The sequence below is a fragment of the Astatotilapia calliptera genome, chromosome 17, assembly GCF_964374335.1.
Source record: "Astatotilapia calliptera chromosome 17, fAstCal68.1, whole genome shotgun sequence".
NCBI lineage: Eukaryota > Metazoa > Chordata > Actinopteri > Cichliformes > Cichlidae > Astatotilapia > Astatotilapia calliptera.
The window spans coordinates 16,855,441-16,985,411 of NC_137438.1; the positions used below are offsets into that span (position 1 = coordinate 16,855,441).

The 129,971-nt window shown below is 39.7% G+C and overlaps 2 protein-coding genes and 2 long non-coding RNA genes across 5 annotated transcripts; 3 read left to right on the forward strand and 1 right to left on the reverse strand.

Moving 5' to 3' along the window:
• Window positions 1-708: 708 nt before the first annotated feature.
• Window positions 709-18,605, reverse strand: LOC113008785 (desmoglein-2.1-like). Of its 2 annotated transcripts, none has more exons than XM_080291458.1 (14): window positions 18,450-18,605; window positions 12,464-12,592; window positions 11,443-11,598; window positions 9,664-9,805; window positions 9,010-9,173; window positions 6,821-6,955; window positions 6,099-6,284; window positions 4,960-5,342; window positions 4,735-4,877; window positions 4,410-4,631; window positions 3,905-4,147; window positions 3,216-3,349; window positions 2,810-3,073; window positions 709-2,560 (listed from the first exon to the last, which is right to left on the reverse strand). In XM_080291458.1, exons 1-14 carry the CDS (start codon window positions 18,492-18,494, stop codon window positions 1,550-1,552), a joined length of 3,357 nt encoding a protein of 1,118 aa, XP_080147584.1. In that variant the 5' UTR covers window positions 18,495-18,605; the 3' UTR covers window positions 709-1,549. The 2 variants fall into 2 exon arrangements, with proteins under 2 accessions (XP_080147584.1, XP_026002313.2); XM_026146528.2 differs by having other exon boundaries at window positions 709-2,563.
• An 11,988-nt stretch (window positions 18,606-30,593) lies between these two features.
• On the forward strand, window positions 30,594-100,086 carry LOC113008784 (ephrin-A2-like). Its single transcript, XM_026146527.2, has 5 exons — window positions 30,594-31,028; window positions 32,170-32,359; window positions 86,994-87,286; window positions 89,973-90,038; window positions 91,570-100,086. Exons 1-5 carry the CDS (start codon window positions 30,977-30,979, stop codon window positions 91,692-91,694), a joined length of 726 nt encoding a protein of 241 aa, XP_026002312.2. The 5' UTR covers window positions 30,594-30,976; the 3' UTR covers window positions 91,695-100,086.
• On the forward strand, window positions 61,294-63,569 carry LOC145421322 (uncharacterized). Its single transcript, XR_013902660.1, has 2 exons — window positions 61,294-61,756; window positions 61,868-63,569. It is a non-coding gene; the product is annotated as an uncharacterized LOC145421322 (long non-coding RNA).
• Window positions 100,087-121,264: 21,178 nt separating the features above from the next.
• Window positions 121,265-122,593, forward strand: LOC145421385 (uncharacterized). Its single transcript, XR_013902727.1, has 2 exons — window positions 121,265-121,355; window positions 121,955-122,593. It is a non-coding gene; the product is annotated as an uncharacterized LOC145421385 (long non-coding RNA).
• The last annotated feature ends 7,378 nt before the right edge of the window (window positions 122,594-129,971 follow it).

The following is a 129,971-nucleotide window of genomic DNA, read 5'->3' on the forward strand; positions in this document are numbered from 1 at the left end:
AAGTATACGCTCTACAACACTGGTCATAATTTAGAATTTTATATGTTTTTATTGGCAAAAATATTCTTCACAATCACATAACACCCCAGGTTTTACATATCAACGCAGCCACAAATCCTTACCAATGTAATAGAAAACCCCAAAGATTTAAAAATAATTCTCTGACTGGGGGGTCAGCCCAGAAATACCTATATCACCAGAAGCAAACCTATTTTATTAAGCCTTGCATGAATGTTTGAAAGCTCTTGTAATCACAGTGTATTGTTGCCTGCATTGACATGATGGTATATATGACCACACATGATTGTATCTGTCAAAGGTCTATTTGACCTTTGATAGGTCAAGGTCACCAAATTATTCAAGTTCACTGTTAGTAGATATGCCTATGGTATCATAACTTTTCTTGAGTTATAGCATGCACCAGATTTTCAGAAATGAAATCTGCGAGTTTTAACAGATGCAACTTATGGTATCAATTTGAAACTTATAGATGACGTCTTTATCAAATTGTTAAATTCGCAAGATTTTCAGAAAACTTGACCTCTGTCGGCAAGATATGAACTTGTCTGAGACTTTTAGTAGACGCACCTATGGTTTTCTAAATGCCACATCACATCATTCTTGAGTTATTGTGTTCACAAAATTGGGTTGTTCATTCTGCAGTACCCATCAGTCTAGGCTGAGCAATAACAATCAAATTCAATGAGCTAAAAGACTTTAATGTTTTTATTTTATTAGTGTAAAAACACACAGATTGTATATAGGTATAAAAATAAAACAAGACAATGAGAGCAGTGATGACCTAAAATATAACATGAGAATGTAACAATTGATACCAATTATACCCACACACATAATACAGTGTTAACTTGAGAACAAAGAAGAGCAGGTAAAGTTGATAGTTACATGAGAAGATGATGTCCTGATATTGTAGTGAGCATTTTGTTGTCATGATTTGAGTCCACTTGTCTTCTTAGAGGCAAAGTTCATTCCAATTGGAAAAACACATTCTGATTTATCAGCTTTATGATGTGATGAGTAATGTGAAAGTGATCTCTTCAATGACATAAATGCACCATCCAAAGGAGATTATGGATTACTGAATGGTTTGATTATTCCCACAGGTCTAAGTTTTGCTTGATAGTAGCAACATTTCAAAGTGCAACATCTACTAAAATGTAATAAGGGTATCCTTTAATCTGTGAAATGATTACATTTCATCCAGGAAAAGCTGCACAAGCTGCATATCCCTCCACACACACACACACACACACACACACACACACACACACACACACACACACACACACACACACACACACACACACACACACACACACACACACACACACACACACACACCACCACCACCACCCTTCACCACCACCATTTGCTCTTACAGGCTTCCCATGAAAATACTGAAAGCATAAGAGTAATGCACTATTTTGAAACTAAAAAGGGTCGTCTGTTGTCCAGGAATTCATCTGCCATTTAATGATTTTCTCTTGTCACCTTAAAAACCAGTAGGTGGGTCACTACAGTGAATGCTCTACTGATTTGCCTTTAAGGCAGTAGATTGGCTGCTCCTGCTGTAGATGACCTTTTCAGAGCCAAAGACCTCACTCTTCTTTGAAAGACCTCCCTCTTGAACCAGCTGCTCTTTGGTCATAGTTGGCACTCCAACTGTCAGCACTTTCTTAGATCCTGAGACCCCTTCTGACAGTAGAGTACTTCCCTGAACAAGACGACCCTGGCTCCCCTTTAGCACTTTCGTTGACCCTGAAGGGGCCTTGCCTTTGACAACCATCATGGTCTGGGACCCAGACAAGCTCCCAGCTTGGATCAGGCCATCACTCCAACTATGGGTGTCACCATTCTCCACCAGCACCATTGCAGGGCCCTGGGCTTGTCCACTGGACATTAGTGTCTGCCCTTGAACGAATACTCCTTGGGCAGGTCCAGACTGTGTGTTGTTAACCAGTACCATGCCTTGAAGGTTGGTGGTTGGTGCCTCAGCCAGCAGCACAGTGTTGTGGACCTGTGGCTGGACTACATAATGCATTGGCTGCAACACAGGAGTGGTGGTGTAGTACACAGGCTGCTGCTGCTGCTGCATTAGGAGCATCTGGCCTTGATTTGCTAACCCTGTTTTCATTGTGTTCATCTCTTCCTTCACCTTGGCTGTACTTTCCTTTACAATTTCAGAGTGCTCCGTTGTCTTCCTGACCACACTCTGCTCCACTTTGGAGATGGCAGGCTCCAGTTTGGGTGGAGGGGAGAGCTTTTGTGCACTCATCAAACTTGATACTGAGGTTTGAGTATTGATGTAGGCATTAGGGGTAATGGGTAGCGCTTGTTTGTCATCACAAGAAATTGTCTTGCCACTGCACACCTCTGCGAGAGTCTTAAACTTTGGTCCAAGGTCATCAAGAAACTGAAGGTCATTGTCTGACTCCAAAAGGCTACAGCAGCCTACTGAGCCAGCAGAGGACCCTTGGCCCTCATAATCATACACCAACAAACCATCCTTCACGCCAAGGTTGTCCTCTCCGCTGACTGTCTTCTGTATAAAAAAAAAATCAATCAATAAAAAAATCAATACACTTTAAAAATAACGAAAGACATATTTATTGACGACAGTGACAGCCAATAAAAAGTGAATAATATCCACATAAACATTATTAGTTGCAACATTAACACGTGTGTTCACCTAACATCATTAGTAAAGCTACTACATATCACATTTAGTGTTAAAACTTTCCATTTAATTGGATTTAGTTGTCCATTTAGTTGTCAGCTAATTTCTCACCTGAGAGTAATACTGTGCCAGGAAGTGACGTGGCAGGGCAATGCTATCAAAAAATCCACCTTGCCTTGATTCTCTGGTCTCAAACTCTGAATGGAAATCAGTGAAACCCCTCATTTCTTGTCTGTAGTCAGTTGAAAAACCACCTTGATAGGTGCCAAATTTCATCCCATCAATGTCAGTGAGAGATGCCTCATAACCAAAACCTCCCGCTGGTGCCATTGCTCCATTTTTAACTGTGCCAATAGTCACAAGTAGTGGCCCTTCCTATAAAAGTCATACAATTGTTAGAACAGTGAACAGTTTTTTATTGTGATTAAAAATCACTTTGAAGGAGCTTTCACAAAGACATCATCATCGATGCCGAGATTATTCCCGTTTTCAACACTTAAGGTAGTTGCAGTCTCACCGTGTTTTCTCCCGGCCCTTCGGTGCGGTAGTCAATAAGGTGTGACTTGGTCTCAAAGTCAGGCATGTCACTAAAGAGGTCTGGAAACTTTACAGCAGATCCACATAAGCAGAAGAACAGTAGCAGAGGAATGACTGTAAAAAAAAAAAGTTTTATTTAAAGTTAAAGCTACAAATGTGGTGTGAGGTCAAAAGAAGGTGAAACAGTTTTTCAGAATGTGTAAAATCCCTAAAATAGATGTAATTACTGGGATTCCTTTAAGCTTTGGTAAGCTTTGGGGGATTTTAAATTGTTACAAAAGTCTAATCTGTTTAATTTTTGTAGTTATTGGTAGCAAGTGTAGAATAGTTTGGTCTGTAATTACTTTTGGCTATGTATTTCCTATTGGGAGAGACACAGGGTTTATTAGGTAAACCCTGCTAGTACCAGTTTATGCCTCTTTTCCTAACCTGCCTTTATTCTCCATAGATTCCCTATAGATGGTGTTGTGATGTGATTGGCTGATTATATATTTATATAATTAAAAGCTGACCAAGTCTACCTATAAAGTAGTCAGTAAGTGTTTTATTTAAATTTCTAGGTAAGAGAGTTACATTTTGTTATGGTTCGAGTATCAGTATAATTCTTTCATTGTCCTTTTTTATCTTATCAAAATTCTCAAATAAAAAAAAAAATCACATAATGCTTACTCAAGAGCAGTAGTAGGCCCGCTAGTATTAGCCCAATGCCCGCAGGTCCTAATGATGTTGTTTTTCTACTACGACCATTGCTGCCTTGGTTTCCACACACAACTCCATTCTCGCAGGTACAAACTTGGACCGTCATTCTCTGAGGTTCAGGGCAGGCGTGTCCCTGCTGATCCTTCACCACAAATTCCACTTCATAAACACCAGGCCAAAAAGCCTCCTGAGACCGCAAGATAGCTGTAGTGTCTGTCAGAAACCAGAAAAATGTGAAATAAGTATGTATATGCATTACTCATAGATTTAGTCTTAGAGTGTATATGACAGATTGTAATCCACATTTTTATCTCAAAATAAAATTTTAAAATTTGTAAAACAAACAAAGCAAACAACAGCAATAACAACACTTTAGTATATTGACCTTTTTTTGTCTTTTGTCATTGTTTTCTTTATTTAACTACTACATCTAAAAAAAAAAAACACCCCAAAAAAACTGAAATCATCATCTCACCATTTAGACGCTCCACGTTCCATTTCCCTTTTGTGTTTTCTGGGATAATCTCAAAGTGAAAAGGGGGGCCATTAGGATATGCGTCTTGATCACTGGCATTCACAATTACAGCATTTGCTGTGGTGCACAGAGTCTGGAAATTGCTGGTCAGGGTGGGGCAGTGGTCATTAGAATCTTCCACTTGGATGGCTATCGTACCAGTGGCTGTTTTACCAGGCATGTCTGTGGTGTAAAACCAGAAACAAACATATATAATCCAGTATTTATTTATTTATTTTTTTGCGTTGATATTTCTCCAGAGAGTTCTTCAACATTCATGCCGTACCATCTGAAATGCAGAGTATTTTGGCAGTATATGTCCCATTGACCAGGTATGGAGATTCCCTGTCAGGCATCTTGTTCAGTTTGATCTCAGCTGTCTCTGGGTCAATCGTTAGCCAGTTGTCAGGGTCTGAGCCTTTGGCATATCTACAGCAGAAATAGACCAGTTATGAGTATCACTATTATTGTGCACAGAAAGAGAAGCTGACACATATGTATGTGGACTGACTTGACTGCCTTAGCTGGTTGTCCAGTATCCCCATCTTTTGCAGGGTAGCTTGCAATAACATTTTTAATGTTAAAGGATTTCCCTTCCTCTGAGACAGGAATAGCTTTGATTTTAGGATCAAATCGTGGCCCCTCCGGCTGGTTCTTCACATTGATTTTGATAGGATAGGTTTTAAATCTTCCACTGCTTCCGCCACTTGCTCCACTTGCTCCACTGGCACCACTGGCACCAGTGGCACCACCTCCACCACCACCTCCACCACCGCCTCCACCACCGCCTCCAAATGCTGCACTTGCTCCACTGCCTCCACTTCCAACTAATGGATTCTTGTTCCTGACGGCTAAGCCTAGTTCAAGGTTCTTTACATCCTCATAATCCACAGCCTGTAAATGACGGATACAAGAACATATCTTTTAGCTCAAAAAATAATTAAAATGATTGATGACACATAAGAAACAATACAGTGTTTTATATGCATCTATAATTGGAGTGTTGCTATTGTTGATGCATTTTTGCTTTTTGTAAAACAAAAGGTATTATGGATTTTATATAAACTAACCTGCAAAATTATGCTCCTGTGCTATGTGTTATGAATGTTCTGAAAAAAATTGTTAAAGTAATGGGCAGTAGTCATATAGCAATGGCCAGTAAACCTCATGCAGTGGTAATAGTTTTGTCTTCCAGCCAAGTACTACAGGGTAGTACAACAGGGACTTGACGCAAGCTGAATAAGCAAGTCAATGACAGCTTAAAATATTGGAAGGCAAAATTTAACGACTCCGAGCTTTATCGATAAGAGACACTTATCAAATTTTGGAATACTTTGAGTCTAAGTTCACATTGTAGGGTGTAATGCGTTCCAAAGTAACATATTATTGGAATGACATTATATAACTCTGTAACAAAGTAATGAAATGTGAAACCAAAGTAAAACAAATCTTCATATATGTGAATAGCACTCTTGTGAATGGCAGCATAGTCAACCATAGGAAACAATCATCACCCTGCAGTGATCAAGGTTCTGATCCTTACCTCATTCATAAGAGGGCCATTTGCCACAGAGTTTGACTTTGCATTTGCCAGATAGTAAAAAAGCTGAGTAACAGCACATAATTTCTTCTTAATTAAAAAGGTTGTACCTTGTCAAGCATTAAGATGCCTTCATTGGTGTTGGGGTCTGTTTTAATGCTGAAATACCCAGCCTCATTGCCTTTGACAATTTCAAACACAGCTTCCCAGTTGTCTGTGCCTTTTAGATCCAGGTCCTCTGCTTTGATTCTCATCACCTCCACTTGTTCTGTGTTCTCCTCAATGCTTCCTTCATACTGTAAGTGAAATGCATAACATGAAATTAGAGTTCAGCTGTGTCCGGATGTGTTCACTTTGCCCTAATCTCCTCCTATGTATATACTGTCTGTGCCACTCTGTTCTTGGTCACATCCTCACTCGTGTTGTGTGAGCCTCCTCAGTCTGTTCTGTCAGTCCTATCCTGCACATTATTTGTTTTCTGTGCCATTTGAAATAACTTTTTGATTTCAGCCAACGAAATAGTTATTTCACGCAATGACATGCAATTGGCTATTGTTCACGTGTTACTGTAAGGTGACCTTGAGGGTCTGAAAGGCGCCTATAAATAAAATGTATTATTATTATTATTATTATAAATCAATTCATAATTCTATGTAATGTTCTTTTTTTCTGGATTTTTGGTTGATATTTTGCCTCTCCCATTAAAATGAAACCACGTTAAAAATGAATACTTTTCTCTCTATGTGGCAAAATCACAAATTCAGCAGGTGGTCAAATAAATATTTCCCCTGCTGTATATGTTAATATAGAGAAATGTAAGGAAGAGAGGTACCTGATCTTTTTCCAGTCTGGGAGGATTGTCATTTACATCAAGGATATTTATGGTAATAGTGGTAGTTCCGGTGTTTCCCTCTGGATGTCCATTTCGATCTTGACCTTTTATCGTCAGAATGTACTTACTACATGTCTGAAATTAAAAGACATCAAAATAGTCATTAAACAAATACGTTTGTACTAGAGATGGCACGATACCACTTTTTTATGTCCGATACCGATACCGATATCATAAATTTGGATATCTGCCGATACCGATATGAATCCGATATAGTGTTTTTTAATCAACAAAACTGTTTTTTTTTTTAAATATCTTGCTGCATTTTGTATAAGTTCATACTCAAGTTTAAAACAACAACTACACTAAAGCTATTCTGTTATACCTGTATGCAAAAAAAAATATTTCATAGTTCAGCAATACTGATCAATCTAATAAACTCAAACCTACACCATCCTCCCTATTCTGGTATTTTAAAGAGTACTTAGCATAAATATTAAGCAACCTAACTAATAGGGTTCCAACTCCCAGCAACAACAAAAATAAATAAATAAAAAATAGGGAACCACCCCTCACGCTCCACCTCATGATGCTTAATCGACGTAATCAACCTTAATTTGATGCAGTGTGGAAAAAAATGCACAGAAATCAATTATTTTTCAAGAAATATTAAATAGATTCAACATCTTTCTTCAACAGAATTGCAGACTGCACAGATGGTACCTTCCCAAAGGAAAAAGTACTATAGCTTACTAGGGTATATATATTAGACTTAATAGTTACTATATACAGTAATTGACTTCTATTCATTTTACATCAAATTAAAACTTTGGGTGTCAGATAATTATTTATTAAAAGCTCGACATTTTAAATGAGAATAAGAAAGAAAAGTATGTCTTTGTGCCCCCTTTTCCCTGTTAATGCCCTATCGGCCCCCCTGGCTAAACTTTGCTAGATCCGTCCCTGCACAGTTACCAGCGTCAGCTACGTAGAAAAAGATCCTCGAGTAGAAAGTAATATTAAATAAATTCTAACAACAGCTGATCAAGCTTAAACGTGCTGCTGTTGTTCAGCCGCTGGTTTCCTCTTTCTGGTGCAAAGTGGGCCAAAAACAAACCAGAGAGACGGACTCGCGACAGAAAAGCCGATCAGCTGATCATTAAGCAGTTTCATGATTGAAGTAGCAGCAGGAGAGGCAGTCGCTTGTTAAGCTTAAAGCAGGAATGCTTTACAAACAGTTAGAGATGGACTTACACACGTGCTTTACTTCTCTCGGGAAAACTTTGTCGGAGATGAAATGCCAGGTTGCTAGCGAAGCTCCAAATGCTATCCAGACCACCGACAGGTCCCGCATGCCACAGCCGCTCTATCACGTGATGCATACTGCTCCGACGTGCTAACGTTCTGAGGTGAGTTACGGCGTGTTGCAAGTTTTGTGAGGTGCTTTCGTGATATTTAATGGATCGGATTACATTTTTTTATTTTTCTCCGATATCCGATCCAGTCATTTAGGTCAGTATCGGACCGATACCGATACGTAATATCGGATCGGTCCATCTCTAGTTTGTACAATACTGGAGTTAGAACAGAGACTTGGGATGTTATCAAGATGTTTCATTCATCATTTTTGTCATAGTATCTAACTGAATGGACTGAATGAAAATAATCATTGTTATCTTGTAATTACTTAAAGGATTTGAGTTTCATTAACACAAACACAATAGAGACTTTTATTTATGGAATGGTCAAAAGGTTGACAGATTTGTTAAATAGGGTAACAAGGACCCTCTGCCTTTACTGTATCCAGAATATTTGCCCTTGGATGTTTGCTCTGGCTTGCTAAGCTTGTTCCATAATAATGTCTCTAAAGGCCCTTTCTGAGGACACAGAGATCGAGGAATGAATATGACAGGCCATCGAAACACAAAATAAAAAACAAGCTCAATTGTGTCGACGACTGTGGTTTACTGATAAAACCTGCCCCTTCAGCTGCCACTGATTTTACTATATGCTCTTTTACTATATGCTCCAGTGTATAAACAAATTTTTTTTTCTGATAAATAGTTATTCCCCCCCCCCCTCCCCCTCCCCTATATATAGCCATATATAGTGGTTATATATCTCACCACTATCCCATGTTATTAAAAGAACTTTCTTGAATCATATAGTCAAACATACATAGTTCATACCTCTCTGTCCAGAACAGGCCTTTTAACAAAGATGGATCCACTTTGTCTGTCTATGTAGAACATATCTTCCGCTGGATTCTGAACTATGATGCTATAAGCAATCTGAGAATTGAGATTTCCTGGTTCATCAGCATCAAATGCAGTGACTGTCGTAACCAAGGTATCTGTAGCATTAAATGAAAAAACAAAACAAAACTCAATTTAATTTGAATTTTAAATTTTAAACAAAACTTAATTTCACATTCATTGACACTGTACATGAGAAAAACAGACATTCTGTTCTCCATATTGATATTGTGCACTGTCCTGCCCTGGTTTTAAAACAATGATACAAACTTGTCAAGAAGAGCTCCTAACTGTTGTGTGCCAAATAATGCTTTTTACATAATGAGCAAATGTTAACAGAAAATTGTTATTTACAAGATCAGACAATAAATAAATATAAAATAATAACAATAGTGAAATAACATGAACTGCAGAACGCAGGCTGTCTGTAACCTCCAGCAGCTCATTGGAAAGACTTTAGCAATTTGATCACTCAATTACACAAACACTAGAAAAATCAAAATCCTTTTTGTTTAATTTATAATTCAATCATTTCGTTTTACACCGCTCACTACCATTACAAATTTGAATGAGATTCACACCACTGACCTTTAGGACTGAGCTCATCTACTTCAACAGGTTCAACATCTGGAAATACTGGAGAGTTGTCATTCTCATCTACAACCTTGATTCGTAAGTCAATTTTTTTTTCTGCAATTGTGCCATTCTTGTACATAGCAACACCAGACAACTGAAAGAGTAGTAGATAGAAATGTAACCATTGTTGTTCGTTATTTAGCTTGACATAAACTACAACGCCTTGCAGTATGGATTTACCACCAGTAAAGGTGCATTTTACAAGTTTAGGTGACAAAGGTTAGTGAAACCAATTTAATATCAGAGCAAATACTATATATTACAGTGAGCAACAGAAAAAATATCTTTGTAGAACGTTATATTAACATGGCAAAATTGGTCTTTCTTCTTTTCTATAAAATGCCATCACTTCATCTTTCTTTACACAACTATGACTGAAATGGTATCCTGTAACCTTTAACATGTTTCTAATTGGCCATTGATATGGTCGACAGCTGTGGTCACATGTTTACATGCATTCATCATAGGCATGAGTGCCATGGTCGTTTGGAACTTTTAATTATTTCTTTGAAGTGGTCCCAATTATATATACAGGCTTTTAAGCACAGTCCACATTCATTTGTGCAATGTATCAGCAGCACTGGGAGCAAATAGTTCCAGAACATGGTGCAATCATCACCATGCTGAAAAGCTGGTACAGGGTTTTCTGGGCTTGAAAGACCGAATAGCCTAATCTTTGTCTCGTCTGCGGCAATAAAGCGCAATTTTGGCTTGATCATGTGGGCAGATATAAATCTGTGTCAAACTTTGAAGTCGTAGATTTTGGAGCAGGAGCTTCATTCTTGGTCAGCACCCTCTCAGTCCATGGTGATGTAAAACTCACTTCACTGTGCACAGTGACTCTGGTGTTCCAGCAGTTTCCAGTTTATGGCAGGCTTGAGTGTTAGAGGTTCCTGGATTGTTCCTGAACATCTGAACCAATGTCCTCTCATCTGAGGGTAACAGCTTGGATCTTCTTCCAGAACTTGGCAAAGTGGTGGCATATCCAAAAACTTGTACTTGTATATAATTATTTTGATGATGACCTTGGAATCTGTAGTTGTTTAAGAGTGGTGAGAGGTGACCTTCCTAACTTTTGTAGATCTGCAATTCTCCTCCTTAGTTATTCACTAAGTTCCTTGGACTTTACCATTGTTCTGAGTTCTTAGTGAATCCAGTGAGTGGTTCAAAAAAATCCTTTTTATGCTGTTAAAGAGAAACTACCTGTTGTAGTCAATCATGACTAACTCACTAACGAGAAGTTAATGAGTCAGTCAGCCTGTACAATGACTGTGCAGCCGAAATGCTGTACAATCATTTGGAAAAATGATTGACATTGGATTTTTTTTTTTAGTGCTTTATTTAACCAGGTAAAAAAAAAAATCTCATTGAGATTAAAAATCTAATTTCCAAGAGAGACCTGGCATCATGGCAGCAAAAGTCAAAAATACATGTACCACATGAGTACATAAAAAGAAGAGGTCAAAGAAATGGCCCAAAATTACCATGACATTCATTCCGATGATGAGTATTTGTAAACGTCCACCACAGCTGTAGATAATTCTTAAACTATGTAGACTAAAGCACTGTATGAATGTATTGCTTAATGTTTTTTATAGTCTGAGGTGGTCATTAAGACGAGGAAAGGCGTATATAAATGGCAGTCCATTTTGAATTATCTTAATATTTAATGTATTGAGGACAGCTGTTGAATCTTATTCCATACCAAAGAAGAACTACAGGAGGACTCACGTTGTAAGTATCGATCACTTCCCTGTCAAGCAATTTAGTGACACGAACATCACCAGAATGTTGGTCAACCACAAAGACATGGAAAGGAAATTGGTTTGCCCCAACACCTTCCAGGGAGTAGAGAAGATTTGAGCCAAACTGAAGATCGGATCGAATCTGAAACACAAGGTGGAAGACTTCATTATTTCACCACATATGCACCAAAAAACTGAAGTTGTCTATTTCTTTAAATAATTTGTTTTTAACATGAATTCTTATTATGTGTGAAACTGATTTATTCTTATTCTTACAGCTGGTGGTGTTAAATTGTCAAATAATAAAACATTTTTTAAACAGTATGCTAATAATCAAAATCAAAATATTTCAATACATAAAGGAAATTAGGGGGTCACAGGTGCTCCAAGACAGTAACTAACTAAACTAAATTAAATAATACAATAAGGAAATAAAAGAAAGAAAGTAAAGAAAGTAAGAAAGAGAGGTTAAAGTATGGAAAACTAAAGCAGGCTGCATGATGGCTGACACATGCACACTAATTATAGGTAATAAGTTTATTACAATTCTTCAGTGTTCTCTTCTATATGTTTTTGGTTGCATAACTTTCAAATAATAATCTGAATGCATTTGAAATCACTGTCAGCAAGCAAGAAAATAATGGGGGTTTAAAGATCCCTTCACAAACAATTAGACAGTCTTTATATTTCATGAAAGCCCTCTTACAATTGGCACAACCAAATCCAATAGGATCCCTATTTTGAGCCAGCACCTAGAAATGCTAATGCTATTGTTCAGAGGACTGATTGCCCAGTGGTTTCTTACAGTCGATGCTTTATCTATAACATAAAATGTTTCAGAAAAGGTTAGGCGATACCTGAAGAAAAACCATCTTGGTGGCACTAAAAAGTCATGGTTAAACATTGAATTACTTCACTGATACATGGGTATTTTTTGTTTATGACAGGCATTTATGCTTAATAATCAGGAGACAGAATTAAAGTGAAATTAAGTATCAGTGACTTACCTTAGCAATCGCCTTCTCTTTAGTGTAATCGAAATTTTCCTTAAGAGGCTTTGGAGGAAGAACCCATTCTCTCTTTTTTCTTACCAAACTGGATCCAGAGTTGTGATTCTGTACAGCAAGAGCTTGGAGCTATAACACAACAGACACAACACAACAAACTTCAATACTCTTACATAATAGCTTTAGTGTCTGTGATCCAGAGTTTATGTTTTGGGCATTTTTGACCTTGTTTACTTTTATTGTAGTGATCTGTCATCCTATTTGCTGGTGCTTCCTCGCTTCCTGATATGAATAGTTCTTAGTTTCTTGTTCGTTTAGTCTCATTCTTTTTGTGTCCTAGTTGTCTGTCTCGTGTGTTCCACCCAGCTTGTCAGGCTTCCCTCGCTCTTTGTCGCTGTGTTGTGTTTCCTGTTTTATTTTGTCTGGTTAAGTCTGATTGGTTCCTCGTTCCACAGCTGCCTCCACTTCCCTGATCATCCTGCTGTGTATTTATTGGGTGAGTTTCCCTTTGTCCCTCGTCGGATCATCAGTTCATCTGCTCATGTTTAGTTTTGCCCCGGTTAGCTTTAATTTGGGTCCACTCTCTTTCCACTTCACACGATCTGCCACCGCAGACCGTGACAATAACATTTAGGGCAAAATTAGAGTTTGTTTGATTCTAACAATCAAATTAATATTTAGTATGACCACCTTTATTCTTTAACTTTGTTAGGCAAACTTTCTTGTAATTTAAGTAGTTTTCAAGAACAATGCTTGTCTCTTTTGCCTGCTAACTGCGTTTTGTCTCATTCTCTGTCAAGATGATGTTGAAGTCTCTAACCTCTTAATACCTAGTGTGACATATTTGATACATACAGTTTTTGTGAGTTTCAAAACTTCTACATTATCAGTTTGATTTCCCCCTCCTGAAAAACCTAAAAAAAAGTGGCACAACACACTTTAAGTAATTTAAAAAAAATGCCAGATGTAGCAAATACAATACAAATTAAAAAGTCATATATGGAAGTTAAAATCTTATTAATATTTAAACAGTTTTGTCAGATGGTTCAATAAACTCTCCATTTCTCCAACTTTCCAAAAAAGTTGACTTTTCTGGCAATTATTTCATCATTCACTGTGGGTTTTTCTATCCATGTATCCTTTTAGTGTACTGACAGTACACTAAAATTATACAATATAACTGTCATACAGAAAAATGAAGCCACTCAGATGGTCCTGGCTATACTTCTGTTCTGTTTTCATAGTTCCATCAATTTTGACAAGAATTTCCACCGTGTTTAACTATGGCTGTAGACACTCGCTGTTGGAATATCTCAGCCTTTTCTCCCTGTTTTCCTATTTTAAGAATGCCTTGTTAACAGCCACCCTTCCACTAGGACCATTTCTGAAAAGGCTTCAGTGACCAATAGATGGACCAAATGGAGTGTGAGATTCTTCTCCTAAGCCTTGCGTCAGTTTTTCCCACTTCTTTAGACATAGCTTTAAGATGCTGTCCATGTACAGCACATATTTTTTTAGGCTGGCCGCATTCTTTTTTGTCCTTCACTTTTCTAGCTCCTCAAATTTGTCAGGGACATATTAATGATAATATATGTCAACACTCTTAGGACCCAGTTTTATATTGATATAGTTTATTTTTGCTCTCACGTTTACACAGACTTGTTCTTTATTAGTCAGGATCAGAATCAGAATCAGAATCAGAATGGGTTTATTGCCAGATGTTGAGGTTTACAACATTAGGAATTTGCTGCGGTGCTTCAGTGCGAACAATAAGAATTAAAGTGCTATGTAGAAAGAAAGATATGTGCATGAGATATACATTAGATATATACATGAGAATAAGAATTAAGAGTGCTACGTAGAAGGATATATACATGAGTGCAGGTGGTGATCAGTGCCAGACATGAAATGATGCAGTGACACAGCGTAGGGTCATGTGTGAGTGGCGGGGACAGTCATACGGTTATTGTTCATGTGTCCAACAGCAGAGGGGAAGAAACTGTTCTTGTGGCGAGAGGTTCTGGTGCGAATGGACCGGAGCCTCCTGCCTGAGGGGAGCAGGTCAAACAGACTGTGTCCAGGGTGGGAAGGGTCAGCTGAGATCCGGGCTGCACGCCGCAATGTCCTGGAGGTGTACAGGTCCTGCAGAGATGGGAGTCTGCAGCCAATCACCTTCTCAGCAGAGCGCACAACACGCTGCAGTCTCTGTTTGTCCCTGACAGTGGCTCCAGCGTACCACACGGTGATGGAGGAGGTGAGGATGGACTCGATGATTGCGGTGTAGAATTGCATCATCGTCCGTGTTGGCAGGTTGAATTTCTTCAGCTGCCTCAGGAAGTACATCCTCTGCTGGGCTTTCTTGATGACGGAGGTGATGGTGGGCTCCCACTTCAGGTCCTGGGTGATGGTGGTACCCAGGAAGCGGAATGAGTCCACAGAGGTGATGGGGGTGTCAGTCAGGATGATGGGGGGGAGTGGGGCTGTGTGCTTCCTGAAGTCCACAATAATCTCCACTGTCTTCTGGGCATTCAGCACCAGGTTGTTGTGGCTGCACCAGGACACCAGACGTTCAACCTCCCTCCTGTAGGCAGACTCGTCCCCGTCCGAGATGAGTCCAATAACGGTGGTGTCATCTGCAAACTTGATTAGCTTGACAGACTGGTGGGTGGAGGTGCAGCAGTTGGTGTACAGGGAGAAGAGCAGAGGAGAAAGAACACAGCCCTGAGGGGAGCCGGTGCTGATGGTCCGGGAGTCCGAGACATTCTTCCCCAGCCTCACGTGCTGCTTCCTGTCCGTCAGGAAGTCAGTGATCCACCGGCAGATGGGATCAGGCACATTCATCTGGGAAAGCTTGTCTCGGAGATGGTCTGGAAGGATGGTGTTGAAGGCAGAGCTGAAGTCCACAAACAGGATCCTGGCGTAGGTTCCTGGGGAGTCCAGATGCTGCAGGATGAAGTGTAGGGCCATGTTGATGGCGTCGTCTACAGACCTGTTGGCTCTATATGCAAACTGCAGGGGGTCCAGGAGGGGGGCCGTGAGGGTCTTGAGATGGGAGAGAACTAGGCGCTCAAATGACTTCATGACCACAGATGTCAGAGCCACGGGTCTGTAGTCATTTAGTCCAGTGATCCTAGGTTTCTTGGGGACAGGGATTATGGTAGAGGACTTGAAGCAGGCAGGCACATGACATGCCTGCAGTGAGGAGTTGAAGATGCCAGAAAACACTGGGGCCAGCTCGTTTGCACAGTGTCTGAGGGTGGCAGGAGACACGCCGTCTGGGCCGGGAGCTTTCCGAGCATTCAGGTTCTTAAACTGCTTCCTCACATCTGCTTCATGAATATGAAGAGTTGTGGTCGGAGGAGGTGGTGTGAAATCCTCTTTTGTGTGGGGTGAGGGGGCGGGTGTTGTAGGTGAACGGTTTGAAGGTGGTGATGGCTCTATGGAGGGGGGAGAGGTGGGGGAATGAGTGTCCAAAGTGTCTCTATTGTTGGGGTCGTTGGAGGTGTGAAGGCTGCCTGATGGCTCGTCAAAACGACAGTAGAAGTCGTTAAGGGTGTTGGCCAAGAGCAAGTCGTCAGTGGAGTGGGGGGTTTTAGGCTTGTAGTTTGTAATATTCCTAAAACCTTTCCACACAGAGGCCGAGTCATTCTCTGATATCTGCTGCTGCATCTTCTCAGAGTGCTGATGTTTGGCAATGTCCACTTCCTTAGTGAACCTGTACTTGGCCTCTCTGTAGCAGTCCCTGTCTCCGCTTCTGAACGCCTTACTCTTTTCCAGCCACAGCTTTTTGAGTTTAGGAGTAAACCAGGGTTTGTCATTGTTATAACTCACCCTGGTGCGTGATGGCACAATGCTGTCCTCACAGAAGTGGATATAGGAGGTGACAGTGTCCGTAAACTCGTCCAAGCTGTTAGAAGCAGCCTTCAAAGTGTCCCAGTCTGTGGTCTCCAAACACGTGCGAAGCTCCTCCACAGCCTCGTTGCTCCACAGTTTTTTGGTCCTCACGACAGGTTTGGAGAGCTTCAGCCTCTGTCTGTACGCGGGGATTAGGTGGATCATGACGTGATCAGAAAGTCCGAGTGAAGCGCGCGGCACCGCGCGATAGGCCCCGCTGATCGTGCTGTAGCAGTGATCCAATGTCCTCTCCTCTCTGGTCGGGCATTTAATATACTGTTTGTATTTCGGAAGCTCATGGCTCAGATTGGCTTTGTTAAAGTCCCCAAGAGCAATGATGAGAGAGTCCGGGTATGTCCGCTCCGTGTGGAGAATCTGCTCTGCGAGTGCGCACTGAGCTGCTCGCGCATCCGCGTCTGGCGGGATGTAAACAGCGGCCAGGATGAATGAAGCAAACTCCCGCGGAGAATAAAACGGTTTGCAGTGAATGAAAAGATATTCCAGAGAGGAAGAGCAGTGCTGAGCAATCACTGTTACATCTGTGCACCAGCCACTATTGATGTAGAAGCAGACGCCTCCACCTTTGGTTTTACCGGAGAGAGCGGCCTGCCGGTCCGCGCGCAGCAGATGAAAGCCCTCCAGCTTGAGCGCGCAGTCCGGGATGTCCTCACTGAGCCACGACTCCGTAAAACATAAGACACAGGAGGAGGCAAAGTCTCTGTTCATGCTTCTCATCAGGGCCAGTTCGTCTATCTTATTCCAGAGTGAGCGTACATTAGAGAGGAAGATCCCAGGAAGGGCCGTTCTCAGTCCGCGTTTCCTCAAACGCACGAGTACGCCGGCTCGCTTACCTCTCTTTCGACGTCTCACTTTCCTGATCAGAGTCAGCAGTAAATCTGCCGCAGATGCGACAAATATTGGAAATAAATCCACAGGCGTTGTAGTCCTGCAGTTAAGGAGCTCTTCTCTGGTGTAAGAATATCCAGAGGAGTTCCCAGACACAGAGGAAATGCACAAAAACAAGACAAAAGTAACGCACTGAAGCACCAGGGCATCCATACGCGGCGCCTCTCATTAATCAACGTTAGAAAGCCTTGCCAGACTGTTTGTCTTTGAAAACATATAGAGGACTTCTGCCCTGTTTTAATCATCCTGATGTCAATGATGCGTTCAGTATCACTTGTATTGCCTTCGATATGTGCAAAACTACACAATTAACAATATGAGTGTCAAAAGTGTCAAAACATTAAAGTAATGTTAAATGGTTAAACAGAGAGACAGACAAGGAAACCTGAACAGACATCAAAAAGATAATGAAACCAAAACTAGAAAAAAAAAACATTTTAAGTGTATCTGATGTCTGATATCCTCGTGTTTGTGTTGTTCCTGTGATATGAAAATAATGCTAATTCAGGCTTGTCATTGCATTGTATGTCGTATGTTATTAATGTTGGTTTATTAGTGATAGTTTTTAAAAACTATATTGTCATTATAATACTGGTCCAGGATCAGCATCACAACTGACCAATGGCAGTAAATAATAGGAACAACACCAGCACACTTCATCACATACACCCCTGTATGTCATACCTCTCATTAATCTAAGTGGAAAGGAGCTGAAAGTAACTTTAATGTAAATGGCTCGACCTTTACATTTTCTAATCTAATGTTTTGAAATTAGAATCACCAGTTAATCTAACGTAAGTCGGTAAACAGCTTTCTAGCTGGTAAAGTATTGGCATCACAGGAGAAACACACCCAATCACTCCATCTAGAGAAAATTTTCACATGGAATACTTCAAGCTTCCAGAGAAGGGAGTGCTAAGTAGAAGATGCACGGCCAAGTATGCAATGACGGCTAAACATTTTCAATTACACCTAGTTATAACTACTATCAGTGAGTTGGATGAGAAAATTATGTTGTGTTTCTATATAATAGCAACAACTCATTTGGTGAAACATCTTCCAGAATTCAGATAACAAAAAATAAACAAAGACATTTCAAAACCAGTTTTGTTAAGTGGTGAAATAGCTTTTTCTTTTTTGTCTTCTTCTTTACTTTTTAAATAAATAAAAAAAGCACTGAACTCACCGCAAACACCAGCAACACAAACACGGGAAAAGAAGCCCGAGTCATGATCGGGGAAAACTCCAAACGAATGTTATCCGATCAAGTGAACCGACAGAGTTCTGGAGGCTATGCTTCCTGAATGTGACAGCTGAAGTGAGATGAGGTGGCTTATCACAGAGCTTATCAAGGAGGAGGGACTCTTTCTCCCTCTCTCTAGCTCAAATACACAATGACACCCCCCCCCCCCCCCCCCCCACAGCATCAAATTCAAGAGAAACATAGATAGTCGATCTTTTACATGACTGTTCATGTAAAGACTCCTGTGTAAGTGTGTGAAGTGAGGGCAAAGCCAGGGCCTTGTAAGGTGAAGCATGTAAAGGTAACTCAAGGTAACTTTAATGCCAGTGTTATCTGGATTCACTTATCACAACATCAGCAATCAACTGTTTCACGTAGCTGGATAACAACATGCTAAGTTAACCCAGGTTTTATTCTAAGCATTTACATGACAGAGTTGGCGTTGGCAGCATGTGGCCATCCGTAACTATAAATAAGTGTTGTGCCAGCAGAAAGACTGATTTTACAAGGGCAGATAAAACTTTGTAGCCGTATAAATGTCTGTAATAAATAATAAAATTATTAATAATAAAAAAGTTGGACAGTAGTTTAGTATTAAAAACCTGTTCGAATGTTTGCGTGCTATGTTTAAGAACAGAAAAGAGCTACTATTTTTGGCCTATGTGTAAGTTAACAGACTTATCAATATGACACTGATATAGTCGACACCTTCATAACTTATTACTATCATAGGTTTGAGGAGTCTTTCAGCAATGATGGCACTTTTTTCCAAAGAGACTGGTCAGTTGTCCGAGATCAATAGATGTAATTCTATACCTGCTCCAGAGCAGGTGAAGTTTGAGAAGGAGATTGAATGGAGGGAGACGGACAAAAAGGACGAGACAAACAAACCTAAAGACAGGACTGACTTAACTGGGAGACATAAACTAGAAATACTGATAAACTCAAGAGCACAAGCAAACTGAACTAGAAAATAGAAGACACACACAGAGAAGATAATAATGAATAAAATAGACTCAAAATTGTGTAAACAGAAAACACTGGGTCAGTAATCCAGGTAATTTTCACTTCAGCCACAGTTTATTAATTTAAGTATTTATTTGTATTATATGTTGTTTTCCTTAATATGTCAATATAGTGAACTTGGAAAGTGTTAACTGAGGTTCCATGCAGTCTGATTTTTAAAAATGTGTTTATTTTTTTCTCCATGAGAAGTCAGACCCTTCTGAAAGATTAAATTCACTGTCCACACTTACATTAATTATTCATGATTTCTTAGACTTTTCCCATTCAAATTTGAAAGAGTTTTTTCTGTGGGTTTACCAGTCAAAATGTGAAATTCTTTTTGAAAATAATATCCTCTCTAAAGACAGGGACTGTCCATACTATGAACTATTTGTTTTTAAATAAATGGTAAATGGTCTGGTTCAGCAGCACTTTTCTACAACTTTCCTATTTTTTAATCTATGCTTAAGTGCTCTGACAGTCCCACACATGCATCCTTCGATTGACGCATCACAGAAGGAGCAGCCAGGATCAGTAGATGACCTGCTCTACTACCAAGTCATTACTGCTTATCCAGGTCCAAATGAATGAATGTGTCGAAAAGATTAGAACAAAATACATGATTTTAGAGCAACCCTGAATTTGTTGGATGAAAATATTAAGCAAAGAACAACAGTGCTCACTGTTGGGTTTGATAATATGTGCCACACCCAGACAAGTCATATAGTCTAAACATGTATGTCATTGTTTTTGGTTAGGGTTTTTTTTTTTTTAGGTATATACCTTATTTTTGGCACTCAGATATATATATCCTTATATGCTGCCATGATTATTTCCCGCTCATGATTTGGATTTCTTCTGTTAGTGTATACTGGCCTTTGTTGAATATGAACCTTGTTAATCCTTGTTTTTATTTTAAGCCTGTGTTCTATTGTCATATATTCACCATAGATATGGTTTGTTTGTGTAAAGTGCTACAGCCTGAAGATAACCTCCTGGCTTCTTCCAACAGGAAGAGGTGTGCTGATATATTCACACAATGTATAGAATCATCTATAGCTCAGGTAATAGCATTTTTCTAGTCTTAGTAATCACCCAAAGCACTCCAGACTACGAGCCAGATTTTACCCATCTTCATCTAGCTCATATGATTAACTAATTCGGAATCACCAGTTAACTCAAAACATGGCTTAAGACAAGGGAGGGAGGGAGCAAATCCCATACAAGTGCAGGGAGATCATGCAAATGTTTTACTTCTGATATTTATCTAACGGAAAAAGCAACTGAAATGTGAGAGCAATTCTGTGGAACTCCATAATCAACTTAAGTGTTTGGAACCGCCCAAGACTGTCATAGTCAGGAAAGGTGTGGTGTTTTTCCACTTCAAAACAGGTGTGTCTCTATGAGTCATCATGCTACAAAACCAGTTTTTAATAGCACTGAGTTCCTACCTTAGGGCAGATACTGCCGTTGGAAATTTGGATTGGTTTAGCTAGGGAAAAAAAAGAATGTTGGCTGCAGAATACAGAAATAAAAGCAGCTGAAGAAGAGTTTTTGGCATGGTTAGATTGTTTTTGTCAAAACACAGGGAGGGGCCAGTCAACCAGGTTCAGTGTTCTCACGTCCTGTTCCAGGAAGTTTCACAGCGTTTGTAGATTGTCAGTGAATAGATTTGTAGTTTATTGTATGTTCATGTTAAAGCTTTTACAGTTTTGCCAGAAGGTTGTAATTTTGACAAAAGGAACAAGATGACTAGGTACAAATTTCAACCAGCGAGTATTGAGATATAGGTATTTGGCTATGCAGAGTAAAGCACTCTCAAGTAAAGGAGTATGCATATATGAAATTTTCTACACTGTGATAAACCCTTGCATGCAATACGTTTGTTCCTGTTCCTGTATTTTCCTGGTATAAGTGCAGTAGAAAAACTGGGTACAAAAGTGCTGTATAGGAACCAGTCCATTCAATAATTCAGTAATTCATCTGGCAAAATAAAATCAGTTTACACTATTAACACTGTATAGGAAACCCTTCTAGGTGTGCAATCAAGGGGAGATTCGAGAACTGAAATCGGGACCAGTTTAACAACAAAAAGGTGGGAAGCAGCAACCTATGCAAATCAGTGACAGAGAAATGAACAACTGAAATACCACCTCTCACCCCCTTACCCACCCCAGTTGCTTATCATGTGGTTTATGGTGTTGTGATGTGGATATGTGTGTGCTCTCTTTGTTTTCTGTTCTCATGCTGACCTCCCATAAGGAGCCCAGCAGAAATAAAAGCAATTAATTATTTGATTAATTAATTGATCGATAAATACACTCACATCTATTAATTTTAAACTAAACAACAATACACAATAAAATAACAACCACAAGCTACAAAACTTGATGGCACAAGGATGGACAGCAATGGGAAAGGCATGGTTAGCAACAATACTGAGCTATAATACTCAGGCCTAGAACGTATCCCCTACACCAGTATCACCAGTCTTGTGCTGTCCAGTTTTGGTGAGCACATATTGCTTGTAGCCTCAGATTCTTGTTTTTAGCTGACAGGAGCATTACCCCGTATGATCTTCCACTGCTATAGCACATCTGCTTCAAAGTTTGATCTTTTGTGTATTCAGAGAAGTGATTATTTAACTACTGTTGCCTCTCTATAAGCTTAAAGTGGATGAGCATGTCTGGCAAAACAACCACACATTCAAAGTCCAGTAAAATCTCCTTTCTTCGTCCTTTGTACCAGGTTAGATCATTACATGCATGTTAGCTGGCTGAAGCAATTATAAGTATGCATGAGGATTCTGGCAGTGAATTGTTGTGTTCTGTACAGGGGCTGGTTGAAGTGGGTCAGAAATCATAGGATAGAGTCATATGTTTCAGACTGGTTGAGAAAATAGTGCTTCAGTTGACTGGGTTTAAAGTGTTTCACCTACCAGTTAGCGAAGAGCTGTTTACTGTCATCAAGGGATAGTACCACAAACAACAGGCTGGTGAGCTACTTATGCTTGTGCTGTGGTGGCTCCCTCTGTGAGTTCCGGAGAAGACAATAGTTATAAGATACAAAAAGCTAAAGTGAAACTAAGTGTTAAAGTAAAGTTAAAAGATGCCGCTGCATTTTTTTGAAGACTGCACACATACACATTTGCGTAGGTTGCACACTCCCTCATTTCAGAGTGCTTCACTCTGCATAGCCAAATACCTTTGCAAATGACACAGTCACAGACAGAGACGGGGTGGTGTTTTCTTTCACTTGAAAACAGGTGTGTCTGTATGAGTCATGGTCCCAGAAAATAAAAGTGTCTATAACGTCAGTTAATGTCTATCTTAAACATCTACTTTCATGAATTCTGCATGAAAAACAATTAACAAAAGACTATCAATGGGAATAAAAAACACTTTTCACTGACCTATAACAGGATGGTAAACGTATTAGAAAGTCAACTAGGCAGCCAGAGTCTGGAATGTCTGCTGGTGACTACCCATCAAAGCAATATGCAAAAGTGAATTCCTTCCTGTATGGACATGCTTTTAGACATTCACTGTTAAATGAATGACTAAGTTAAAGGAGGGGGGGGGGGGGGGGGGGGGGTTCTTGCTGCCAAAAAGTCCGCTGAATCTTTGGGAGGACATAAACAAAAGGTTTTTGTGCCAAATGCTGATCACACACTGAGTCAAACAGTCAAAATTAAGGTAAAAAAAATTGTCTCAGAATCAGTTTCCTCACCAAATCCAGATTTTGTGCCTCCATTAACTACACTAAGATTGCTGTTGCTCTTTTGTAACCTATGGCCATTGGTATTTGTAATTTATAAATATTATATCATTATTATTTATTATTCATAATGGTCATGATCAGAAGAAGAAGAATTTATTAATTATAATACATTGGGAATCTGCTTTATCACAGTAGCTAAAATATGAAAAAAATGAAATAAAAATAAAACGACTGACTGAATAAAATCATGTATAATTAAGTGCATGGCCAAAAACAAACACATGCTGAATTTCTCAGTAAGTCGTCAAGTAATGTTGGGAAATTTTTAATGGAACCAGAATGGTTCCACAACAAACATGAAAACACAGGGTGTAAGGACGGAGAGGTGTGTCTGTCTGGTTTTTCAGGTTAGGCTTCTCTGTTATGTCCCTGATCTTCTTCCTTTGTCCTCTAAGCTCCCTCCCCACTCGAGCTTTTACAACATTGCCTCTATAGTTTAAAGAAACCTGTTGTAGATTACAATGAGAAATTACATGAGCCATTCAAACAAAGACGATGTCTTTCACAGAAGACTAGAGAACCTGTAAATTTTGTGTCGTTTTGGTAGTTTTACAACATTATTTGAAAACAATGAAGTGATGATTCATGTAGAAATATACTTTACTGTAGCTAAATTATAAAACACTTAGTTCTGCTAGACCACATTATCAATAAAAGTGCCAAGTATTTTATAAATGAACTATAATGGCAAAAAGACTAAAATATCTGTGTATGTATATAAAACATTATAAATAAATGCATATGTTAGAATTAAAAAAAAAAAGCAAGCACACTGTATTATTAATTAATTAATTATTAATCCTTATGATTAATTGCAGAACCCACAATATGTTTCTGTGTCACGTTACCAGCTTTATAGTTGTGTGGACTGAATTAATGTGATGTTTAGTTACACAACCACACAAAGGGGCGACCGTGGCTCAGTGGGTTGGGAAGCGCATCTGTAACTGGAAGGTCGCCGCATTTTGCAAAAACAAACCAAGAGTTTCTCACAGCAGAGGAACGGGATATTCTTCGATGGCCAAGTGTCTTGTTCTCACCCCAATAGACTATGCTATTATTTATTAAATAAAAAAAAAACTATGTAGAAAGACCCACAACAACCAGTAGCTTAAGGTGGCTGTGAAAAAAAAGACCATACATGACTGAACATGTATTACTTGTTTGGAAACCATTCAGATGCCATGTTAACAGTTCACTGGAATTCTCTTCTGTGGGAAAGAACAAAGCTGTGACAGGTTGGTTGTTAAGTCTTGTTGTTTTTATGTAACATAACACTCATTTCCAAGAAGGAAGTGGCTCAGCAGTCAATTCCATTTAATTATATCTCTTCTGTAGAAGCCACACCACAAACTGCATCAGCTAATAAAATAAAATAAAAAAACACACAAAAATATCAACACTGTCTGGGTGCAGCGGAATCATGCTTAACCAGCATGTATGTGTCATCAATGGAAGTCCCCCAGTGTATGATAGTGCCCTGGTTTAACCTCCTAAGACCCGAACTCTTCCACGGCATGCATTCTTAATTTCTCTTTGATATTTGGGCTGATTGGGACCTGATGAATGTAAAAACAAAGAATTACCAGATTTTTTTTTTACCTAATTTTTGTTTCTAAGAAAAATGAGAGCCACATGTGAGGATATTCATTTAAAATTGTGGTAGAACAGTTGCAGTATAATGTCCTCGTAAGTGGATTTCAGGCCCTTGTAGAGCAAGATTTAGTATTTTGGTCTAATTAACCCAAAAGGTGATGTCGCCAGGTCCTAGGAGGATAATGATGAAATAATATGGGAAATGAATATTAAGTCTTATCTGTACAACTATATATATTTTTAAATGTATGTGCAAAAATCTTTATGCATGTTATTCTTTTCAGCTCCATGTCTACTGTATAAATACATATATGATTACATACATATATACACAAGAGTGTGTCTGTGTGTAGTGTATATGGCTGAGTCTGAGGTTTGCTGTGTCTTGACTCCTGTGGGACATTGTCATGGAGGACGGAGGGTTGCCACTCCGTACCAAGCTTAACTGGTTGTTGGTGCTCTCCAGTTTCTTTGTCTTCTCCTCTCTTATTACGAGTATGAGTTTTTTATAATCTGGTAGGACATTGCTAATGACTTTAATTTCTGTATTTTTAAAAGCCAGCTGTCAATAAGCTTGAGTGGGATCTTTAGTTCAGGTCAAAACGTCATTCATATTTTTAAAACAAATGTAGAAATGAAAAAGATTTTCACTTTGGTTCTGAATGCTGAAATGAACAAGGGAGTTGAGGGAGTGAAAATAAACCCTACATATATTAAGTGAAAGTTTTTAGTGCGTGTATAGCACCATCTTGTGCCAGTACAAAATGCGACGTCACTGGATTCATTTGGTGCACCAGTAGTACACTGGACTGGCAAGCTGGAATCAGACAGTGTTTGATTTTTCAGCAGAAAACTGACTGAATTTTTGATTGGTAAATTTACATATTCCTTCATTTTTCTACTCATTTATTCACTGAGGTTGTCAACCTGCAAATTGCTCTTTAAATCTATTTTCTAAATCGTTGTCCTCAATAGGATCAGATATGAGAATTAAGCAGGAGATACTCATTCCCTGACCACAAGCAAGTGCCTTCCCGGAGAATTCTAAAGAAAGACATCAATCCCATAGTGCCGACTGACATTGATATTTTACATTACTGCCATCTTGTGATTGTCTCTTGAAGTCAGCTAGACCAACAGCTATTGAACTTGCTGCTCTATCATTTTTGTGGGTGTGTTTCCTGTTGAAGGCTGGAACAAAGGCAAGGTGAGAGGGTGGCTGCTTTTTATGTCTACTAGCATATGCCCATTATAAATAAACCTGTCCTCTTTAACAAGAGACTGAAAAGACCTCGGTGTGTTAGAAGTTGCCCCTGTCTCTGCTTTGACATCAGTTACTATTTGTGCATTATCGTGTACATGCACAGATGTGTATGTGCAAATGAAAGTAGAGAGGCAAATTACTCTGTATTTTTTCATCTCAAGTAATGCAAACATGTCAACATGCTTAAGAACAGTGTTTAAAAAAAACACACATAAGAAATTACAGGCAGGCATAGATTTTGCAGTCAACAACTGTTCATGGTAAATGACATAGTAAAAAACAGATACAGCCAAACCAAGACGCATGGTTAAACTTTAAGTTTTTACATTTACATAGTCTCTCTAAAAACATACTTAACTGATCCAGCTGCGTGTCCAATATGCAGATAAATAAGTGGTGAGGTTTTGTTTAAAACACCATGCCTGCATGTCTACATCAATATGAAGAATAATTCATGGGAGAATAAAGAAACATGACAAAAACTAGCCACTTGCCAAGGAACAACTGGAAGAACTGACCCAAGCAGTCCTTCTTCCAAAGACGGTGGCTGTCATGAAATGCAAGAGACACCAATGAAACTCAGCATGTGTGGCTAAAGGAAACAAAGCAGCTGACCAGGCAGAAAAAAATGGAGGTCTTGATGGAAGAATAGTGGCACCAGCAAAACTCTGCCAGCTTTTAATCAAGCAAGTGCGTGTCAATAAAAAGCTAACTCAAAGAAATATGGAGGAGTTGTGGTAGCACATTGTGAGTAACCACGAAGCTGAGTGTGTCACCTGTAATGACCACAACTCGAAACAGGTGTTCCATGGGAAGATTTTTGGTCCCAGATGCCCCATTCAAGGACATTGCCACTGATTTTACTGACATGAGAACACAGAACAAAGGGATACCAATATCTACTGGTAATGGTGGACAGATTTACCGAATGAGTGGAAGCAATTCCCTGCGAGAAAGAAGATGCAAAGACTGTAATAAAGTGGCTGAGGAATGAATCAATAGCCAGATATGGAGCGCCAAGAATCAACAGGTAATGCATCACATTTCAATAATAAGCATCTATCAAAGTTGAGAGAGCACTAGGCATAACAGACCGATTTGGGGCAGTATATCATCCGGCATCTCAGGCCATTGTAAGAAAACCAAACCCTGAAAAGACAAAATGCCAAAATACGTATGCCACTACACTACAATGACACGGGTAGATGCATTACCATTGGCATTTATGTTTTTGGGATTCACACCACATAAGTAGACAAATTTGACAACACATTAACTGATGACATTGGTGTGAATTTTAAGAGACTGTGAGGCCTGTGTTTGAAAAACACGGAAAGGATTTCAGCGAGACATCTGCAACAGTCTAGTTCATCCACTAGCTGTACAAGGGATTTGTTATAATTGTCTTGTAATATTGTCCAAATTTATAATCTATGGTGTTCTAATTATTTTATACGTTAATTTCAAATGCACAAGACTATAAGGTTATTCCTCTAGGATCTCCAAAGCGGGAGGTTACTTTTAAATGACTGAAGTGCCTAAAGCATTTGCGTTTTATGTTTGTAGTTTTCACAGTGTTAAAAAAAATTAATTAAAAAAGCAAAGCGCCTTTCTTGAAGAAGCAGTGCTGTGTTGTCATTTTGGAGATACAGTAAAAACTCGCCCTAGCCCGCACTGGTGAGAAGCTGCTGGTAGAAGCTGCAGCAGTGAGTGGCAGTACAGCGGTGAGACGCAAGAGGGCGCCATCACACAAGCTCACTGTTCACAAACAGCCAAGCACAGCAGCAGCAACGCTGGGTAACTGGATTAATGTGAAAATTAACAAACGGTAGTGTTTAAAGTAGAATAAGAGTGGTTAAATTCAAGTTTAAAGATCCACAATAAGTTTCTATAACACATTTGTCAAAGGTTACTTAATTTCTACAGTGTTTCAAAGTGATGCTTTGTAGTTTAGGAAAGAGTTTTGTGTGTTTGCTTAAGGTCAAACTATATGTGAAGTTTACAAAGTTCTTTAAGTTAAAGTACATCTGTATTAAGAGTGAAGCTCAGTACAGCTAAAGTATACAGTAACAGTAATCCCAAAGTAATACTTGAGATACATATAATAAGTTACAAATTTAAAGAAGTATTTTGAAATTTAAACATAATGCATTGACTGACATTTAACTAGACTAACAAGATGGTTGACAATGATCATGAAGAGCACTGTGCTGTTCCACCTACTGACTGAAGCAGAAGACAATGATGCTGAGCAACTTATAAAACGGCAGACCGTTAGTTACTCTTTCGCTTTTACAAACTGAAAAGGGTAAAAAGCTTCAAGAGAAGAAACTTGAAAATCTCCAATACATATATGCAGTTGTTTTTGGAAAACGGAGATATGAAGCAAAGTAATATTAAGAAAAGAAGTTTCAGAGAATGAACTGAATGAGCTGATTAACAACGCAAATGTCACCTGCGAAGATGTACAAACCATTTATGAACAAATACACCAAATACGAACCCCTGCTGCAGACGCAAGGCACAAAATAGATGCATGTACATCACTTTCCTCATTCATTGTTAAAAGAGCTGAAAAACAGCCAAAGGCCCGATGCTGGGCTGTGCTTAGGATCTGAAAGTATTAAAGCAAGGTCAAAATCGCGAAGGTCTAAAAGTGGTTCAGGTCAGTCATACTCACAAACAAGCGATGGAAGCAGAGGTTGAAGTAGCTGCATTTCAAGAAATATTAGCAGTCATGGAGGAGCAAGAAAGGGAAGCAGCTGAACTACAAAAACTGGAACATGAAAACTTGGAAAGGCAGCAAGCAATGGAAACGCAGTGCAGAGAGATCGAACGCTTGGAAGAGGTTAAAAAATTGAATGCTACAAGAGCTAAAGCAAAAGTTTATGAGGAAGGGGAAAGAACAGGCATGTTCAGCAACAAAAGTCCCCTTAAGCTCCTTAATAAACAATTTAAGGAGTGGACTAAACTCGCTTTATACACACGACTGCACCCCCGCCCACCAGAGCAACACCATTGTAAAGTTCGCAGATGACACTACTGTGGTGGGGCTCATATCTGGGGGAGATGAGTCTGCCTACAGAGATGAGGTGGAGCGGCTGTCTTCATGGTGCAAGGATAACAACCTTCTCCTAAACACGAAAAAGACCAAAGAACTCATAATTGACTACAGAAGACACAAGACAGAAATCCAACCACTAATCATCAGCGACGACTATGTGGAGAGGGTGGCAGACTTCCGCTTCTTGGGAGTCAGCATAGAGGGAAACTTATCCTGGAGTGTGAATACCTCTGAGCTACTGAAAAAGACACAACAGAGACTGTACTTTCTGAGAGTGCTTAGGAAGAACAACATCACACAGAGACTGCTGGTGTCTTTCTACAGAGCCTCCATCGAAAGCATACTAACGTACTGCATAGGCATATGGTACGCTAGCTGCACAGTGGCTCAGAGGAAAGCACTCCAGGGAGTAATCAACGCTGCCCAAAGGACAATCGGCTGCCCTCTCCTCAAACTGAAAGACCTACACAGTTCCCGCTGCCTCAAAAGAGCCCATAACATCATAAAGGACACCTCACACCCTGGACACTCCATGTTCGAACTGCTGCCTTCAGGTAAACGATATAGAACAACATACACAAGGACTAACAGACTCAAACACAGTTTCTACCCAATTGCAATATCATGTCTCAATGCTACTAAAAGTAGATGACTTTCATTGCCCCTGTTGTCATTTGTGCCCTTGATGTTGGAATGCTTTCAGACATGTTTTGTTGGATGTGCTAACAAATTGACTGAGTGATTGATTGTTTGAGTGATATATCAACTAGGTCGTATGTTGAGTGTCTGTATGGGGCCTTAGGCCTGGATTGCTTGGGTGTATTTACTGTATGAGAATACTATATTTTATATGTATTTCTATCTTTTATATCCTATCTATTATAGTTTTTAAGTATTTATCTTTCGTGATGTTGCACTGACCGGAGACATCTTTCAATTTCATTGTACTTGTGACAATGACAATAAAGAATATTCATTCATATTCATTCATTCATATTCATTCAATTCGTAGGAACACACAGGAATTGGCTGAGACAGTAAATAAGCTTCTCTCCATGTCAAAGCAGAAACCCTCCGCAACAACAGTCCTCTCCTGAAAATGCTTTCAACATAGGGGACACAGTATCACAGAAAGCAGCCCCCATAAAAGTCAGGGCAGCCGGCACCACCCCTCTGAGCTCGGCAGGAGAGGACAGTGGATAATTTTGACTTAATCGATTCAACTACCTGAGCAAAAACAGTCGAGCCTCTGAGTCATGAGCACATCTTGGGCTCCAACGAATTGCAGGGCAGCTGTGTGTTCTCTTAAAAGGCACCCCTGCTTATCCAGTGCTGTTCCGACCAGGTCTGCTGACATGGTGGATAGATTATATAGTCAAGTTTTAGCAAACAACATGTGTAGGACTCAAGTGCCAGACACAGGCAGGACAGAGAGCAGTGGAGTGCAGCTTGAGATTCTTCATTCACTTCGAGAACTTGAACATGAATTAACTTAGGTGAGCTCTACTCACTTTAAAGAAAAGCAAACATAGAAACTAATTTTACTTAAACAAAAGGCTGAGCTCAACTGAATCCAATTAAAATGGAGAGAGACACACATGAGGAGCGGAGGATGGTAACGAGAGACCAGGAGAGATCTGTGAGAGGAGATTACAAGTTAGACTGGGCAGAGAATCCAGGAGATGAGTTAGGTAATATTATCCAGAGGATTATCAAGAGAACACCTTTACTTGAGATCCAAGCTAGTGGGGAAGGGGGAGGATGCCAGAAAACCTTGAATCCATGAGGCGGCTGGTGGTGGGTGGACAGGCAGGTGAGCATGGGCATGCACTGAAGAGCAGCGACAATATTCACTTGGCCTGGATCTTCTGACCCTCCAGAGCAAGCCTTGCCATGTATGCATGTTTTTAAGCAGTGACAGAAAACAAATGCCACTGACTTTGGACATACATCAGATTTTTATCGTTAATAGTTTTTTAGAGCATCATGTTCAAACACTGTCTCAGATATCAATGCAGCATTTTATGACCGAACCAATGAAAGAGTGAGCTGTGAGTAGGAGAACGCTGTGAAGCAGAAGCTCCGCCCTCTGGGAGTCATTCCGAATAACAGTTAGTAGTTGAGCCCCGGTAACCAAACCGAACGCTCCTCCTGCTGGTTCGTCTAAATTTTCGCTGCTTTGTTCTTTTTGTGTCTGGTCCAAACCGTTCGACACGGCTCACTGTGGAGAGAGCGAAAGAAGAGCGCTTACCTCGAAAAGTTTTCTTTGACGAGAAAGAGCGGGTCCAGTTCTACTGCGGATTGACGGCGAGGTCTTTAACTTAAAGCAGCTCCAAACAAACCTAGAAAACTAGTGAGGTCTTTGCAAAGGGAAAAGTGGATGAGCAGCTCCTCTGTCATATTTCAAAGTTTGTTAGACAGCAGCAGACTGTAAAAGTATTCAGCATTACATAAAAGACGCAAAAAAGGCATGAATCCTTAATGAGAACTCCGGGGAGTGAGCAGACTCTCCAGACTTGTGCACTGCGCAATAAAGTGGGACTGAGTTCCAGGCAGAAAGCTGGAGAGCAAGACGTATATGGACTGATTGGCTGTGTGGACGCTGCCCTGGTGTGATGCTCATTTGGTTCTGTTTGAGTGAAAATGAAACTTTGGGACAGTTTGTCCCATTGGACCCGAATTTGGGACAGTTTAACGGCTTTTGCGGTCAAGCTTTAGCCGTGGACATTTTTTTTTCTTCCTCAAACAAGAGGCAGTTGATGTCGTCGCATATCAATATGAAATGGATTATTATCAGTTTGTTTTCTTGGAAATAAATTCAGTTAAAGCTTTGAGAGCGGGAATATGCAGCCAGTGAATATTGAGTATTGATCTTACGTGGATATAAAGTGCACAAATTCTCTTTGCTTTTCCTTGAAAACCCTGGTTCGGGGAATTCTCTCTGCGGGTCTCAGTGCGCTCAGAGCTCAAAGAAGAGACGCGGATGTTCGCTTGGGCGCAGCGTGCAGCGCCGCTGCACATGGAGCGCTCGGGGCGGCCGCCGCTGATGTTGCTCGGTCTGCTACTCCAAATCTGTTCCGCCGTTACCACTGATCGCATGAACTCCGACCGGTACGCGGTCTACTGGAACAGCTCCAACCCTAGGTAAGACCCAGACTGGGCTTTTACACAGAGTGGGTATTGAGTAGAACACGGGAAGTGCCAGAAATCATCATTAAAGGAGGGGAAATAAATGGGACTCAATATTATAATGATCCTTTGCGCAGTCGGTGGACATAGTTTGTAAAAAGCAAACAAAACAAAACGCTTATGTTAACAAAGCTAACAAATGTTAGCTTTGTTAATGAAAGCGAGTAGCAGCAGCATGGCAGGGCTGCATGTTGAACTGTCCGAGGTCACACAGCCAGAAAGTGAGTCCATTATCCGCATCTGAAAACTTTCTGGGGCTGTAACAGAAACGTTTGTCAAAAGGGAGCAAAACGGTTAGAATCGTAAAATTTGTCTCAAACAAATGACACTGTTCAGTAGATCAAGATTTTTAATAAATAAACCGCAGGTGCGCTTTCAACATCCATACTACCGTCATCCAACATCCATTCTCCTAGTCTTCTGACAGAGAGCACAATGCCAAATGAGCTACATAAAATATATATCAAATAATTCGTGTATGCCGAGAGTGAAGGCTGAGCTGATAAACTAAAGGAATTTTGTAGAATGTGCACATGTAATTTCTAACGACTGTCCATGGAGCTTAATATAAATTTTGTTGCCGCAATGTCAGCAACCTCAAAGAAAAAAACGTAATAAAATAAAATGCCAGTGAAAGCTATTCTCGGTTCAAGGGGTCTCTAAATTTCTTTGTTTTGGTTTTTTCAATATTTAGTTTACAGAGGAATCAAACCATTTGACTCTGCAATAACAAGATGTGTTCTGTGTTCTGCTGTGTAATCAGCAGCTGTTTTGTTAGATGTGATCTTTTCTTCTGCAGGATTATACAGACCTCCTTAGATCTCTTTCGCTTTTCAGCAGTTGGTTGGACAAAATATCTGAACATATGAAATGCTTTAAACATTTTCTGACATTTATTAACAACATGATTCATGATAATTGTTGTCAGTATAACTTTTTTTTCTTTCAATCAGTCATTCCTCAATGAAAAACAAGACAAGAGAAACAAGAGAATCCACTGCAGCTTTGCGGTTGACAAGTTAAAGTTGACACCTTGTAATCCAAATATTGGATTACAGTAAACACGATAATCAAAAAACTGAAATTTTGGTCACAATTTTGTTTTAAAGATGTGAGTAATGATAGGGGTATTATAAAAGTCTGCCTGTGTCAAAAACAATTTTGATCTAAATACAAGTCTAAATAATCACAGTTTCTATTTTCATCTCCTTTGATGTTTTTGCTTTCACACACGAAATTACATGTGAACTCAAATCTTAATGTGCTTTTCACTGATGGTTGTACAAAAATTACGTTTGGGGAAAGTAAATTTGTTATATAATTTAAAGTTTTGAAAAAAATATATGGACTGAATAACTTAAAATGAAAGTTGCAGACAGTGAAATGTCTTTCTCTGAGAAAGGTCACATAACCTTAATGTTAGAAATAACTGCAGTTACCACAAAATACAGACAAAGAAAAGAAACAGACATCCTAAATGAATGTGTTAAATGTCCAGAGTGGTAAAACTGACCCTGATTTGACTAACTGTGGAATAATTTCTCAAGTTGTTTTTCAGTAACATTTTCAAGACTTAGGTGTATTATGTGCCTGGCAGCAGAGCATTGATGACTGTCCATTCTGTCTTCTGATTGGCTAAATGGTATCTGAACAAAGCAATAGCAACGTGCAGTGTTCGCAAATCATTGTAATATTTTAGGGATTTATTTTCATTTTGAGGTGTAAGAGAAAGAAAAATGTTCAGATTTTACTTTTGTAAATTAAAAAATGAAGAGTTTAAGAGATGCTGAACAGAAATGTTATTGAAGAGGAAACATGTCTCACATTTCAGTTCTCAAAGAGAGCCTGTAGCAGGAAAAGCTCTTAGATTCCAGCCTCATAACATGTTTCCATATGCACATGCTGTTTGCATCTGGAGGACCATATCTCAGGTTTCCAAGTGCATGATCTGCGCTTTAGTGTCCTTATAATATTCCTCTAATAATTGAGGAGTAATATTCCAGTTTGGCCAGTTTATTATAATTTATGCTTTCACTTGAATACCAAAATATTTTAAGTGATTCCTTTAATTTGAAAGGTCTCAAAGTGTACAGTTCTGTGAATTTAACTTTGATCTAAATATCACTTAAACAGTTGAGGTGTAACAGTAAACATGACATCTAGGAGACAAGGTTGGCCAATGACAATATGGCGTGTTCACACTGCAGAGAAAGATTTCAGTGACGATGGAAAATTACAGAACAAAACGCCTTCACTTCTTTCTTTGTAGAAGGGAATTTATTACATGTACAAATATGTGCACTTTTCCCACATGTTCCAGATGTGATTGAAATTTTGCCAGAGTTGATATTCTGGCATGTTTTGGGGAATCGCAGCTTTGCTGAGCCAAGAATGACATCAAGGCTTTTGTTCAGTTTGTTTGAAAAGACATCCCCAAAAGTTCCACATCTTGGGGGGCAAGAATCTGAAAATGTTTGAGAAATTTCCACAATTTTATAGGAAAAAATAAGAAAATATTCCTCAGCATTTCCTCTCTTGGCTCTTTTGGTTATTGATAACGAAGTGTTTTCATCTCCAAATATCATTCGTTATCAAACTTTTAGTTTTTTAGAAGATTAAGTCATATTTTCTGTCCTTCCAGAAAATCTGACATTCATTTGCTAAGGTAATCAGAGGAACATGTGTGCTAACATTTGTACTAGTAATTTATTAACAGTTCACGTTATTAATCTCCGTTTTGGTTTTTCTTTCAATTTTTTGTAAATTAAACATCAAAACAATAAATGTCCAGTGCAACCTTGTTGATGTCTTTTCATCCATTCACAATTCCAAAATCACAAATATTCAGTTTACAATTACATGACACAAAGACAGGAGAACAAAGAAAAACAGGAAATTGTGTCATCTGAGAGGCTGGAATACTGCAATATTCAGTCTTTACTGGCTAAAAACTGATCGAAATAATCAAATGCTTTTTTGTCAACTGATAAGTAAAATTTTTTCATCAAATAACACTTGCCGAACGTCCCGTGGTGTAATTAGTATGCAACACGAACGCTAAAACAAAAGTGGACGTCGAGGCGACGACATACCTGCTGCTCAGTCTGTGACTTTTTGTCAGACTTGGGGACAACTGTGGGCTTTTTGTAGCCATTTCCCTCAATGCCGGGTTTCAAAAATGTCCTTTCACTTCAGCTCTCATGACTCATCGAGTGACGCTACTGATTAGTCAGTTGGTGGCATGCAGTCTGACGACGTCACATTTATTATCTACCTTAAGACCTGGATGACCTCAAATTCCCTGCTTCTAAAATCAGAAAAAACTGAGAATATTGTACTTGGGCCTTAAACATGGTATCTAACTAGGTATCTAACTAGATACTGACTTTAAGTGAGATTACTTTGGCCTCCAGTAACACTGAGGAATCTCGAGTCATTTCATGTATTATCTTGAAGATATGTCCTCTAGCTGACCAAGCGACTATTTTTTTTTTAACCACTCACAACCAGCCAAGGGAATGTTCATTTTTCTTTGGCAAGCAACAGTTGCCAGGCAGTCGCCAATTGGCCTCTATGCCTGTGTGACAGAGGCCTAAGTTCAGAATCAGAAATGGAGCATGTGGAGTGAATGGGCGACCAACTCTGACAGGGGGGGCTCAGATCAAACACAAAAAAAACAAAAAAACAAAAAAAACCCCACATATGTGACCTTCTTGAATAAACCTGTACACTGTGCAACCTTTACAGGCTACATAACAAATTTAAGAATAAAGAACCTGCTTTAAATGGCATCATGATACAGTTTGCATAATTATAACCATACACTCACAATGGAATTAGTAAGTGAGGGAAGCTATGAAGAGAAGTGGAAAGACAGTTGGTCCAGATGACATACCTGTGATGTGAAGAGCTCTAGGAAAGAGGGCAGTTGGCTTTTTAACTAGATTAAGACAGTCCAGGAGATTGAGAGGATCCCTGACGAATGTACTGCTATAGAGTTTGAGAACAAGGATGATGTGAAGAGCTATAGTAACTACAGATGCATAAAGCAACTTGGAGTTAGTATCTTTTCCAAGGATATTTGGCATGCAGGGATCGAACCACCAACCTTCCTGGTAGTAGATGACCTGTTCTACCTCAGTTACAGAGAGGTGACTGTCGTATAGTTTCATGTGGAGAGAGAACAAGAACTGTGGCCAACTACTTGTGTTTAAATAGTGTCTATATGACATGAGGGGTACTTCTGAAAGTCTGACCTGTGAAGGATCATAAGCTCCAAAAATAATGTCATTGTCAATCATGCTAGTTACCTCGATTGCTGTAGAAGCACTAAAATACTGAACCATTAACTTGAGCTGCAGTAACTTATTGGCAATGTTGGTCTTTAAACATTTCTTTAACAAATGTAAAAATGTATCAGTACACGCTTTTTCAACAACAGTATTCAGCTGATGAGGTGCAGTCACCAGGATCCCCAAAGCTCATCAATAACACAAATGCTGCCTATGTTTATTATTATAAAAATATTATAAATAAAGGCAATTATTATTAATATGAGGTGTTTAGTACAATCAGTATTATAAATTAAGATATGTTAAAAGAGGAAAAATGAATAATCTAAAGATTAATCCATTAACGTTGTTGCTGGATAAGACGAGAGACAAGCTCCTCTTGTTAAACATAGAATATAACTGCTATGAAACTTTAGATGCTAGTTCAACCTGACTTAATAGTTGTAATTTTTGGTCTGTTGTGTTCTCAGCTCACTGAATCCTTTTGTGTAGATTTGCTGCAGTTTTCTGTAACCACACTCTCTCCTCATACTGATGTGAATAGGCGATATGGCCTAAAATCCATATCACAGTATAATTTGAAGCATGTGCGGTAACGATATATTTGCGATATATTTTCTTCTGTATAACGTACTTTACACAATATAAGGCACACTTAAAATCTTATAATTTTCTCAAAAATCGACAGTGTGCCTTATGTATGAATTCTGGTTGTGCTTTCTGACCTCGAACCAATTTTATGTAGTAAACGTAATAAGTAATCTGGGTCCTAAACACTGTCTTCTTCAGGTCCCAAAGTCAAACGAACACTGCAGCATCACTGAGAGTGAAAAACTGTCTTAATTCTTTCATCTTTAATAAAATAATCAGCGTTGCTGCTTTACCAGGTGTAACAATTAAGTTTAACATCCAGGCATCCATGAAAACAGAATTTATTAAATTCAACGCAGTTAGAAGTTAACAGGAAGTTAGCTCGCTAGTTTCCACCTAAACATGATATAGCATGTTCTGACTGAGAAATTTCTGAAAAAATAACATAAATGAAGACAGAAAACTAAACAGCGGTGACTTTTGTAGGATTACTGAAGTCGGACTAGCTGGTATATAATGTTGTGCTACGTGATTGCTAGCAAAACAGCTACATTAGCATAACATTAGCACAGTGAAGCTGAAAGATGAATGCTAACTTTTTTCCACGTGATAAAAGTTAACGTGAGGGTTTCTGGTGGTTAGGGACAAATGCAATTGCATGGCAGGATGCTATAAACGGACCAAACTTTGACCAAAACAGGCGCAGCTTGATGACGCCATCAACATGCGCTATCGCAGTAGAGCGGTATAGTGAAAATCTCTACCGTTGGCCAAATTTATATCGTTTCTAGCCTATACCGTTTATACCGCCCACCCTTAGTGGAAAGCACTTTCAGTGCTCAATTAGAGTAAAAAAAGGCATAGATTATCTGAGCACCAAGGTTCTTCTTTCCTTAATTCACATGAATACTCCCTCATATATTTTTTCATGTTAGGTTGTTGCCTGTTAGTCCTTCTCTCTGCCTGGTGGAGGAGAAAGGGGAGGTTTTGTTCAGTGAAACAGAAATTTATTTCTGCAGCAGCCATTTTCTTTTGTCACTTAAGTCTAGGCTCAGCCCCTTGTCGTCTCCTTGTCTCCCCTAACCCCTAGCTGTTGCCTTTACCCCAGTGTCCAGGAGGGGGGCGGCGGCAGAAATATATTTTCCATAATGAGTAAAACTGCAAACTTCCCCAAACTACATTCTTAATCAGTAGTAAGCTCATCATATTTTACAAATTCAGTAAAATAGAACCGGGGAATCTGCAGATCATGTTTTGGTTTTCAGTTTTTGACAATTCCCTCAAAATTCAGCCGGACACACAGGTGGGGGTCATGTTACTTGGAACACTAGAAAATTAGTGTAGGTTTAAAAAGGTTTAGAATTAACAAAATAAAATCCCAAAACTTCAGAATACTGGAATATGTGGACATATTCAATATGCTACCAAAGGTACCAAGCTTCGTATTCTGTTCTCTGCATAAATCAAGGCTCTGAAATGGAGACTGTAATTGTAAAATATTTTAAAATTTGACAGATTTTATTTACACATATACATTCAGAGTCTAGGATGCTTAAGCTTTAAGTCTGGTCTTCTGTGTTTCAGCTTGCAGAAACATTTAATGTTACAACAGAGACTGACAAATTGATAGTACAGGTTTATTTAGAATTCTATCTTTGCAAAGTGCTTTGCTAATTCAAATTAAGTGAAAAAAGTGGCGTCCGTGAAGAAAAAGTAATGTAAATACACTGAAAAGGTCAGTATTGAAGCCACGGTGCTGTCTAAAGTATGTCACATAATGAGATGGTGTCGGTACAATGGGTCTCATTTGGCGCTTTATAGGTACTCTATTTTTTCATCTTCAGTAAAGGTTGGGGTTGTGTTGCTGTTTGTCAGACAGATGTGTATTTTACCTCAAAAATCATTTGTTGTACTTAAACATTTTAGTTACACTCAGTTTATAATTTCATCAGTGGACACTAGTTAGACCCAGCCTACGTCGGGGTCTAACTAGACCATTGCAACATGAAAGATTAAAGCCTGGTGTTTGGAGCCCTAATAATAAAAACATTATCGTTTGTTTTGTATGCCAGGAAATTGGCATACTTCTTCCAGGTTAATGTTGAGGTCTGTCAGCAGTGATGAGAGCGTTGCCAACTGTCCATGCAGCAGGAAACATGCCTCAATTTTTTTTTTCTCTCTTTTGGTTGGTTGGTTGTGTGGACCAATGGCATGGTAGTGTGGCGTCAGCAGGGAGAGGCTTCTGTCAACTGCTCCTCCAGTTATTTTTACATTCTATCCTCTTTGTGTCTCAGCACTTCATCATGCTTTCTGCTCCCAGCTCATGCATTTTAATGTCTGACCCATATTTCATAGGATCTGTGCACACACACACACACACACACACACACACACACACACACACACACACACACACACACACACACACACACACACACACACGCACACACGCGCACCAGGGTAACTTTGAAGTCCTGGCTTGGGAAAAAAAGAAACAAGGTTGTGGGTGAAGAGCTGCAACCTTTCACTGTTGCTGATTAAATTTACACTGAAAAGCAGCAGAAAAACTGTGGATCAGGTTCAGATCAGGAGACGAGCAACCAAAACTGAAGATTTTGGCTTTAATTGCATCATTACTTAACAGCAAATGGGTTGTAGAAAATTTTTTTTAAGAAGCAGATGAGTTTCATCTCTGTTTCTGGAGGATGACTCGGTGGATGAGAGTCCTATCCTGTAACATGATTTACACATTCTGTCTTTGTGTATGAGCATTTACAAGAGAAGAAAATCCAATCTTGTGTTTTTACCAGTCAGGATACCAAAAAAGTTCTTATTTTAAACAAATGAAAAATCATCAGGTAGCATAGGATTGTTTCTTACTGAAGGAAGAATTCCTTGGCATCAGTCTCTCATTCGGCTCGTTGAGGATTATCTACTTTTATATTGTACTGTGTTTCATTTTAGTGAAAGAACAGGCCGCCGCTTGATATCTGTTGGATAGGAAAATCTAATCACTACTACCATTAAAAATAATCTTAAAAAATATTTCTATAAAATCAAATGAAACATGAATGACTACTCCAAAGAGAGAAAATCTGGCATTTGTATAGACTTGGATAGGGGTCTGCGGTGTAATGCAGAAATTGTTTCTGTAAATCCAATAGTACAAAATATTTTTGAGCTGAAGAATTTCTCTAAATATTTCCAAATAAATAGTTCAAATGATTTTCCCTAGCCTGGCAGATGCTCATAAATTCAAAAATAAAACTACATTTGATTTTGATAAAGTAAAAAATAAATCCTCCTTTAAAACGTCAGTTGAGAATTCAAGTTATTGCAATAGCTTTCATTTGTATTTATCTCCATGTCAGGTTTGGCTATGTTGCAAGTATGATATGACCCAATAGCACAACTAAGAGTCAAAAGAATTAACTAAAGTAGGCGGTTTTATTGCTTATTTTGCTGACTCAAAAAATCCAGGCCAGGGGAAAAGAAGTAAAAGAAAATTACAAGTAAAACACGAGAACACACAGTGTGAGGGAAGGACATGCGCCTCACGAGGAAGGCTGAGGGCGCGCTTTAATAGTCAGTTTTGCTTAGGAAGGTTGAGAGACATGACCCAGATGTATCTGTGTGCCGGCCATAATAAGAGCTCTTCTCCAAATGCTAAGGAAAGGAGCTTCAGTGCTTCCTTTAGCATAGGATACACTGGACCATCCTTTATGAAAGAGGAGGACAACACGCCGTCCCATAATTCATTGCAACAGACTATGTGACCATACGTGAAAACAATAGACATAATAAACAAAGATGCATTGATCAAGTAAATTTTGAATTGTAACTGCATTTTCTATTTCGTGCCATAACCTGTTGACATATTTAGAATTTTTAACAAAAGTTTGTTAAACTCACAGCTGAATTCTGAACAACACATTGCTGGAATAAAAACTGCTTGTTGTTTGCCTTGCATGAAGAATGCATGAATGCTATATGAGCTCAAGATTATCATCTATATTAACTGATAAAAAATGTAAAGGTGCAGTAAAATCAATGTTCATTAGTAATAGTTGCTGTGTTCCAGTCTTTAAGATTAATTTGTACTTCAGGACAGCTGGGATAAGTGATTTCTGTTACTGCAGTCATAGAAATCCTAAACAGGGAGGAGGAAAGGAGTTGCACTGGATCTCAGCAGTAAAATATAACAAGTGGATTTAGATGGCTGACATTTTGTAGGTTGTTTTATAGGCTAGATTTGATATTGTGATTCTGTAATTTCACTTTATTATATTTATATAATTTATATTTATTTATAATTATACTTTACTAACAATGCATTTTAATTTGTTTGCAAAAAGGCAGCTAGTTCACTTCAATAAAGAGAGAGTGTGAAGTAGGCTACGTTCACACTGCAGGCGAAAGCGCATCAAATCCGACTTTTTTGACCCTATGCGACCCATATCCGATCATGGTATGACAGTGTGAACGGCACAAATCTGATATTTTCAAATCCGATCTGGATCACTTTCGTATGTGGTACTGAATCTGATACATATCTGATGTTTTAGAAAGCGACTGCTGTTTGAACAGTCATGTCGCATTAAATCCGTCTTTTACGTCACTGACTACAAGACAGACGCCAATTAACAGCACCGGAGAAGCGCCCGAGGACGCTTACTGGCCATCCCGTGTAGATGTTAGTGAAACTGTTGGGAAGACAACGTTGGACAAACGTGAACATTTTATTTGTACTGTATAATCTGCAGATTCTGACAGAAATCTGCAACTATCCTTTGAAGCAGCGCTCCTCTAAAACAGCAATAAGCATCATTATTAGGCCATTTGTAAATAACAAAATAACTTTATAACTTAAAGCAAAATTTGGAAACGTAAAGTCCGAAACAAGTCTTTATATTAAGGGCCATCAGTCAAACAATACTGTTTGGTCTGGGTCTATACAGAGCGCGTTGTGTGTGACGTCTTCTTTTGCGCATGTGGGCCGCTTTGAGCGTTCACACTAGAACGCGTTTGCTGTCACATTTTATTTGTAGTGTGAACAAGCAGACAAAAAAATCGGATTTGATCAAAAAATCGGAATTGAGCATTAAGACCTGCAGTGTGAACGTAGCCTATGTAGCTCAAAAATCAGCAGACTCCAAGAGAAGCATGAGGCTGCAGTCTTGCTAACCAAAATAATGCAGCGCAAACCCCAGTTTCATGCAACTGTTAATTTCAAGTGTTAATTGCCCTGTAAGACATTAGTGCAACATTCCCCACTGTTGACCAAAATATTTTATTACAGAGATTAGAGCATGCTGTGGGTATTAACGGTACTGCAAAGATGTGATTCAAATTATACTGTATCTGTCAAATAGATGGCAATTTGTTAGTGTGTAAAGAGGACCCCCTATTTACACAGTGCACACAGTGCTATGACCAGTTCTGTTAAGATCATACATGCTTCCCTTGGGCAGCATTAGAAGGTATAGCATACAATTTCACCAATATGCAGATGACACAACTTTATCCATCCATGAAGCCAGATAACACACACCAACTGGTTAAAATGCAGTAATGTCTTAAAGACATAAAGACCTGGATGACCTGTAATTTCTTGCTTCTACATTCAGATAAAACTGAGGTTATTGTACTTGGCCCTAAAAATCTTAGAAACATGGTGTAAAACCTGATAATTACTCTTGATGGCATTATGTTGGCCTCCAGTAACACTGTGAGAAATCTTGGAGTTGTTTTTGACCAAAATATATCTTCAGTGTGCATATTAAACAAATAGTAGAACTGCTTTTTTCATTTGCACAAAATCCCTAAAGTTAAAAACATCTTGTATCAGAGTGATGCTGAAAAAGCTAGTTCATGTATTTATTTTTTGGTTGTAATTCATTATCATCAGGCTGCCGTAAAAACTCCTTGAAAAGCCATTAGTTGATTCAAAGTGACTCAGCAAGCGTAATGACAGAAATCGCTCCCTGTAAAATCTAGTATCAAATTTAAAATCCTTCTCATCAGAGCTCACCCTAATTTGGCCCGAGGGTGAGCTCTTGGGGTTTTTTTTCTTCTGGAGTAATATCCATCACCCCGCAGTCAAAGCCAGATATTAGGATATGTTTTTGTTTTAAAAAGCAGCAGCACAAATGAAGTACAAATTAATCAAAAGCTTGCTCCAAATGTATTAAAAATGTAATGGTTTTTTTTTAAATTATTGAGCTCTGACTAGATCTGACTTGCTGGTCATGACTGTTGCAGAGGTTGCAAAGAAAACTGTGTAAAACCAGCGTGATCACTTGGTGTAAAATCAAGTGACCAGTGAATTTAATTTCACTGCATGTCTTTTGTCTTGTTTCTCCCCCCCCCCCCCGAACTGGTCGTGGTAGATAGCTGCTCCTCCCTGAGCCTGGTTCTGCCAAAGGCTTCTTGCCATTTAAAGGAGGTTTCTCCCAGTATTATTGTAAGCGTTTATCTTGCAGTCTAAAGAGTCATAAGGTGACTGTTGTGATTTTGCACTAAATAAAAGTCAATTGAAAATTGAGTTAAATTTTGCTTGATCAAAAATAATGCAATATATGTTGAACAAACAGTCAAGTGTGTTGTTTTCACATTTATCTTAGAAAATCAAATTTATTTATTTTTTATAGGATAGGATATATTTAGGATATAGTTTGATAATGAAGGGAAGCCAAATGCACCCTCTTTCCAGTCCCTGTCAGTAGTCGTGCTGCAGCATTTTGGATTAACTGGAGGCTTTTCAGGGAGTTTTGGGACATCCTGATAATAACAGTAGTCCAGCCTAGAAGTAATAAGTGCATGAACTAGTTTTTCAGCGTCACTCTGAGACAAGATATTTCTGATTTTAGAGATGTTGTGCAAATGTAAGAAAGCAGTCCTACATATTTTTTGAATATGTGCATTGCAGGACATATCCTGTAATCCAGATCTTTATATCTTGAAGACATTCCTGCAGTATAACTAACTGGTGTGTGTTATCTGGCTTCATGGATGGATTAAGTTGTGTGTCATCTGCATACCAATGAAAATGTATGCTGTGCCTTCTGATGATACTGCCTAAGGAAAGCATGTATAATGTAAACACAATTTGTCCTAGCACAGAACCCTGTGGAACATGTACTCCATTTACATGAACAAATTAGAGCCCATTACATAGATATGAATCAAACCACTGCAGCGCAGTACCTGTAATACCTACAGCATGCTCTAATCGCTCTAATAGAATATTATGGTCCACAATATAATAGTGGGGCACAAGATACTAGCTGGCTGGGCATCCATGGAGTAATATAACTAAGTGGCTGGCATAGAATACAGGAACATTTGTTCTGAGTGTGACCTGGAAGTCCCAAGGTCCTTACGGTTTCGATGAAGGGAATGCCACGCATCGCAAAGTCCAAAATCGCTCATGTGCTGTTTAACTATATTTGTGGACTGCCAACTGCTGTATCGAGCTTGTCGATTTCTTCATCCAGTTCAAAGTGAGCAATCTAGGTCTTCAGAGAGTCACTAAAAAAGCATGAAAGAATGAGGGGCCATATACACTTACAATACAGAACTCTTTGTTAAGTATACATAATTTAATGTATTCTTAAATTATGTAAGTATAGTTAACGAGGAAGCGTGTATGCACTTTTGCGCATGTGTCCTACATGTCTGTGTGCGCTGTGAGGCTGTAGTGGATGTGCTGACGCTGAGCGCCTATGTGTGTGATCGTGTAGATGTGGTTCTGATCTAGCATAGCTGTTTGCCGGTGGAGCCTGTGGGCTCGTTGCTGCGGCCCCCTCTGGCCTTATGGCTGCTGGGTAACCGTCCGGGGGCTCTCAGATGTCTGGGAGCTGGGTGTCTACCATGCCTGCTTCATGTCCTGGGAGGCTATGGTCCACCCACTATTAGTTATTTACACACAAGCGCACTCACAGACACAGGTGTGCACACAAGTGTTCACACAGGTGTACAAACAGGTGCATCTGTGCATGATGCACATGTCATGTATTATTAGTACTGTGTGCTACTCAGTAACATTTAATATTTATTATTCACTGTTACTTTTGCATATGTTGGTTGTTTCTGTGGTTTCCCTACTGTTTCCCTTCATTTTTCTTTCTCTTTACAGTCCCCAGTCCTGTCTATTCTGGTTGTAATAACTGAAAAAACCTTATAAAAATCTAATAAACTATGACTACTAAGGGGACCAGTATAGCAAAAACCATAATGGTCCACTTGGGGAAAGTAAATCCAAACAGGACCCGCCCCCTAGGGTGGTTGACAATGACCAAGCTAAGATCCTGTGTGACTTTCAGATACAGACAGACAAACTGTGATGGCTAACCAGCCAAACATAGTCATGGTGGACAAGTAGAGGAAGCCATATTGATAGATGTAGCGATACCAAGTGATAGCAACATCAGGAAAAGGTAAAACGAGAAGCTCGAGAAGTACCAGGGGCTGAGGGAAGATGCTGTGAAGATGTGTAGGGTGAAAGCATCACTCGTCTCAGTGATAATTGGAGCACTCGGCGTAGAAACCCCAACCTAGGTGAGTGACTCCAGCAGCTCCCAAGAACAACATCTGAGATCCCTGTCTGGAAAAATGCAGTCTTAGGAACATCAAAGATACTGAGCAGGACCCTTAATCTCCCAGGCCTCTGGTAGAGGACCTGAGCTTGAATGATAACGACTGCCCGCAGTGCGAGTAAGGAGTGTTTTTTTTTTTTGTTTTGTTTTGTTTTTTTTTTTTTAAATATATAGATATATATCCTTATATCATATATCCTAGTGCAAGATGTATCCATCAGAGCATAAATGTCTGTGGATGTTAGATAGAAAGCACGTAGAAAAAGTACTCGTGTGAATGGTTGAACCAGGCAAGTTGTAAAAAGCGCTTTGAGTCCTTAGAGTAGAAAAGCACTTTATAAGAACCAGTCCATTTACCATTTTAGCAAATTGTCACTTTTCAAATTTATTGACTTTCACATTGACGAACATGATTTCCAAGTATGGTTCTTTTCTATTTCACATTAAAAGCTCAAACATCGATTTTAATTTCAGATTTTTTAAAGGACCACATTCAATTCAGAAAGTACTGTAATCGAAAACCTCTGCAACAGTGGGAACCAGCATAGAGCAGATATGTTTTACTTTCTTGATCTCTGTTTGACATGGATCCGAAGGTGGATTTTAATGAGGAGCATTTGAATTTTAACAGCAGGGTGGGTAGAATGAAGGCGGTAGGTTGGGGGATGGGGAGATATCTAAATCAGGTTTTTTTTTGTTTTGTTGTTTTGTTTTGTTTTTACACAGAATTTCTCTTAATTTTCATGTATAACTTTCCATCCTTCTCCTTCTATATCTTTTAGCTGTCTTGAACGTTAATTAATGTCTTTGAGTTTATCTCTGGCCAGTCTGGATCCAGCCTCCTCCAACTCTTCATTTTTATTATTTTCCACTGACACCATTTAGCATTGCCGCAAACAACTTGTTCAGTGAAAAAAGTTTTACGAATAAGCATATTTCATTTAGCTTCAGGATTCAGTTCCTATATTTACATTTTAGAAGGAACTCTGGCAGAAAGTCAGAAGAACTGAAACTTAAGTAAGAAATCACAATTACAAGTTAAAAATTAGGGGAATTACTTAAGGGAATCCCCAACATCGTGTGTAGCAGTGCAGTGGGGGGAAATGGCTTGTCTCAAAATTACTCCCAAATTCCCTTGTATTCTTTTTTTGGGCAGGTTGAAATCAGCTAATGTGCTACTGTTTATGGATTTTGCCAAGTGAATTCTTCAAGATCTGTAATGTTATCTTATCTTACTTACAGCATGAAGGTGGAGTTTTAGAAGAGATACTGAAGAGCACCTAAAGCTTAAATTCCACTTGATGACAAACTGATCAAACTAACTTAATGGTGAGCATAAAGACAACTGTCTGTGCCCATTACTGTAACCTCTACCAGAAAACTGCAAATTACCTCCACAAGACAGTTATTTAAATCTATTCACTACTCTTGCAAATCATTTGTATTATCCCCGAATGACTTCACTTTATAACATCTGAAAATGGTAATAACTGTAATATCCTCTAAAAAAAATCTGAATTGTATTATTTATTTAAACTTTAAATTTTGTATAGTTTTTAACCCCTAAAATAAATCTTTTTTTCATTTCCTTGTTATTTTGAGTCCTTCTCCATGTTGCAAACAATAAATGCAAATTAACATCAGGGTTTCAGCCAATGCAAAATAATCCCAGTGTCCCATTTAAGGATGTTTTAAATACAAACGCTTTTCTATGACCTAGATGTTCAAATCACAATAACACAAACTATGGAGAAAATTCAGGATTTTTATTAGTCTTCCTAAGAATGAGCATCCTGGTCATCACACCAAGAGAGGTACAGTCCCAAATATTCCCATAAATCAAAGCTTTGCTTTACTGTATTTTAGCCTACGTGTGCTCTGATACAGAAATGATCTGTGCACACACAACATCGTTAACCAGGGGAAATCACCATAGTAACTAGGTTAAATTAACCTATTTTAGACCAGGTGATCTGAGGAAGAGATCACAACAATGTGTTTTTATATCAGTAGGATGGTTTTATGTTGTTTCACTCTTATGCGTCTTTTTGTCGATGCGTGTTCATGCACGCAGCTGGCTGGACTCAACTGATTCTGTGTAGTTGTAATCAGTGTTAGTGCGGTGTTTACATATCAGAGTAAACAAATGATGCATTGTTGAGTTGTCCTCTTTTCTAAGGCTATGTAACCACAATAACAAGTTTATATGCTGTAATTAAACATGATCAATTGTTGGACTGATTTTATGAATAGTCTAAGGAGCTTGGAAAGAAAGCGTCTGTACTCCTTTAAATTAAAGAAATCCATTCGCTTTTTCCAAGCTCCTTAAACTACCGTGACTTGGATGACTGAGAACCTATACAGACAATTTTATGAATAGTTCATAAGTAGTCTATCTCTTGAGGTATATCTCTGTCAACCATATTTCTTGCTGCACTCCCTTGCTGTGTCCCATTATTTATTTTTTTCTTTCCATGAGTTGTCACAAGCATGATCCACAGTGGACTCTCTCCAGTGATATTTGATACAGGAAATGTTAGTTGCATGTTAGCTATCATTTTAACAGAGCAGATGCTTATATAAAAAAGAGAAATTGAAATACTAATCTTGGTTTTAGTTAAGATTTACTATTTTGATGATAAAAAAAAAAACACTATTCAAAAAACCCTATTATAAAAACTATTTTCTGTATTTTCTATTTAATAGATACACTAGGAAAAAAAGAAAAACGTTCTCAACCAATGCTAGCAATAGCTACCACTACACACTGGTTCTGTGTAGTAGAATCAGTGTAACGAGTTTTGATTGGCTCTATGTAGTTTTATCTATTGGTCTACTCACTGTCCAGTTTACTCAGTCAAACAAATTGGTTTAATTGGTTGCAGCCAAACAGTCTGAGCTCTCCTTTTCTCCCAGTGTTTTCTTGCAACATGTTCTTTGGTCTCTCAGGTCACTATTTGTGTTATTTTAGTATTTCTTCAGAGCTTTGTGAGTTCGAGACAGAGCAGAAACCTTCTTTAATGTTTGCTGTTATTCATTATGAATGATCTGGAATTCCTGCTCAGAGATGACTCATGAATCATTGAAAGCAGACCAATCAGAGCAGGAAACATTCTGAGTGTGCGTGTGTGTGTGAGTGTGTGTGTCCATGTGAGTGAGAGAGAGAGAGAGAGAGCGAGTGTGAGGCTGTGTTTTCTACATGTCATCGGGACTCAAGGCATATGTTCTATGAAACGAGTTCAACATGGCCAGGCTTTCTTTGTGTTGTCCGACTTGACAGAACCTAAAACCCCAGTCATAAGTAATGAGTATCACAAGAGTAATTATCAACTTTCTCAACCTTATATGAGCTCTATTAATTGCAATTCCACCAATGTTCAATTCAATTCAATGTTATTTATATAGTGCCAAATCACAACAAAAGTTGCCTCAAGGCGCTTTATATTGTACAATGCTGAAGACCTATTTAGATCATGTATAAAAACATTTATACATTTTCTGTGACACAAAATGTATTTCTTTAATAGAAAGTTAAAGTTTACTTGTCTGTTCTGTTGGTCCATGCTCTGCCACTTATATGGGGCCCTGTCATAGAGGCAGCAGCCTAAGCAAAGAAGCCCAGACCTCCCTCCAGTTCATCCAGGGAGCACCGAGGCATTTCCAGGCCATCTGAGAGATGTAATTCTCTTCAGCATGTTTTGGGTGAAATGCCCGAACCTGTGTCACCGAGAAGTGGAGGATCTGTGGCTCTATTCTGAGTGCCTCCTGAATGACCCTGTCTCAAACAGAGAGGTAAATCAACAGCTTCACTTTTATGCTCAGCTCTCTGTTCAGCACAATGGACCTGTGCAGCATCTGTATCACTGCAGGTAAAAAGGAAAAAGAGCTGCCTTCACCTTCATGACACTGAAAACTCAGCATACAGTCAAATGAAAGTGATAAAGAGAAAGTTCACTCTCTTTAAATGATGTATCAGGACATGATAAAATAATCTGGTCCTAAGCAGGTTTAAATTAAATAAAATTAGGTAAATATAACCTCAGATGAACAACAAAACTTGACATCATCAGAGCTGATCACAAAAAGAGACATTTACAAAGTGATTCATTTTGAATGAAAGCCACATTGTAAAGATAAGTATACATGTTCCAGCATACAGACACATAGTCAACCACAGGGTCTTAGATTTATCACAACCTACACACTTCCATAAATGCATTAGAAATAAACTAGAGCAGACATTAATGTGAGAAATATTAATGAAAAGCTAACCTACAGAAGGGTAAATTGCAGCCGGGTCCTGCTAATCAAATACACCTGAATAACTGATTATCAGCAGAAGATCTGGCAATTTGCTGGTCTGGAGCATTCAAGTGTTTAACACAATGTCAGGAAGAAAGACATCAGCAATAACCTTAAATTAGGGAATTGTTGTTGCCTATCAGTCCGGGAAAGGTTACAATGCTATTTGCCAAACACAGAAGATAAAATCATAAAAACCTATGCAGGTTTACAATGCCTTGAGGCAGTGAGGGCAACCAAAAAAAGAATTATTAAACAGAACCTAAGTGTAAGCTTAGGTAAATATAATGGCTTTGACTCTGTTTTTGAATCTATGCACAGATGTAATTGATCTCAGGTCAGCAAGCAGCTTGTTCCAAAGAACAGGAAAGGTCAAAGATCTGCAGGTCTGGTTGGATATGATTCTTTATAACAGTACCGATTAGGAGGATGACAAGGTTAAAGAGGAATGGACCAAACCTCACCTGTTAAACCCAGTGTTGGGGAGTAACGGAATACATGAACCACCGTTACGTATTTAAAATACAAAATATGAGTAACCGTATTCCGTTACAGTTACCGTTTTAAAAGGTGGTATTCAGAATACGGTTACTTTGTTGAAATGAATGGATTGCACGGCGGTATTTTCCTGTTTCATAAGGCTATGAATTCTATATTTTTGGTGTCCATGCCAGTGGCTGTACTCCTTTAAATTAAAGAAGCATGTAAATATATAATATATATATGTACAAAGTTGACCCAGACAAAGTAAAGTTAGTTTTCGGCTACGAGCCCGACACGGAACCCGACGTATTAGCCAGAGGTCTCTTTACGGTTTTATGCCTTTACGGTTCGGAGCCGCGGACCTGTTTTATATTTGCGTGGAATAGTTTTCTATATGAGATCGCTGCAAAAAGTGCAGCCTTACCTAATGTCCACCCTACTGTTACTCACTTTATATTAAGATTTAAAAATCTAGTTGGTATTGGTATGGTGAATAACCTTCAGTAAAAGAAATAAATAACACAGCAATAGCACATTCATGTAGTTGTACAAAGCATGATAATATATTAAGTAACCCAAAGTATTCAGAATACATTACTCTCACTGAGGAACGTAACGGTTACGTATACGTTACATGGCCCAAAATGTATTTTGTACTCTGTAATCTGTAGTGGAATACATTTTAAAAGTAACCTTCCCAACACTGGTTAAACCAGCTGAGTCACTAAGCTTACGATGAATGTCTCGATCAGAAGTGTTGAGTGCAATGAGACCAAGAAGAACTAAAACTGAAACTCTGCGAGTCAATGTTGATCTTAAGGACTTGAGTAAAAGCTCTTTCTGTGCTATGGCCAGTTCTAAATCCTGATTGGTACTTATCAGGAAGACTGTGGGATCAAAGATGTTCTTTCATTTGTTTGTAAACATGTTTTTTTTTCTAATCATTTTTGAGGAATGAAAGATTAGGAATTGTTTTAGAAATATTAGTTAACAAGGGGTCTAAGTTTTTTTTTTTTTGTTTTTTTTTTGAGTAGTGGTGTGATTACAGTACATCAGGGAGAAACAGAGTAATATTTACTAAATAAGTTCTAAAACGGTGAGATGCATGTTTGAACAGTTTGGTCATAATGGGATTTGAGTAAAGAGGTACAAAGCTTTAACTGATTAATAATTTTTTGCAGATCTTTAGAATTTTTGGGTGAGAATGAGGTAATTGAGCTTTTTTTTCCATTTCAATTTTATTTATATAACATCAAATCACAACAAAAGTTTGTAGTTGTGTATTGTCTATAAAACAAAACTATTGTATTTATTTATTCTCATTCTTTTCCATTTCTTATTCTATTTTTATTCAAGTGATTTGGGAAAGTTATGTAGTTATGTGTTAGTATGCAAGAGTATAAAAACAATCCAAAAATATTCAAGACTGACTGAATTTTCCAAGTCACTCATGATGAAAAGAGACCTGCTAAAAGTGATGTCAGTTTCTTGATCATTTATATCCAAATTGTCATGACTACTGATCAATGGCCATGGGTACTGTTCACAGAGAGTTGGGGAATGGCTGCTATCACAGCATTGTAAGATGGTGAAAGATGTAACCTTCGGCCCCCTCCTCGATTCTGACATGGTCTTTCCCTTTTGACCTCACAGCCCACTGATCGCCAGTGGTAGTAGTGTCAGTCATTATGCAAATGTATGCTTAAAAGGTTGGGGAAACTTGCAGTCAGCTGAGATTTGGATGAGTGACTCAATGTTTCTCCCACTGAAAACGCTAAGTTTAGATGAACAGACTCAACTTTTTGGGATTTACTTAGCTGGAAGATTGAGCATGCATCAAGAAGTTATGAAAAGGTTGAAATAAATATGGTGCAGCACACCTCGTGCCCCCCTGTAGACTCGTCCCTGCTTGCTGCAGGTATGCTTTCATGTATGGCTGTTAACAGTTAACAGTCCGTCTGCATATTTTCATGATTCTGAAGGGCTACTGCAGATTTTTTTTGCTGTGTAAAACAATTGGTGGTGGATGGAGCTGCGCAGTTTTGTTGATCAGGTGGTTTGATGAACAACTCTGTGTTTTTTGGGGTTTTTTGTTTGTTTGTTTGTTTGTTTGTTTGTTTGTTTGTTTGTTTGTATGGGTTTCCATTAAAGGTTTTAATGGTGGTTACAGGAACAGCGCTGCTCTTTTTTTCTAGCATCCAAAGCTTACCGTCTTGCTCAACATCTTGGTAACGGCATCGCCTCTTCGCTCTTTGCAGTGTCTAAACCGAATCCGGCTCCATGTTAAACTGTGCTAGCCTCATCATCACTGCTGCTCTTCTCTTAACACGGTTTTTGTTTAAAACTGTGTGGGTCTAAACAATGTTTCGGCTGAAACGTTCAGGTTTGTGTTTTCATGGTGACAGAACCGTGCATTAAATGAAGCATCAAAGGCATCATTTTGTGTCGACAATTTTTTGTAATCGAATTATTCTAAATACTAGATGAGTCGTTGCAGCCCTATTACACATGCAAGCAGCACAAATTCGCTTTCTTCTCAGGGTGGCCTCTCTCGTAGTGATAGTATTTCTTTTTCCTTACATGCATTTTTGTGTAAATTCTGAACATCTTTTGGTTTATGGTGTTTTGGAAAACCATAAATATAAAGACAATATAATATAATAATTATAATAATAATAATAACAGCAACAACAACAACAACAGTAGTGGTAGCTGTAGTAGGAGTAGGCCTATTCATTTTATAAACTTGTGTTTTTAATTTCTTAAGGCAGCCCGACTTACATTTGTTTGTAATAATGGTCAGAGAGGCCTTTAAATTTGTTATTAAAGTATGAACAAATTTAGGTATAAAAATACATAAATCAGGGAATTTTGTGTGAAATGTTTATATACACAATTTATACAAAACATTTTTGTTTACATACTGTTAGTAAATGAGGCCCAGTGTCCCTAGAACAGATGATGCCAAAGTGGGGGTGTTTGGCCATAATGCACAGCATCATCTTTACAAAAACAACCACTGCTTCAACCATGGTAGAAGATAACAGAGTAACAGCCATCTGCAATAACAGATGTATGTACTGAGGTGATGATGAAGATTGTGACCAGAATGAAGCAGGGAGAACATTTTATCTTCTCTCTCTGGTTTTTAGCACTATGTCTTGAAACAGTCTGTGGCACAAATAAAGAAATGTCAAATGAGAATCTGACTTTTTAGCGCTTGTAATCCCATTACAGTGGAGATCACACTGCATGGGCAGGATGACCGTGATCAGAGTGAAAATTGTGTCAAATTATATATTTTAAAAAATGCTAGAAATACTCTATACCTACAGAGGTGAGTTGTTCCACCATCTTATTAAATTGCTATGCATCAGAGCTGGTGTCTGCCACGTGCTGCAAAAGTTAAATGCATGGTTTGTTGACTTTGTCTGATGGTAAACCTGCTGTGATAGGCTGATAGGGAGGAGATAGGGTTATTGGCTGTAACCCCCCCTCCCCACACATACACACCCACCACCACCATTTGTATATATTGCCGATTAACCTCACCCCATGCATGCCTTTGCATGTCCTGCAGATGTCTGTGTGGGTTCAAACTGCACACAGAAAATCTCCGCCTACCCAGTGAATTCCAACTGAGGGTCTTTTTATCATGAATTAGCACTAATCACCACACAACCGTCCTGCCATATGTATTGTTTTGTATGGTTTACTTCATGACTCAGCATAATAGCTATTTTATTTATTGTAATAATGGATATTAATAGATTTTTGTGATGAAGTTATAAAGTTTCAATGGAGGCAGTTTTGTATTGATTTAAGAGAATATTTATTTATTTATTTATTTATTTATTTATTTATTTCAATTCAGTGTTATGCACAAACTGCCAGTTACACCAGCAGATGTTTTAAGGTGCTTTATGAAACCAGTTAATGTAAAACTTTGAATATAGTGTCTGCTTCTAGATGCACAGCAGGAACACTTAGTATTTATAATCTGAGAAAAAGTTTTAATGTTTAAACAAAAAGTCTGGATTTTTTTTTTTAGACACTATAGAGATACGTGGATGCATCCCATAATTATCTATTAGTGGTAAATGCAACAAACATGTTTTAATAGTTTTTTGTTGATAGTTGGAAGTTTTTCTAGAGTGTGTGAAGTTGTTTCCTGAAAAAAAAGTCATATATTTAAAAAAAAGAAAGGCAGTACTTGACGTATTATTGACTTCTGTTAAACTTAAGAAGCTGCAAAAAGAACTAGTTATTTTTGATCAGTGTGGTTCATTAGTGTTTCCTCTGGATGCATCTGTGGTTTATTAATCACTAAACTGATAGATGATTTATTTTGTTTGTTTCTGGGCGCTCAGGCCTCTCCAGGATCTTTACCCTCTGCTGTCTTTTGGAGAAAACGTTAAACTTATTTTGGCTTTGTTGACAGGTCAGGGTTTTGTTTTGTTTTTTTGTTTGTTTGTTTGTTTTTTCCTTTTCAGATTTGCTCGGACTCCAGTGGAGTTGTTTGATCAGACAGGTTTTTTTTTGTTTGTTTGTTTGTTTTAATGGGTGTCAGCACAGCGGTGAAACACCCAGATTTTAGTCCGAATTAAATCTGACCTATTTTCCTTGTCATCAGAATCTGAATCTGTTTTTCCTTCTCATTCATCAGAGTAGGTGAGAAAGCAGAGATAGGAAACTGTGTAAGTGGACTTTTCCCTAGACAGAGGGGGAGCACCAACGGATTTACATCAGGATGAGGTTTTCCGATTAAAAAGATTTTTATTTTGTCTCCTTTGAGCAGATTTGGCTCAGCCTCCATTGCCGCCTTAAACTGTCAGGCTTCTCCTTTGCTTGTCTTTTATTCATTCAAAAACCTGACACTAACTAAATCTGCCTTTTCTATTCTATTTTTTCCTTCCACCTGAGCTGGAGCTCCTACTGGCTGCAGTGGCGTTGTCTTGGCTGTGGTGCTGCAGCTCCAGAGTTAATGGGATTATGCAGATGGCAGCGCTCTTAAAGCACCGATTTGAAGTGTTTAATGGAGATTATGGAAATGGTTGAGCAGCTCAGACCTTCTCTTACTGAATGAAAAGAGGACACAATGACAAGAAAGGAGCAGATGAACAGCTGTTGAGAGTCCACCCAGAGAAGTCGGGGTGAAGGGTCAGCCTGGTGATTGACAACTCAGTGGCTGTTTCTAAAGCCTGGCAAAACACACGCATGAGTTTTTGGACTTTCTAATTTGGTTTATTTAAATCAGGGGTGTCAAACTCAAATACACAGTGGGCCGAAATTCAAAACTGGAACAAAGTCGCGGGCTAACATTAATATTTATTGAAAAAAAAAAAATCTTCCTCCAGATATAAGAATGAATCTTTTCTTATGGACTCAAATAAGTTTTGCTGGAAAACTGAATATGGAACAAGCAAAGCTTAATACTAAACAATATATATATTAGCTGTATAATACCAGTAGGCCAGCTCTAATAGTAATTTGGTATGGCTTCGCGGGCCAAATGTAATTAGGCTGCGGGCCAAATTTGACATCTATGATTTAAATAGTCTATGATTTTCCAGGTTTGCGTAATGCTTATATTACTTCTTGTATTCGCATTTTTTAGTCTATTCAGTCTTGTTCGAACTTTTAAATTACTGTAGAGTTTAATTCCCACCCTAGTGTTCCTTCCTCCTGTGTCAAGTCCGTTGTATTAAGTTCATTCATTTCTGTGTCTGTCTTCCCTGTTTGTTATCACACTCACTCTTTTACCTAGAAAGTCAGTGTTTTTGTGCTTTTCTTTTAGTCTTGCTGCCTTTATGTCGTACCCTGTGCTTTACTTGAACGGTTTCATTCACCCCAGCTGTCTCCACTTCCCAAAATTACCCTTCTGTGTATATACATTATCACTGCCTCCCCTTGTCCTTTCACTGTTCTCCTCATCCCACTGTTTTTGTGTTAGTATGTTGTCCAGTTTTTATGTTTTCTTTCTCAGTTTATACTTTTCGGTTTTGTATTTTTCTGCCTCCCTTTGCATCCTGTATTTGGATGCTTGCTCCTTACCCTCTAAACTCATGACAAAAGAACCCTTGCATTCCTGTAAGTAATCCAGGTTGGTTTTGATATTATAGAGGGTACTTCCTTTTCAGTAACCTGCAGCCAACCTTGGGAAGAGTGTGTCCTAACTTAGCCGTTCGCATTCTTAAATATGAAAAATGTGCTATTATCTGATTGGACAAAAAGCAGTTGGGGACGGCCATGGTTTAGACTTAGCCCTGCTTATAGGCGCTCAAGCTTGTCCCAACTTCTTGGCGCTCTTCTTCTCCTCCATCTTGGGTGCAGCTTCACCTAGGGATGGAAACCTGCCTTCTCCTATCGCTGCCTGACTATCTCCTCTCACACACAAACACACACACACTGGGGGTGGAGAATTTTCTTTAGTTAGTGCTGTAATGAGTAATCAATTAATGATTATCAATTAATAAATTAATTCTAATGCAGGGTATACAGCAAAGAAAGCCATAGAAATCATTATAATCATGACTAACTCCTTATACTTTCCAAAATAACTCTGCATCCAATCAGTCGTTTCTCCCAGAATTCTCTGCCAATTCTTCCGACAGCAAGGCCAGACCGGCAAGAGCTTTTGTTATGCTTCCATTGGCTGCAGTGTTATTTGGAATGTATGTGCAACAGTAATCCTCAAAAGCCCCCCCTTTCAGCTGAAAGCATGTCTAAAGCCATTCTATTTTGCCACGCCATCAGTGAGGTGGGCTGGAACAGCTCAAAGAGCCCCTTCAGGTCATCCCTTGTGCAATTTAAGAATCTCTGCTGATTATAGTACGAGTAATTAAGCCAATCTACGTTTTTTTTTTTTTGTTTGTTTTTTTTGATTGTTACCAGAAAAGTGATTCAAACCCGGCAACTATATGATTTCTTGCTTTAAACTCATCAGGCATCCCACTGGGTACTCCAATAGCATCTATACTCCAATACTATCTACACTGCGGGATCAAATGACCCCTCTAATCCATTGCTTCTCTTTGCTTGCACCAAACCCACTGTGAGTGTTCCCCCAAACCCTCACCCTAACCCTTTGTACACCACAACCTAGCTAGGCATGTCAGTGCGCTCGATTGCAGGGTACAATAGACTTAAAGTTTTACAGAGTCCCTCCCTCAGATTTGGGTTCGTCCCAAATACGTCAATTACACAAACCAACCCAACTGCATCAGTGGTTTTGTTTGTTGTTTGGTCCCCAGAGTTGGGTGTTCTATACAATCAGATTTACCTGTTTCTATTGCCTGTGCTTCTTCAGTGGTTAGGCTGGCTAAATAAGTGACCTGTGGTCCTTCCTGCCCCTGGTTCTCTTTCTGAACTTCCTATGATGCCAGTGTTGGGGAGTAACGGAATACATGTACCGCCGTTATGTATTTAGAATACAAAATATGAGTAACTGTATTCCGTTACAGTTACCGTTTAAAAAGGTGGTATTCAGAATACAGTTACTTTGTTGAAATAAATGGAATACACTGGGGTACTTTCCTGTTTCATTTTGTCGCGGGTCAGGACTGTTTGGGTTTTGTTTGACAGCTACGTTCTGTTGTTCCAGGCGGCAGCGTTACGGTTGCCATGGTTACAGGGCGACGCTCTCTCTCTCTGCGACTGTGTGTTTCCTGGGTGAGAGAGCGCCTTTTCGTTGTTGTTGTTGTTGTGCTAAGCTAACAGGCAGAATGCTACAAGCATAGCTCTAAAGAATGTAGCATCATGTTCAGTGTAGTCCGTGCTGCTGGGAGAATGGACTGCCATACACGTTATGTGTCTGTGAGCGCTAGGAGGGAGAAAAAGGGGAGTGGAAAGGTACGAGCAGTCATCGAGCAAAAACGGGAGCTGGAAGCATGTAAATATAATAATAACCACTGCAGCCAAGAAGAGTGCCTGACGAGCCCAGTTGTAAGTAAGCTATTAAGACTCGACTGTACACTGTGTTCGTGTTTTCCTCCGAAAACAACAAGTTCCGTTGGAGCAGCCTTTCAACGCCTCTCTCTGTCTGTCGCAAGAAAAGTTGACCCACACAACAAAGTAGAGCTATTTTTCGGCTACCAGCCGACAGGGACCCCGCCGTATTATGCTGGGCTTACACTGTGCGATTTTTTCAGTCGCGCGATTCAGCTCCTGCTCAAACTGTACGATTGACTCGCAGGGGTTAGAAGTTCATAGGTCACGATGCAGGGTCTCACACTATACGGCCCGATGCTCTGATGCGACCTGAGTGCTCACACTGTGCGTCCATAAAAATGAAGGTTATAACAGAAATTCTGTCGCTCGTGTTTTGGTAGCTCTCGTGACTTTAATAGCAACGCCATAAACGACACTGGGACAGCTCTGTCTTATCGTGGCGACTCCCTTTATTGCCAAACTGCAACATACAATACACACGGCACAACCACCAGAGGGTGCTGCATGAACTCTTGAGTTAGTCCTTACCATAACATCCCCCTTTCTGAGTACATTATAACCATAATGTTTCCTGTGCTAATCCACATTTATGTCAACACTACATTCACTGCAACTTAACTTGTAGCTGAATATTTCAATGCTGTTACGTTAACTTTTATTCTGTAACGGACATTTATTGTTTCCACTTTATAACAATTATTTTATTTAACTGTGTGAACTTATCCAACTATGAAGGTGGGGTAGACTTCCCAATCCTTCCGCTGAGTGAGGGGATTATTCTGCCCCTGGCTGGTCACTCAGGTGCTCGAGAGTACCTACTACCTACTTCAAAGTCTTTAAGGTACCTCGGTGGGTTTCTGTCTCTGGTGGGATATCTTTTCTCAGTAATCCGGTCATTCGGTGGTGTAAGACACTGCTGTGCCTGGTTCGAAACCGGGCTGCTGCTGTCTTCTGGTATGACAGGGATCTGCTGTTCTGTCGGTTCCGTCTTGGTCTCTTTTAGTGTGATGAGATGGCTCCTGTTTCGACGTAGAAGTCCTCTCGGGGTCTCAACAAGGTAAGAACGCGGCGTCTCTGCTCTGCCTGATATAGTTCCATTTGTTTTCATGTCTGTTATCCAGACTTGATCTCCTGGGTGTAGTCCTGTGAGGTCTTGTGCTCTGTGTCTGTTGTTGAACCATTTCCACTGTTTTTCTCTCTCCTTCCCTTCTCTCTCTCTCTCAGTTTAGTGATGTTTGTCCAGCCTGGGTTGAGGCAGGATGGAAGTATGGGAACTGTGGTACGAAGTTTCCTCCCCATCAGAAGCTCTGCAGGGCTATGTCCATTGGCAAGTGGTGTGGCGCGATATGCCATGAGAGCAAGATATGGGTCTCCTTCTTTCTGTAGAAGGCTCTTTACTGTTCTCACTGCTCTTTCAGCCTCACCATTGCTCTGAGGGAATCTCGGGCTGGAAGTGGTGTGGGCAAAGCCCCACCCTGAAGCAAACTTTTGGAAATGTTCTGAGGAGAATTGTGGACCGTTATCCGACCTTAACTCTGTTGGAATGCCGTGGCGTGCGAATATGGACTTTAAGTGGTCAATCACTGCTGCTGATGTGGTAGAGGACAGCTTAGCTATTTCTATGTATCGTGAGAAATAGTCCACTGCAACCAAATACTGGCTGTTACTCCACTCAAAAAGATCAGCACCAACTAACTCCCACGGCCGTGTAGGAAACTCAGTTGGCATGAGTGTTTCTCTGGGTTGCTGTCTCACCTTTGCACACGTCTCACATTCTGCTACCAGCTGTTGTAGTTGAGAGCTCAGTCCTGGCCACCATACCGACTGCTTGGCTCGTTCCCTGGACTTTACAATGCCCTGGTGACCTGTGTGCAGTCGTGTCAAAACATCTTTTTGTAATATTTTTGGGATAACTATACGCATACCTTTTAGGAGAAGTTCATCTTCAACAGTCAGGTCCCCTGCATGCTGGTGGTATGGGAAACATGGACCTGGTATTTTGAGTTTGTCCGGCCAGCCATTCTTGCAGTAGAGTTTGATTTGTTTTAGTGTTTCGTCTTTGTCTTGCTGCTCTCTTATTTGTTGTAGTCTCTCCTCTGTTGCAGGAAGACCTGAGATCACCTGATGTGCATACAGGTTCATTTCGTCTCTTAATGTCTCGTCACAAACAGTTTTTTCTGGTGCTCTGGACAGCACGTCTGCAGTTGCGATGTGTTTGCCTGGGACATGTGAGATGGTGAAAGAGTACCTCATTAATCTCATTCTCAGTCTTTGTACTCGTGGTGGCAGTTCGTCTAAGTTCTTGGAGCCCAAAAGTGGTACTAAAGGCTTGTGATCTGTCTCAACATGGAACTCAATGCCTATAAGAAAATCAGAGAATCGCTCACATGCCCAGGTTATGGCTAACGCTTCCTTCTCTATTTGAGCGTACCTCTGTTCCGTGGGGGTTAATGCTCTTGAAGCGAAGGCCACTGGTTTGGTTGCGTCATCCTCTTGTTTCTGAAGTAGCACCGCTCCTAGTCCATAGGAGGATGCATCAGCTGATACTGTTGTTTGTGCTTTGGGGTTGTAGAGTGCCAAGTTCGGTGGTTTACTCAGTTCTGCCTTAATGTTGTCAAATGCTGTTTGTTGAGCCTCACTCCAACACCACATGTTTTTGGTACTGAGTAGTTCTCTCAACGGTTGTGTTTTCTCTGCTAAGTGGGGAAGGTACTTGCCTAGATGATTAACCATTCCTAGGAATCGTCTCACTCCACCCACATCCGTGGGCGCTTCCATGTTGCTGACTGCTTTCACTTTCTCCGGGTCTGCTTTGACTCCTGCAGCATCGATGATCTGTCCGAGGAACTTGATTGAGGTCTTTGCAAACTCACACTTCTCACTTTTCAATGTCACCCCAGCTTTTGTGAGCCGTTCCAGGACTGCGATCAGTCTCTTGTCGTGCTGGATTTGTGTGTCAGCATAAACCAGAATGTCATCCATCTGGCAGACGACTCCTTCCAGCCCCTCTAAAAGCTGAGACATTCGTTTTTGGAAGTGTTCGGGGGCCGAAGATATGCCAAAACAAAGTCTATTAAAACAGAACCTTCCGAATGGCGTGATGAAGGTTGTGAGAAGAGCTGACTGTTTGGACAAAGGTATTTGCCAAAACCCTGAGTTAGCGTCGAGTTTTGAGAACAACTTTGCGCCCTCTAGCTGTCCTAGGGTGTGCTCAACTGATGGCAACATGTGTCTTTCTCTTTTCACAGAATTATTTAGTTTGGTCAAGTCCACGCACACACGCACTTCATCTCTGTTTGGTTTAGGTACTGGAACCATTCCTGCACACCAGTCGGTAGGCTGCTCTACTCTGGAGATTACACCTAACTCTTCCATCCGAGCAAGCTCTCTTTTGACTTTGGGTAACAGGGGAAGCGGGACTCTTCTTGGAGTTGACAGGGCAAACGGTTTGGCGTCTGCTTTAAGCTCAATTTTGTATTCCCCCGCCATCCGGCCTAACCCACTGAATAGTGTTGGAAACTGCTGCTTCACTGTTTCTACTGAAGTGAGTGACACAGTTTCTATTCTAGCCACTAACCCGAGTGCTACGCTCGCTATGCGGCTTAGTAATCCTTGTGTCAGGTCTGCTACTACATACACAGGCTGTACTGTAGCTTTGCTTGGAGTGCTCAAGTTAGCAGTAAATTTCCCTCTAACTGTTAATGGAGACATTCCCACCCCATATAGTTTCAGATCTGTGGGTTGCAGCTGCGGTTTTTGTGCTAGAGTGTTGTACTCTTTTTCAGGCAAGACGGTTACGTCCGCTCCTGTATCAATTTTTAGCCAGCAGTCTGCATTGTTAACTTTTACTTTAGTCAACCACGCATCCTCTGTTCTATCTGAGGCTACCGTTCCCAGAAATGCTATTTCTCTTTCTTCTCTGTTACCACCCACTGCACGTATTTCTCCCACTGCCCCAGACCTACATACTCTTGCGTAGTGACCTTTCTTTTTGCACTGATTGCAGAGTACCTCTCTGGCTGGGCACTGGTGTTTGCTGTGAAAGGGTGTCTTTCCACATCGGTTGCATTGGCTTTTCACATTCCTCTCCGTGGTTTGTGGTACAGTCTTTCGTGGTTTGAAGTGTTTCGTTTTTGCTTTAACGATGTCCACGTTGCAAAGATTCTCCTGCTTGAAGTTGTTTTTAAGAAGATCCTGTTGTTTCTTAACAAGTTCACTTTGGCGAATCCGTATCACTGCTTTTTCTAATGTGAGCTCCACATCCATTTGTAGTTGCTCCGAGAGTCTCTTGTCTCTTATTCCGACAACGAGTCTGTCTCTTATCATTTCACTGTGCAGCGCCCCGTAGCCACAATGCTCAGCCAAGGCATATAGGGATGTAATAAACCCGTCTGCAGTCTCTCCTGCTTCTTGCTGCCTTTGGTTGAACTTTGCACGTTCAAAGATAACATTTCTTCTGACTACAAAGTGTGCCTCGAGTTTGTCTTTGAGAGTGTGGTACTCACTCGCCTCCTCTTCGGTCAGGTTCAACGAGGTGATCACGTCTTCAGCTTCATCGCCCATTGTATATATCAGAGTGTTAACCTGGTTTTCGTCCGATTGTAGCTCGAGTCCGGATGCTATCCTGAACCTGTCGAAGCGTCGGATCCATTTCGGCCACTCTTCCGGCTTTGAAAAATCAAACTTCGACGGCGGTGATACTTGAAAGGCTGCTGGTGCGGCCGCCATGTTGCTAGTCGCGAGATGCTAGTTAGCGCTTCTTGCTAATTTGTTAGCTTAGCTCTTACTGTGGCTGTTATTGCAACCTTGCAGGGCGAGTTCTCTCCGGTGAGGAAGTTTCCGTGTTCCGTTATGTTCTTCTTCTCTCCCGAGCACTTCTGACACCATGTTTTGGTAGCTCTCGTGACTTTAATAGCAACGCCATAAACGACACTGGGACAGCTCTGTCTTATCGTGGCGACTCCCTTTATTGCCAAACTGCAACATACAATACACACGGCACAACCACCAGAGGGTGCTGCATGAACTCTTGAGTTAGTCCTTACCATAACAGCTCGCTCTCCCTCTCCGTCTTTCACTCACACAGACACACCACCACCATCAACTTTGCTAAATTGCTAATGAAAAACATTGGTCAGGCAGCTGTGATTGAGCAGCAGTGTCGATCCAACTATTTTCACGGTTGTTGTGGTCGTGATAATTTTGTGAGGCCACATCGAAAGGGCTCGGATGGTTCTACAGGTTGTGCCTCCATCGCTTGTGTCCAGATCACACGCTGCACTGCCGTGCTACGCCGTCTTTTTCGCTGACATTTGTGTTTGCGCGTGCGCAGTGTGGCAAACTGCGGTGACACCCTCACGACCAAGCGATTGATGATCGGGAGCTGGTCGTGAGGTGTCAATCGCTTCTCGTTACCCCACGTATACTACACGATGCACGACGCACGATGAAGGCCAAAATCGGGCCGATCGCCAAAACGATCGCACGACTCAAAAATCGGCTCAAAATGGGCCAAAAATCGCACAGTGTGAGCCCAGCATTAGTCAAAGGTCCCTTTACTACAGTTCGGAGTCGCGGACCTTCAGTAATAGTAATAAATCACACAGCAATAGTACATTCACGTTGTTGTAAAAAGCATGATAATATTGTAGCGGGTCAGGGCTGTTCGGGGTTCTGCTTGTACAGTTATGTTTTGTGTATGTTGCCATGGTGACGGGTGACGCCCTCTCGCTGCGACGGTGTGTCCTTCCGGGGTCAGAGGGCGCCCTATGTGTGTTGTGGTTGCCGTGCTGAGCAGTTAGCTAGTAGCAGTGTGTTCTTCTGCAAATTTAATAAACGGCTGTGCTCCCTGGCTAGCTCACGGGAAGCAAGACCAAACGATACCTCCGTCTCCTCTTTGTCTGAACTCGCCACAATATATTAAGTAATCCAAAGTATTCAGAATACGTTACTGTCATTGAGTAACGTAACGGAATAGGTTACAGAATACATTTTGGGGCATGTATTCTGTATTCTGTAATGGAATACATTTTAAAAGTAACCTTCCCAACACTGTATGATGCATGTTTTATGTAGGGCTGGGTATTGTCACTGATTTCTAGAATGTATTCAATTCCAACCGAATGCGCTGTAAACAATGGTGGGTAATAAGCAAACGAATAATGCCAAAAACTGAGATTTGAGATGGGGAAACTGTTCTGGAAGTACACACTAAAAGAGAAAGAAAGAGCTGTGCAGGAAATGTGATTTTTATTGTGGTGAAAGCAAAACAGCAAAAGTAAGGGAATTAATGACTATGTTTATGTGAAGCAAAATGTGAAGTGTAGTTTTGATCTTCTTTTGCTGCTGGTTTTGGTTTGGAGGGTGATGAAACCTGCAGCAAGAGAATCTGTGAGTTGTCGGCTTTGAGCCCCGACGGCGTGTCTGTGTACGTCCCGTCAGCAGAGATGGGCAGTAACGCGTTACTGTAATCAGATTACTTTTTTCAAGTAATGAGTAAAGTAAGGGATTACTATTGCAAAAACAGCAATTAGATTACCTTTACTTTCCCGTAGGAACGCTGCGTTACTGCGTTACTAAAACCGTGATTTTTGTGAGAATGTCTCATGACAGTGACATAAGCAAGTGCGATGTTCATGACAACAGCTGTGTGCAGATCAACAATGGATAATATATCAAGTACGGGAGAGAATATGAGCTTGCAGCGTTTAAAGTGTGGAAGTACTGACCTTACTTTAAGTTTGATTCCATAAAAAGTGACAAAAACATTAGTGTCCGCCGTGCGTGGGAAGAAAACTTCTTTTTACAGCGAAAAAACCCCCCTAAACTTCCGAGCAAGCACCGAGTGCGCAACGACGTAATGGGAAACTCACAGAAAAACTCGCGGATTCTTCCACTGACTGCCACGGCACACCTGCACCAGAGTAAACCTCCGCCTACCCTGCTCCTGCGTTACAGGTGAAAATAGAGCAAAAGGACCGCTGAGTCTTTGACTTTATTTATTTTCTGCTGTGTTTTACTTGCATCTATTTGAAAGACTGAGTGTAAACACAAAAAATATTTTATTTTATGTGCTGGAATGTGTAGAAAATAGGTTTAAATATTAAACAAATTTCTTCTAGTCAGAGAATGTTGCAGATAATTAAATTTTTGCTTGATGCATAAAGTTAAAAGATTAAAACTAATAAAACAAGTTTTAAAAAGGGACTTTTCCATTTGATTACATTTTGTATGATGGATTATGTAGAAAAAGTAGAATTGGGCTGAAAGATCTATCGCTTTATCACCTATTCAGGTTGTAAATCGTGTTTTTAAAAACTAAGTAACTAAGTAATTAATTACTTTTGAAAATAACAATCAGTAAAGTAACGGGATTACTTTTTGGGGAAGTAATCAGTAATTAGTTACTAATTACTTTTTTTAAGTAACTTGACCAACACTGCCCGTCAGTTGAGAAAAAACGAAATCTCACAGATTACGATGCGTTGGGTTAGTGCTTTGTGTTTACGTTTTTTTGCGGAATCTGTTTACCTGCTCTCATTTACTCTTTTAACTGTTTGTTGGTTGTTGAATTCATGAGGGTTTAACCTGAGATTCTGGCGTTTCTGGCAAAATACATTTATATTTGAAAATCAATTCAGGACTTAATGAATCGATATTGCTTTATTCAAGCTAAAATCGATTTTAATTGGAAAATCGATTATCAAAACCCACCCCTAGTTTTATGTCTGTTATGATAAACTGCCCCAACACATATGCTACCAGTCAAAAACTCTAGAACGCCCCAATTTCTCCATTTATTTATTGCAATTCAAGTTGTTCAATTCCAGTGAATAGCTTAAATGGGTGCAAACATAAGTAGTGAAGGCCTGAAACAAGCAAGGAGTGCCAGAGCTTCTTTTATGAATAAAACAGAAGAGAAACAGACTCAGAAATACTAGCATATTTTTAAAAATGTGAATATTGTGAAAAATCTTTTTTTTTTCTTCATTTAAATAGAAAGTCATTATGCAACCTTCTTCCACTGACCTGTTTTTGTTTTCTTCTGCGAAACTCCTGTAATCTGTCTAATCTTCAGACTTTATTATGAATGCCAGATTGTCAATTTACAAATGCTTCAGACTAAATACAATTCACTGGCAAGGATATCAAACCCAAATATGAATGACAGAGGTTTTTTGATAATGACTCAACAAGTTAGGCCAGAGGATGCAGTTTGGGGAATGCCCCATCGAATATTGGTGGTGGCTTCTGGACCCAGCAGATGCGCAAGTTGCCTTTTGAGAGAAGTTGGCAAACAAAAATAGAGAAGGGGCGGTTTTGGCACAGAAACAAGAACAAACTAGTGTGTGGCATAAACAGGTATTTGCAGATCTGTGACGAGGAGGGGAGTAAAGTTTTTGGAAGAGAGTTTTGGCACTGTGCTCAAAGCTTTGACTCATCCAAAGTACCGATTACTCAATTTATCTGATCTTCCCCTCCTAAAAACAGTTCTTTTACTTCTTCTTCAGTTCTGATTTCTTTCCATTTTCAGTAAATTGCATGGCAGAAACCTTTCAAATCACATTTAGATCACTGATTTAAATTCTTCTCCTGAAAGCAAAATACACACAAATTAAAATTCCAAACTTTTTCATGAAGGGATATTTTTTAAAAAGGCTGTTCCTGTTTAACAACCTGCATAAAACAAGTCTGGAACATGTCATGAATTAAGACGTGTGTTTTTGTCCATTGTAGTTTCAATATGGTAGGCAGCCGGTGTCACAATGTTAAGGAGACTACAGGGAGTGCAGAATTATTAGGCAAATGAGTATTTTGTCCACATCATCCTCTTCATGCATGTTGTCTTACTCCAAGCTGTATAGGCTCGAAAGCCTACTACCAATTAAGCATATTAGGTGATGTGCATCTCTGTAATGAGAAGGGGTGTGGTCTAATGACATCAACACCCTATATCAGGTGTGCATAATTATTAGGCAACGTCCTTTCCTTTGGCAAAATGGGTCAAAAGAAGGACTTGACAGACTCAGAAAAGTCAAAAATAGTGAGATATCTTGCAGAGAGATGCAGCAGTCTCAAAATTGCAAAGCTTCTGAAGCGTGATCATCGAACAATCAAGCGTTTCATTCAAAATAGTCAACAGGGTCGCAAGAAGCGTGTGGAACAACCAAGGCGCAAAATAACTGCCCATGAACTGAGAAAAGTCAAGCGTGCAGCTGCCAAGATGCCACTTGCCACCAGTTTGGCCATATTTCAGAGCTGCAACATCACTGGAGTGCCCAAAAGCACAAGGTGTGCAGTACTCAAACACATGGCCAAGGTAAGAAAGGCTGAAAGACGACCACCACTGAACAAGACACACAAGCTGAAACGTCAAGACTGGGCCAAGAAATATCTCAAGACTGATTTTTCTAAGGTTTTATGGACTGATGAAATGAGAGTGAGTCTTGATGGGCCAGATGGATGGGCCCGTGGCTGGATTGGTAAAGGGCAGAGAGCTCCAGTCCGACTCAGATGCCAGCAAGGTGGAGGTGGAGTACTGGTTTGGGCTGGTATCATCAAAGATGAGCTTGTGGGGCCTTTTCGGGTTGAGGATGGAGTCAAGCTCAACTCCCAGTCCTACTGCCAGTTTCTGGAAGACACCTTCTTCAAGCAGTGGTACAGGAAGAAAACAAGAAAAACATGATTTTCATGCAGGACATCACACGCGTCCAAGTACTCCACAGCGTGGCTGGCAAGAAAGGGTATAAAAGAAGAAAAACTAATGACATGGCCACCTTGTTCACCTGATCTGAACCCCATTGAGAACCTGTGGTCCATCATCAAATGTGAGATTTACAAGGAGGGAAAACAGTACACCTCTCTGAACAGTGTCTGGGAGGCTGTGGTTGCTGCTGCACGCAATGTTGATGGTGAACAGATCAAAACACTGACAGAATCCATGGATGGCAGGCTTTTGAGTGTCCTTTCAAAGAAAGGTGGCTATATTGGTCGCTGATTTGTTTTTGTTTTGTTTTTGAATGTCAGAAATGTATATTTGTGAATGTGGAGATGTTATATTGGTTTCACTGGTAAAAATAAATAATTGAAATGGGTATATATTTGTTTTTTGTTAAGTTGCCTAATAATTATGCACAGTAATAGTCACCTGCACACACAGATATCCCCCTAAAATAGCTAAAACTAAAAACTACTTCCACAAACATTCAGCTTTGATATTAATGAGTTTTTTGGGTTCATTGAGAACATGGTTGTTGTTCAATAATAAAATTATTCCTCAAAAATACAACTTGCCTAATAATTCTGCACTCCCTGTAGTGTAACGTTGTTCCATTTCTGAATGCATAACTGTCCTGTTTGCCTTCTCTTCTCTTTTACTCTCTCAACTTTCCCATCTTACAAACAGGAGATAAGAGGTACTTTTCGAAGACACCAATTGTCTCAAGTCAGAGAAACTGGCAACACAAACCGATTTAAGGGTTTTGTCCAGCTAATCATTGCACCCCGGTTCGATGCTGAATAAATTACCTGCTGTTTTTAGCTGCTGTTACAGCTAAGTGTAGAAAGTTTTAACCAAGTTCAGCTTTATGGAAACATCATAAACCCCAAAAACAGTACATCACTCTAACCATTTGCAAAGTGATCGAATAATCTTCACAAAAACTTTATAAGCTAGACAAACAGCACAGGCTCTTCCGTAACTGGATGTGAGTTGAGTGCACAGAGATTTTCTAGTGCACCACCCAGAAAAAACTGAGACAATACAAAAATATAAAGTTATGATTGTGCAGTGTCACAAAAATAATTCCACAAATCACTGGTTTCCTGTTGGCTATCCTACTAACTTGGTTCTTGTGTATTTAAATTTGTTAGGAAAATATTTACAACCTCACACACCTGTGGTCTATTAAATATGATCCAAAAACTAAATTGTCTTAGGTCAGGTGGGTTGGATGGATAATTTAAATTCTTCTCCCTATAAGATATTTAGCAAAACATTTGGTTGTACTTTTGACACTGAGTGTCAAAGTCACTGGATGAAATCACGAAGAGCTCTAAAATGTCCCAGTAAACAACTGGGTTGACTTTGGACCTGATAAAACACAATGAGCAAACACCTCCATGTGCAGCAGATGGCACCTTAAATCATCAACAGACTGCAAAAACGTCACACTGAACTTCAACTATCTAGTAAGTCAAGATTGTTCCTTTACTCTAAATGGCAGGTTCAGCTCATTTGATGCAGCAGAAGAAATGCTGCATTAGATTGGCCAGTCAGTGGGCCAAACAATGACAATGGTGGCTTCAACCAATCAAGATGCAGTGCAGAAAGAGATGATCTCTAGCGTCTCAGAATTAATTCTCTGTTATTGTGTCCCCTGGCAGAATTTTTGTTAAATGTTAATGAGTAGTCAGATTAGCAGAACTCCCAGCAGCCACTGGGCAATATAATCCAGGCTGTGTTGGGGTGATGATAAGACCATGGCAAGTGACCGTGGAGGACCCATTGAGGAGCTGACGAGGTGTTTGCTGGCCCCCTCGGAAGTCATTAGTAGTTTGAAGAACTGTGTTTGCAGAGGCAGCATTTATAAGAAATGTTTTAGGACAAAGACTTTTGGCACTGCACTTACAGCCTTGAACCATCAACAGTACTGGTTACCATGGGCCCGCTTTACAAGTGCTCTTTAAACAACTGTAACTCCGTCATCGATTGCGCTAGAGTGAAAATGGGAACGGTTTTGAAAAGAAGAGAAGCTGCACTTTACAGGGATATTTGGTGTATTACGGTAGCACAAAGGGTTCACAAGATACTGCTATCTCTTTTTTTTTTTTTTTTTTTTTGGCCTGTCCCGTTTGGCTCTTTAGACAACAATTCTGATGGCAAAAGGCAAAGAAAGATGCCCAACGGATTTACTTTACCAAACTGACCATCCCAGCCTTGCCGTAATGGTCCATTTGATTCACCTTTTATTGTTTATTTTATTTTCACTTACTGAATACGGGACAGACTTGACTGGGGGAAAGAAGGGGAGAAAGAAAGAGGGAAAGAGAAACAGCTGAGAAGAGGTACGGGGGAGAAGGGCAAAAGACAAAAACCAACAGAACGGGCAGAGAAAAAAAAATGCATATATCAATCACCTGGATCACCTGCTGAGAAAGAAAAAAAGAAAACAAGCAGAAGAGAACAAGAGTAATAGAATAAACAACATCACAATGATATATGGGAATATGACAGTAAATACTAAATGTTAAACATTATTGTGCAGCACATAAGATCAACAGAACACAGTGTGCTTTGAGGTAGGAGCCAAAAAGGGTGTAGTTTGTGGGTGTGATCACCCGTGTGTACACCTGTGAGCATGGACGCGCTTGTTTTTTTGTTTTTTAAAAGGTTCCTTCATGTAATAATCTGCTAGAGGGTGTGGGGGGGCCACAGCCCCGTCCTCCAGGGCATGAAGCAGGTGTGGAGGAGATCAAAACTCCAGACATCCAGAGGCCCCCAGAACACAAGAGACCAAGGAAGACCAACAGAGGGGCAGCTGCGCCACTGTCCCGGAAAGAGCTGAGGAGAGTCCCAGATGAGGGCTCACTCAGCAGCCGCGGAGCAGAAGCCAGGGGGAGTTGCAGTGACGCGCCCGTGAGCTCCGCCGGCAGCCAGCTGCGCCTGAGTGACCGAGCCCCAGGCCGAGAGGCCGGGGGCACCCCACCTCCGAAGTGGCCCGAGCGAGCCCAGCGGCCGCCAAGGAGTGAGCCGGTGTGTACCTGGACGCCCATCCCCGGACACAAAGAACCACCAACGCACCGATGTCTGAGGGGGTCCGCCACTGGCAGGGGAAGTGGTGGTAGGGGGAGATAGGCCTCCAAACCTTGGAGGGCCTGAGATGTCCCCAGAGAGGTGGCGCCTGACACCCAACCTGACATATAGACACAGACATACAGGCACACACAGATACAAACATCCATTCCCACCCTCATGCTCTCATATGCACTTACTCCACACTCAACCAACGTGGAGACAGACATAAAGAGAGGTTGTACACACGATCACACTCCCCAAGCGTACTCTACAAACCGGGTCTAGGTGCCCTTGCCCCTGGAGGGGGGAACTGCACCCAGACCTAGGTGGTGTTTCCCTTTTCCCTGCGGTGGGGGGAGGCAGACCGCCCCGACTCCGCAGCAGCAGGAAGGCTCCACACTCCAGACCGCAGTCGGACGGCCAACTCCTCCTCCTAGTCCTAGCCCCCCTGCTCCAGCAGGTCGCAGAGAATGGGGGTGAGAGAAGACTCCAAACCTCCCTCCACCCGCTCATTGTAGTGTTGATGCATGTGTGTTCTAAGGTGCATTTAAAACCCAGGAGGGCTTGGAGCTACCTGCCAGAGAGCAGCAGGTAAGCGCATGGTCCCTCCTGCTAGCCCTCAATGTCTACGTGTATTTAAAATTGAGAGGTGGGCAACGATGCCAGGGGTGGGGTGTACACCCTGATGGTACTTTGGACTCCGTGTATCGTGCCCACCCCCAAGATCCTATATGTATGTGTAATGAGAGTGTGAGTAATGTGAATGTCTAAGTTGTGGGATAAAATTGAGGCAGAGGCAGCCAGAAGGGGACAGAGGGGGGGGTAGCCTCCTCTGCACCCTGGTGACATACCCCTACTCCAAGGCCCTGCATGTGTGGGTGGTTGTGGTGGAGCGGGAAGAGGGAGGCAGCTGGAGATGGGGAGGGAAGGAAGGGAGGGGCAAGTGACCCCTCCCTGGGGCCAGCTCCCCCGCTGACCCCAGTAGGCACCCCCATACTCCGCGACCCGCCAGGGAAAGGGGGCCCAGGCCCATCCAGACCGGGGCCCAGTGCAGCAGCGCCGCCCGGCCCCACAGAGCCCGGGACAGTCCACCCAACCCCTCCACAGAGAAAACTGCACCCACCCCACCATCCACTCATCTTCCAGACTACATAAGACAATAAACACCCAGGCTGAGATCTTCCTCCACCTCTCCTGTATCTCCCCCTCCTGCAGAGGGAGCTCCTGAGGAGAGGAAAGCTCCTGCAAGATGTGACAATCTCCCCCACCAGTTGAAGAGCCCCCCAGGTGGCTCGACGCACCGGCGGCACCCTGCTCCAGGGCTGGGCCCCCATGCACCCACCCGCCCACAACCCCGGCAACACACCAACCAGGACCCAAGCCCCCGAGGCCCGGTCCGGGTCCCAGCCCAGAGACGGAGCGCCCCCAGAACCTCACGCCCATCCCGGACCCACCCAGGGGCAGCCAGGCTACCAGGTCAGTAACCCACGTCCGTCAGCACAGACCCTCCCCTAGCCCCGCTGCACGCAGCCGCGAGGAAACAGTCACCTGAGAGCCAACAGAGCCCCTAACCGGACATGACCGCTACCCTGGGTTGAGCCCCCCAAGGAAGATTCCTCCGGGGAACCCCCCGACGCCCTAAGCCTGTCCCTACCCCCACACCAATCACAACAGATACTGCTATCTCAACACAGAAGGAAAACTTGACTCCGCCTAGGTTTGACCATGTGCGCTTCGAACTACCGTAACTCCTCGACCATTTGGGCAAGAGAGACATTTCAAACGGTGACTAAAAGACGAGAAAACGAGCTTTATGAAACTTTACGGTGCATCATTAGGAAGCACGAGCTGCGACGGTCCAATCACATGTAAGAATTGATGACTCACGGAGCAGAGTGACGAGTGTGGCGAAGTGGCAATGCCCCCAAAAGGCCTGGATATTTAAAAAACTGAGTGACCTAGGCCCAAAAACTTTATTGTACATATTTAGTATAGTTGATATTTAAAGTTGATGTTGTGTTACATTTTGTTCCTGTTGAATATCAGTTTCCACTTAGCTATAAATCTGAAAAAACAGAGTCAGATTTTTATTTTTTTCCACTTTTAACTGTTGTTCCATTGTCACAACAATACAATAATGTAAAATGACTGCCAGATATTGAAAGCTGAGGTTATTCTGAAAAAAGGGGCAAAAGAATTCACTTATAATATGATTTTTGGCCCTTTTACAGCCAAAATTACCAAATATGTCCAGACGGCCTAAATGATGCTTGGTCAATAAAAGGTTACATTATTATGCACAGCTTTTCATAAATTGCTTGGGTTAAGACTTATTCGCTTTTATTTTCATAATGCACTTCGATCGCTAAATTTTAGTGTAATCTAGGGACATGTGAGATGATGATGAAGTAAACTGGCTCAGATAATTTATACATATTTAAATAGTTTTACAGTAAAAAGTAAAATAATTCCAAAAACCAAAACATTCATTACTTCCTTTCATTCTGATGTCAGGGTCCTGGCATCAGCTTGTTTCCATATACAAAAGGTTGTTCATGATCTATATAACACAAATATAGTGGTCAGAATTATTGGCTAGTTTATAAGCCAATAACATTTAAAATTAGAAGATTACAAGGTATTCTGTTACTTTTCAATGAGGACCTTAACTGTTCATTTGCTTCTTAATTTTTTTTCTTTGTCTTCTGGCTGCTCCCTTTAAGGGGTTGCCTGTTTCAGGCTAGGTTTTTTTGCTGTATTTTTAAATGGATCAGAGAGAATAATAAACACCTAAATATATGGACTAATAATCCTAGCTATAATAAAAGGACTCACAGATATCACTAAATTCTTGGAGGGAGACTGCTGAAACTATTGCAATGGACTTTATGAAATCACATGTATAAAGAAGCGGACAAACTTGAGTTTGCCTCTAAAGCACAAAGGCAGAAAGAAAGATACACAATATTGTGGCTGGTAACATACAGGGGTGCCACCAGAGACTTGGGGCCTCATGAAAAAAAATATCACTTTGGGTCCCACCAACTTAACATTACAAAACACGCCAGCCTTAAAAATATAACACTGCACTGGAAGCCGGAAGCCAGAAGCTGCACAACATGGCAGCGAGGTGGCTGTGGCCCGCACCGTTGGAAGGAGGTGCACGGATGCTGGCTCTGGTGGCCCTAGCGCAGTTCGTGGAAAGGCTGCACAGAGAGACTGGACGATGGGCCTGGGAAATTATTTTTCAGGTGGCTCATTATAACCTGATGGCAGGGCATATGGGATATGATAAGACTCTGGAAAGTATAATGTCCGTTTGAGCACATTGGCATGGACCTCATTGGGCCATATCACTTCGTATTAGTTCTGGTGGATTATGCAACACAATATCCCAAAGCAGTGCTGCTGTGCAACATTTCTGCAGAGTGTGGCGCAGGCACTGTTTTAGGTCATCTCTCGAGTCGGTATCTTGAAAGAGACTTAGGCTACGTTCACACTGCAGGCGAAAGCGCATCAAATCCGACTTTTTTGACCCTATGCGACCCATATCCGATCATGGTATGACAGTGTGAACGGCACAAATCTGATATTTTCAAATCCGATCTGGGTCACTTTCGTATGTGGTACTGAATCCGATACATATCCGATGTTTTAGAAAGCGACTGCTGTTTGAACGGTCATGTTACATTAAATCCGTCTTTTACGTCACTGACACAAGACAGACGCCAATTATCAGCTCCGGAGAAGCGCCCGAGAAGACATCGTGAACGCTTCCTGGCCATCCCGTGTAGATGTCAGTGAAACTGTTGGGAAGACAACATTGGAGAAACGTGAACATTTTATTTGTACTGTATAATCTGCAGATTCTGACAGAAATCTGCAACTATCCTTTGAAGCACCGCTCCTCTAAAAGAACAATAAGGATAATTATTAGGTTATTTACATTATTATGTAAATAATAAAATAACTTAAAGCAAAAATTGGGAAACGTAAAGTCCGAAGTCTTTATATTAAGGGCTATCAGTCAAACAATACTGTTTGCTCTGGGTCTATACAGAGCGCGTTGTGTGTGACGCCTTGTTTTGCGCATGCGGGCCGCTTTGAGCGTTCACACTAGAGCGCGTTTGCTGTCACATTTTATTTGTAGTGTGAACAAGCAGACAAAAAAATCGGATTTAATCAAAAAATCGGAATTGAGCATTAAGACCTGCAGTGTGAACGTAGCCTAACTGACCAGGGCACATTGTCTCGCACACTTAAAGAGCTGAAGGAATTATTGGGCATTAAATCGGTTTGGATCAGCTTCTACCACCTGTTGGACCTAATTAAGGAAAACTGGGACGAAGGTCCAAAAAATGAGATTCACTACATCCTGGATCTGCGAGCAAAGCTTCACACATTGGGGAAGTTGTCATGTTAGAATTTGCTCCAGGCCCAGGAACGTCAGCAGTCCTGTACAACAGATGGACTAGACTCAGGCAATTTTCACTGGGACATAAAGTGTTTGTATTACTCACTTGTACAGGCTCAAAATTACTTGCCAAATGGCAAGGGCCCTTTGTGGTCACACGGTGAGATTTATCACCTCAACCTCCTAAAAGCATTGCAAGAGGCTAAAACCCCTTCTCTGGTGAGCCTGGTTAAGGAGAGAGATAAGTTGGGGCTGGAGGTGCGAAATTCCACCATTCTTGCCTCCCTCAATTGTGATAACCATCTCACACAGGCCCAGAGAGCGGATGTTGCTGCATTGCAACAGCGTTTTGCCCAGCTGTAGGAATCTCACAGAGCACCATTTCGAAAGCCAGCCTGGTCTGGTGGGTAGTTCACTGCCCTACAGGTTACCTGGACATAAAAGACCATTTTTTTTCAGAGAGAATTGACCAAAATGCTGAAAATGGGGGTGATAGAAATGAACCACGTCATGTGGTGTAGCCCCATAGTTCATGTAGTTAAGACAGATGGATCTATACGGTTCTGTGTCAACTAATGCAAGGTGAATGAGGTGTCACAGTTTGATGCCTACCCCATGCCTTGGATTAATGAACTCCTGGAGTGGTTGGGCACAGGACAGTTTTTTACGAAACTGGATTTAATCAAAGGCTACTGGCAGATTCCCTTGACTGACCTCACCCAAAAGGGTGCCCCAAATCTGGTCCAGTGGACAGAGAAATCCCATGCGGTGTTTGTGTGGGTGAAAAAGGCCCTCTGCTGGGAGCTGCTGCTCCACACTCTTAACTTTTCCCTCCCTTTTATCCTGCCTCGAACAGAGGGCTGGGGGCCGTTTTTTCCTGGCAGGTAAGGGGGGGTCGATCACCCTATCCTGTACATTAGCTGGAAACTGACGGAGCGATAGAGCAAATAGAGCACAGTGGAGAAAGAATGCCTGGCAATCCGGTGGGCGGTCGACTCCCTTCACTATTACCTCCTGAAACACTCGTTCACCCTCTGCTCAGATCATGCCCCACTGCAGTGGCTCGACCGCATGAAAGATGCCAAGCCCAGATCACCCAGTGTTTTCTGGCGTTACAGCCCTTTGAAATCAAGACAATCCACAGGCCGAGACAAAAAAAAAAAAAACGAAAAAAGTGTGGCAGTTTAAATAAATATTAAATATCTGATATGAGCCAAGTCAATAGTACAAATAAAATTAACCTTATTTGCAGCCCAAAAGTGAAACAGATCAAAAACAATCTGAAAGAGTAATTGTAATTTTGCTAAGGTACAGATTTTGTACCTGTCTTCCAGAAAGATAATGATAATAATCAATAAAAGGTTTCAGGATCAATATTGTTAAAGAATAAATGTAAAAAAAAGGTTATGATAAAAATTGGCACATAATGTTTTTACACCTTTTTTGTTGTTTTGTTGTTTTGTTTGTCTTGTTGTAAAGTAAAGACACACACACACACACACACACACACACACACACACAGATTAAGGAAACGACAAAATATTTATTTCATTATATTCCATACGCTGTCTGATGTCCTGCAGCATCAAATTGAACCAGAGCCACTCTGTGCTGTTTGGTGCGGTCCAGAATTTGAATCTGTCCAACTCCAGACTCAGAACATTAAACTTTTCATTACTGCTGGCCAGGCGAGCTATATTGCTGAAGTGGAAAGACTCTTCTCCCCCCTCACACACACTATGGCTAAAAGATATAATGTCCTGTATGGATTTGGAAAAAATTAGATATACAGTTTGTGGGTCTAAAAATAAATTTTATAAACTGTGGTCCCCCTTTCTGGACTTCTTTGAAAGGCCCACAACTACTGTTACTGAGTAGTCCAAGGAACCCCCCCCCCCCCCCCCTTCTTATTATTTTTTCTTTCTTTTCTTTTATGAGTCTGTGTTTGTTTGTTTGTTTGTTTGTTTGTTTGTTTGTTTGTTTGTTTGTTTTGTTTTGGGGGGTTTTGTTTTTTTTCTGTTTTTGGTTTGGTTGGGCAGCAGGCTGCCAATTATTTGTTGTTTTAAGGGTCAGGGTGGGAACAAGATTGAAATTTTGAAAATTCTGAAGCATTTTGTGTTATTGTATACATTGCATTGAAACCTTTTGTCTAATAAAAAGACTTTTGAAGAAGAAAATGTTATTTTTAAATTTTACTATTTTAAACTATAATTAGCAAAGTTGTAGATGTTGAAACTATATAAAAGATGTACTTCTGTTAAGCCCACACCATTTATTGACACATACTTTGACAATTGATGATTTATATAATTTAACATTTAAACAAGAAAAAGTAAGATAATAGTGAGAAAAGTAAGAAAATATGGAACAGTTCCTTTTTTCTTCCTACAAAGACGCACATAATCACAGGTCAAAGAGTAAAACCAGACTTATAAAGTTTGTTATTATTTTAAAAACTCTTGAAAAAGTGAGGGTACTATGAAATAAATTGCACTTTTTAAAAGCTACTAAAACCAGAAAGCAATAAATACACTAATAAAACTAATTAAAGTAAATTAATAAAATATCAGATTCTAAATGTTGTATTTAATGTATTGTTCAGATTTCATTTTATTTAGCTGACATTCAGGCTCAGCCAGACAGGATTTTTTGTTTCTAACCTGGAAAAGTTGGGGTTGAGAAAATGGCTGGGCAATGGTCCACTTTGAACAACCCCTCCCACCCACTGTCTTTGTGCCAGCTGTCAGCAGTTGACATGCTCCACCAATCACACTCTGCATTCAACAATAGCACCATCATTCCCCAAAATCCCAGAGATGAAGGAAAACTGGACGACTGTCACTCCTCATCAGAGCTCAGGTTCGATTTATGCACAGAGGGCTGTGGTCATTTACTTTTTGTGTGAAAACAGTGAGAATGTTTTTCGGAATTACCCAAATTATCTGTTTGTGTTCGCAAAGTCCAAGTTAATCAAATAAAAGTGCAATAAATTATTGACGTTTATGCGACCCTAATTCCAGTGAGCGAAAAAATGAAATAAATTTTATGGACTTCATGACAGACTGTTACTTAATAGGAGTCCTCGCAATTAATAAAAGTAATTAAAAACAAAATTTGAAATAATGAAATGAATTATTGCATTAACAGTCTAAACTTTTTTATTATTATTAAATGTTATTTTTTCAATACTTGGAAAGAATTCAAATTCAAATTCTAATTTTTATTTGTCACGTACACAGTCATACACAGTACGATATGTAGTGAAATGCTTGGACAACTGCTCGTGACCTAAAGAAAACAAAAAAGGAAAAGGCTATGAATAAGATAGGAAATAAATATGAAAAATTAAAAAGGGTAAATTTAACTAGGAAGGAATAAAATATAAATTAAGGTTAAAAATGAAATAATTGTACAACACAAATTAGAATGAAGGGTAAATTTAACTGGGAAGAATAAGATAAAGATAAATATATAAATTAAAGTTGAAAATAAAATAACTGTACAACAAAATACACAATACACAATATAGAACTATATAAGAATGTATGAAGAAATCTAAATATAAATAAATATATACACAATAACAGCAGCTGTACAAGTATTAACCGGAAATGAAGAATATAGTGACCAGTGTTGTGCAAAAACAATGTCCAGAAAGTCCAGTGTGTGTGTAAGAACCATATGTGTGGGTCAGTACTGTGTGGTGGTGTGATTGAGAGACCGTATCGCCTGCGGGAAGAAGCTCCTCCTCAGTCTCTCTGTGTTGGTCTTCAGGGAGCGGAATCGCTTTCCTGACCTCAACAGAGAGAACAGTCTGTTGTTGGGATGGCTGAGGTCCTTCACGATCTTCCTGGCCTTGGTCCAGCACCGCCTGCTGTAGATTGAGTGCAGGTCAGGGAGCTCGGAGCGGATGGTGCGCTCAGCTGACCGCACAACCCTCTGTAGAGCTCGTCTGTCCTGCATGGTGCTGTTCCCGAACCAGGTTAAGATGGATAAGAAAATGGAGAGCTTACGTTCATATTTTTAAGGGAATAACTTGAATGTCTAAAACCTCAAAGGAAGAGATTTATTTGAGCTAAAATCACAGTTAAAATAAAAAAATTTTCAAATAGTTTATTTCAAATTATTCTAAATAGTGTATCTAGTCAGCTTTCAAACTTAATTTTTTTTTTAAATTCTATAACTCTTAATATATTTTGGATTTGAAATATGATCTCAGAAATATTATTAATAAAAAGGAGAAAATCTTGAAGCTGTTGTCTAATGTCAAAGTTACTGAAAATTTTGATCATTAATTATTCCGATTATTAATATGTTCGTAAAAAGTAATTAAACCAGAAGCTAAACAGAGCTATAAAAAATAAAAACAATTGTTCTAATCATTTTACTCATGGTAAATTCAACATGTCAGGTTTTGTATATATTTGTGGTTTGGAGATTTATAGCAATTAATTCTGCAGAAAGTTATTGTCATTCCCAGTCACATCCACTATGTAATAATTCTACTAAGAGCTGACTGTGGAATATTTAGTAGTGAGGAAATTTCATGACTGGTGGCATCCCATCACAGGACCACTCAGTCCATTCAAACCCATTCTTTCATAAATGTTTATGGAAGCAGTCTGCACGCCTGGGTGCTTGATGTTATACACCTGTGGCCACAGAAATGATTAGAACACCTGAATTATTTGGATGGGTGAATATTTTTGGCAATATATATAAAAGAAAATACCAGGAAAGTTAAAATGACTAAATATGCCTCAATCTGTGACTTAACCCTGACTCGCTTTCTGCATCACCTGCTTTGGGTCTGTTTCCACTTTCTTCAATTTAATCACATGAAAACATCACAAAATTTGATTCTCAAATGAAAAACTATAACACATGCATGCTTGGTTTATAGAATTATGTTATTAAATATATAACATTTAATAACTTCAAGACTTTTTTAATTTCATGAATATAAGTAGCCAATAAATCTCAGACATTTGTTTGCAGCTTTCAATTTTGTTTCATGAGCAACTTTTTTCACATGTAAATTAACTGTAAGACTCTAGAATTTATTTTAATCAACTATAATAATGACACCATAGCATTGCTCCATTCACACCTCCACACTCCTATTATTATGTTACAAATGCCGGCATCATAAATTCTAAGATGAGTAGACAAATACAGGCACGTGGAGGCAGGATAAATAAATGAAAAGCGAGTCTCTATTTTTGTTGGTAAAAGTCTACTCAGACAGACCAGGTCCATCTACCAGGAAAGCAAACAACTTACAATATTATTTATATTTTTAACCAGTTTATGGAAGCGTTTGTTGATGAGTGCCTCCTTTTTATGAAACCAGTCTGGTCAGGGTTCTTATAATGAATATTGGACAGTAGCTGGTGGTGAAATATGGGGTCTTTGCATGGTTTTTGAAGGAGACTAATGTTAGACTTCAAATGTGGTGCCATTTTCCTTGATTTCCTGCAGCATTCTGTGGAATACTGGTGCCAGAAATGTCCAGAATTCTTTGTAGGATCCTGCTAGAATCCATCTGGACCTGGAGCCTTGTGATTGGGCGTACTTTTCAGGACTTCCTGGATTTCACCTGATGTCAGCGCTGTGGCCAGTGCTATTGCTTGACTTTCTGATAATTTATTTATTCGTCTGTTATCAAGAAAAAGATCAATTTTGCCTGTAGATGGGTTCATCTGTAGTAAATATAAAGTTTTTTAAAAGTCCCTGAAGGTGATGTTTATTCTTTCAGGGTCATATAGTGCGTTCCCAGATAAGTCTTTAACAGCTCCTAAAGTCATTTTTTCTTTCTTTATTTTTAACTGGTTGGCTAGATATTGACCTGATTTGTTACCATGTTCAAAATTTTACAACTGAAGTGATTTTACTAAGATTGAGGAAGGGGGGGTATTGATAATGTCATTTCATTCTAGTTGTGTTTTATGTATTTTATGTTTTATGTATTTTGTTCAGCATTTCCTGTTCCCAGGAGGACACATCGTCTTCTTCTATGATTTGATTATTTCTTCTAATTCCTGAATATGGTTGTTTTCTCTTTTCTTCTTCTGTGATGTGAATTAAATTATTTTACATCTTATCACAGCTTTTCCTGCTTCTCAGAGAACAGATGCTGATGTTCCAGGCAGGTCATTAGTCTAAATATAAAGCTCACTCTTTTTTAAAATATTTAATAAAATCTTCATTTTTAAGTAATGATCTATTAAATTTCCCGTTTTTAATTGGCGGAGTGACCTTCTTATTTACTAAAGTTAAAGACACATGATCGCTGACAGCTATCGAGTGTATCTCAGTGTCTGAAATGTCACTCAACAGTGAGCTGCTGACTAGGAAAAAATCCAGAGTAAGAGTGATGGATATGTGAGAAGAAAGTATATTGCCTATGGTTGGGGTGAAGAGAACGGCACGCGCCATTCGCTCATGTATTGTTTAACTATATTTGCGGACTGACAATTGTGCTGAGCTCCTGCTGTATTGAGCCTGTCCATTTCTTAATTTAGCCCAAACTTGAGGTCTCCCCATGTCTATGTGTGCCGTGAGGCCGTAGTGGATGTGCTGGCACTGAGTGCAAATGTACCTGATCATGCCATGCAGACGTGTAAAGGTCAAGGGTGCTCTGTGTGTAACTGACTAGGAAAACAGCCGATCGGTGCAGTGAGAGAAGGGAGAAGAAAGAAAAACATGCAAAAGCGATGCAGGAGGGATGAAAGGGAACAGGACTTTGTGTCGCTCCATGATCTCTCTGGGAAACTGGTCGTTTACACTAAAGTCCATTCCTTGTAGCTCCCTGCTGTAACTCGCCAACGGCTCCTTCTGCTGAAATGTTACCGAATTTGGCCACAAAAGGACGCAGATTCCAGACACCAGGCCCATGTTCTTCACGGTGTCCTCCGGAAGTTTCGGGTGGGTCTTATAGTAACTTCTGTGTCCTCTCAAGCAGACTCTGGGATACCTGAAAACACCAGGTTATCTCTCATGCTACGGGTCTGAAGACCGATGGCAGTCTTTTTAATTTTTAATTTTCTTAACTGAGCTGGGTGACTTTCTCACTTAGAGACTTGACCGAGTCTGTAGCATGGTGTTTTCAGTGACATTTCCACCTGCTGCTGGCTGAATTCTAAAGATTCCCTCAGGGATTGGAATTCACGGTTTAGAATCTCGATCAGAGACATGCTCATGTAGAAGCTGGACAGTCGCTTATCGGTTGAATCCAGGACGTCTGCAAAGTCCTTTACCGGTCGACGACGTTGTTCCGGGGCAATCTGCGACTTCTTTGGATAGATATCTTTTCTGCTTTTACTCCTATGTTTTTGGCCTTTTTTTTAAAATTAAGAAACGAGTGTTGTTTTTTTTCTCTTTTCACTACACTTTTAAAAATGCATAGAAGCTTCTAAGCGAAATATGGTGGGTGACTCGACAGTGAGCAATGCCAGCTAACACAGAAATGAACTTTAGTAATCACTAACTTCAATGAGCGATTAGCAGCACAGATTCAACAAAAACTTCTCATGAGAACAGCAAAGCAAACACCGTCATAGTGCTTTGAAACTTGATGTGATGTGCAAGGGGCGGAGCTTACTGAGAAACCAAGGGCATGCATACTAACTGTTTAATGACTTTTAATTAAAAAATATAGCTCTAAAGTGCTTTATCTAGTCGGTAAAAATTGAAAGTTGCTATATAAACATCAGTACATTATTATTTATTATGACCTGAAATTAGTTCATCTGGGGAAAGAAACTGGTTGAATACCTCACGACACAAGAGACGTTTCTTTCTCTATCCAGGTGGACTACTTTACCTTCCCGATGGTCATTACACACATATTTACTGCATAGTAATTCATTATTACATAACCTCGATATAAAACAGACATGAGGCCAGCAATACCAAACAAATAAAGATGCAATGAAGCAGTTTATTGGCTTCAGCATTGACCGGTGCCAAAACAACAAACAAACATCTTGTGTTCCTTATTCCCACCTAACCTAAAATAAAAGGCAAAAAAAGAGACAAATCTCTAACCTATGCTCCTAACTAATAAATAGGAGAAAAAGGATTTCAACAATTCCTCACAATTGCACACTTTTCCTGTAATGACAGCAATCTATGCTAGGATCTGCTGGGAACTACTGATTAATCTTTACAGCTTTGGTAATAATTAGGGATCCAACCAAACAGAATTGCTGTTTAGTTAAATTCTAGTGGGATTACTGGGGATAAAAGGTTTTGGATTCATTTACGTGACAATTTCCATATTCTTTTGTCTTGCATATTGAGATGATGATTTTTGAAAAATTACTTCATCTTGGAGAAAAAATCACATCACATCTCTCATCACAAAATATCCTGATTTGAGAGTTAAGCAGTCTCAGACTGCCAGCTCTTATTCATTTTGTAATTATGGAACTTATAAAACAAAACTGTCAGAGTTAGAAATATCAAGTTGTAAAGGTTGACTTTACAAAGACATCTGGCAGGAAAACCAGCCATTTTCCCCACTATTCTTAAAGTTGCTGTAATGTTTTTTTCCTAATAATTTCTGATGATTTTTCTATTGGTTTTCGAACCAATTAATCCACTAATCATTGTGGCTTTTAAGATAATGCTGATTATTGTGGTAGTGACCCCAGTGATCACATTGGGACAGACCAAGAACCTTACTCCATTAGAGAGATAAGTGATGATGTGAGAGCTGCAGGGGCACAGTTCGGCGAATGAATTTCCTGCTCTGTGAGCTGTTGGCGTCACCTGATCCTTCAGCTAAATGAGTTAAGCTGCACTTTGCTAATAGTGTTAGAAAAGACAAAGAGGGTGAGGCAGAGGAAAGTTGCCTTCCTCTCTGCAACAATAGCTGCTTTTATGCGCCTCCCAAATTTAATCAGGATTACATTTTGTTGCTACTTTCAGGTGATATTGGAATAATCAGTGCTATGATTCAACTTAAGTCACTGAACTCTGAAGTGGCCCCCTAAAGTGCCTTAAATAATTATAATGCCATGTGTTACAGGTTTGTGAAATGTAGTCCCTAGGTAAGAGATTTTTGCCATTGAAAAGTCTACTTATTTCCCCTTAAATGGTGGCACGTTTGTAAAGAAAACGCATTTTGGGGTTGAACAGCAGAGTTGAGTATGTGGATTGCACCCTTGAAAAAATTGCCAAATCTTCTTTGCCAATGCCAAACAGCTTATTCTGCTATTTACTTTTGTTCTGTCTCCATTGTGTGTCTGCATTTAAATAAACCATACAAGTAACAGATTAAAAAAGCAGTCGTGTTTGTGGTAATGAATCATTTCAGTTCAATTCAATTTTTTTATATAGCACTAAATCACAGCAACAGTTCCCTCAACGCACTTTATATTGCAAGCTCCACAATAATACAAGATCTGTGATCATCAATATGTGATTTGTGACGGCTTGGGGTTTTTTTGCAGCACAGTAGCTCTACATTGAATCATTAGTTTCTTTTAGTGATAAAGAAGAAGCAGTATCTCTAGACTTTCCTTCAGTCTGCATAGATCCTATTCACTAAAAGCAAGAAAAGCCTGTAGCCTGAAATGCAAAACTAAGATCAACTGAAGGCTTTTCAGGACGTTTTTAGGACACCCTGATAGTAATGAACTACAGTAGTCCAGCCTAGAAGTAATAAATGCATGAGCTAGTTTTTAAGACAGGATGTTTCTAATTCTTGAGATGTTGACAAATTCAAGAAAGCAGTCTTACATATTTGTTTAATACGTGTATATAAAGGACATATCCTGGTCAAAAACAATTCCAAGATTCCTCACAGTGTTACTGGAGGCCAGGGTAATGCTATCCACGGTAAGCATCTGACTAGAAACTACATTTCTAAGATTTTTGGGGCAGAGTACAATAATCTCAGTTTTATCTTAATATAAAAGCAGAAAGTTAGAGGTTATTCAGGTCTTTATGTCTTTAAGACATTCATTCAGTTTAACTAGGTGCTGTTTTAATCTGGCTTCATGGATAGATAAAGTTAGGTGTCATCTGCATAGCAGTGAAAATCATATGATCATATCGTATCATATGCCCTAGGGGAGCATGTATAATGTAGACAGAGTAGACAAGGCGGAAGAATTAAATCTCCTCCTTGCATCACTGAATCCAACAACAGTTTTTGGTGGATTTGCCATAAAACTGATCACCTGTGAAAAACCACAAAAAAAACCCCGAGGTCTCCACACTTCACTTGTCTCTTGTCTATCTTTAATGGCATGGCAAAAAATGCATTGAGCCTTGTATTTCTCTAAACTACTTGCAGTAGGAAAAATTAATCCTAAGGCTCTCTTTGATACAGTCAACAACATAATTTCTCCTCGAGAGTGCCTTGGGTGTCTCCCAGGACACTGATAGGGACCTAAACCTGGATGTTTTTTGGGTTTTTTTTTCAAGTTTTTATATTGGATACTGAAATAATGAAGCGTGAATGATTAGCAAATTAATTGGTTTGTTATTTGTTTAACAAAATATTTAATTTAAAAATGAAATATTACCTTTTTTTTTTTTTAAATTATTAATTAAAAAAAACTTGTTTGCTCACTGTTTAATAACAAAATGTTCTGATACAGTTATTAAAACTTTACTTTTAAATCCTCAGTAAAAGTATTTCGAGTATTCAAAATACTGTCCCTAAATATGTTGATTTTGAAATCTTCAGACTGTCCCCATTGTGTTACAGATTAAAGTTCGAAAACGCAAAGACTAAAAAAGAGTGGTCTGTTTTGTTTGTTGACTTGTTTATGGCAAATTTTACAAAAAAAAAAATCACTTAACTATAACTCACAGTTTACTGAGCCTGATTTAGACAACCATTTCAATGTTTTTTTTATGTGTGTATGGAACAAACATTTGTAACTATTTAATACTGAACATCTAAAAGAATGTTCAGATTTTAAAATGCAAGCCCACAAAACAATCTCCAAAAGTTGATTAAATCAGTAAATAAACAAATAAAGTTTGCTGTCTAACTGAACGCTTAAATGAGGCTTGCAGGTTGTAGTTTCACCGTTACAGCTCTGTAAGTCACGTATTATTCATGTCACATAAACATGTATTCTGGATTCTGTGTTCTTATCTTCTTAAATAAAAAAGAAATGACCAAATGTATTCTCTTCCTCAGGTTTTTTCAGGGTGATTACACAGTGGAGGTGGCAATCAATGACTACCTGGATATCTACTGTCCTCACTACGAGGCGACGGAGTCAGCCGTGCACATGGAGCATTATGTGTTGTACATGGTGAACTATGACGGATACATGTCCTGCGACCACCACAGAAAAGGTTTTAAACGCTGGGAATGTAACAGACCACAGAGCCCCAATGGGCCACTCAAGTTCTCTGAGAAGTTTCAGCTCTTTACACCCTTTAGCCTGGGCTTCGAGTTCAGGCCAGGACATGAGTACTACTATATCTGTGAGTACATAGCAGTGTACATACTGTCTGTTTTATATTGCTAAACTGAATATTACTACTTACCGTGTTATTAGGGTCAGGCTCGCTGTGCAAGCTAGATTGATTCCTGCTTGAAGTTGCCAATTTGAAACTATTTTGGAGTCTGAATTATTATTTTTCTGGTCAGATCAGCTGGAATGATTTACTATCAGTGACAGGAAGAATCAGCTGTTAGCTTTGGGGGGGAAAGGCAACTCTCAAAAATATTAATGTAGACACAGATTTTCCTTCCTGTCACACAAAGAATCATACATCCAGTCTTAGTCATGTAACAGACTGGTTGCTACACTGAGTAAATCAGAGCTTCCCAAAGTGTGGGGCCCGCCCCCTAGGGGGGGCACAGAGCCATTGCAGGGGGGGCGAGGTATGAAAAGGGGAAGGAAAAAAAAAAGGCTTGGACACTGCTAGCACGGGGCGCCCACACAAACGCAAAGCAGCAGATGAAGCATCGCTGAATATGTTTGCAAACCAACTTCATTCTAAGCCAAAGACTAGAAAATATGGTGAAGCATGTCTGCCCTTTGGCTTCACCTGCACAAGTGCCGAGGTAGGTCTCCTCATCAGAACTGGTTTTCCCTTCGTCAGGAGCACGCGCTGGGCTCTCCAAATCACGGGACAACCGTATCCCACATTCTTGATCTTTAGTTCACAAACACTTGTTGTAATGACTAACTACTCCTGACATTTTGGAGATGTTAGCTCTTTATACAGTAAAGTTACAGCAGGATACAAATAACATCAGGCTCATCCTGCCACAATTTGTTCCCCCTGTCTAAATCACAGACAAACAGTATCCCACAGTTTTTCATGTTTTTGAACCTATTTTGCACAGAGAGGCATTTTTTGATTTGATTGCAATGTTGAAAATTATTACACAGGAAAAAAACAACTACACGCAAAATAATCACACCGTGACGCCTCTGCCTTTGTAAATAGAGGGACAGTAACTGCGTGTGTATATGTAAGGTGTAAAACCTGAAGACAGTCATATTAACAGTATTTTGTCTCTATCTGCCATTCTGCAATTCATCTCATGTAAACAATAACGTAGCGCACAGCGTAATGTGAAAAAAAGGCACATACCTTTGACGTTGCGTGACGAACTCTGTGTTCCTCGTCCACACATAAACGCAAAAAAGGAGTTTTAAGAAATCTCAGTTTTCGGTGATTCGAAATGCCGTTTACGTGTGGACGAAACAGCTGCGTTTTCAAAAATACCCGTGTAGGTGTGGACGTAGCATAAAAGAGTAGTTTATTTTATTACTACCTGTAATTTATTGCAGATTACTTTTATTTGCTTAATTATTTACTAAATGTTTGAGGTGTGAAATAAACACCTTTAGCTCTTCATTAAACAAGAGCTCAGGAACATGTAACAATCTAGGCCAACATTTCCTTTAGCTGGATAAGATGGAGGTCTCAGAGATAGTCTAGAGATACAGTGGGGTTATTCTTAATTGCCAGTGTTGGTGTCGATACTATCAATGTTTGGATTGATCTGCCCACCTCTACTTTGTAGTGGCTGAGGCAACATGCTAGTAATGTTACTGCTGACACACTTCCAACAGTGCAGCCACACTAATAGTAATAAAAATACTATTTTTTTTTATTTTTTATTTTTAGAAAAGAATAAAACTAAATCTATAGCGGAGTAAATATCCTAAACATATGACCTTACCTAAAAATAAATTGCCTTTATGTTGTGGCAGCAGACCAATGTCAACAAGCTAGTTTTTTCCCACATGTTGCATTACCTTGTGTAATTGCACTACCACTTACTACAGACATTGGTGAAAGTTTGTAATGGTCTGTTAATTTAGGTTTGAAACTATACAAACAATCTTAACTGACATTATATTTGATTATAAATAATTTGATTATGACATCATTTGATGTTAGCTAACATTAGCTAACTGAGCCTTACGTATGTTTCATGTTGCTCGATAACCAGCCGACATACCAGTAAAAAAAAGTTTAGTTTTCAGATTGAAAAAAGCAAAATCCCTCCATGGAAAGGTTGTTGTCACACTACACCACACACACACCATTAGCTCTATGACGCCTCCATATTCAACATTAGGAAAACTCAGCGGATACAATTTCCACTACTGGGCAGGGTTACAACAATGCAAATAAATAATCCACACAAGCACTTTGAAAATAGTTCAACAATCTTAGAACAATTTTTGTGATGTATTGCTTCTGCTTGTGGGATTGCTCAAAAGCCAAATAAAACCCAGAATGACAACAGAAAAGCTTTAAAAAGGAATTAATATACTCTGGAATGGTGGTGCTCTGCTCTCCAGTGCTGCAACACTTGTAACCAGAATATCATGGAAAGGTCATCTTAAGAAAACCTTTTCTCTATTGTCACTGGAGAATTCAGCATGAGAGGTTTGCAAATAAACATCTAAACAAAGCAGTTTCCTTTGGAAACAAGTACTTCAAAGTTAAAATATCAAAAGTATTTAGAATCTGCACATGCCAACGAGATTGACCAAAAACGTTTTCATGACCTATGACTGGAGAAGCCCCTGGGGGATTTGGAGCAGTCTTCTTACTAACCAAATCTGGGGTAAAATGTTTGTAGTTTACCTCATGACCATAAATTCTCCATGATTTTCTATGGCCTTTGTTTCCTTTGTAGCATCACCGCATCCAAACTTGGGTAGGAAGCCTTGTCTGAAGCTAAAAATCTACGTCAAGCCAACAAGTAAGTTTCTTTCCTTTTTTCTATTTCATATTGTTGTATAATTTTACACCTCTTCTCCCTGATTTGACTATGAAAGTAAAGAGATTTCTCGATTACAATCACAACACACCATTGAGTTATTAGAAAATATTACTGAAGTACTACTTGAACTCAGTGGAATATTAACCGAACTCAAGTTTCATATTTAAAATGCAACATGTACACAAGCTCACTAAGCTGCTATTCTTTCCTCTAAAGCTCAAGATGTGAAACAATTTAAAGTGCTTTAAATTCTGAAATTGTGGGGGGTAGGGGTCGTAACAGGGACTACGCTACGTCGGACTGGACCAGCTACAGGGGCCTGGCTAGCTACGGGTTTTTCAAGGGTGCAAAGCCTGCTCTCCAACTTATTGATCCTGGCCTCCAGAGCTGCAAACAGACTACATTTATTACAAGTATCGTTGTCACTAAGTATCGTTGTCAGAGAAGTAACGAAATATCTGACACAATGAGCAGGGAAGTGCAGGAGGGACAGGTGAAGAGGCACAGGGAGTAAATACTGTCAATATAATTAGTGAGTGAATCAATAGTGAGTGAGTGAGCACTTTGGATATTGCATATGAAGATTACACTATGAAATAAGACCTTATGTATAAATTTTTAATCAAATTGGCTACACAGATAAGCTACACAAAAACAGCACTGTGCCTTGTAACAGGAACAGAAAGTGATACTCTACCAACACCAAGGCATATAGAGCCGAAACCAAACAAGGAAGTGCTTAACTACCTGGTATAACTCAAATGTGCATCTTAAAGCAAATAATCTGTAAGGTGGAGAGGAAAGGCCATCTCACTAATTAGGAAAATCTTGATTTGGAAAAAGCGTTAATTTCTCTGTTTTTGAAAATGCCCTCCATAAAACTACAGCATCTTACCATTCATCAGTGGAAAACAAATAAGAGCCCCAGGTTTCTCTTCAAAGTGAGAGCTCTGATGAGCCAAACATTCCTTTGATCTGAACTAGTAATGACTTTATGAATTTCTTCACAAAAAATGTAATTATTAGAGAAAAAAAAAATCAGGGCCATCTCATATATATATTATTATATACAGTAACTTTCAAACCTACTGATTTATTTTTTTCAGTATTTACTTTATCCAAACAATCAGTGTGTCTATTACACTCCAGTCCTACAAAACCACTCAAAGACGCCCTAATTAAGGCTTTGATCTTAAATATAATCAGTCTTTTGCTATCAATGGGCTGAACACAACAGGCCTTTAATGTGCCAGTAATTAACCCCTTACTTAAAAAGCTATCACTTCACCTAGCTTCTCTAAGCTAATTATAGGCTAATCTCTAACATTTCTTTTATCTAAAAATAATTGAAAGAGTAATTGTACAACAGCTAGACTGGACAGGCCCCGTCCCCACCCTGATGTACAAAAATTGGATGGATGGAGGTCTGTGAATAAATTAAAACATTTTGTGATATGTTTACTTGCAGCTCATATTAATTAATGTTGTTCTGATGTTAACTCATTTTCAGATGATTCAGTGTACGACTCTGCGGAGCCCTTCCTGACTGACGATACCACTGGTGGCTGCAGCCTTGCTTTGCCGTCTGCCATGTTGCTCACCCTCCTTCTCATACTCCTCATCTCCTATTCATAGCAGCTTTCTGAGTCAGACCAAGCACCGCCCCATCGCCGCTACCACTCTGAAGAAAACTTGATGAAGGAAACTAATGTAGCTTCCTCTTACTGAACTTTGGCCTTTACCTCAATAATACTCAAAGGCTCGAACAATCAGAGGAGGCAAGAACAGTGGTGGGGGGAGCTTGAGGCTGCATATCAACTCTGTGTGGAATTTCTGGGATCATCCCTGCTCTTCTTTTAATGTTTCTGTCAAGCTGTCATATAAAATTGTGTTACAGATCCACAAGTCAAGACATTAAAGGATCTCATGTTAACATTTCCAGGTTCCATCTCTGAATATTGGTGCATAATGCTTTATTTTTAAAAACTGTGAGGATGATTTATTGTATTTACATCCAACAGCCGCTTCCTGAGTTTTAGACATTGACTGAGATTTATATCCTGCTTAAGACACTAGAGATCTTGTCCTGGTGCATGGTCAATAGTCCAAGTAAATACAAGGTCATAATGACCAAAACTAGCAATATTGCCTTACAATGAGCCATGACCTCAGTTTCACAATCAACCATTGATCAGTGGCATAAGTATCAATCACAGCTAGCTAGGAAAAGGCTGCGAAGAGAGCAATACAAGATGGTGAAAGATGTGCTCTTAGGTCTCTTCCTCAGTTGAGCAATGGTCGCTCACTTTTCACTTTTCAATGTCCTTGACTACCTGCTCAAGTCTTCCTCTTTGTCCAGGATGTGCTTATCCTAGTCTGTCTAGTTCAATGAAACTGTGCACCTACCCTTGTTGCCACAATGGTGATTCTATCTTTACAGAATAACACGTGTGTCTTCCTCTTCTTCATGCTTGTATTGGATGTTGGGGGCTTTGCATTTCTGAGGCAGGCTGCAACTTTCATCTGAAGTTGCCAACCACAAAAATTGTTTCACGATGCATATTTTATCCCTGTTATTAGTTACACTAGCTGGATTTGTCTTGCCGTGAAAGCTCAACTCTTTCTTAAGAATGGCTTTCCCTGCTTGAGAGAGTTGTCTGTCAGATACATTCATCACCCACTAGTCAAAGTGCTTGGTGTGAATTTAGCATACATCTGTCCGTTTCCACCATGCAGCAAGTAGCTCAGACTTCTGCTGTCTCATCTGTGACTATTCATGCTGTTCTCATCTAGAAGCTATCGGTTCCTGGGTTTTTGCCTATTGTGCCTAACTTTTATATGAATGAAATGGAGAAGAGCTCTGATATCCTATCTTGGAACACCGCTGAGCCTTTGGTCCAGATATAAATGACAATCTGGTGGACAAACACATCAAGTTCATCAGTCTAGATATAAAAACGTTACAGGCAATCATTGTCAGACTGTGAAATTACTAATCCATACCCATGCATACCGATCAGTAGTACAAGTTTGACTTTGTTTATCCGCATGACCACAATGTGGGTGTCATCAGGACAGTACAACAGAGCAAACATTTTCCCATACACACAGTGGCCAGGGAAGCTGAAGAACATCATAACAAAGAGACCCTGCATAGATTTGTTTTTTGTGATTTGGTGCTATGGAATAAAATATAACTGAATTGATTGTCCCAGTGGAGCATTTGTCAAAGCTGGCAACATGCTGACCAAACAAAAACCACTGATGAACTGGTGTTTGTTAGGATTGGACAGCTTTTCTTCTTATTTATTTATTTATTTATTTATTTTCACCATTGTGAAATCAAACTCTAAAACATAATACACCAAAAACGAAACAACCATTGCTGAACCAAGGAGGGGGCATAAGAGTATGTCTTTCACCATGTTAAAACGCTGTGATTGCAGCAATTTCCCAGCTCTGTGATAGTACTCGTCTGCTTTGATCAGTGGTAATGGCAGTTTTCATATTAATGGTGGTACTTGTTTTTGTCATGTAACTGCACTGTTTAAAGGTTGGGGAAGCCTACAGTTAGCGCAGACTGAAGAAGTCATTTGTGTTGCAAGGTTTCTTCCACTGAAAACCATGTGTAGAGATCAAAAGAATAAAGTTCCTGGCACTAAATATCTTAATATCTTGCTGTGCAAGTGGTTTCAAGCTAAAGTTGATAATTGAAGGATTTTAGACAAGACACTGGATAAAAATCTTGGCAATATAGGTAACTTTCTTATTATTTAAATGAATACTTTCATCTGTAATTAAAGTCATGGTATTGGTTACAGACAGGCCCCTTATTTTCCCAGTAAACTCCCAAAAACCAAGCTATTAACTTAGCTGTAAATTATTAGTGTATTTGCAACAATGACCCAGACAATTACTAACTACAAACTGTAAAAGAAATTGTTTAAGTGGTGATAACTACACTGTGAAGTATTGGCTTGTTATATTTAATGCAATTACATTTTTTTTTGTTGGGACAGTACGCAATTTTACCTTCCCTGCGAGCAGCACCATGTGACAGCAGGGAAGACAGAATCCCTTTAAAGTAGAAGAGCAGTCTTGCAAAAGCTAGATATAGGGAGGGGCAGCTTTCTGCCATAACTTTATCTTTCAAGAAAAGTGTACATTTATTATGAAAACTTACTGTGAAGTAACGTTAGATAGGGACTCATTTTCAGGAACGTATATGAGCAAAATAAGTTACCTTAAAATCAACCAAAATGTTATTGTATTTTTTCTACTGTTCTAGGCAGCTGTTGGTTTCTGCACTTGTTGGTAACAAAATTAAACATATTATGTAACAGATTTACACATTTTAATTTCTGTGTTAAAATGTACAACTGCAGGTACAGTATGGAACATTTCCAAAATAAAATGCTCAAGAAATTACTAGACTAGTGGTACATATCTAAAATTAGAAACATTCTTTCTCAGAGTGATGCTGAAAGTCACGTTTATCACTTCTGTGCTGGACTACTGTAATTATCAGCATTTCCTAAAAACTCCCTGAGGAGCTTTTAGTTGATCCAAAATGCTACAGCAAGAGTACTGACAGGGACTAGACAGAGAGGGTATTTCGCCCATACTGGCTGCTCTTCATTGGCTCCCTGTTAAATCCAGAATCAAATTTAAAATCCTTCTCATCACATACAAGGTCTTGTATAATTAGTCCCCATTTTATTTTAAAGAGCTTTACAGGACTATATCACCCCAGCAGAGCACTTCACTCTCAGACTGTGGGCTTATTTGTAGTTCCCAGGTGCTTGCTCATAGGCGGTTGACTGATTGTTGGGTTTATTCTGGGGTTGGTTATTGTTATTCTAGGGCAGGGGTGTCGAACTCCAGGCCTCGAGGGCCGGTGTCCCGCAGGTTTTAGATATCACCCCGTTTCAACACACCTGAATCAAATTATTAGTTCATTAACAGGCTTCTGGAGAACTTCAAGACATGTTGAGGTGATAATTTAGCCATTTAAATCAGCTGTGTTGGATCAAGGACACATCTAAAACATGCAGGACACCGGCCCTCGAGGCCTGGAGTTCGACACCTGTGTTCTAGGGTCTTTACCTTACAATATATTACAACAAATTTATTAAAGACATATATACACTACCAGTCAAAAGTTTGGACACACCTTGTCATTTAATGGTTTTTCTTTATTTTTGCAAACACATACTGAAGACATCTATTATATGAGTCAAGCTATAGGGAATTATGCAGCAACGAAAAAAGGATAAATAACTTTATACATATCTTATGTTTTAGAATTCTGAAAGTAGCTACCATTTGCTTTGCTGACAGGGCTGCGATAACCTGAAATGGTTGAAATGAAATGGACCATCAGTTGTGCTGTGCAGAAGTCAGGTTGGCACAGAGCTGACAGCCCTAATTTGACAACTGTTAGAATTCATATGGCAAGGACTAGTAAAGAGAAACAACAGTTCATCATTACTTTAAGAACTGACAGTCCGTCAGTCTGGAAAATTTTGAATGTGTTCCCAAGTGCAGTCACAAAAACCATCAAGCACTATGATGAAACTGGCTCACATGTGGACCGCCTCAGGAAAGGAAGACAAAGAGTCACCTCTGCTGCTGAGGATAAATATATCCAAGTCACCAGCTTCAAAAATCACAAGTTAACAGCACCTCAGATTAGAGCCCAGATAAATGCCACACAGAGTTCGAGTACCAGACACATCTCTACATCAACTGTTCAGAGGAGACTGCATGAATATGCTATTTGCCCTTTATGGTCAAATAGCTGCTAAAAAGCCACTACTAAGGAAAAGCACCAAGCAAAAGAGAGTTGTTTGGGCCAATACAAGGAATGGACATTAGACCAGTGGAAATCTCTGCTTTGGTCTGATGAGTCCAAATTTGAGATGTTTGGTTCCACCCTCCCTATCTTTGTGCAATGCAGAAAAGGTGAACTGATGGTCTCTACATGCATGGTTCCCACCATGAAGCATGGAGGAGGAGGTGTGGTGGTGTAGGAGTGCTTTGCTGGTTGAGGATTTATTCAAAACTGAAGGCACACTGAACCAGTATGGCTACCACAGCATCCTCCAGTGACATACCATCCCATCCAGTTTTTGTTTAGTTGGACCATCATTTATTTTTCAACATGACAGTGACCCCAAACACACCTCCAGGCTGTGTAAGGCCTCTCTGACCAAGAAGGAGAGTGATGGAGTGCTGCGCCAGATGGCCTGGCCTCCGCAGTCACCTGACCTAAACGCAGTTGAGATGGTTTGTGATAAGATGGACTGCAGAGTGAAGGCAAAGGGGCTAACAAGTGCTCAGCATCTCTGTGAACTCCTTCAAGACTGTTGGAAAACCATTTCAGGTGACTTCCTCATGAAGAGTGGCTATTTTTAAGAATCTAAAATATAAAACATGTTTTGAGTTATTTCACACTTTTTTGTTTACTACATAATTTCATGTATTCACTGATAGTTTTGATGCCTTCAGTGAGAATCTACAAAGTAAATAAACATGATAATAAAGAAAAAACATTAAATGTGAAGATGTGTCTAAACTTTTGACTGGTAGTTTATTTACACATACTTGTATATAGTCCCATAGTTTTCAGTGAATGTAAACTGACATCCACTGTGAACTAATAGACAAACCAGGCTAAGCCATGAAGTCCAAAGAATTGTCTGTAGATCTCTGAGACAGGATTGTATTGACAAACAGATCAGGGAAGGGTACAGAAAAACGTCTGCAGCATTGAAGGTCACCAGGACTCTTCCCAGAGCTGGCTGCTCAGCCAATCTGAACAGTATTATTGCCAAAAGGCACTATCCAGGTAACTCTCAGAGCATGATAAACAAAATTCTCTGCTCTGATGAAACAAAGATTGAAATCTTTGGCTTGAATGCAAAGTGTCATGTCTTATGTAAACCTGGAACTGCTCATCACCTGGTCAGTATAATTACTACAGTGAAGCATGGTGGTGGCAGCATCATACTGTCAGGATGCTTTTTTTGCCAGCAGGAGTCAGGGTGGAAAACTGTAAGGCCTAGTTTAGGGTTAAGGGAAAGATTAATACAGAAATCTACATGGAAATCTTTGATGATAACCTTTTAGAGCACTTTGAACCTAAAGGATCAAGACTCTAAGCACACAGCCCAGATAACAAAGGAGTGGGAGTGGCTTTGGGACCAATTTGTGAATGTCCTGAACCAGAGGCTAGACTTGAAGCTGACTGAATATCTGAAAGGATCTGAAAATGGCTGTTCACCAGTTCTCCACATCCAACCTGATGAAGCTTGAAAGATTCAGCAAAGAAGAATGGGAGAAATTGTAAGTAGGTATGTCAAGCTTGGAGCATCATACTAAAAAAAAAATCTGAGGCTGTAATTGCTGCCAAAAGTGATTCAACAAAGTATTCACCAAATACTTATGTACGTTATATTTTTGTTTTTTCTTGTCTTGTATAATATATTTTGCATAAAGTTGCACGAGATATTGTACAAGTAGATGATTATCCCACAAAAGCCTTTAAAGTATGTTTTTCAGCAACAAAGTTTGAATAGTGAGATCAATAGGACCTAAGGAATTATATCTTGTTAGAATACTTGTGTTGTTTTTAGTACAGCATCTTACACACTTACACAGACAAATGCTGACATACACTGTTAGGATTTTGTTAGGGTTGGGTTTAGACCTTTGTCTGTACAGTTTCTGATTCTTATAATCTTGAGGTCACTTGAATGTATGTTTGACTTAGCATGACCTTTGTCTATGGCTGCTGAAAGCAAGCAGACAACGTGAGGTAAGCGTAGACTTTATTAAAAGTTTACAAAGCTCCCATGTATGAAAACAGAGGCTAATGTGGAAGTGCCTTGAACCTTCTTTTTCATGGCTAGCACGGTGTAACGCCATTAACCGAAAGAAATGAGATGTGTATATGGTCTCGATAAATATTTTCCCAATTAGGTTATTAGTCAATCACTATCTTGAAGTTGCCTTCAGTAACACATTATGTTTGTCAAATAAACTGTAGTCCAATTTAGAGTCAAAAGAAAAAGCATGTTATGCTTTGTCAACCAGTGAAAACAGGATCTCATGTAGAACTATTGTGTGCCCTTCAGCTCAGTCTCTCATTCAAATTGATAACTTTGGTTTCACAAAACAAGATGATAATTACTTAAACCAACACTTGACTTGACAGTATATGTACTCCTTTTATATACTCTATGAAGTTTCATGAACTCACAGCTAACATTGTGTCACAAGTAAAGTAATTTAAAGTAGCTTCACTAACTGACAAATCAAACTATTACATGTATCTATAAAACCAAATACCTTCACAGGTGTGAAATTGTGTTAGTTATTGTATTTCATAGTAAGTAGTCACTTTTGTAAAAGTGTTATTCTGAATTAACAACATAATTAGTTCAGAAATTCATACTTTTTCAATAATGTAATAAAAGCTCTCTGTAATCACGCTCTCAGTTATAAACCCCAAGAACTTGATTTTGTTTGTCTGGATGTAGCGTTTTCAGAGGGAGAAATGCTTCGTCAGTCGTGGTCTCACGGCCAATGATGGATGGTCTTTGATCATAATAATTATCAAAAGCTGACCTCACAGCCCATTCTTCACCAGTGGTGCTAGTTTCAGTCATTATGCAAATGTGCTGTTTATAAGGTTGGGGAAACCTGCAGTGAGCTGAGACTGAAGAAGTTACTTGGATGAGTGACGAAAAATTTCTCTCTCTCACTGAAAACGCTACGTCCAGATGAACAGAATCAACTCTTTGAGATTTCTTTACCTGGATGATTGAGCATGCATCAAGATATCAGTTATATAGAAAAGAGTAAAGTGGAATAATGTGGCTGATTTCACTCTCACATTATAAGTGTTAAGAAGAAAATGATAGGGAAGCCTATCTATGATTCTTACTGTTCTAGTCAATGGCCTTTTGTTTCTGCCAAAGACTCTTGTGAAATATGTCTAATGGATAAATCTTTAGGGTCAGGGTCAGTTAAAGGGGAGGAGTGTGTTTTATTATTTTCTGAACTGTGATGTTTTGTTGTTTAAAAAATGTCGTGTGCAAAACACAAATGAAGAAATAGAAAAATGGCCTTTTACCTCACTGGTGCTGGATTTTTCATAACTGATAAACAGCGACACAGTGTGGTTTTAGATCTAGTCTTTTTTTTTTGTTCTTCCCATCTCTTCATACCATCCCCCTTTTTTTCCTGATGGCTGGACAGTGTGTCCTTGGAAGTAAATAAGCAGGGACTTGTTGAGAAATGCAGTATATCCAATGAACACACTGAGATAGATTCTGATGATGACAAACCACTTGTACTCCAATGAAGAACTAACAAAACAAGAGGATGTAGATGCTAATGTCTGTATCAACAACACGTTGTTTTTTAAATTTGTATTTTATTTTTTTCCATCTTTCTGTTTATGAATTTATTGGTAGAACTGAGAAGTGATCTGTCTGATGTTTGTAACTGTTTGTTGTTGTTGTTGTTGTTTTACATGCATTGCAATGGTCTCTTGTTGCTTGGTAAGTAATAGATTTGATTTCTTTGTTGAGTTCAGTCATTATGTAGCATAAGATGATGTGATGGAGGGGAGGAAAGAAATCTACAGGAAATTAGTTCTGATTGTGGTTTTTGTGAGTGGGAGTGAGAGCGAGCTCTCCCTGTCATCTGGTTTACAGCGTCTGAGAAAAAGTTTTTCTACACTCGAGTGTCTGAATATTTTATTCCTTTTAAGAAAAAAGTAATAAAAGTTCTTGTATATTTTCATATTGAATGCAAATGAAATCCTGTTGTAAAACAGGTATTTTTCAGATTAGATAAAGAGCTATGGAAAAGTTAGATGTCATCAGGACTTGTGCTAGCACTGCAGGAAGAATAAAACTTCAAAATGCATTTATTTAATTTAAGTAATCTCAGAGAGAAAATGTGTGAATCTTTGATAAACTTACCACAGAAACAAATAAAAATAAAATCCACTAAAGGTGCATCTTCCTTCATTGTTGCATTTGACCAATTTTTGACAGGTTCCACTGGCATACAGGGGCCCGTGTGCTGTCGCGTATCACACGCCCTGTATAAATGCGTAATTAAAGGGAACCCCCCTCAAATATTCACTGTTCTTCCTCCAGACAAATTATTTACTGTTATTTCTGTACATATGATAGTGAACTTATCTCTATTTACAAATAAAGACGTGTTTGCATGCAACACACTACCCCTCCCTCTCCCATAATGATAATGAACAGTTCTCAAACTGAATTCACCTTTATTACTTATGGATCAAGTACTTAAAAGCAGAAGGTAAGAATACTCAGGTAAGTATGAACCCATTTGTATTCATTTTACTTAATTTTTGTGTGGGGCAAAAATTACACAAATAATGCAGTAAAGTCTATTCTCTCCTCCCTGCAAAACAAGCAAGAAGTACAGAAAAAAAGAGACTGGATTATGCTAAAGATCATATCAGTGAACCGGGAATATGAAACCCTGAGAGAAGTTGCCTAATCACAAGTTTAACTGAAAGAGGCAGCCTTAAGTGTGCTGTGAAAACTCAAATACTAGATACGAGGAACAAAACATAATAACAAAGAAAACATAGCAAAACTGAAAACATTCAGCAGGGGACGCAAGAGTGTCAAAGTAAAACAGGAACCAAGAAACATTCACAAAGACGTAGACTTGACAATGGGACGTGGAGACATAACTGACTGGGGAGACAGAAGGAACATGGGGACAAGGGTGACTAGACATGAAACGTGGAACTCTGGGAAGGCAAAGGCAAAAACAATAAAGAGAGCCAAAACCACGAAGAACAACCAATCCAAGAATAAAACTTAAACTTCAATAAAACCCAGTACCATGACACTCCTACATATTGTGTTCCACACTTCTTACAAGTTATTGATTAAACATAGTTCTTAGAACGCTGATTACCCTTACATTGTGAAAGGAAAACACTGTCATTTTAAAAACTGTGCAACTATTTACGGTGCTGAAAAATTTGCCTCTGAGGTCTGGGTCTAGCCTCAGAGAGTGGTCCGATTTTGGCCTTTATAAGATCATCTCTTGGGTTTTTATTTCTCCTAAAGGCTGCAATTAACTTATAATCTCAAAACATTTTGGTGTCCTGAACAAGTTTCTGAAAGTGGTTCCTAACAAACGTGGTAACCACTGGGAGAAGAGGAGAGACATCAATGGGCCTGATCTGTAACATGGATTTGAAACACTTCCTTAAGGAAAAGCGACAGTACCCTCTTGTGGACAATGCCGAGAATCGAATTTTAGTAGCTTTCCTGAAATCAGTCTGCTGAGTTCAGATCCTGTGAAATCTCAATAATTGGGACGTAATTAGTCCAGCAAATGTATGCTTTGGATGAAAGCTTGTCTTAAACAAGAGGACATGTGTATCTGTTTGTTTGAAAAATACTGTTACATCCAGTCCATGGTTATTCAGAAAATTTGGCCCCTTAAATGTGGTTGTATCCAAGGAATCAATTGAGTTTTTTTAAATAATGGATTTAAGCTTAATCGAGGCATTATGGTTGTTCAGAGTCCTTAAAAACACCTCAAAATCTTGTTCAGAATGTTACCACATTCCCCAAATATCATCAGGAAACCGATAATAATGTAATGTTTTTTTCTCATATTTTTTTAAGACAGAGGTCTCCCACTCTGCCATGATGTATGGCGTATGCAGGGGCAAACATTTCACCATCACCACCCCTTTTATTTGCAAATAGAAGTCCCTGTTGAATTCACAATCATTTTTCATTAGGATGACTTCCAACAGTTCCAGTAATAATTTGTCTGGTCTTCTCTTGTGAGAATTTCTGAAAAATTCTCCTTACTGCATTTATTCCTTCTTTAATGTCTATATTTGTATAGAGGCTATCAATGTCAATTGTAAACAGAAAGGATTCAATGGGGGCTTCTAGTTATAGAAGAGCCCTGTCCTTGGCTCAATAAATACTTCTTGTGCTTCTTCTGATACAAGTTATTAATTACCTTTTCAACTATTGGTATTGTGTCTAAATAAACTGGTTTCTTTAACTTGAAGTAGTACGTTTTGTCATTCAGCTGCCTGTAGCCTCTCTCCTTCTCTTTGTCCAAAATCACTTCAGCACTCGCCTTGTCTGCTGGTTTTAGAATAATTTGTTTTCCTAGATTTTTTTAAAGCTTTTGTTTCTGCTGTAGTTAAGTTAGGTTTGATGCAACTTATTCGAAAATAGTTTTGGAAATAATCCCAGTACAGCTCTCACCAGGTGCGGATGCTGACCTATGTGGCGAGACCAGTCAGATTTTAGGGTAAAAGGCTGAAGTTCCGAATCGTTTTTATTCCAATAATATATAGCCAATTTGACCCTTCTATGATATTGTTGGATATCATATTTACATTGGAACCATAGAGTTTTATTGTAGCCCTTTGTGGGAATTAAATTGCGACCCCTATTCAGCTGAGGAGTGGAAGGGTGAAATTCTTTAGAAAGGTTTACTACACCATTCACCCCCTCCCACTGCTTCGAGCTTATGGGGATGTTCGATTTACATATTCATTCTAATACTGAAACACAAACATTGCATTTATTTTTTAATCCAATTAATACTGTCTCAGTGCAAAAGTTAAAAGCAGGATATACAGGAATGTGTTCCTCCAAACCTTAAAAGTGTTCTTTGTGGGGAAGGGCATTGGAGAAACTGATGACCGGGATAAAGATTTCAGCTTCCGGAAATCTCTTTTGGGCTGTCTTCAGTGCCCCTTTCAGCTCAGTCACCGGCATTTTTTTTTAATCCTTCTGTGACCTGTTGTTCCGGCCAAAGGATAAGACAAATTTATCCACCATCATGCTGCAGGTTGCTTTCTCCAGCACGGCTTCTGCTTGGCACTATTTTGCTCCTGCAAAGCTGTCAATCTGCACTCCCTTTTTTGCAAAAGGTGGGAGTCTGGCAACATTGGAGTCTCAGATGAAGGTTTTGGTGAGGGCGGTGAAGCAGGAGGAGAATTCTCTGCTGGTTTTGTTTGGAGGCGGGTCTGCACACTGGACCTCAGTATATTTAGGTTTATGGGGGTCAGTCTGTAGTGTGCTACAGTGTGTGGTATGGATACTTTGGTTGTTTTGCCTCCACTGGTTTCTGAGGGGTTGGATTCTGTCTTTGCGAGATCAACCACATTGCTACTCAGCTCCACAAGAGGTTGGGGTGGCTGGGCAGGGGGAGGTGATCCCTCTCCGCCAGGGGCCTTCCGCTCCCAGATTGGAGATCGTTTTAATCCTCTGGTCCCTTGGCACTGATTGGCCGGGGTCAGTCTCCTGTAAGTTAGTAGGAGGGGTGTTCATCAGACTGTTCTCTCTCCCTTCCTCTCTGTCTACAAAGGGTGATGGGATCGGTCATAGTTGAGGGTGTGTTTTTGGATGAAGTACACATTGCAGGTTTGTAATCAAACCTTCATCAGGCTGGCTTGCTTGTTTTCAGTCTGTATACAGGTGCAGATTTGTTGAAGATCACACATGTGTGTTCGATCACATGTCATAATGCTTAGGCTTTTCAGTGTCCACAGCCAATCAGAGAAAATCACAGAATGACTGTAGAAAACATGGCAGATGTGTCTCTATCGCCCCCTGGTGTCTGGCAGCAGTATAGGTCATAAACCCCGCCTCCTCCATGTTGGCGGATAGGACTGGGGTCGGTCTAAAATAAATTAATTCTCCTCAGATACATTTTTTCCAAAGATTCTTTCTTTTGTTATCAATAGTTCTCATCACGCTGATTTATGTCCAAGGGGTCTCCTTTCCCATAAGTTTGATTCTAATTCCTACTATGTTAAATTGGGTTGTAACGCCATCATGAGAGCTTTGACTGGCAGCTGCAGTCACGGAGAAACTTCCGTATCTCTGTTCGGGAATAGCAGATAGAGCGTAGGCTCTGAGAGGAGGGCCAGTGTTTATGTTACGAAAACACGACCGACTGTTTTAACCTGACAGCCTGAGGTGTTCTTCAGTAAACTGGACTAATTTCAATTACTGCAGAAAACTGTTTTCTACAGTCATGGAAATTACACGGGTCAAAGATCTTTGTATTAAGAGGGACCTGATTGGTCACTCACCTGCATTCAGGGACCTCATGAACACAAATTTACAATATCAGATGTGATTCAGAAACATAATTGAAAATTGCCCTGACAAATGGCTCTACACAGTCCTATTTACATATGAGCAAGCAAGCAAACAATTTATTTACATAGCACTTTCAGAACAACTCCGAGCTGAAAACAAAGTGCTGTACACTTAACATGCCCCAAAATGATACATTGAATAAAAATAGAAATAAAAAATAAAATTTATGATAATTAGCACGGTGGCACGGTGGTTAGCACTGTTGCCGCACAGCAAGAAGGTCCTGAGTTCAATTCCACCATCAGGCCGGGGTCTTTCTGTGTGGAGTTTGCATGTTCTCCCCGTGTTTGCGTGGGTTCTCTCCGGGTACTCCGGCTTCCTCCCACCGTCCAAAGACATGCAGCTTGTGGGGATAGGTTAATTGATTAATCCAAATTGTCACTAGGTGTGAATGTGAGTATGAATGGTTGTCTGTCCCTGTGTGTTGGCCCTGCGACAGACTGGCGACCTGTCCAGGGTGTACCCCGCCTTTCGCCCTATGACAGCTGGGATAGGCTCCCGTGACCCTGAAAAGGATAAGCGAATGGATGGATGGATAGAATAAAATTTAAAACAATAAAATCAGGGTCATACATATTCCAAGAAGTAAAAATGGATTTTAAGAGGTGTTTTAAATCCATTTCCATCCATTTTCTTCCACTTACAACACATTGTACAGGATATTGCAATTTGGGCATCTCACAACCTTTCCTTATTGTTGTTTTTCCACAGGAAGTAGGCGCAGTGAGACAAATTGCACCAATAAAATATGTAAAATTAAGCAAATTATAGGTTTCAAATTGCCCCCCCCCAAAATGGATTGTGTACATTTTTTTGTAACATCCTAATGATACAAGGATTATGAAACACCATACAAGTCAGAGAAAGCAGAATCATATTCCTATCACATTCAATTTGTTATGTTGATTCATCAATTTTACAGTTCAGGCTCCTACGATAAAGATTACCTTATGTCATCATAGATGAAGGTATGCACAACTGCATCTGAACTTCCTGCTGAACTACATGACTGGATCACATCCAGACTGGAGACAGCAACTCCATGTTGGACTTCTGGAGGCTGGAGCTGGTTCTGCTTTGGACCGGAGAAAACCTCCAGTTGTTCAACAATCAGTTCATCACAGGTATGTTGTCACTGGCGCTGTTGAGCTATGTTTGAGCCTCTGATGAGATCTTTGTTTTCTCACGATGAGACATTGAACTCTTTTATTATCCAGTATGATCATGAAGGGTCCTGACAGAAAACATTCACCTCTTCATGCAGCTGTGGCTGCAGATGTTTGCCTTGTGTCAGCTGACCTGTGCTTTCTGTGTGAAGAGGGGTGGAGGGCCTCTACCCGGAGGGGGTCACACAGCAGCTGAAGTATAGTAAGTAGGTGAGCAGAAGGAGAACTGGAAAAATTGTTTTGAGCACATGAGGTACAGACAGACATTGTCCTTCATTAAAATTGGTTACCAAAACAAACTCTGAAGGAGAGTGATGTTGGAAGAAATTCAAATCAGAAATTAATTGTTGGTTGTGATTATCTAACCCATGGCAGTGGTGCTCCACAAGAACAAATGTTACATGCTGAAAATAAGGGGGCGTTAGGGGATGTAAGTGAAGAAAATGGTGAAAGTTGTCTTTGTGAGTTAGAAAACAGCTACAGCACAATTTAATATCTCTTCTGTTAGAGAAGCAAGCTGTTCTGCACATACCAGAGAGTGCCGTGGCAGAAGTAATCATATAGCTTTGTCAAATCAGTAAGCTGTCAGAGTCACTTCCACAAAACTGAGTGAGGGCCGCATTAGAAACAATATGAAAGAAGCAGTGCTAAAAGTCACAAACTGACTTGATGATAGTTTGTGCCAAAGATCTACAGAGCTGTGGAGAAAGCTTAGTTGAACTGAGCAGAGAGCCCAGAGGGTGGAGAACCAATTGGAACAATAAACAGAAATCTGGAGCAGAGTAGACAAATAGGAGTCTCAGGCCTAAAGAGCAGAGCTCAGGAGGTGAAGCTAAGAGTGAAAGACTGGCAGGGGAGGGAGGCTGTTCTCCAGCTGTTACGATAAATAACGTTTTTGGGGGGCTAAATAAAGTTTTTTTTTTACTTTGACTTGACTTGACTTGATAAAGTTTAACATTGAGATGTTAATGAAAGTGAATCTACAAGGTCCAAGCCCAGTGAAAAATAAAATTGAATTCATTCTGGAACTAACAGCAAAGCTAACTAACAGCAACCTGTCCACACAGTGGGCAGGTTGTCACAATAGAATTTGCTCCAGGCCCATCAACGTCAGCAGCCATCAGAGAGAGAGACCAGCAATGTTCCTTCTAAGCTGCGCGCGTGCGCAGTTGCGCACTGCTGGCACGGTCTCTGCGCACAGAAAATCTGCGTTGCGCACAAAAAAAAATCTAACGTGAATTGAAACTAGAAAAATTTGCATTTCCTGCGAAAATGCAGTGTGGATGCTTAAAGCTGAAGCTGTATGCAAAAAGTAGCTGAAAAAGCTGAAAAGTTGCAGAAATTGTAAAAACTTTGCAGAAGCAAAAGAAGTTTGCTAAAATGGAATAACTTAGTAGAACTGCAATATCTTAGAGGAAACATAATACTTGGCAGAAATACAATAGCATAGCAGAATTTAGCAGAAATATTGTAACTTACCAGAAACATGATAACTTCTCAAAAATACAAGAATTTAGGAGAAATAGTATAAGATAACAGAAAGAATATATTTAGCCAAAAATACTTAAACATTACAGAAACACTATGATTTAGAAAAATAGTACAACAGAGCAGAAATATTGTGATTTACCAGAGACACTGTGATGAACTATGAATATTGTCATTTTAAATTAAGACTATGTTTTAGCACAAATATTATAATTTGGCAGAAATACTATAATTTAGCACAAATACTATAAAAAGCAGAAATACTATAATTTAGCAGAAATACTTTATTAAGCACAAACCCTATAAAAAGCAGAAATACTGTACTATGATTTGGTAGAAAAAACTATAATTAATCAGAAATACTATATTTGGCAGAAATACGGTATTTGGCACAAATCTTATAAAATAGCAGAAATGGTATGATTTAGCACAATAGTAATAACTTAAACAGAAAAATTGGAAAAGCAAAAATGGACAGCTGAAAAAATGATGAACATGCTGAACGTCCCTCAACTATACTTGTTAAATGAAAAAAATCAGCAAAAAAATCTATAACAGCCACACAATCACAAATATGTACACATAAGAAAACACACATGCACAGAGAGACACACACACAAGATCCAATTCAGTCAACCAGTCTAAATATATTGAATTTAAATCTTAGAATGAGATCATCCCATTAAAAGCCTTTCTCTCTCTCTCTCTCTCTCTCTCTCTCTGTCACACACACACACACACACACACACACACACACACACACAGGGAGAGAAAAGTGAGTTTCTAGGTCAGCCTGGGAGCTGCTGAATTTGAATCCACCAATCAGAGAGCCTGTGCACTCTTTCCCTCCAAAACATGTGCATCCTTTTTACACACGCAGCACAGAGAGACACAGGATCATTGCAGTCTATTTCTCATAATGATGACTCCCCTCAAACAAATGACCATAATTTCCTAACCGTAGGAGCTAGAACGGTCATTCTTACACCGTTTTGTTCAGAAGAGATGGGGGAATCTTCAAGTGTTGACAATTTATCATTAAAATATGAATTTTTAGAGATATATGACACGGATGACTTGTTGACTTAGAAGCCACGAATTCCCCAATATGCAAATTTGAATGCCTGGAGCCCACATACATGATTGGCTGCCTGGGAAGCTGTGCAGGCCCTGATTTGTGGATTTGAATTCCTCAGCCCTCAGATATGATTGGCTGGCTTAGAAGCCATGAAGTCCCCAATATGCAAATTTGAATGCCTCAGGACACATATATGATTGGCTGGGAAACCGTGCAGGACCTGATTTGAAAATTTGAATGTCTAAGTCCTCACAGAGGATTGGCTGCCTGGAGACCTGGCAGAAATATATAGAAATACTATGATTAAGCATAAATACTACATTTAGTAGAAATACTATGTTTTAGCACAAATACTATAAAAAGCAGAAATACTATAATTTAGCAGAAATACTATATTAAGCACAAATCCTATAAAAAGCAGAAATACTATATTAAGCACAAATTCTATAAAAAGCAGAAATACTATATTAAGCACAAATTCTATAAAAAGCAGAAATACTATATTAAGCACAAATCCTATTAAAAGCAGAAATACTATATTAAGCACAATATCTTATGAAATAGCAGAAACAGTATGATTTAGCACAATAGTAATAAGTTAAACAGAAAAATTGCAAAAGCAAAATGGACAGCTGAAAAAATGCTGAACATGCTGAGGGTCCCTCAAATATACTTGTTAAATGAAAAAATCAGCAAAAAAATGCACAGGGAGAGAGAAGTAAGTTTCTAGGTCAGCCTGGGAGCTGCTGAATTTGAATCCACCAATCAGAGAGCCTGTGTACTTTTTCCCGCCAAAACAGGTGCATCTTTTTACACACGCAGCAGAGAGAGGCACAGGATTATTGCAGCCTATTTCTCATAGTGAGGACTCCCCTCAAACAAATGACCATAATTTCCAAACCGTAGGGGCTAGAGCGGTCATTCTTACACCGTTTTGTTCAGAAGAGATGGGGGAATCTTCCAGTGTTAACAATTTATCATTAAAATGTGAATTTTTAGAGATATACGACATGGATGACTTGTTGACTTAGAAGCCACGAATTCCCCCAATATGCAAATTTGAATGCCTGAGGCCACATATATGATTGGCTGCCTGGGAAGCCGTGCAGGCCCTGATTTGTGGATTTGAATTCCTCAGCCCTCAGATATGATTGGCTGGCTTAGAAGCCACGAAGGCCCCAATATGCAAATTTGAATGCCTCAGGACACTTATTTGATTGGCTGGGAAACTGTGCAGGCCCTGATTTGAAAATTTGAATTTCTCAGTCCTCACAGAGGATTGGCTGCCTGGGGACCTGGCAGAAGTATATAGAAATACTATTATTAAGCATAAATACTACATTTAGTAGAAATACTATGTTTTAGCACAAATAGTATAAAAAGCAGAAATATTATAATTTAGCACAAATAGTATAAAAAGCAGAAATATTATAATTTAGCACAAATAGTATAAAAAGCAGAAATATTATAATTTAGCACAAATAGTATAAAAAGCAGAAATATTATAATTTAGCACAAATAGTATAAAAAGCAGAAATACTACATTTAGTAGAAATACTATGTTTTAGCAAAAATAGTATAATAAAGCAGAAATACTATAATTTAGCAGAAATACTGTATTTAGCACAAGTAGCAAAAAGTACCAGAAATACTATGATTTAGCAGAATAGCAATAACTTACAAAATTACAAATATGGAGGCATATTGAAACAGAAATGCAGAGAGGGACACACAAACACAGGCTCTAATCCAGTCAATCAGTCTAACTATATTCAATTTAAATCCTACAATGACATGCTGCCAAATAAGGGCAGGGTCCTCTCTCTCCCACTAAACACACACACACACACACACACACACACACACACACACACACACACACACACACACACAGACAGACACAGAGGGAGAGAGCTGCCGAATTTAAATCCACCAATCAGAGTGGCTGTTTACGTTTTCCCGCCAAAAAAGGTGCATCTTTTTACACACGCAGCAGAGAGAGGCACAGGATTATTGCAGTCTATTTCTCATAGTGACGACTCCCCTCAAACAAATGACCATAATTTCCTAACCGTAGGGGCTAGAACGGTCATTCTTACACCGTTTTGTTCAGAAGACATGGGGGAATCTTCCAGTGTTTACAATTTATCATTAAAATATGAATTATTAAAGATATTTGACTTCTAATGCACCATAACTGAGTAGAGCGAAGCAAAAACTGCCTTGACTTGCCCTCAAACAACGCTTTGTAACTTGAAATCTATTTGGAGTATCAATATCATTCTTTCACCGTAAGAGACAGCAGGCTTTGGTGAACAATCATGGAAATTTTCAGGTCTCTGTGGAAATCCAACAAAAAGTTATGACGAGAGAAAAAAGTGGTTCATTTCCACAGTTTGAAATCTGAAGAAATCTGAGCGAAGGACGAATTTCCTACCCTCAAACAAGTCCAACTCATTTCAGAACGGTAATAGGTGAGAAAGAAATTCTTGAATTGTGAGCGTCAGGGGTGTCTGGAGATATTCGGGGACAAGCCTCATGTCTTAACTTTGCTTCGTTAAGGAGATATGACGATTCGAATATGCCTCTCATTACAGAAATCCAGCGGTGATTTTGAACAAGCTCTCCATTCACTTTATATGGAGAGTTTTCTGACCTTGTGTTAGTCTGAGGAGATTTGCAAAAATTCTATAAATCCCACAACAATGATGGTGACATTTTCTGAAAGCCAGCAAAAATACCTACGTTTTGATGTATAATTTGTGGAAGTTGAGTGAAAATTGAGCAAGTAGCAGGAAGTTGTTCGGACATGAAGTGAAAATTGCAAAACCTTCAGTGGCACACTGGAAGCCAAGAGCATAGCAACCATAACAACACATGTATTTTGTGAAAAATCACAATTTTGCAACTCAAAACTTTAAGAGGCATAAAAGTAAAACAGTAAAAGATTTGAAAAAGCTGAATCATACCTGAATAGCCCAATAATTTGTGAACATTTTAAAGTTTGAATGGTTGTTCTAGCTGAAAATATGAGGAAGTAGTTAAGTTTCAAAAACAAGCAAATTTTAGCAGAATTGCTGAAGTTTCCCATTCATTTCAATGGGACAAATTAAAGGAAAAAAGTGGAATATTTTAAAAAGTATAATAGTTAAAAATAGCAAAAGTCATAGCCGGCATTAGCAAAAATAGCTGAATAGTTTAAAGTTTGAACGGTGAAAATCGGCTGAAAATTGTGGAAGTAGTTCTACGGCGAAAAGTGTACGGAAGTCCTAAGAATAATAATAACTAGAAAAATTTGCATTTCCTGCGAAAATGCAGTGTGGATGCTTAAAGCTGAAGCTGTATGCAAAAACTAGCTGAAAAAGCTGAAAAGTTGCAGAAATTGTAAAAACTTTGCAGAAGCAAAATAAGTTTGCTAAAATGGAATAACTTAGTAGAACTGCAATATCTTAGAGGAAACATAATACTTGGCAGAAATACAATAGCATAGCAGAATTTAGCAGAAATATTGTAACTTACCAGAAACATGATAACTTCTCAAAAATACAAGAATTTAGGAGAAATAGTATAAGATAACAGAAAGAATATATTTAGCCAAAAATACTTAAACATTACAGAAACACTATGATTTAGAAAAATAGTACAACAGAGCAGAAATATTGTGATTTACCAGAGACACTGTGATGAACTATGAATATTGTCATTTTAAATTAAGACTATGTTTTAGCACAAATATTATAATTTGGCAGAAATACTATAATTTAGCGCAAATACTATAAAAAGCAGAAATACTATAATTTAGCAGAAATACTTTATTAAGCACAAACCCTATAAAAAGCAGAAATACTGTACTATGATTTGGTAGAAAAAACTATAATTAATCAGAAATACTATATTTGGCAGAAATACGGTATTTGGCACAAATCTTATAAAATAGCAGAAATGGTATGATTTAGCACAATAGTAATAACTTAAACAGAAAAATTGGAAAAGCAAAAATGGACAGCTGAAAAAATGATGAACATGCTGAACGTCCCTCAACTATACTTGTTAAATGAAAAAAATCAGCAAAAAAATCTATAACAGCCACACAATCACAAATATGTACACATAAGAAAACACACATGCACAGAGAGACACACACACAAGATCCAATTCAGTCAACCAGTCTAAATATATTGAATTTAAATCTTAGAATGAGATCATCCCATTAAAAGCCTTTCTCTCTCTCTCTCTCTCTCTCTCTCTCTGTCACACACACACACACACACACACACACACACACACACACACACACACACACACACACACAGGGAGAGAAAAGTGAGTTTCTAGGTCAGCCTGGGAGCTGCTGAATTTGAATCCACCAATCAGAGAGCCTGTGCACTCTTTCCCTCCAAAACAGGTGCATCCTTTTTACACACGCAGCACAGAGAGACACAGGATCATTGCAGTCTATTTCTCATAATGATGACTCCCCTCAAACAAATGACCATAATTTCCTAACCGTAGGAGCTAGAACGGTCATTCTTACACCGTTTTGTTCAGAAGAGATGGGGGAATCTTCAAGTGTTGACAATTTATCATTAAAATATGAATTTTTAGAGATATATGACACGGATGACTTGTTGACTTAGAAGCCACGAATTCCCCAATATGCAAATTTGAATGCCTGGAGCCCACATACATGATTGGCTGGCTGGGAAGCTGTGCAGGCCCTGATTTGTGGATTTGAATTCCTCAGCCCTCAGATATGATTGGCTGGCTTAGAAGCCATGAAGTCCCCAATATGCAAATTTGAATGCCTCAGGACACATATATGATTGGCTGGGAAACCGTGCAGGACCTGATTTGAAAATTTGAATGTCTAAGTCCTCACAGAGGATTGGCTGCCTGGAGACCTGGCAGAAATATATAGAAATACTATGATTAAGCATAAATACTACATTTAGTAGAAATACTATGTTTTAGCACAAATACTATAAAAAGCAGAAATACTATAATTTAGCAGAAATACTATATTAAGCACAAATCCTATAAAAAGCAGAAATACTATATTAAGCACAAATTCTATAAAAAGCAGAAATACTATATTAAGCACAAATTCTATAAAAAGCAGAAATACTATATTAAGCACAAATCCTATTAAAAGCAGAAATACTATATTAAGCACAATATCTTATGAAATAGCAGAAACAGTATGATTTAGCACAATAGTAATAAGTTAAACAGAAAAATTGCAAAAGCAAAATGGACAGCTGAAAAAATGCTGAACATGCTGAGGGTCCCTCAAATATACTTGTTAAATGAAAAAATCAGCAAAAAAATGCACAGGGAGAGAGAAGTAAGTTTCTAGGTCAGCCTGGGAGCTGCTGAATTTGAATCCACCAATCAGAGAGCCTGTGTACTTTTTCCCACCAAAACAGGTGCATCTTTTTACACACGCAGCAGAGAGAGGCACAGGATTATTGCAGCCTATTTCTCATAGTGAGGACTCCCCTCAAACAAATGACCATAATTTCCAAACCGTAGGGGCTAGAGCGGTCATTCTTACACCGTTTTGTTCAGAAGAGATGGGGGAATCTTCCAGTGTTAACAATTTATCATTAAAATGTGAATTTTTAGAGATATACGACATGGATGACTTGTTGACTTAGAAGCCACGAATTCCCCCAATATGCAAATTTGAATGCCTGAGGCCACATATATGATTGGCTGCCTGGGAAGCCGTGCAGGCCCTGATTTGTGGATTTGAATTCCTCAGCCCTCAGATATGATTGGCTGGCTTAGAAGCCACGAAGGCCCCAATATGCAAATTTGAATGCCTCAGGACACTTATTTGATTGGCTGGGAAACTGTGCAGGCCCTGATTTGAAAATTTGAATGTCTCAGTCCTCACAGAGGATTGGCTGCCTGGGGACCTGGCAGAAGTATATAGAAATACTATTATTAAGCATAAATACTACATTTAGTAGAAATACTATGTTTTAGCACAAATATTATAAAAAGAAGAAAAACTATAATTTAGCAGAAATACTATATTAAGCACAAATCCTATGAAAAGCAGAAATAGTATGATTTAGCAGAAATACTGTATTTAGCACAAGTACCGAAAAGTACCAGAAATACTATGATTTAGCAGAATAGTAATAACTTATTGAAACACAAATGCACAGAGGGACACACAAACACAGGCTCTAATCCAGTCAACCAGTCTAACTATGTTCAATTTAAATCCTACAATGACATGCTGTCAAATAAGGGCAGGGTCCTCTCTCTCCCACTAAACACACACACACACACACACACACACACACACACACACACACACACACACACACACACACACAGGGAGAGAGGACTAAGTTTCTAGGTCAGCCTGGGAGCTGCTGAATTTGAATCCACCAATCAGAGAGGCTGTTTACGTTTTCCCGCCAAAACAGGTGCCTCTTTTTACACACGCCGCACAGAGACATAGACCTGCTTCTTTCAGTTTATTTCACATAGTGAGGATTCCCCTCAAACAAATGACCATAATTTCCTAACCATAGGGGCTAGAGCGGTCATTCTTACACCGTTTTGTTCAGAAGAGATGGGGGAATCTTCAAGTGTTGACAATTTATCATTAAAATATGAATTTTTAGAGATATATGACATGGATGACTTGTTGACTTAGAAGCCACGAATTCCCCAATATGCAAATTTGAATACCTGGAGCCCACATACATGATTGGCTGGCTGGGAAGCTGTGCAGGCCCTGATTTGTGGATTTGAATTCCTCAGCCCTCAGATATGATTGGCTGGCTTAGAAGCCATGAAGGCCCCAATATGCAAATTTGAATGCCTCAGGACACATATATGATTGGCTGGGAAACCGTGCAGGCCCTGATTTGAAAATTTGAATGTCTAAGTCCTCACAGAGGATTGGCTGCCTGGGGACCTGGCAGAAATATATAGAAATACTATGATTAAGCATAAATACTACATTTAGTAGAAATACTATGTTTTAGCACAAATACTATAAAAAGCAGAAATACTATAATTTAGCAGAAATACTATATTAAGCACAAATCCTATAAAAAGCAGAAATAGGATGATTAAGCATAAACACTACATTTAGTAGAAATACTATGTTTGAGCAAAAATCCTATAAAAAGCAGAAATACTATATTAGGCACAAATCCCATAAAAAGCAGAAATAGTATGATTAAGCATAAATACTACATTTAGTAGAAATACTATGTTTTAGCACAAATAGTATAAAAAGCAGAAATATTGTAATTTAGCAGAAATACTATATTAGGCACAAATCTTATAAAATAGCAGAAATAGTATTATTTAGCACAATAGTAATAAGTTAAACAGAAAAATTGGAAAAGCAAAATGGACAGCTGAAAAAATGCTGAACATGCTGAGGGTCCCTCAAATATACTTGTTAAATGAAAAAAATCAGCAAAAAAATGCACAGGGAGAGAGAAGTAAGTTTCTAGGTCAGCCTGGGAGCTGCTGAATTTGAATCCACCAATCAGAGAGCCTGTGTACTTTTTCCCGCCAAAACATGTGCCTCTTTTTACACACGCAGCACAGAGAGGCACAGGATTATTGCAGCCTATTTCTCATAGTGAGGACTCCCCTCAAACAAATGAAAATAATTTCCTAACCGTAGGGGCTAGAGCGGTCATTCTTACACCGTTTTGTTCAGAAGAGATGGGGGAATCTTCCAGTGTTTACAATTTATCATTAAAATATGAATTATTAAAGATATTTGACTTCTAATGCACCATAACTGAGTAGAGCGAAGCAAAAACTGCCTTGACTTGCCCTCAAACAACGCTTTCTAACTCTAAATCTATTTGGAGTATCGATATCATTCTTTCACCGTAAGAGACAGCAGGCTTTGGTGAACAATCATGGAAATTTTCAGGTCTCTGTGGAAATCCAACAAAAAGTTATGACGAGAGAAAAAAGTGGTTCATTTCCACAGTTTGAAATCTGAAGAAATCTGAGCGAAGGACAAATTTCCTACCCTCAAACAAGTCCAACTCATTTCAGAACGGTAATAGGTGAGAAAATAATTCTTGAATTGTGAGCGTCACGAGTGTCTGAAGATATACCGGGACAAGCCTCATGTCTTAACTTTGCTTCGTTAAGGAGATATGACGATTCGAATATGCCTCTCATTACAGAAATGCAGCGGTGATTTTGAACAAACTCTCCATTGACTTTATATGGAGAGTTTTCTGACCTTGTGTTAGTCTGAGGAGATTTGCCAAAATTATATAAATCCCACAACAATGATGGTGACATTTTCTGAAAGCCAGCAAAAGTACCTACGTTTTGATGTATAATTTGTGGAAGTTGAGTGAAAATTGAGCAAGTAGCAGGAAGTTGTTCGGACATGAAGTGAAAATTGCAAAACCTTCAGTGGCACACTGGAAGCCAAGAGCATAGCAACCATAACAACACATGTATTTTGTGAAAAATCACAATTTTGCAACTCAAAACTTTAAGAGGCATAAAAGTAAAACAGTAAAAGATTTGAAAAAGCTGAATCATACCTGAATAGCCCAATAATTTGTGAACATTTTAAAATTTGAATGGTTGTTCTAGGTGAAAGTATGAGGAAGTAGTTAAGTTTCAAAAACAAGCAAATTTTAGCAGAATTGCTGAAGTTTCCCATTCATTTCAATGGGACAAATTAAAGGAAAAAAGCTTAATATTTTAAAAAGTATAATAGCAAAAAATAGCAAAAGTCATAGCCGGAAAGAGCAAAAATAGCAGAATAGTTTAAAATTTGAACGGTGAAAATCGGCTGAAAATTGTGGAAGTAGTTCTACGGCGAAAAGTGTACGGAAGCAACTTGAAGAATAATAATAATAAAGATAATAAAGAATAAAGAGAAACAGGAACTCAATAGTGTGGATGCTTAAAGCATCCACACAATAAAGAATAAAGAGAAACAGGAACTCAATAGTGTGGATGCTTAAAGCATCCACACAATTAAAATGAGTACGTTAACAATTCTGTTTTGCAGTGTTAGTCAGTAAGTGACTGGCTGCTCCCGTATGGGATTAGAACGATGCCACCTTATCCGATAGTCCAGCCAATAATGCAATTCACATTCGTATATAAGCAGATAATCAACGTCGCTGACAGGCTATGACAGCGTCCTTATGTGCCAACACCGGTGTTTTAGCTAGCAAAGCGCCGTGGCTGATGTGGAGTGAAACCACGTTAATGACAACATGGACAACCTTTGGAGCTGTGAGCAGGACAGACGGAACAATTGATGGAAAAAGTGTGGACTTTATACCAGTTTTTAAATTGTGTTGATAGGCCACGTAAAACCAGAGTTATGATTAAAAATATTTGCAATGTTTGGTTTTCTTCCTGAGCACTATCCTTGTTTATATTTACTGCGGGAAGAAACGGTAAAAAACGGCGTTTTATAAGGAAAATGCTCAAAAGCACTCTCCGCCTGTGAGCAAACACGACACCAAAAACCCCCCACACTTTCCTATTGGTCGCAAAATGTACCATGTCGACCAATCAAAAAATGATATGGCAACATGGCCATGACCAGTTGTTTAGGAAGGGGGAAGTTTTAGGAGTGAGATGTGAGAGATTTGCGACATTTGGCGCAAATCTTGTGTAGTTAGTGTGTAGTGTAGTCAATAGTTTTGTTGTGTGTGTCAGAACAATTAGGCGACTACTGAATATTACAGGTGTTACAGGAGTGATACATCTCCTGTTGTCAGGCCTGCAGGTATCAGGCTGTTGTTCTCCTTTATCTCATAGTGGACAGAAATTATTTTTTGGAGTGGCACAAATTTGATGCAGAACAGCTGATTGTTCTGTAAATAGTTTGAAATGTTTGTTTAAAAACCACCTTGGCAGCATTTTTAGGTAAACAGCTGCAAAAAACTTTGTTTGCATTACTCTGTGACTTTTTTGAAGAAGTAACTATATAATTATTGCCCAACATTGGTCATTATATACTGTATTTTGCAGACAGAGTTACAGGACTCGCTCCCAGACCACAGACTCATAATAATGCATAATACAAGTCAGAGCTTATACATACACACACACACACACATATATGTATATATTAGGGGTGCAACGATATTCGTATCAATATTGAACCGTTCGATACAGTGCTTTCGGTTCGGTACGCATATGTATCGAACAATACAACATTTGTAATTTATTTTATCAACTTTCCTTCTGACGATGCTGTCTGTGTTGAGCGCTCAGTGAATCTGCGTTCGACTACTCCGCCTAGGCTGCACTGTCGAGCGCAGATCCACTGAGCGCTCAACACAGACAGCATAGTCAGAAGGAAGAGCGCAGGGCAAGCTAGCAAGACAGAAGTTAAGCTATCCTTGCAACATGGACCTCCCCCACCCTCATTCAGATCTGGCGTTTGGAATTATTTTGGTTTTCATGTGACGTATGACCCTGAAGGTAAGCGAGTCATGGACTAAAGTAAAACAGTATGTTGGATGTCCCATGCAATGCTCAATTACATGGGTGGGAGCTAGTGTGTTAGCGCAGTTAGCTCGTTAACGTGTTGGCCGTCTAGCCCCATGCACGGGGCGATCGGCGGTAGCTCGTTAACGGAGATTTGCCGTGTTGTGGCGTTAAGGTCATTTCAACGAGATTAACCTGAAAGCACTAGTGGGAACACAACGAATATGACTGCACATTTACGCCGACATCATCCTAGTGCAAAGACAAAAACAACAAGCATGCTACTAACTTTACCCGAGTCATTTAGACAGCTGTTAGCACATGATTCTCCTTATGCTGCTGAGAATATAGCCCAGAAGAAGCGGATAGTATAGCTTTTATTTTGGAAAGAGACATTTCTCTGTAATAAACTCTCTTTTCCAAAGATGAGTGATTCCTCAATCAGATACAGGGCTTGCAATATCGCTAGCCCGACGTCCCGGGGCTAGCGATTTTTTTCAGTCGGGCTACCAAAATCTATCTCTTCCCTGCCCGTCGGGCTATTGTAGGAAGGAAAAATATATGTCAATGCTTTTGCATTCTTTCAGAAATGTAGCTGGGTAATTATGTCATTGGCATCGGTGAGCCACTGTCAATATGTGACATATTGAAATCGCATTTGAATTTGCGCTTGTTTTTTTGCTTTCACTTTGCAATCGTGCGAACTGTGTATACACTGAAAAAAAGGGACTGGCCATCTCTTGGATTTATGTAAGCATCTTGCATGCATTTAACACAATTGCCTCATGTTTTAAAGTTAAATGTAACTATATAGTGTAAAAACTACATGATATGCAGAAAGGGTGTATTAAATTGTTCATATCATGTTCAGGTGAAGTAAGTCAATAAGATAGCAACGTTAAATCTCGTGAAACCACGCGTGATTTCATCTCGCGGGCTGTGGATCGTGGTTTAAAAAAGGCATCCATCTCAGTCAAGTCGAGCAGCCAACTCTACGTTTTTGGTATGTCTTGATTTTTTGAATTAATGTTTACCATATTTCAGCCAAATGTAGTTAAACGTCTAGAGTGTCGCCATGTAACATGCTAAAAAAGAGCCGTTAGCTTATTTGCTGTTTTATCTGTTGTCAAAGAATTGGCGCTTTTTCATTTGAATTTGTCTTTGGCACAAGAGCCGTAATATCACATTAAACCTAATTACGAGGCACTCATAACATAATTTGGTTTTCTGTGTGAATAGATTTGTCAACTGACTCTTCAGTTACATTGTGTATTTACTGCACCGTGGTGTTAGTGAGATTTTGGACATTGAACAGCTTTAGCTAATATCATCAGTGGCATTATGCTAGCTTACATCCCTACCCCTCCTGCCCTCACCTGCTGTCCTTTTGTTTTTGTTTTTTTTGCTGCACATTGAGAGACGACCTCTATTCTGCATTTCACCAGGAGTCAGCTGATGGATTGTGGGTTCAAGGTGTTATGGTAAGAAAGTATATTCTATTTTCGTTTCTGTAACTTAATTATAATAGGTTTTTTATAATTATTAGGTGCATGCATACTCACCCTATTAATACAACTGAGAGATCCAAAATAGAATAGAATAGAATAGAATTCAACTTTATTGTCATTGCACATGCACAGGTACAGGGCAACGAAATGCAGTTTGCATCCATCCAGAAGTGCTTTAGTGATATAGATATATTACAATATATATTAGCAATAATATAGATATGTGAGTATATTACAGAAATGGGTCTATTATGGTATGTTATAATGTACACGGTATGAAGTATGTTGTGAATATTCTATAACTATAAGTATGTACAGGCTGTAGTGAGTACAAGCTATGTACAGGATATGAACAGGATATAAATATGAAAAACTATACAGAATATGAAATAAATAACTTTACAGAAATCTGGGATATACAGCTATACAGAAATGGGAACTATGCAAGTTGTAAACAGTTGTAGGATTAAAGATTATCGAATGTACAGAATGATTATTTACACAAAATCTGCCATAGGTTTAACTTATACCTGTATGTATTGCCAGAAAGGTGATTACTGGACTCGCATTAATGCACACTTGAACTGAAATGAGGTTGTAACTTGTGGGTTGTTGGGTTGCAAATCAGAAACAAACATCTTTGGATTTTTTTTTAATCCCATAAGATCTGGAAACACAGTTTTTATTCAACAAAACATTACTGATTAACCAAGCACAGTGCCTGCTGTTATTTCAAAATAATTTTATGTCATTTCAGATAAAATGCAGCATTCCAGTGCATCCCAACCTTGCCTTTACAGTCAAGGTTTGTGACGGAGCTGAGTTTTTCTCTGACAGTCTGCTGAAAGTGTTTGCAAAGTGATCGGGGGAACAGGGCACAAAGCTAAAGGATGTAGCTGCCATAATGACAGTAAGAACTTTAAAATTCTTTAACTACAAAGTGTATATGTATTGCATTAGGTCAGTAAAAGATTTTTATGCTACATCCATTGAAACAGTCAACTATTACCTGTGAGTAATGATTCCACTAAAAGGATGCCATAATTTTCGTCATGCATTTACTGGCCCACTGAGAAAAAATTATCTTTTTTTAAAAATAAATGTTCTGGAAACTATATATCCATAAAGTTGATGTCAAACAGGAACTTTTGATATTGCTTTGTAGATGCTGGTGTTGCATGTTGACTGGTTTAAAAAGTCAAGAGTTTTTGTCTGGGATCATTTTCTTCTGTGCTACTGAAAAGTTCACAAATCTCTGTTTTCTTTGTTATAATAGTCAAGGATGACATTAATGCTCAGAGTCCCTCATCAAAGTGCTCCGCATCTGTGTGAAAGACAATTGCAACATCTTGGTGCAGGAGTTCATGGTGAGTGTTTTATGAGTAGATTGTGGCTTTGCAACATTTAAAAATGCATTTAGTTATCCACTTGATCCTCATTGGACTGGTTAGGACCAGTAGTCCTCTTTAATAATTTGAAGTTCACATGAGGCCTGGTAGTGAACTCAGCCGCCGGCCCTTGAGGCCCCATCCCCACCCCTGTATTAGGGGTCACATCAGTGTGAAAAAACTTTAAATTTGTCATTCTAATGAACAAAGGAAAATCCCACCAATATTTATATTAGCTTTTGTTTGAAAAAAAAAAAAGACCAACTGACCAACAGCTAACCAAATTGTGGGGCTGAAAGTCTAAATTCTAACATCTTCTGAGTGACATAACCTGGATTTCTGATGGGCCGGTGTCTTTCTAACAAAAACTAATGTAAAGCATTTGAAATTATTATGTTTTTCACTCTGTCTTAGAAACTCTGTTAGACCATGAATGGCAGCATGGCAGGCCACTCTTTGGCTATAGCTATTTACTATGTTGCTTGCATTGGTTTAAATTACTCTAACATTAGAACTGGTAGATTCAAAAGAGATGAGTTTAAAAGGGAATCTTAAAGAAATGTTTTGTGTTTAACCAGGACTTGACTGAGGCCACTGCACAGATTGAGAAAACCACAATGAACATCTGTCTCCAGAGGATGCGGCAGGCAATGACTTTTCTGATGTTGTTCTTCAAGATCTGGATAACGTGACCTTTGCAGTAGCCATGCTGTTTGGACCTTTTTTATTCCTTCAACATGAGTTACCCATCACAACTCTGCTACACTTTTGAGGTGATTCAATGGGTGGTAATGGAGTTGGATGCAACTCAGCTCTCAAGAAAAGCTCACAACTAAGACAAAACTGCTCCTGCAAGGAAAGCTCACTGTTATGCATGTGAGGTGACCAGCTCTAGGTGAGAGGACATTTAAATCTCACACTTGTTCTGCTGCATTTTTGAAGCTCAATTCCAGGAACGGATCGCAGGGTTCATTTTTATATACTCTGCAACTGCCATGAGGACGAGCCGTTTTTTGTTGTTGTTTGTTTTTCCTTTTGCTCTGTAAAAGTTCTGTTTGTCTGTTTGGCAGCATTTTTAAATTTCTCTTTGTATTTTTTCTTTCTTTTACTAGTGAAGAGATGTAGCGTGAACAGTTATACAGTCTAAATATCCCATATGGGTCGTGTGAAATGGTATTTTCAGTTTCATTCAGTTGAAGTAAAGAACGTTGAATATTTCTAAGTGTGCTGTTTTGAACCAAGATGTAACAGTATGATCAGTGCTGTAATTTCTGACAGTCACTGTATCAATGTTATTTTTGCGTCTCTTGAATAAAGGTTTTGACCTGCAAGTGCTAATTTCTTTAGTTATTGGGGTAAAATGGGTAGTGTTAATAGGAAGGTGTTTGCCAATTCAGTAACCTAATTTAATGTTAATGGAAACTAACATTACCTCAAATTGTTTAGTCATAATTGTTGTTTAACTGAATCTTGACGTCAGAGGCCTTAAATAGAATGTTTTGATTTGTTCTTTCCCAACATTTTTCAAAAGAAACAGTCTAATTTCTTTGCTGTGATTGATTCCAGAGAACACGGAAGAACTGACATTATTTAACTGTTGATTTATATAGATTCAGTAGAGGAGTAATGTCAGTTTAATTCTTTACCTACTGCAGTGAAATTAGACATTTTGTTTTGAAAGGTTACTGGTGGATGCCAGCAACCATCTTGGAAGAGAACAATACAATCTGTTATAAGGCCTCCATTTGAAAATTGTGTATTTGATACTAGAATATAATAGCAAAATGTAATTTGAAGATAACATGTAGTATTTAAGTGACCAAGTAGTATTGGGTAAAAGTTATTGAATCGCGTTGGGATAACGTGAGAAAATTGTGAAGGATTAAAATATTCCAAGAGCTCAAATTACTTCATCAAAACATGTTTAAGTCACATTTTATCAACACAAATTGCACAAGTTTATTGAACATGAATAAATTGTGTTAATTTAACTCAATTGTTTAAGTTGCTGCCAAAGCAAAACATCTGTGTGCAACAAATGTCCACCATTGAATTAAGTAAATCCAACAACATATTTTTTTCAGTGTAGAGAGCGACAGCACTGATTGGTGAGTGATGATAATTTGCGCACCAATTCCTCTGACATCGTCTTATTAATCGTTAGCTTACTATGCAAACATGACAAGTGAAATCTCCCGCAGCAAGCTTAAACATGTGAGAGGTTGATCGCGCAGAGAATCGCTGAGCTTATGTGAGTGCATGTGTAAAAGCAGCAGGATATATATTTTAGTTCTGCTGAGCCAAATAAGACAGGTCAGGGTGAAGAAGTGACAGCCAAAGAAAAGCTTACCACAAAACGGAGAAGTTATGACAAATCAGACTATAAGGCAAAAAGAAAGTGCAGCTTTATGGTTTCATGGACAAAATAATTTCTGTGGCTGCAATATGACGAGCTAAATAACCAGGGCTGCACATAAGTGGTCCGCAGGTGCGCATTCGCTGTCAAAATAAAAAACACGCACAAGGGTTAGGGTTAAATTTAAAAACTGTACTTTTGAGTTAAAATATATATTTATAATTTTAATAAATGACAAATTAAAAAGGCATGAACATTTTTTTGTATCGAAAAAATATCGAACCGTGACACCAAAGTATCGAACCGAACCGAACCGTGAATTTTGTGTATCGTTGCACCCCTAGTATATATGTATATATATAAAAAAAAACCACCCAGCACGCCCCTGCGGGCGGTTTGTCCTTCAAGCTCGGGTCCTCTACCAGAGGCCTGGGAGCTTGAGGGTCCTGCGCAGTATCTTAGCTGTTCCCAGGACTGCACTCTTCTGGACAGAGATCTCCGATGTTATTCCCGGGATCTGCTGGAGCCACTCGCCTAGCTTGGGAGTCACCGCACCTAGTGCTCCGATTACCACGGGGACCACCGTTACCTTCACCCTTCACATCCTCTCGAGCTCTTTTCTGAGCCCTTGGTATTTCTCCAGCTTCTCGTGTTCCTTCTTCCTGATATTGCTGTCATTCGGAACCGCTACATCAATCACTACGCCCGTCTTCTTCTGTTTGTCTACCACCACTATGTCCGGTTGGTTAGCCACCACCATTTTGTCCGTCTGTATCTGGAAGTCCCACAGGATCTTAGCTCGGTCATTCTCCACCACCCTTGGGGGCATCTCCCATTTTGACCTCGGGACTTCCAGGTTATACTCAGCACAGATGTTCCTGTACACTATGCCGGCCACTTGGTTATGGCGTTCCATGTATGCCTTGCCTGCTAGCATCTTGCACCCTGCTGTTATGTGCTGGATTGCCTCTGGGGCATCTTTACACAGCCTGCACCTCGGGTCTTGCCTGGTGTGATAGACCCCAGCCTCTATGGATCTTGTACTCAGAGCTTGTTCTTGTGCTGCCATGATTAGTGCCTCTGTGCTGTCTTTCAGTCCAGCTTTGTCCAGCCACTGGTAGGATTTCTGGATATCAGCCACCTCCTCTATCTGCCGGTGGTACATACCGTGCAGGGGCCTGTCCTTCCATGATGGTTCCTCGTCTCCCTCCTCTTTCTTGGGTTTCTGCTGCCTGAGGTATTCACTGAGCACTCGGTCAGTTGGGGCCATCTTCCCAATGTATTCTTGGATGTTCGTTGTCTCATCCTGGACTGTGGTGCTGACACTCACCAGTCCCCGGCCCCCTTCCTTCCGCTTAGCGTACAGCCTCAGGGTGCTGGACTTGGGGTGAAACCCTCCATGCATGGTAAGGAGCTTTCTTGTCTTTATGTCAGTGGCTTCTATCTCCTCCTTTGGCCAGCCTATTACCCCAGCAGGGTACCTGATCACGGGCAGGGCATACGTGTTGATGGCCCTGATCTTGTTCTTACCATTCAGCTGACTCCTCAGGACTTGCCTGACCCTCTGCAGGTACTTGGTGGTTGCAGCTTTTCTAGCGGCCTCTTCATGGTTCCCATTCGCCTGCGGGATCCCCAGGTACTTGTAACTGTCCTCTATGTCTGCAATGTTGCCTCCCCTCAGTTCTGACTACCTTCCCTCTCTTTGTTACCATCCGACTACACTTCTCCAGTCCGAACGACATTCCAATGTCATTGCTGTATAGCCTGGTAGTGTGGATCAGTGAATCGATGTCTCGTTCACTCTTGGCATACAGCTTGATGTCATCCATGTACAGGAGGTGGCTGACAACTGCTCCGTTCCGTAGTCGGTATCCGTAGCCAGTCTTGTTAATGATCTCACTGAGGGGGTTCAGGCCTATGCAGAACAGCAGTGGGGACAGAGCATCTCCTTGGTAGATCCCGCACTTGATGGTGACTTGTGCTATGGGCTTGGAGTTGGCCTCTAGTGTTGTACACCACATCCCCATTGAGTTCCTGATGAAGGCTCTTAGGGTCCTATTGATCTTGTACAATTCTAGGCATTCCAGTATCCAGCTGTGGGGCATTGAGTCATAGGCCTTCTTGTAATCAATCCAGGCAGTGCACAGGTTGGTCAGTCTGGCCTTGCGGTCTCGGCTGACTGTTCTGTCTACCAGTAGCTGGTGTTTTGCGCCTCTGGTATTCTTGCCAATTCCTTTCTGTGTCCCGCTCATGTATTGACCCATGTGGCTGTTCATCTGAAGGGTCCTTGGGGATCAGGACCGTCCGACCTTCGGTTAGCCATTCTGGGTGTCTCTCGTTAACTAGCAGCTGGTTCATTTGTGCTGCCAGACACTCGTGGAGTGCAGTCAGCTTCTTTAGCCAGTAGCCGTGAACCATGTCGGGCCCTGGTGCTGTCCAACTCTTCATACTGGAGACCCTTTCTTGGATATCTGCCACTGTGATGGTTACTGGACCCTGTTCAGGGAGGTCGCTGTGGTCTGCCCTCAGATCCACTAGCCACTGAGCATTGCCGTTATGGGTTGCGTCCTTCTCCCATATGCTCTTCCAGTATTGCTCCGTCTCCAGCCTTGGTGGTGCTGTTCTCTTATTATTATTGTTCCCTTGCCACTGAGAGTACACCTTTGCTGGTTCTGTGGAGAACAGCTGGTTTATTCTCCTGCCTTCTGTCTCTCTGGTGTACCTCCTCAAGCGGCTGGCCAAGGCTGTGAGTCTTTGCTTGGCAGTTTCCAAGGCCTCAGGTATGGACAGCTTGCTGTATTTCTTATGCACCTTCTTTGTCGCACATTTCTGCAACTCCGTTAGTTGGCTAACCTCCCTCCGTGCTACTTTGATCTTGCCCTCTAGCCTCCTTCTCCATGGAGGGTACTGCCCCTTGTGGCTGTTCAACTTGTAGCCAAGCATCTCACTGATCACTGCTGCCGTATTGTAGATCAGCTTGTTAGTGTCGGTAATCGTGGTTGTAGGTATCGTCCGTAGTGCTGCATTAACATCATCTAGCAGACCTTCTGAGGGTACTTCACGTAATCTTGGTAACCGGCTACGGGGGATCCAGGTTTCAAGCTTGGCCATGATTCTATTTTTCAGGTTAGTTCCTCTCGCACTCAACGATCCTTCTCCTATCGCACTTGGGGCTATGTACCCAATCTCGGGTGGGGGTGATGATATCGCCCCCCTGACCTGGCGTCCTGACTCCTCCTTGCCATAGCATTTGTGTTGTACCTCGTCAATCTCTAGCTGTGAGAGCAGTCCCTTCTTTCGAATGTTGGAACACTGAGCTGCTAGTTGTTTCGCCGTCATTGCGGATGTTGGGTATCGAAAAATCCATAGGTCCTATTCGTGTAGCCCCTTCCGCCGGGGTTACTTGCGTAGTAGCATTTCAACAACGCCCTGTTTTCGTCTCTTGCCCACCGATGCCTTCTTGTTCCAGTAGCCCACTTGTCGTCAGGGTGCCCTGGTTCCTCAACACCTGACGCGGACCTTGTTGATCCGGGCGACGACGTATGTATATATATATATATACATAAAAACACCCAGCCCGCCCCTTTGGGCGGTTTATCCTTCAAGCTCGGGTCCTCTACCAGAGGCCTGGGAGCTTGAGGGTCCTGCGCAGTATCTTAGCTGTTCCCAGGACTGCGCTCTTCTGGACAGAGATCTCCGATGTTATTCCCGGGATCTGCTGGAGCCACTCGCCTAGTTTGGGAGTCACCGCACCTAGTGCTCCGATTACCACGGGGACCACCGTCACCTTCACCCTCCACATCCTCTTGAGCTCTTCTCTGAGCCCTTGGTATTTCTTGGCAACGAGGATGGGATATACATATATATATATATATATATATATATATATACACACACATATATATATATATATACATATACACACACATATATATATATATATATATATATATATATATATATATATATATATATATATATATATATATATTTTTTTTTTTTTTTTTTTTAGGGGTGCAACGATACACAAAATTCACGGTTCGGTTCGATACTTTGGTGTCACGGTTCGATACTTTTTCGATACAAAAATTGTTCATGCCTTTTTAATTTGTCATTTATTAAAATTGTAAATATATATTTTAACTCAAAAGTAGAGTTTTTACATTTGTTACGAACTTGTATGTCCATGTGTTTGTTTGTGCAGGTGCTGTGTTTTTGTCTATGTTAATTTAGCTGTGCCAGGGCCCTGTTCCGATTGGTGCGTGGATATACTGCCCCAGCGTGATTGGATCCAGCTGGAGGACCCGCCCATTAAAAGGAGGCTGGAGTGCTACAGCGGGAGAGGCCCTCGCGTTTCTCCTCATCACCCAGCAGTAGTCCTGTGGTAGCCGCTGGCTGCAGTATACGTGCGAAAGTTGTGGAAGTGGAGTGGGTAGGGGTGAGCTGCCATTTCTTTTGATCACCCGTTTTCTCCTGTTTTGAGTTAGTTAAGGAGGTCAGACTCTGTCTTTATTTTTGACTTTGTTTTGGTAAGGTCAGGGGTGCGGGATTTGTGTAGGTTTGTTTTGTTTATTGTTTTGGCCTTGGCTCACCCTGAAGTGTTGACACTCCCGTTTTGGTTCTCTTTATTCACCTTGTAAATAAATCACTTCACATCTAACGGATTTGTTGCGTGTGACTGCTTGGGTCTTGGGGAGGGAAGCGAGTGCCTCGCTCATGTTATGGCCTGGCCCTAGACGGGTCGTAACACATTTAATGTTGCTGAAACAACAAAGTAATAAAAAAATTAATCTATCTGATCCAGAAATCACTCATCTTTGGAAAAGAGAGTTTATTACAGAGAAATGGCTCTTTCCAAAATAAAACCTATACTATACGCTTCTTCTGGGCTATATTCTCAGCAGCATATTAAACATATCAGGTCCCCATAAGGAGAATCATGTGCTAACAGCTGCCTAAATGACTCGGGTAAACTTTGTAGCATGCCTGCTTGTTGTTCTTGTCTGCTTCCACTTGTCTTTGCACTAGGATGATGTCGGCGTAAATGTGCAGTCATATTCGTTGTGTTCCCACTAGTGCTGTCAGCGTTAATCTCGTTGAAATGACGTTAACGCCACAACACCGCAAATCTCCGTTAACGAGCTACCACGGATTGCCCGTGCGTGGGGCTGGACGGCCAACACGTTAACGAGCTAACTGTGCTAACGCACTACTTCCCACCCATGTAACTGAGCATTGCGTGGCACATCCAACATACTGTTTTACTTTAGTCCATGACGCGCTTACCTTCAGGGTCATACGTCACATGAAAACCAAAATAGTCCCAAACGCCAGATCTGAATGAGGGTGGGGGAGGTTCAATTTGCCATGTTGCAACTTCTGTCTCGCTAGCTTACCTTTAAAAATTTGTATTGTTCGATACATACGCGTACCGAACCGAAAGCACTGTATCGAACGGTTCAATATCGATACGAGTATTGTTGCACCCCATATATATATATATATATATATATATATATAAAATTTTCATTGTAAGTGGGCTGAAGAAGTTAATTAACAGTAGTCTAACATAAATGTAAATGCTGTAATTTGCTTATTTTAATAAACCATGTAACTTGGATGGATTTGATGCTGGCGTGACCACAGTGCACACGCCTGCTGTTGCTCACAGTGGTCCAAGGGATCGCTCAGGGAGTTTGTGTGTTCGCTCAGACACATGAAAATTTAGAGGGAACATTGGAGACCAGCATGGTGGAGAAAAAGTGTTTGGCCATCCGGTGGGGAGCACCAGTTTATGAGAGAGATTATAGTATTAAATGTAAAGCTGAAATCAACAAATACGGAGGGCCTTGAGTGCCCAAACAAATTAATTAAATCATTAAATATGTCATTTATGTATCATTATTTCAAATTGGAAACAAATATATAAATTAAATATTAATTAATTTCATTTAAAACATTTAATTATCTCCAGTTTTAATTATTTACCATTATTTAATGACATCATTGATATTGGCACTCCTGGCCCTGCTGCACAACTTTGGATTTGTGTAGAATTACTTCTGCTAGGACAAATGAGCATACTTCCCAAAGACAAGCGGTAGGGTATGATGTTCCGCACTGCAAAACTTTACCTATGTCACTCATTAGAAGAATTGCTGCAATTAAAATCAATCTGTTCTCGCCAATTCCTTAGAAATCCTCTTTTGCTCGGTTGAAGTCACCAGTTTCAAACATCT

Bases quoted from the DNA above. Each gene is read 5' to 3' on its own strand.
- LOC113008785 (XM_026146528.2), bottom strand. From the start codon at position 18,494: ATGACTCGGGCTTCTTTTCCCGTGTTTGTGTTGCTGGTGTTTGCG. The intron at 12,593-18,449 runs GTGAGTTCAGTG...GTTGTGTTATAG, and splicing joins TTGTGTTGCTGGTGTTTGCG to CTCCAAGCTCTTGCTGTACA. The intron at 9,174-9,663 runs GTCAGTGGTGTG...TTAATGCTACAG, and splicing joins AGATGAGCTCAGTCCTAAAG to ATACCTTGGTTACGACAGTC.
- LOC113008784 (XM_026146527.2), top strand. From the start codon at position 30,977: ATGCCAGAAAACCTTGAATCCATGAGGCGGCTGGTGGTGGGTGGACAG. The intron at 32,360-86,993 runs GTAAGACCCAGA...TCTCTTCCTCAG, and splicing joins TGGAACAGCTCCAACCCTAG to GTTTTTTCAGGGTGATTACA. The intron at 90,039-91,569 runs GTAAGTTTCTTT...ACTCATTTTCAG, and splicing joins AATCTACGTCAAGCCAACAA to ATGATTCAGTGTACGACTCT.